The sequence below is a fragment of the Strix aluco genome, chromosome 3 (genome assembly GCF_031877795.1).
Source record: "Strix aluco isolate bStrAlu1 chromosome 3, bStrAlu1.hap1, whole genome shotgun sequence".
NCBI lineage: Eukaryota > Metazoa > Chordata > Aves > Strigiformes > Strigidae > Strix > Strix aluco.
The window spans coordinates 49,891,783-50,033,617 of record NC_133933.1 but is presented as its reverse complement, the minus strand read 5'-3'; the positions used below and the strand labels follow the sequence as shown (position 1 = coordinate 50,033,617).

At 46.8% G+C, this 141,835-nt stretch overlaps 4 protein-coding genes and 2 long non-coding RNA genes across 9 annotated transcripts; 2 read left to right on the top strand and 4 right to left on the bottom strand.

Moving 5' to 3' along the window:
* Window positions 1-33,736: 33,736 nt before the first annotated feature.
* On the bottom strand, window positions 33,737-41,040 carry RHOU (ras homolog family member U). Its single transcript, XM_074818485.1, has 3 exons — window positions 40,713-41,040; window positions 39,838-39,896; window positions 33,737-36,755 (listed from the first exon to the last, which is right to left on the bottom strand). Exons 1-3 carry the CDS (start codon window positions 41,038-41,040, stop codon window positions 36,300-36,302), a joined length of 843 nt encoding a protein of 280 aa, XP_074674586.1. The 3' UTR covers window positions 33,737-36,299.
* A 36,692-nt stretch (window positions 41,041-77,732) lies between these two features.
* Window positions 77,733-83,713, bottom strand: EXOC8 (exocyst complex component 8). The gene is made up of 2 exons (XM_074818484.1): window positions 82,159-83,713; window positions 77,733-81,502 (listed from the first exon to the last, which is right to left on the bottom strand). The coding sequence occupies exons 1-2, from the start codon at window positions 83,674-83,676 to the stop codon at window positions 80,894-80,896; spliced, it is 2,127 nt and encodes a 708-aa protein (XP_074674585.1). The 5' UTR covers window positions 83,677-83,713; the 3' UTR covers window positions 77,733-80,893.
* Window positions 83,714-84,002: 289 nt separating this feature from the next.
* SPRTN (SprT-like N-terminal domain) lies at window positions 84,003-92,002 on the top strand. The gene is made up of 5 exons (XM_074818482.1): window positions 84,003-84,367; window positions 85,633-85,732; window positions 86,550-86,678; window positions 87,440-87,707; window positions 87,984-92,002. Exons 1-5 carry the CDS (start codon window positions 84,099-84,101, stop codon window positions 88,718-88,720), a joined length of 1,503 nt encoding a protein of 500 aa, XP_074674583.1. The 5' UTR covers window positions 84,003-84,098; the 3' UTR covers window positions 88,721-92,002.
* Window positions 92,003-99,225: 7,223 nt separating this feature from the next.
* Window positions 99,226-101,657, bottom strand: LOC141920908 (uncharacterized). 2 transcript variants are annotated; one of them, XR_012622494.1, is made up of 2 exons: window positions 100,447-101,657; window positions 99,226-100,093 (listed from the first exon to the last, which is right to left on the bottom strand). It is a non-coding gene; the product is annotated as an uncharacterized LOC141920908 (long non-coding RNA). The 2 variants fall into 2 exon arrangements; XR_012622495.1 differs by having other exon boundaries at window positions 100,464-101,657.
* Window positions 101,658-101,663: 6 nt separating this feature from the next.
* On the bottom strand, window positions 101,664-137,618 carry EGLN1 (egl-9 family hypoxia inducible factor 1). 3 transcript variants are annotated; one of them, XR_012622491.1, is made up of 6 exons: window positions 136,484-137,618; window positions 110,189-110,308; window positions 107,898-108,034; window positions 106,456-106,523; window positions 103,929-104,351; window positions 101,664-102,375 (listed from the first exon to the last, which is right to left on the bottom strand). XR_012622491.1 is itself a non-coding variant. In XM_074818483.1 (5 exons), the coding sequence occupies exons 1-5, from the start codon at window positions 137,387-137,389 to the stop codon at window positions 104,287-104,289; spliced, it is 1,296 nt and encodes a 431-aa protein (XP_074674584.1). In that variant the 5' UTR covers window positions 137,390-137,618; the 3' UTR covers window positions 101,664-104,286. The 3 variants fall into 3 exon arrangements, 1 of the variants encoding a protein (XP_074674584.1); XR_012622492.1 differs by having other exon boundaries at window positions 104,050-104,351; XM_074818483.1 differs by having other exon boundaries at window positions 101,664-104,351.
* LOC141920907 (uncharacterized) lies at window positions 112,879-127,841 on the top strand. Its single transcript, XR_012622493.1, has 2 exons — window positions 112,879-113,436; window positions 118,287-127,841. It is a non-coding gene; the product is annotated as an uncharacterized LOC141920907 (long non-coding RNA).
* Window positions 137,619-141,835: the final 4,217 nt, after the last annotated feature.

Here is a 141,835-nt window from a genome sequence, read left to right as displayed (position 1 = left end):
GACTGCAGCAGAGCCTGCCATGCCGCAGCCTGCTCTTGGCTGTCACCTCTTCTCGGGCATTGCCTGGGCCAGGCAGACGCTGTGCTGTGAGGACAGGCTGCACTAACCAAGTGTTTTAGCAACTTCTGGGGCCAATACAGCTCCTCGAGGAGGAAACCTCTGACCAGTGAATCCCCAAAACCTGCTTTTTCCAGTGATAAACACATGCTGCTTTCTTCAGCAGTTAATGCCTGCGAGGTGCTTGAGAGGGCCAGTGACTGTTGTGGCTGCCAAACAGGACCAGGGGGTTAGGAAACCTGCTTATAAGGTACCTTGTGTTTCACATACTGCTTCTTGCTTTTATTTCAGGGGCTCAGAGAGTTTGGTCAGCAGCTGTTGCTACTGGATTTGTGATCAGCTGGTGCATCTCCAGTCTCCTGGGAAAGGATTTCTAATGAGGATGGAGGCCCCAGAGCTACGATGTGAAACAGAGACTGCTGCAGCACAGCAGAGTAGATAAGATCAATAGGAAATGCAGATTTGCAGCATGTTAGAAATATGACAGCTTCCACACACACCCTGGGGAAAGGATTTTTAAATCTTTTAAAGGAGTGCCAGTAAGACTACATCTTATATAAATATATATATATTTATATATGTAAGTGTGTGTTTAGCAGTAGGAGGTAATATCTGCCACCTCACCTCTGCAATTTTTGCTGAGGATCGTGGAAATATTTATCAGGTTGGTCACATTACTGCAACAGCTTTGTTTTCCTGCAGGAGACCTAAGCTGTACCGATCCACACCAAAGGAAGCCCTGATGCAGAGTGGGAAGCGGCTCCCAGCTGTGCAGTGCAGCAGAGCCCACCTCAGCTGACATGGCAGGTCTCTGAAGGGCCACGGCCCAGCTCACTCCCCGGGGGCAGCGGCTGCTGCTGGGGCTCCTGATGGCTGCTGGAGTGGTCAGAGGTGACTGTTTGGGTCTTCCCCGCCACTTTTAATTCCCCAACAGGTTACAGAGCTCTTGGCAAGCCAGAAGTTTTAAGTTGAAATAGCAAAGTATGAACAAGAAGCGAGGTGCAAGTTTTTAACAGCTGGGATAAATGACTGCTGGAAACATTCACTGAAGAATGGCATGAAGTTGCCACTACTTGAAGCCTGTATAGTTCAAGAGTAGATCTTCTAAATCATCACTAAAATTCAGCCACACATTACTCAAGCTGGTGGAGTTAAAAATGAAGTGAAATTCCTGGACTGTGTTACACAGATGGATTGACTAGGTCATTGTGATAGTCTCTCCTGGGCTTTAAGATCTCGAGTCTCTTGCTGTAATGTACCAGAAACACCATGAGGATTAATCCAGACGTTGGCATCTTATCACCTGGTCTCTCAGCACCTGCTTTCTGGCTGCCTGCTGTGTTAAAGGTGCAAGAAATACCATGACCTACTTGAAACATATTTAAAGTCTTGTTCGTGCCCTCTGTCGCCTCCTGCAATGTGTTCGCTCTTGCTGAGAGGGAAGCTGCAATCTGCCTGAAGGTTGAGTGCAAGAAATAACTGCTACCTATAAATGTCTCCTTAGAAAAGGTGACCCCTTCTCACCACAGCCCCATAGGAGGAGTGCCTGAGATCCTGTAATTCCCACCTGACTTCAGCTCCAGCCCACTGTCATGTGCATGGGGAGGTGTATCTCCATTTGGCGATACTCCCCCAGAAAAACAGGTTCAGGGAAACTCACTGTCATTCACACTGAAAAAAATACTCTTGCTCTGAGACCAGAGCATGCCCCTGCAGAAGTGCAGATTTTGGTTCTGTGTGGGGCAAGAGGGACAGAGCAAGAAATTTTGCATCTTTCCCTGATGTGAGCTGCAGATAAGCTCGTACATCTCAAGGCTAATGGCCACCTTCCTGCACCCTTGGTCACCATGTCACTGCATGAATAGGCCATGCTCCCCTCACGGTAGCTGAAGTCACAGTGTTAGCCTGGACACCCTGTGGGAGGGACATGGACTGTACTCCATCATGGTCACCTGTGCCTGCAAGGAAAGGCTGGGGCAGCTCAGCTCTGCGAGGAGCCTGACCCACTCCTGTGCTTGGTTTGGTGTTGGAAAGGTTCATTCTGTCATTAACAGCAGCTGATGTCATTTTCATAATTATATTATTACCAGTAAAGGAGCTAATGATTTGTCCCGTAACATGCACATAACCAGCTCCTACATGGGGACTAGTGCTGCCAGCCTGCCTGGCATGGCTCTCCACTCCTGGAGTCGAGAGCAGCATTCCCAGTGATGCCAGGCTCCTCGTCAGCTCCTGGCCAGCCACCCGAGTGGGGAGCTCACAGTTGGGAAGCACCCTACACATCTGTCACTTTTCCTAGCAGGAGCTGCGTGATGTGTCCTGCAGCCCTGCAAGCCGAACACTAAATGCACCAGACAGTGCACTTGTAACTAAAAATATCACCGAGCACTTTGCCTGAGAGAGGACCCTGTCCCCCCCTGATTGGCGGCCAGACAACTTTGCCTCGATTGTCCCAGCTAGAGCTGCCTTGTGCACTCCTTGCGTAAAACCACTTCAAATATTATAGTGTGATAACGTTGGTGGCAGAGTTTAATCTCCTAGAGCATGGAAGCTGTGGGTGATAAATCCTGGCACAGGGAAATGAGTCCAAAGTGCATTCCTTCAGCAAGACAATGAAGGTGTGACCACCAGCCCAGATTTACACATTTATGTCGAAGTTTATTGTATTAAGCAGGTCCTCATACCACAATCTCTGTTCATTGAGAATGTTTGTGATTGAGGGAATAGCAAGTGAAATCCCCATTCATTCATCAGATTACTGTATGATCATCACTTGTCTCCTAAATATGTAATAATTATAATACATAGCACTTTGGCAGTGTTTTTCATCCCAGAATTTCAAAGCACTTCAATTAAGCCTCCTAATGCAGCTCAGTAGGGCCAGGAATACACCCTCTCAGTTAATCATTAATGAGTTTGGAGTACATGATATATAGAGGTTAAAAAAAAACCATTTTGTGAGTATAATATATGATCTTGATAGTACATATAGAAATAATCTTGTTCACTGCTGGGCAAAGACCCAATGTTAGAACAACTGCAAGGATGCCTCTTGCAACCTCACCGCTTCCCACCTCTCAAAAGCGACAGGACCAAAGCTGCGTAAGCATCTCAGCAGAATTAGGGAAAACTTGCTACTTTTATAACCTTCCAGGCACCAGTTGAATTCTGAGAGAGAGCAGAGTTTTTTACCCACAGGCCACCTCCAGTGTGTCCCACTGACTTGCCCTATTGCTTGCCTGCTTCTTCCACGGCTGCTTGGCCGGGCAGAGGTGGGCAGCCCTTGGATGGCCCAGGCTCCTTTGAGACTTTCTGACTCCCAGAAGATTTTGGCTAACACGCAGAGGCACAGAGGAGAGGACAGCTTGTATTGCCAGTGCAGCGTCACCAGCTCTTGTCACGAGTCGTAGCATATTTTCCTTCAAGCCCTGCTTTCCCTAGGGAGCGGGTTATCCAAGACTCCCCACTCTTAGGAAGAGCAGCACAGATCTAACTCATCCTGCAAAATAAGAAGCATGGAAATCACAAAATCCTAGTACCTCCAGGACCAGAAAGCCAATTAAAAGGACACCTCACCATATGATTTTCAGGCTAGTCTTGTGATTGTTTAGGAGCATGACTTAGGGTTTTTTAAATACACGGCATGGGCAATCCAGCTTTCATTGCCAAGATGAAGGCAGATTTAATGTACAAATTAACTCACAGATGCACTGAAACTATTTTTCTTTACCCTGACCCTCAGTCCCCAGCCAGATATAAATCCCCCACCGTGAATCAATGGTACTTAATGTTCTCCCGTAATTGGGCTGGAGCTTATCTCCTTCTGCAAGAGCAGCAGCATGCAGGGTGCAGTGGTTTGCATTTGTCTCAAGAAAAATTACCAGCACGGGAAGCAGTGAGACGAGGGACTGGGTAAGTGTGCTCTTGGTGGACTGAGTTAATGTTTGATGGACAGGTGATGGAGTAGGCTAATATTTGAACCTCTGGAGACTTAACTTCAAACATCCGCCGGGATTTGAGTCAGCTCTGATCTGTTATGGCCACTTGCCACGTCAAAGGGCAGACTTCAGTCAGGCTGGCAGTTTCAATAGCCATCCCCACCTGGCTTGTAGAGGACACCGTGTCCCTGGTGACCTGACAGCCCTGTCCCAAAAAATGGCAGATTGCCCCAGGGCTACTGTGACAGAGAAAGTGCAAGAGAATTGACTCTAACATGTGGGAAAGGGGCAGGTCCAGCAATGCTGGGTATGAGCTGGCAGGTCCAAGAGGTCCTGCTTCAGTGCTCTATTTCTAAATTATTGGTTTTCTCTGGTCAGAGGAGGTGGTTTAAAACAACAGTTCAGATGCATCCCCAAGATAGGAATTAGCAGAGCTGCATGGGGAAGTCTGCAAATTGCTAGGCAGTGTTGCTCAGAGCAGAAAGGACTTCGGGTTGGCAGTATTATATTTGCTTGTCTCATGCTTTGGTTTTTGAGGAAAAAAGATGTTTTTAAACAAAGATTTCTAGGGTACAAGGTTTCTCCTTGAATTTCTGTTTGTTTGATCTCTATTTCTCTGCTTCAACACAAAGCCAATCTAGTTTATTCCACGCTCTGCACCCCCATCTCTCTAGCTTTGATGAACTTCAGTCAGAATTAGCAACCAAAGCTCCAGCTCACAGAGATCTGTTTTACTCAGCCCAAACGGTCATAAAACAGGGACATGCCTTCTAGGCTTTAGCCTCCTCTGGCCATTCTGTACTAGGAGACTGTATCAACTCTCTGGCTCCTTATTCTGTTCTCAGTACTCTCCTTGCATAAAGAAACCCCATGGATGCTCAGAGGGTCAGCGGAGGGACCTCTTGCACAGCTCCCAGTGGGGAACACTGCTGGAAGAGTCCAGAAACGAAGCCGGGATGTGAAGTGGTTTGTGCTGGTGAAAAGGATAGGTTTGGGGTTTTACTGTTCTTATTGCAATGTTGCACTTAAAATGTGGCTTACTTAGAGAGCAGCCTATGACCCATGTGTACCTTGTCACATCCAATAGATCTCATGTGAAAAGCTGAAAGCTCTCAATAGCAGCTGGGCCCCAGGGACTGTCACAAGGCTGAGCTACGTGAATTAAATAACCAAGAGCAAAACCTACAACTCCTCTGACAGAGCCAAGAGTGAAGGGCTGCTCCCACCCTGCCCTTCTCTTTTGGCACCCACGGGACCAGACCTTCCTGAAACGACTGTCGTTGCTCCAGTGACTCCAGAGAAACTACAATAGTTTAAATCAACACTGTGTCTGGCTCTTTGTCTTAAATCTCCCATCCAGACTTGATTTTACAGACGCTCGGGGTCGTGACAGAGTCCTCATCTATCACAGTCAGGTTGTTCCCCTCCTATCCTAAATCAGACAAGCCCAACTGAGGGCAACTCTTTTGTAGAAGGCTTTCCAGGCTGGTTCCCCCCTCTTCCCTCCCTAATTGTTCATTAATATACGTAAATGATTTAACCAAATAGAGGCTGGAGTTTCCCTCTCCCATAGGAAGGGAATGTTGTTGGAGGAGGGGAGGATCGCACAGATGGATTTATCTGTATCTGATTCTGAGCAAATATTTATTCTCCTTTCCCTTTTCTGCACACTTCTCACCCACGGGAACAATGACAGATCCTCCCCGGCTGTGGGGTAGAAGGGAAATATTATTACTCCTATTTTACAGATATACAACTGGGACAAAGGTGACTTAATCTCAAGCTGGGAAAAGTCAGTAGTGCTTTTACCACCAAGTTCAAGGGACTTTGGACAGGAGCAGCCAGAATAAACAGCCAGAGCCAGGTCGGCTGCTGGCAGGAGCCGAGGTCCCTGGCTGCATCACCAGGCATCCCGGGGAGTGCCACTGTCCTCCCTTGGAGACTCGACCACCACTGGCCTGAGTCACGGTTCCTCTCCTCAACATGGCTCCTGTGGAGGCTGACTTCAGCCCCGCTGACTTGCCTTGAGAAGGTGCCAGGAAGTTTCATTAATTCACATTTGCAAAGTGATTTAGAGTGCTGCCTACAATGAATTCTTTGTAGCAAGAGCTACAGCATTCAGCAAGACACAGGGTGTAAAACGCTGCTGTACATTTTTTTTCCCTTTCATTTGTTTTTACTTTTTGCAAAAGGGAAAAATCAGTGTTAGGCTTTTATTACAAAACAACAGACTACAGCCACCCTTTTTTCCCAGAATAATAATAATGCATTACGTCAAGTTAGTCAGTAGTTTGCACTAATCCACAAGACATGCACTGCTGACCTCTGAGGTAATTTTGGATCACGCTCAAGCCAAATAAAGGCAGATTTGTGGCTGCAGGTGAGAGATCCTCTGAAAAACCATAAACGTAACCACAATGTCCTCTGGTTTGATCTGAACTCAGCCTGGCCTTCATCAGTCTTTCTGGCGCTGGTCCAGAAGTAAGACAGATTAATGATTTAAAGGCATTACACTACGATATGATGTAACTCAGCACAGGTTGGTGACTTTGTAAAGATAGTTAGCAGTAAGTACCCAGAGCAGCAAACCATAGGCTACCCCTGCTGGATTGTACCTTGCTCCTCAGAAGACGTTACAGGATTGACTGGGACCATTCATGGCATGAATGTGTCCAGTGATCACAGGGGCATGTGAATGTGATCTTCTACAGGGCAGAAAATGCCCCTGTGAAATGGTACACCGCATCTTCTGCCTCCTGAAGGGACAGCAAAATGGTTTGTGGCTTTGGTGGATGATGAATGAAGTCAAGGGAGAGAAGTGTGAACCTGTGAGGGTGGTGGCAGTGCCTATGACCATGACATGATATGACACGCTGTATGCCCAGAGAACAGCTTGCAGCTCTGACAGCAGTGACCCTATGGTCTCAGCTCTGCATGGTGTCTTCTGTCACATCCCCAGCCACTGTTTTTTGGGCTCATTGGATATATCTACCAGGGGTCCACTTACCCACACTGTAATCCCTTCTCTGAGTAAGGTCTGAACCCCTCTGTTAATCTTGAGCCTGTACAGAAAATATTTCCCAGCCTGTTATGACTACAGGTCTGCCTGAGCGCTAATAAATCAGCACGGCTCCAGTGGATTAACATAGAGCTGGAGGGAGTGCTGGGTGGGGAAGTGTATATAAAAGGCAGTCCCAATCTTCCTTTAGCAGCCATTAATTACAGCCAGTGATGGGAATAGGAAACAGCAGTCATTCTGGGATACTGCTGCTTGCAACTCAGCTAGGGGAAAGCTGAAACCTGAAGACAGAGAGGATAGGCACTGTGTAGTGAACTGGGGAGATATGTGAAGTTTAAAAACAACCTCACCTTGAAACTAAGGGTTAACACTTGTTTAAGCATTTGGTCTATGAGGTAACCTCCGTAGGGTGAGGCACAAGCCCCATCATTGCATGGCAGAGGCACAGGGAGAGAAAAGTGGCACACATGGGAGCACATCAGTAAATGGTGCCAGATATGAGGGGCAATGTATTAACATCAGCCAAACAACACCCCATTTCCTCCACTTGAAGAGGCACTTGCGTTAAACAGCAGTCAGCAGGGACTTTGCTAAGGAAAGCAGGTTTTCTGGCCCTGCAGTTGGGGCAAGGCACTCAGAGGGGACCAGGGTGCTGAGCTGAGGCAGGTGTTGGGTCAGGGAGCCATGAGGCAGCAAAGAGTTGGGCTGCTCTGCTCGAAACACTTGGGAAATAACTTTTTCTATTTATCAAACAGCTTGCAAAGAAGCTAAGCCAGTGTCTCTACAGCGATTTGACACCAGTGACACTGTAATTATTAACATGGAAGGAGAAGCGAGCAGTGTGGCAGGTTTGAATAGAACTCTTACGAAAGTGCATCAAATCGGTGGTCAAATCGTAGCCCCTGCTTCATTTAAGCAACAGCTTCTTGTGCATTTCCTCCCTCAACAAATAACTTTCTTCTCGCCGAGGTCTAAGTCAAAGCACATTTACCGCCCAGCTGGAACAAGTCAGGAGCACAGGCACAGTCTGTCCTGATGGCTCAGTGGCAGCTCCTTGCTGTGCCACGATGCCTTCTCTACACGCTGCCTTCCTCCCACCAGGGTCACCTTGCTCCTGCTGGTACCGAAACAAAGCTGTGCAATGGCAGAGGCAGACATCCAGCTCCAAAAACTGGCATTATCCCATGATTGCTTTTCCTGACATTTGTTCAGGCCAGCCATGGAGGCTCATCTGGCCACTTTCGTACTGGCAAATGTACTATCAGTTCAAGGCAACTTAGTACTTTCTCTGGTGTTAAGGATTCGGCTCTTCCCCTCTGCTCAGTAAATTTCCACATTGGCTTCATCTGGTGTGACTCTGCTACGGCTAGATTGGTCCCACTGCCTCTGGACCTCCTTCCTGACTGTTTCTGCATTTGCACAGCATGGGACACCAGAGCTGAGTCTCTGACTTGGGAAAGTTTGGAGCCTGGAACCCCATGAGGTCTCTTAGCAGATTTATGCTTAAAATATCTCTGAGCTAAGAAGGTGTTAGGCCCTCTCAGAAGTGCGTTCTCTCCCATCTGCTTTTTCATGTAAAAATTGGAGGTGCCAAAATCTGCTGAGAGGACTGTAGAGAAACGGCCAGAAAAGATGCCTGCAGTTGTCCCTCAGGCTCCTGCACAGACAGCGTTTCACAGATGTGAAGTCATGAGTACGGCCATAAACATTATAAGACACACCAAATAGTTCTGGAGTTTTCTAGTGAGAACAAACCCTGCATAAATGTCAAGGGAAATCAGGAAGATCCTAATTTTTGGGTGGATCCAGTGAATTTGCTTTCTCTGTCTGTGATGAGCACAGACTGTCATCTTCATCCTCTCCTATAAGGTCACTAACATTTGTTTAGCTGTGTAAAGCATGAATTACAGGAATATAAAAAAGTATGTTCCTGTCACACATGCTCTACCACCCTTTTTTTTAATGTCTCTTCCTGTCACACAAATAGGAGTTAAAACAGATGCATGCACAGACTTCCATGCTCTAATATCCCCACTTTTAGTTTCTGTTATGGCACCCGCACACCATCATGAAATGCAACCTTGCTCTGATGCTGGATTCACTGTAGCCTCTGGGGCAAGACTGTCAGGACGGGTGGGTTTTTTTTTATACACACACCCCCACACACCCCTAATTATGGGAGTATTTGGGTCCTGAGACCTAGGGCTGAAAGCAGGCAGAGGTCCCCCTCTAACAACCCAGCCCCTAGCATAGCTCCCCTTGACTTAATGTGGTGGAGAGAGGGTTCCTTCCCCTTGTATAATCCCCAAAATCTTGGTCCACCTATGTTTTTAATCACAAGCGAGTAACCACCATGCAGGTGGTAGCTGGAGGGAATAGGACTCCTTAATCATCCTGGGCTTCGGTTTGCTCATCCATGAAAGAGGGATAGCCCCTGCCAGGAGCATCCTTGTGGAGCCTTTCACCTGGGTGAGCTCTCACTGTGCTGAGGGCCAGCACAGGGCTCAGGGTCAGCGGGAGCCCATCCTTGGGGATTTAAGTGTCATTGAGGCCTTCTGCCAACTAAATGCCTTTCATTATAAACTTGGCAAAAAAAGTCCTGAGATGCTTTAACCGCATCTGAAGTGGTTCACAACCCGCTGGGCAGAGAAATGGGAAAATTTCGGCGGGGGCAGTGCTAGCACTGAAATTAAAAGGTAGGTCAGTATAGCTCCATTAGTTATGGGAGTAAGAGAAAAACATGCTACCTCCCTAACCTACTCTCTTCCTACTGTTAGTGTAGCTATACCAGCAACTACATCTTGCTGCTGATACAGCTTATCCCCATCAAGGAATGGGTTTAACTACACTGGAGGGACAGTCTGCATTTTATTTGCCAGGATGAGGCTGTATTTTCTGTGGGATAGCCCAGCAAGCCCTTTTCACCATAGACAACCCCTCGAGCTGCTGACTCTTGCCTTGTAATAATGAATAGCCTTAACATATATCCTCTCCCTTCCTCATGTGTGAGGCTTGCTGTAGGGAGGGGAACGGGAAAGAAGGGGGGCTGTGTACTGTTTCCAGCACTGAGTGCCCAGTCTGAGGTTAAAGACTTTTCCTTCTACAGCTGAGGATTAGGTTTTTTCACCCTTTTACTGTGGCCTGGCCAGCTCTCAATGCTCTTTTCTCCAAGGGGTGACCTTCAGGGAGCCTTGGAGATCATCCAGCCTTGGCGGGCAGCTCGACCTGCTGCAGCTCCGCTGGCTGTGCCCATCCAGGCTGTAGCCCCCTTCCCAGAGGGGCTTGGAGACCCAAGCAGTGAGTGCCCAGTTGTCCCCTCCTTGTTGTGGGGGAGAGGGAGCCAACCCAGGCTCTGTTTCCCAGATGCCCCAGGCCAAGGTGGGCAGCGTGCTTTGGGGAAACTCAGCCAACTTGCTGCATGTGCAGAGAAGTGGGTCTGTTCTCCTCTGGACAGCATCCCCCTTCTCCACCTCCCACCCATCTGCCTGGTCTCAGTCAGAGGCTGAACCCCTTTTAGTCACTGCCTCCTTTCCTCACCCATGGGTGAACCTCAGCATGAGCTTGGTGCTATGCCTCTTGCTCCTCACCCTCACTCAAACGCAGGCAGCCCCCACAGTGGTTCTGCCCTGACAAGGAAGCAGCGTCTAGACACAGATTAGGCAAACAGCTAAAGCACAAGACCAGAAACTGAAAAGCCAAAAAAAAAAAAGAGCTTCCCAGCTCTGTCTGCTACTGATTCCTATGAGATTTGGGGCAAAGAAGGGAACTTCTTTAAGTCTTTGTCTTCCTCACCTGTCTAGTATGGGATAATATTTCCCTTTCTGGCAAGGCTATGGTCAGAGTTAATTAGCATTTGAAAAGTGCTTTGAAATGGAAGACGCATTTGGAAAACTGAAGTATTATTACTGGAATTGAGTGAGTGGCTCACAGTGTAGGGAAGCATTTCACTTCTTTTTCCCTGTGGGTGGAACAGCCTGGAGAATACTGGGATTTCTTCAGATTTATTCATTATTCAAGCATCTAGTACATATCAGGTATCTAAAACAGAACTCAATTTGGATATATATTCCATGAAATATTGGACTGCAGATACATGAAATCCAAGCTATGTTGTCCAGACAAATAAATCACATGACACTGGGGCTCTTCCCCTACTGGCACCAACTCTCCTGGTGCGACCGCCCGAGGACGGGCATTTAAAATCTGTTTTCCATGACTCCTTGTGCAGGATTTTGAAATGTACTCTAGGTTTGCCAGTAAAACAAGCTCTTGCAAGAGTCTCCAGCAAGCAAAGCAAGGTTCCTGAAACAAGTACATGTAAAAAAAATCCAATGAATGTGCTTTGTTTGCCTAGGCCATGATTCTGCAGGATGTTTTAAAGTATTCATTTGTAGTCTTGTGATTAATCCTACTGAAGTGAGTGGAACTGTTTCTGGGCAGAATCAGGCAGACGCTTAAATATGCTGCTGAATACAACTTCCAATTATTATTTCATCAGCCCACATGCTCTTGTACTGTATTTTAAAGACTTCCTGTGTATTGTTTCACTATCTTCCCCTATACGCTCTAATGCCAATTGTTGCTGAGCCCAGGTTGAAAAAACACCACCTCTGTTACCCATGAAACACGCATTAGTCTATAAAAAATGTGTTTTCCATTCCAAGAAACCTCCACTAATTTAAAAAAAAAAAAAAGAAAAAGAAAAAGTTATGGGGCACATTTTCAAAGCCGTGCTGGGTTGTGGGAGTGGCAGTTCTTAGCTCTGTGTCTCTCATTAACTTCAGCTGAAATTACCTGTCTACCCGTGCAGCTGTGGCACCATGCTCTGAAAATCTGCTCTGAAAGAGGTGCCTTTTGGAAACAGAGTTGTCAAGTTCCTGTGTAGACACAGGAGTTGGGATTGATGCAGAGCTCATGCATCCTGAGCCTAGCTCGTTTTAATTCCATGGAGTTGAGTGGCGCTACCCCAAGTGACTCCTGCATGGACACAGGCAAATCATGCGCATTTTAAATTAATAAGGATGTGATGACAGTATCTAGTGGACCCTGCCTGGAAAGGAGAATTCAGGTTAAAACAATCTACTAATCTAAACCCAGGGATTTCTTTCCTTTGGCTGAGCCATAGAAAATCAGTCATTGGACAGTCTTCACTGGATCAACAGGCTCCGCCTCAGCTAAGAGAGTTGCTGAACATGGGATAATCAGAAGACTAAGTGCAGCTCCCCTCCATGGCTGGGTGTGTGTCATTTTGGAGGCCTGGGGCAAGGCCCCCACCATAACCAGACATGGGTGAAGCCCCACAGTTTGCAGCAACCAGCCCACAGCCACAGCCTGCACCCTGTGCTTGTGCAGTGCTGCACAGGGAAGAGGCCAGGAGGAAGATGGTTATCAGGGCTCTGGACTGGTTAGTGTGGTTGTCTGCAGGGTCACTACCCCAGACTTCAACCCCTGATGTATTGATTGCAAAGAGACCTTCAAAGGCAAGCCCAGAGGTATGGCTGCACGCCCAAGGGAAGGTGACAGCCACGGGCACCGTGCCATAGGTACCTGTGGTAACTGTCTAGGTTCATGGATTGTATCATAGCACAGGCAGGTGGGAGACTCCTTACCTGTATGAGCTACTTACCCCCTCAGCAAGTGGGCGCCCATGGGCATTCACCAGAGAATAATACCCAACATAGCAAATCCAACTCAGGACACTCATGTCTATAGGGCAAAGCAATGTTAGCTGCTGTGAATGGTAGCTTGGGAGGTGCCCAGGCTCAGTGGGCAATGTCCCACTCCTGCGCTGGCCCTGCCACGAGAAGGCATCTGCACCAGCCCAATCTGCTTGGAGAAGCTCGCACAGCACAGGGATGCCACATGGCACCCATCACAAGTGTCATCAATGAAACTGCTCTTTTTTATTTTGCTTTCTGCTGCCTGATGTTGGACCTGAGCCCCTGTGAAATGTCCTCTCTGCCAAAGTCTCTGCTTCCCCTAACGACACTGCAGTGTTGAGCTGGACAGAAAGCAATGAGAACACAGAAGTAAGGCAGTATGAACAGCTGAGTGTGAGGCAGCTCCGTCCCTGCTTAACCCAGCCTCTCATCTTGGCAACACATGCCTCCCACTTCAGCCTCAGAGGCAAAGATAGGTAGTCCCAGGTTAAAACCATTGCTCCTCTGTTCCTCTGACTCACGGTTGGGCTTGTACATGCGAGGGTGTGTTTTCTTCCCTCTCTTTATGAAGCTTGCTCCTACTAGCAGTGACAGGAGTGCAAGCCTGTCTTATCCATGGGAGACCCAGCTGCTCACTGTTAATGTTTAATGACAGCTCTGCAAGCTGGAGATATTCTCAGACTCTATTTCAGCTGGTCAGGTTTCATACAAACTGTTTTCAGCAAACATTGTAAATCTACAGAGCATTAAGTTATTTAGTAACACTGAGCCAGATTCAGAGGAAACTAAAGAAAACTTGGTGTGACTTAGTGCTTCCAAAGGCTTTCTTATACCCAGACTTAATATTTTTCACATATGCAAAACTCACTGTCTCTTGCTGTGGTGCTTGTACAGTAACAAATGTGTATGCAATAGTCTTCACCAAAGGGTCAGTGACAAATGGGACATGGACACCCTCCCTGTCTCTCCCAGACAGGTTACTGTTCTGTAGTCCTGCACAAGGAGTGGCATCAGATGGTTTCCTAGAGTAAATTAATGCAGCTATGTTATGTTAGGCCAACTGATATCAACAGAGAATTCAGACAGCTAATTTTCAACCTTCTCCAATTTCCCTTTGGCTCATGAAACCATTTCCTGCCCCGGTCCCTCTGACAGTCCCCTGGTTCTCCTCCAAGCATCCATCCAGTAGAGAGACAAAGCTAAATGTGAACTGTAGGAAGCTCAGAGCTTAAGGTCATGCAAATAGAATCTAAGGGAATCTAAGGATCCCAAATTGGTATTACTTATATGCCCAGCCTCCCAGGAGAAAGGGTAGGTCAGATCAGCTCAGGTAGGAATCTGAACCCTTAGACCAAACTCTGCCTTCATCTAAATCTCATCGTGGCTCTAGAGGTTTTACAGCTCAGGAAGAATGCGATGCTTCCACTCTCCACTCCCACCTTGACCAAGGACTGATCTGAGGCACACATATTTTCTGTGGATATTATTGGCAACTCACATCCAAGAAAGACAATTGTAACTGAGAGCAACTATGTGGAAATTTCAAAGTGTGGAATTTGGCCCCAGCTGCCTTTATGTTCTGTGAAGACCTTGAAAAACCTTTAAAAGTTCATTGCTTTGACTTTGTTAAGAAGGTGAGCTTGTACAAAGGTTTAGGAAACTCTGTGGGTGTGCAGTGGTGGGTTCACTGCAAGGGAGAGCTGGGTTTGCCAGCCATGAACTGCGAGGGGCCAGGTCAGTGCCTTTTGGGTGCAGGGAGAAAATGAAGCAAAGTCTGTCCAAGCCATGAAGACAAGTTTAAACCCTTCCCTCCCTTCTACCTTCCCTCCTCAAAACCATGAAGGCCATTAAATGTCTGCTGAGGCGTATTTCATCCCTAACTGGGGAGGGGACTGAACGGTGACAATCTGAATATTGTGGGAGGAAGGGCAGTGACAAATGCCACCCTGGCAGGCTGATTGCAACCACAAGTACTCCTGGCCCTACATTGCTTGGAAAGGCAGGGCCTTCGCTGTGCTCCTCATCGTAACTAACAGGGACAGGGTGGTCCTCCCCACATCCCCCGTGGAGCTGCTTCCAGTGATGGGAAGACACAGGCCCTCTGTGCGTGTAGAGTTGCACGTGCTCAGCTGCCAGACACTCACGTGTGCAAAACCACTCTTCACTATTACAGGAACAAGCTGTGCCTGGAGACCGCTGGTCCTGCTTGCTCCAGGGCATGCTGGAAGCACGCAAGATGTCCTCATCCCTGCTCTTTATAGAGAGCAGGCAGCAAGCTGCAAAGGCAGATTTCCGTCTACCTGGAGCTCAACCCTTCAAAAGCCCAGGGTTGTTTGGACACAGAGTTCATAGGTTCAAACCCATGCCTAGTGTTGATTTTAGGTCACAGCAAGGGAGAGGTGAGCAAGCACGGTGGAGAAGGCAGGAGCTGGCTGGGTTGGGCAGTGGGAGGCTGGTGCTGTGGGCAGCTTCTGCGGACGATGGTTTTAGGACTTACTTTTGGCCCCAAGCAAAGGTGGCAGTCTCTGCCAAGGATGCAGAGGATGTTCCCAAAGTGTGCTGCTACTCCCAGTCTTCTTTTTCCTTCCCGCAATCCTGTCTAAAAGCATCCCTTTTGCACGAACAAGATGCTCTCTGTTAAACTAGGAGTGTTGTCAGCAGCCACTGTAAGTAACCATGATAATCTGTAAGGCAATGTGCAGCTCTGATGTGCAAATGGGATTTAGGGAAGCCTCATTAAGGGGATAACACAGACAGTGTTTAAGCTGAGTTTCAAACTGATCATAACGCTTCACTTGACAAATGTCTGGTTTTGAACTTTTTTAAGCCTTTGGGGCTTTAAGCTGAGAATGTCAGTCTCCTGCAGAATAAATCCTTAATATTTTGGGCTTTCACTTACAGAGAGGAAAAAAACTCCAAGCAGAAATGAAGCCAAAAAGAATATCTGATTTCATTGCTTTCATCATACACCACTACGTACCATTTATTTTCTCTCAGAAGCCAGGGACATATCTTCTCTAAATATTTACCTACTTTCTTTCTAAGGGCATGTCTGCAGTGCAGTCACCACGCTGATTTGTGTTGTAGACATACCCGCCTTACTTTTGATCTAATACATCTAATACATCCAGGGTCTAATAGCGGGCTAATAAAACCAAGGTCTAATACTTACAGTGTGAGGTCAGGGTAGCCTGCAACATCTGCTGGGAATATCTTCCAGCCATTGCTCTGTGTTGAGCCAGCCACCCTAAAGCTGCACTGTACTACACCACAGGTCTTGCAGTGAAACTGGGGACAAGCAGGCTTTACTGGGCGTGGAATTTTGGCTACAGGAAATCCTTCAGCCTTGCGGCTCATTAATGCCTTTCTCAAATGCAGCCATGTCTGCCAGGTCTCTCTCTGTCTCCATGTTCCCTGGCCAGTCAACCCAGACAAGCAGAGGCTGCTCTGTCTCCATCCCTGGAGGCTTTCAAGCACCAGCTGGATCAAGCCCTGAGCAACATGGCCTGACCTCAAAGCTGGCCCAGCTTTGAGCAGGGGTTGGTCTAAAGACTCTGGAGGTGTCCCTCCCTGCCAGAATTATTCTGTAATCCCATGATCCTAGCCCATAGATGCCTATCTTGACTTCTTGAAGGGCTCTGTCCATCTTTGTCCCAGCAACAACTACAAGGTTTTGTACTCTGAGCATTTTCTACCTCAGTATCAGAAACTAAAGGTGTGACTATAACAAAGACATGGTTTTCCTGCCCTCACTTTCCCACAGGCAAGCAGTATTGATGTCTCCATCCTAGAAAGGAAACTAAGGCACACTCAGGTGCCCTAAGATGGCTCTCATTGAGGAAGTATAACAAGTCAAAGTTAATGGATCATTGCAAGGCTCACGATGACTCTGTCTAGTTTGATCAGTACTGTGAGTGGCCTTTGCCATATCTTAATTGAAATTGAACAGAGATTCCTGTTCAAAAAGACACTTTCACATTGTGGCTGCAAACCCTGGTGCACACCCCACTTGTCCTCAGAATTGCTGATCACCTCAGCAATCTTCCTGCTGCCCTGGACAAGCAATGTTTTAAAATGTTTCTTTCAAGTTTTTGACCCTCATGTCTTCCTTAAGCTGTATCTATCTTGCTGTGCATGATGCCGTGCAGGTAGTCTGAAAGCCTCAGTCTTCCAGTATATGTGGTACAACCTGCAAATCAAGTAGAGGATGAGGGCTTGGAAGCTACAGCTTTGTTCCCAACATTGCCATTACCTTGCTTTATGTGAGCTCACTTACAACCATCCCTCTCTCCGCTTCCCTCTGCAGAAGGTGGAAACAAGTAGTGTGAACATCTGCATGCCCTTAGCTGGAAGGTGCGGGAGAAGAGCAAAGCACTCTGTGGGTTATAATGGCCCCATCTCCTTAGCTCTTATTCCCCTGAGAGGACAGACCCAGCATTACTAGACTTCTAGACTTCCTGCCTAGTGATGTTTCCTCCATCCCTGAAGCATTCTGGCTGTGCTCCACTGTATTTTTTCCCCTTCAGTTGCCTCCTTTCTGTAGCAGCCAGAGCCACACACCTACTCCAAAGGCAGCCCCAGCCAGCTGTTACACCGGGCCATCTCCTTCCTCTGACCTACATGCAGGACTCCTGATAGCCCTTTTTTTTTTTTTTTTTTTTTTTTCCCCCCGCTTTCACAAACTTTGGGGAGTACATAGCATTTAGTTGCCTAAATGTCCTGGCCTTTCTGCCTGTGGGAGCTCCACAGCAGATGCCCAGCAGGCAGGCTGGGGCTGTGCTGCAGCCGCTCTAAAGTGCTTGTGCTCCAGCCAGCGCTGCCCTTTGAGCTCACCTACCAACACTTGACTTCCCGAAAGGAAGAGGGAGATGAAGACTTCCATGAGCCTCTAGTTAACATAGGGGAAGTATTTCAGAAGCCTTAGGAGCCCCGTTTTCAGTGGTTTCCATGAAATTTAAGAACCTATTCACTTAGCTCTTTGCAAAATGAGGTTTGGGTACTCTTGGGAAATTTGCCTGCGGTCTCTTCCCAGACTTTGCAGTAGATCCGCCTGAAACATCTTTACATGTGAGTGACATCTACACGTGAGCCAGACACCCTGGGCTCAGTTAACAGGGATAAACAGGCATTTACAGGAAACAATTCATCTTCTCCTATGGTAGATACCTCAAATAGCCCACAGCAATCACAAAATGATTGCTTTCCTCCATAAACTGTAAATTTAATCTGGAAAAGCAGCTCAGCCCTTGACATGTGTTTGAGGATTCAGTTGCCTGGTGCTTTTTGAGTTGCCCTACCTTATCTTAGACATTCACACGGGCATATATACATATATGTACAGGAGCCTACAGGTCACAAAAGCCCTTCCAGCATGTCACTTGAACACCAGGCAAAGGATTCTGGATTCACTGTCCTGTTACCAACAAGATGAGGGTTCCTACTTTTGGGGCAGCTGGAATAATTTCCCACCATTGCACTCCCTCATTTATATCCTATACATTAACATAAATGGTCCATGCTGGAATAGCTGAAAACCAAAAATTTGTCCCACAGTGATATAGAACAAAGCAATGATTAGTAAAATAATAATTGATTTTATGAAAAACAAAATAAATCTGAGTTTCATGGCATCACGGCAACTGCCAGAGCAATGTGTGGGGGTATCATTCTGCAGATAACTACCCCAGCCAGGAAATGTATGCAAGATGTCACGTTACAAGTGTTACATCATCAGGAAAAAATCTCAATGGTTGATCATCGCCCAGGGGGATGTCAGTGTTCCCAGCTTCTGTGCAGAGAGAAGTCTTAACAGAATTAACTCTTTCCTACATGACCCACACTGCTAGATTTTACCAGTATTTCTTCCACCTTGTTTGCCTAAAATGAATCACGGCTCTCTTACTTTCCATTTTTGTCTTTCACACAAGTCATAAACGCTGTGACTGTGCAGTGACAGCTGTCTATCACATCTTTTGTGTGACTGAGGACTTTTTCTCCTCCAGCTCACCAGCGATTTCTGTTGGACGCTGGATGTTCACCACACACTCCATTCCCATAGAAGGCGATAAATGCTGTCTGCTAAATGCACCCCAGGCAGCCTCCCTGTTGTCTGGAGAGCAGCCCTTTGTCTTACATGAAGAAATAATCCCTGTGCAACATCAGAATGACCCACCCTGTGGTAATACCCAAGGCAGTGTGAACATACCTGTTTTCCCTGAAATACATTCTGGGGGATGCAATCACAAAATGGGGTTTTACCAACCCAAAGATCACACACTATGGCTGGTTACTGCTGACATTAAGGGACAAGTACTGCAGGGACTGATGCCCTCCAAAGCCCCATGCCCAAGCAGGGCAGACCTTTCCCAGTAATGAAATCCCTCCTCACCTCAAGGAGATGAAAATGATAGTGCAATCTCCAGCCCCATAAAAATGTCCTAAGTCAGGGGAACAATGGATAGAATGTATTTCCTCCTCATCCTTGACATTTTGTACATAGAGACACTGTTCTCAGTCCTCAGCGGGTGTCAAGGCATCTGAGCTGTTCTTCATGCTGGATTGCTATGGTTTCTGCCTGGAAACGGGAGTCCAAACAGTTCCTACTATTAATGCAGGCTTCATCCTGTTGAAAGTTCACCTTTGTGCCCTGGGTCAGGCTCACACAGGGCAGAAGGAGGTGTCCTGTGAGAGAGAAGTGCCTGTAACCTCTTCCCTCCCACCTGCATTTGTTCTCAGTTGTTTTGCACCCCTCTTGCTCTCTTGGTCAGGTAGGACACAAATTCCTAAGGTCCTTTTACTTCCTTTTTTCCTGATGCAGAACTATGGTGCTGCATCCCTCGGTCTCTCCAGGCTTTCCAAGTCATCTGTTGCATGGCCAGCATAGTCCACTTACCCACTTACATACACTACTGAGTCTCTTTTTAAGTTACCTTAAACCTGTGGTCTATGTCCAGAAACCCCCTGCTGCCCAGTTACCCAGTTTGGCACTGGGATGTTTTTTGCCCTCACACTGAGAGGCACAGAAACCTTGTGCTTAATTCTAGAGGTCTTTGTCATTTTTGTCCTCTTCATCACATACCTTCCTGCACACCAGCTCCTGAAGACACCCTCTTTCAATTGCCTTGATTTTTCTTTCTTGTGCATTCAAATACTATTTCTCTCCTCAGCCCTCACATGCCTCCCCCCTCTCAGCTCCTCAGCTGTTATCTCCTTCCAAGCTGTGCCATGCTGAGGTTGCTGAGCAAAGTCTTGCGGGGTTGATTTCCCTTCCCTGCTCATGCCCAGCGAGGCCAGAGCTCACAGACACCTCCTGGACACTGAAGGCTGTCAGTCCTGACCCACGGCACAGGTCCCCTCAGCATCTCAGCACCCAGAACCCCCTGCAACACCTTCCTTCCTTCCTTCCTTCCTTCCTTCCTTCCTTCCTTCCTTCCTTCCTTCCTTCCTTCCTTCCTTCCTTCCTTCCTTCCTTCCTTCCTTCCTTCCTTCCTTCCTTCCTTCCTTCCTTCCTTCCTTCCTTCCTTCCTTCCTTCCTTTTTTATTCTCTTTAATGCTGTGCAAGCTCTAAGTCTCTGAACAAGTGACATACTTCCCTGCAGAGGAACTAAAGCCCTCCCAGCCCAAAGAACATACTGCACTGCCCCTGAATGTCTCGATTCAGGAAGCTTTGAGCTCCCATTGTTTGCAGTTCACAGAGTTCACCTGCATTTTAGTCTCCTCATCTATTAAAGAAAACAAAGTGGAGAGAGAGAGAGCAGGAGAAATACGGCTGTAAAAGCAGCAGTCGGTCAGAAAACCCTCATATTCCTGGTACCAGTTGTAGTCCAATCAATCAGTCTCAAACAGCTCACTGGAGAATAACTGCCCAACTTACCCAAATTTATTTTCTTTAATAACAGAATCCTCCTGTGACCCTGCGGTTCTTGTTGACACAAAGCAAGGCCTGCTTGAGCCCTATATCTGTTCCCTTGCTCCCTGCTGAGTGCAGAGCAATGGAGCCATCTCCCCTTGTTTTCTGCAGACGGCAGATTTAAATCACCGCCGGCCACTTCTGCCTGTGAGGGCCAGGAGAGACTTTGCTGCACAGGTCGCTCACTTGTGACTTGTGTGCATTCGCCCATGCGTGCTCAGGGAGACTTTAGTTTTTTCTCCTTCCTCAGTAAAATAAAGGCCAAAATGCCTGGAGACATCTGTTTATGGTTTGAGTGCTTGGCTCTGCAAGGGCTGTGAACACTATTCAGGTGATGTAGGGACTGGACAATCATACAGATACTCAGCTGCAAAGAAAAAAGTGCTGTAAAATCTCTGCGCTGTAAAATCTCTATGCTCATGCTCTGGCCAAGCAGTGTTGCTAGGAGGCTGGTGTGCCCCAAGCAGCCAGACATCAAGATTAAACAAAGGAAAAATGGAAACTTCAGGATTATAGGGCAGGTCTGCATTGTGAGCAGAGTCTCAGGGCACGACATCCTGTGTAATGCATTTATTGCAAACTGTGATCCTTCTTTGGGGCGGTGTTCAAAATCCTTGTGAGAGATGTGGAACCATGTTTTCTGGGAATTCTGGAAGAGGAATCCTGCTCAGCCCTTCAGGTTCAACTATAAGTTATGTCTTTGGAAGGTAAATGAAAGTTCTTTAAAGGGTAAATGAAGGTTTCTTAGAGCTGACATAAAACCCACATCACTCTTTTTGTTAAAAAAGTGTCTGTAGGATAGGAGGAATAAAAAACTTATAGAATGAAACCTGTCTTTTTCAAAGAAAAGGCAGGTTTTTCTCAATGTTTTAGAAACTCAGAGAAGATACTTCTACAGACTTTATCCCAGGTCTGAATCCTGCAGTGCAACCTCAGCACAAGAGTCTGAGTGCTGCACTACCTTCTTGCAAAGATTTGGTCACCCTGGAGGAGTCTTCTACTGATAGTTGGAAGGCTCAAGGCACTCTAACAAAGCAGCACCCATCAGCTTTTCCTTGGGGAATCCCAGGTGCTGGGTATAGGGCACGCACGCTGCCTCAGGCATTGCCACGGCAGGACACAGCCCCTGCGAAATCCGTTTCCTGAGTACCTTGTGCTGCACAGACATGCCAAGCAATTGCTTTCCTACCAAAGGGTGAGAGTGAAGTTTAGATGCTTCACACCAAGGGCTGTCACCAGATGCACAGCATCCCTTTCCCAGCAAGCAGTTGGGTGTGCTTGGGAGTATCAGCTCTCTTCAGCTGCACAGCTCAGAGCTGGATGGGGCCAGGGAGCCTGGGTGTCCCAGAGCCCTCCCTGCCTGCACGTCACCCTCTGCTCTGAGTCACCCTCTGATGGCCACACCGTGGGAAGACCTCGTCCTTGGGGCAGGGCTGTGGCAAGCTCCTGCCTGCCTGGGAACCCTGGAAAAGGGCAGGGCTCCCTCTGCAAGGCTGCTTGGACATATGGTTTCCCCTGGCTCCTGCCTCCCTCCCAAAGACCATGTTATCATCAACCGTACGCATGGTCTCAAAGCGATGAGTTAGGGCAGGGGCTGCTGGGGCTGCAGTGCTGCCTGTCACTGAAAGGGAAAATTCACATGTTGCTCATATGACTGGTCTTTCTGCTGGACAGCACTGAAAGATTACACTCCAGATTAATCTTTGATTTAACCTCCCATCTCTGAGAACAGGCCTGCTGCCCAAGGATGGAGAGAGAACATTTCACCCTGAAGGAAAGAGGATTTTGACACTTGACTTGTCACATTTGGTGAGGGAGAAGGCCTGGGTTACATTCTCTAGGCATGTAGGTATATACCAAATCTGGTGTTATGGTCCATTGGAAGCAGGATTTGACCCTGATGAGACAGTAAAATCAAAATGCAGATCAGCTTGGACACATTGCTTCAGTGAGGGTTTTAAAAGCCTCACCCTTTAAAAAGCTGAGTTTTTTCTGAAGCTTAGGGACTAAATTACAAGAGGAAATATCTGCACTACACCTGTACTGGAGAGCAGATTCTGGGAAAGGAAAATACACTCCAAAACTGTAGGAATTGCCCTGCAAGGCAAAGTTTCAATCCAAACCGAAACCCTTGCATGGTCCAGGAGAGGACCTTCTTCCCCTGGAAGGGAAGGACAGGGCTAAGCCCCTGCCCTGCCAAGGTTAGGCAAGAGCAGAAGTGAGGAGGCAGAGATGAAAAGCTGGAACACAGGGAGGGAAGGTCATTGGGGGTGCTCAGTAAGCAGTGAGGGAGCACGTGTGGCCTACAGGTATTTCAGGTATTTCCAGGTGAGGCAATGCTTCTCCTGGGCTGCCTGGGCAGGGTGTGTGCTGCAGCACGCCCCAGAGGGGTCCTGGATCACACAGTGCTGCAGGGACTGGGTGCTTGGGTACTTATCTGCATCCCCTGTGTAGCCATAACCCAGGGATCCAGGCAATTTAGGCTGGGCCTATCCCGCTGACAGCTAAATTTCCACAGCCTCTCCTGAACTCAGCAGGATGGGGGTCTTCTTGCAGGACACATGAGCGAGCAGGGCTGCAGGCATCTCGCTCAGCTGGCAGGGCTGCTGCTGCTCACCCAGAGCTCTGCGAGCAGAGACCAATGGGCCTGTCCATGGGGACATCCTATCATCCTGTGACACATGGAATAATTAATGGACTTCAAGCTAAAAAGTTGGCACAGGCTGTGGTCAAATGTGTTTTTTCCAGTCATTATCATGTTTGCACTTGGATGCAAGCCAAAGTGTATAAACCTTCTTGAGGACATTAATTGGCTTCTTATTGCCTGTCCCTCAATATGGCGGGGGGTGTGGGGCTGAGGCTGTTTGGCTTTTCATAGGTTTGCTCAGTCCCCTAATCTTATGTGAAAATTATCTGGCATGAGTTCTGCAAGTCAGAATGGCAAAAGTATAATTAATTCCCTGTGTGAAGTGAAAACAGCCAATTTTCCACAGCGTCAGCTTGAACATCAACAGGTCATGGAAGTAATATGCAAAAAGCAGACAAAATTTGGATACAGACAGAAAATACACTGAATTTTTATAGGGCTTTATATGCCGCTGGATAAAAATGTCAATACAGATCTGAAGTGCTCTTCATTCCCTGTATGTATTCAGCTGAAAGTCTGGAACAGCCTATAAGGACAGCCTCCTTTTCTGATCAGTAAGTAGCTCAATACAAGGAATTTGTTGAGAATGTATGTTCATGTGATATTTTTCTTTAGACACTACCATTTTGCAGGCAGGTCCCCCACAGATGTCTCAGCATAGAATGGAAATGATTTTTCTCTAATCAGGGGTAGGGATTTAAAAGTAAAACATTTCTGAAGCCCAACCCCATCCCTTCTGCTGCCTAAGGCTTTGTCTCCTGATAGCAGACTCTGTGAGCTTATGTGCTGTCTTTCTTCCCACCTCGTGTTTGCTCCCACCTTGCTGGTCAAGGGCTGGGCCCCTGGACCATTAGAAATTAATTTGCACAATCTGTATTTGACTTAACAAACTATGACAGCTCTAACAGAGGTCTTCATTCCTCTTTGATCCCCCAAAACACATAGCAGTCACCACAGTCTGGCTGGCCTGGAGACCTGCTGGCATGTCTGGAAGCCAGCTAAAATGGTCCCTGCTGGCTAATCCTGACCCTCTGACTACTGGTTGCTCTGCATGGCTGATAACTTGATTTGGAGAGGATGGGTCTCCAAAGGAAAACCTGAGCTGTTGACGAGCCAGGGAAGCCACGCTGCATTGCTTCTCATAATGAGTGGTGTTGAAAAGCACCTCTCAAGTCTCCATCCTGTTGTTTTACTACAGGTGATTTGAAAAGCAAAGAAGAAAAGCAAGTTATGCTCAGATAGCGTCAAATACAACTTATTAACTGGGCCCTGGCGAGTATCCGGAACAGATGTTACAGATATACGTCTCACCTCTCTGAAACTCTCTTGACACTTCCTGTTACATTCTGGTACAGTGGTGAAATTAAATATTAGCACCAATGTCACAAAAGCCAGCATGTGCAAACAGTGAACTGAGATGTCTTATCTTTTTTTTACTGCTATACTTAGAATAATGACTAGGTAGCGCAGGTGTAGGGTATATGCTGGCAAATGTGAATTCTTGGGTGCAACTACTCCACTATGTATAACAGTGACAGTGTTGGTGTTTGCAATGCCATTCTCTGTGACACTGCAAACCAGCAACTTCAAATGAAGAGGTCTAATCAAGAGGCTCTGTATTTACTAACTGTTTTCATTTACTCTACCTGCATATAGCCTTATTAGTGAGAAAAACAGAGGGAGAAATCCATCTTCTTCCTTCACCCATTTCTACTTTACACTTCACACGTCCCAGAAGCTTCCTCACTGTCACGAGGACCACTCCCTGTGCCTCTCCTTACCGAACAATTCTTAGCAAAAGGCCATGATAGCTCTTCGTGTACATAAAATGTAGCAGAAATATTAAACCAAAGATCAAAGGCAGTTCAGTTCCTCAGATATTTTCCCTGACCCTTTAAACTGGCTAGGTGCAGAATGAATAATAAGGACCAGACTCTGTCATCAATTACACAGAGTTAAATCCAAAGTAGGCTGTTGTAAATCAAGTTACTTTAGAGTTACACAGTGTAACCAGGAGCAGATTTGGGACCTGAGTCTGCAGGCCAAAGAACCAGACCGCAAAGGGAAAATCCTAACTCTCTCCCTCTTCGTTCCACCTAAACTCTCCGGCTCTTCAAATAAGCAGCCCCATCTGCCTGCTTAGAAAAGCACACAAAGCTAAGGCCTTCCTAAGCTACCCAGCCAGAGCAATCCCACCTTCAAGGACAGACAAACGGATCACGGATAAATAAGTTTTTATTTAACTGATGTGGCAACATGCAGCCCAAAAGGAGAAAATATCTAATTTTTATCAGCAGCTATAAAAGGTGAGGGGAAAGGCTTGAATTGCCTGTGTGCAATGCTTATTGGAGGAGAAATAAAACCAAAAGACTTAAGTGTTGTGTAAAGGTGTTTGGAAGCACATTTATACAATAAATCCTATCTCTTCTCTTTCTCTTCCGGTTAGGTTACATGATTCTTCTCCCCCTCACACAAGCCTAATGCTTTAATCTAGCTAAATATTTGTAAATTGGCACCACACTGGATCAAGACAATCAAGGAGAATAAGCAAAGTGATGCCAGTCATGATACACTTCTTATTACAGTGATAGTGTTTCACAAGATTAAAGGGGATTTTCTAGGCAATGGAGACAAATCCAGAGCCAGCTTTATTGAGAAAACATTGCAGATGCTTCACCCATTAACATGTGGTAGTGCAAACAAAGGAGATTATCTCCTTTTCCAAATGAGCACCATCAACACTGTTATTTCATTTATTACACATTTTCCCACTCAAGTGTTGCTTTTGAAAGGCAAGTGTGTTGGCTGCGGGGACCTAGGTGAGCCAATGAAATAGCCTTTGAAGCAGAAGTCCCAGCCTGATTGCAGCACCTGGGGAAATTATCAGTTGGTGACATGGCTCTTGGGAGTGACACTGTTCTTGGGAGTAACGCCACCAACCTGGATGAGAAAAGGAGAAGGGGGGAAAAAAAGCAACCCCAAGCCCTTCCATCAAGGGGATTTTACAGGCCATGTGTCCTGAGAACCTCTATTCTGGTCCACCCACTGAGAGAAAGCTATTTGTAAACACCAGATTGTGTTATCTTTCTGCCACCTTGATTGCTAATTAATCAGAAACAGAAGTGCCTGGGTGAGAAATTCAAAGTTGTCAGGGGAAAACGACCGGGAACCTGCACAGCAACTGCTGTCCTCACTGTGGAAACACCCCTTGAAGTCAATACACTTGCATTAAACCGGGACCCTAGGATCTAGCACTCTTCAGTCCCACTTTTTTATCTTGTGTATTACAGAAATGACAACTGTCAGGACTGCAAAGAGCCCCAGCAGCCCCAGGGCACTGCTTGGTTGCAACCCTGACCCTGCCTGCTGCCACTTCCATTTCTCTCCCTATGCCCCTCTCTCCTCCATAGTCTTCTGTGTCCAAAGCATAGGTCAAAATTTCAAGCCTCGTAAATGTTAAGACTCTCAGCTGTACAGTAAAGTGACGCAAAGAACACATAAGAAAGCTGCTGTGACACGTCAAATCACTTTGAACTGTCGCAAATGGATGAGGATCTGGGGCTGCTTCCTGGTCAGCCAGCCCTGGTTCACACCAGAAAGCTTTACCAGCAAATGCAGCCTCCAGTCAAAACAACCTGGTCCCAATTAGGACCGATCTGTGGCACTTTAAAGGGGTTTAGTGACTGCTTTAACTGACCCTTCAGATGAAGAACTCCAAAAATCTGGACTGGATCCCAAACAATAACAGTGCTTATCAAGGCATCCTTCTGTCATCAGGCTTGCCAAGTGCCTCCTGTCTGTTTCTCATAATTTTTTTGATGGTGATGTTCCCAAAAGCATTGAGTGTAACAGTTGCTTCTCTGCATTCACGGGGTAAAATGCCTGATCATCTCTACAGGCTGCACTTTGCATCCTGATAGCTCCCAGTGTGACATGGGGGAGATTCACCTCTTTAAAAATTAGGTTAGACTCCAACCTGCTTGCTTCTGTTGCATTTTCCTGCTAAAGGTAGCAGTTATAATATCATACTGGAGTAACAGTATATCCAGTGTCCCTGTTCCTGAAGTCAAGCAACAGCAGATGTATATTGCTGAAAGCTTGGGATCAGTCTCCCAGATAATTAGGAATATTTTAAAATTACTAGGCCCAGTCTGCTCTCTGTAACCTACTACAAACATTACATTTGCACAAATGCCTTTCACAACCAAATTTATTATGAGAACATTTTCAATGTTATTTTGATAAAATTGACTGAGTTTCCATTCTCACTGGGCAAATGACACACTCCACACAAAATATTTGTCCAGTGAGTCAAAATGAGTTTTAAGTTATACTTTAAGGAAGGACATGGAGACCCCTTTCTCAAAGCACTTTGGCAGGAGAATATTATTTTGTGCTGCTGCTCTGCCTCCCTCCTCAGGCACCTCAAGCATTTGTGCCCTCCTAAGGGCAAAATGCAACTGGGGATTTGTGCAATCAGACCTGGAATAATGATAAAGGGACTTGCTTTTCACCTGGTCAGTGATCAGCAAACCTGTTGAACAATCCCTGGTGAACTACCCACCAAAGTGACCAAAAACTTGTGTCACACCTGAAAATCTTGGCCTAGCATACTGGAGCCTTATAGTACTCTGGTACAATAGGAAATTTTCACTATTCATGTCCTCCAGATGGAGGGGATGATGCAGAAAACGGTTGCTTGACTTTCATGCTTGGTAAGATCACAGATCCACAGAAGAATTTGGATCAGAGGAACTCCTGAGCAGTTTCTCCTTCCCAGTGCTGTACCGCTCTCACAACAAAGACTCCTTCCCATATGTCCATGTGGAGGGTAGATGCTACAATAAAGAGTAACAATATGGCTTGTTGGGAAAGTCCCAGTCTTCCTTCTCTGAAGGGAAATCCTTCTGGAAAGCCGCTGTAGTTGTAAGGGGTGAAGGCAAGTTTGGGAGTTACAGGGGTCCCAGGGACATGATATGGCTGGATTTCCAGAAAGTTTTTGTCAAGATTTAACACTAAAGCTTGTTGAAACATGACCAGTAAAATGCTGAGCATTACCAGGAAGAGTGCTGAAGAACAAAACATGGGGCATAGGCTTTGCCTGTGGCTCTGTTCTCTGCCCCTTGGGAGTGGGATGGTGTGGCTAGGGGAGACCCGGAGGAACGGCAACTGAAATGATCAAGGGGATGGAGCAACTGTCCTATGAGGGGACACTAAAAAAGGCCAGGATTCTTCAGCTGGGAAGGAAAACAGCAAATACCGTGGTGGTTTACAAAACAGAGAAGGCAGTAGATCAAGTCACGCTGTCATTTACCTTGTCACCTGACCACCTATTTACCTGTAAACTGCTCTGCACCACCTCCTACAATGCTGGAGCTAGGGGGCATGTGACAGAACCAATGGAAGCTCAGTTTAAAACAAAGGAAAACAAATACTGCTTTATGCAGAGGGTGTGGGACCTCTGGGGCTGGCTGCCCTGGGCAGGCATCAGCGAGGGAGACGACAAAGTCAGGAGTAACAACCAGGCAGGGATATACCCACCAATGTCTGCCTTGTACAACTGCAGGCCTCAGTCAGATGCTAGAAAAATGATTGAGTTAAACTTTAAAAACCCGAGGTTTCACATTACTTTGCATTTTCTGCTTGAATCCTGCATATCTTCTCGGGTATCAGTGGCCCAGGTTTTGGCCTCCTTCTGGGTTACCCAGCCTAGATAAACATACGTGCTGCTGAAACTGTTTCCAGGAACGCCTTCCTCTCCCTGTAATCTCTTATCTCCCAGAGGAGATTGTCAGAGGGTACTTCAAAGCCCTTTGAAAATGGCCAGGGCTCTGCCTGTAGCCCAGCAGATACAGGCGCCCTCGCCCTGAGATGTCAACAGCTGCCCCGCACGCAGGCGATCAGCGCCGCCTTATCACCACCGCAACAACACGCAGCAGGAGAGACTTTACCCCCCTTGCTATCACCACCCAATCTTCAGTCTTTGCTCTGCAATATGCTGCCCATCTTCTCCTCAGATTCATCCAGGTGGGTTGTGGCAGATTACGAAAATAAGGGGAAAGGAAAACGAGTCGGTTTGCTCAGCTCTGAGAAACAGGGAAGCCTGAAACCTGCTGAGCTTGTAATTAAAATGTGGAAAGGCCATGACAGAGCTCAGAAGATGGAAAAATGGGATATGGGGAGCGGAAAAATGCTGAGCACCAGGCTTCAGGCAACACGCCGTTTTGAATTAAAAATAAATGAGAAAATTGCCTGTAGAGAGAGGAACATGGGGGGAGAGGTGGCATGGATAGAGAGGATTACTGGGGGGGGGTGCTATTGTTTCAGCACTGCCCTCAGATAAATCTTGTTCAGCGTTCCTCTGCCAAAAGACTACAAGGTGTAGTGAGGCAGAGGAAAGTGGGGCAGCTGTTTCATGGTGTTATTACCCCCGCTGAACCATGGAAGACCAAGTGCCTGCCAGGACAAAAGACAGGACTCCACGCATGCGGTTCTCACTCCATCAGCAACTTGAAAAGGGAAATGTGAAACATTAAAGTCACATTTCTGCCTGGAACTTGTTTTCTGCCATCGTTAACAAGTAGCACCATCACATGGGCTGGCATGAGAGACACAGGTGAGGTGGCCACAGAGGGTCCATGTCACACACAAGGCCAGGGATATCCCACCATGATAGGAAAAGCTGTCTGGACAAGGACTCTGCTTTATCCCATGTCATATTTATCCCATCCATACTAACCCCATTAGGCCACCACTGCTAAAATTACCATCCCAGAGAGAAGGATTTTAAAAACATGTTTGGAGTTAACTGAATAAACTGTGGACTAGGAGTCAGGAAAATCAGATCGGTACATGGGAAGATTGGTGATGACAACATGCTTTTTAGAATGGGTGAGTAAAATAATTTGCAAGGGATGTTGGGTTGGGATTGCACAAACCAAGTGATTAAGCCCATCCTCTTAACAACACCAACCAAAGGAACTCCCTGCGCGACTCTGTGAGGCAGACACTGAAACTAGCTCGTTTGGGTAATTAGTGCTTATGCACAGAAATGGCAGGCTAAAAGTTACAGAGACCTACTTAAGTAGGTGAGCTGGACCCAGGGCACCACCAAGAGCAGCAAAACTCTGAGCAGCAGTAGAGGATCAGTATTCACCACTTCCAGTGAAGTTAGGGGGAAAGAGCCATATGGAGGCAATGTCATTACAAGCACACCAGCAACTCCAGAAGCTTAACAGGGAACCCTGCTTAAGTCTTTTTCAGGCTACATAAAGCTTTACAGGTCTGCAACTCTGCTGACCTTGGTGAAATGATTCCTCTTTTGCCTCCAGATAAGATCAGGATCTAACCTAAATGCACAGACCTAAAGAACAACAGATGCCTGGGGACACTCTTGCACCCACCACTACCATCTGAATCGGCATCTGCTGCAGGTCTCCTTGCTCTGCACTGAAGAGCCAGAGGAGCAGCTCAGGAGGTTGGCACAGTCCCCTGCAGACCAGCAGGGCTGCTCCTCACGCTTCCTCCTCTAGACACATTTCCCTTGCTGAATTAAAAGAAAACTGGGGCTGAATTAAAAAAGCTGGTCCAAGCTGGGGCTTTATGCCTTTTTTTCATACACATCACTGATTTATCCATCCTGCTAAAACAGTGTGGGGAAATAAATCCGTAACACTGAAGAATACTCTGCCTCAGATGGTAAAATTAATTGAATTACACAACTGCTTGTTCCCCAGGTTATACCACAGAGGAGTGCACTAAACAGGTAATGAACAACCCTCATCACATTACATCTTCCCTCTGGCTGCCAGCAATGGGGGAAGTTAAAGCTTCAGAAGGTCCTGTTAGATCTTGGGGCCCTGCAGTTGGCCTGAAACCCATCCTGCTCTTTCAAAAACATTAAATACATTAGGACAGCCGTGCTGGTTGATGCCAAAAGTCCACCTCATCCCACATCCTGTCCCTAGCCAGCACAGATGCTTGGGGAGAGAGTATAAGAACTGAGCAAATGAAGAGTAATTTTTCCCTATAGTGTGCAGTGATATTTCCTCCCAGCTTCCAGCTAACTCCAGCTTTGAGACTTCCTAAAGAAAAAGCTGTATTTTTGAACATAACAGCCATCCTTGGGGCTGTTCGTTTCCCCATGCATTTCTCTAATTAGGCTTTTAATCTGCTTATGCCTAAAGTAGGTAAAAGTAGTTTCTATCACTCCCCATTGCCCAGGAGTCCCTTTGCCAGTTCTTCTGAGGTTTATAATGTCTCGCTCTTTCTCAAGTAGTTTTTCCCTCTTGTCACCTTGCCGCATGCCAGGGCAACACTGGATATTAGGAAGTATTAGGAAGTATTAGACTGGATATTAGGAAGCATTTCTTTACAGAATGGGTTGTTAGGTGTTGGAATGGGCTGCCCAGGGAGGTGGTGGAGTCCCCATCCCAGGAGGTGTTTAAGAGTTGGGTCGACATAGCGCTTAGGGATATGGTGTAGTTGAGAACTGTCAATGTTAGGTTAATGGTTGGACTAGAAGATCTTCAAGGTCCTTTCCAACCTAGATGATTCTGTGAACACTAAAGGCAGAAGTTGACAGAGGTCTTTTCTGTACAAACCTCTGAGCACATCGATTACCTGCTAGAGCTCAGAAAGCTTGCTCAATTGTAAGAGCACTCACATGCTGCAGTGAGGTTCAGTATTTAAGCATAATACATATGGCAATATTAGGTCAGCTGAATGCAGTCATACAAAAAGGCCATCTCCTGCAGCACTGTGTCTCTCTCTGTGGTCAGGTAGCTGATGTCTAGGAAGAAAATACAAAGCAAACTAAGACTGTGGTGAAGTTTCCTTAGAGACACCCTCTCCCAAAAATGCCACATTTGTCGTTGTCTCAGTTCTAGTCAACCCTCAATCATACCCTACAGGTACGTCCAATGCACAAAATACATGGGGAAAAATGATAAAGGTGACATTTTTTTCCATGAGAAAGAAAGAAATCAATTTTTCCTAGAGCACTGAAATTTGATATGAAAGAAAACAAAATCCTCTCTTGGGAACTTCCATCCATCACAAAGCGGCAGCAATTTCAGCATTCCTGGAAAACCTTATGTACAGTGGGCTTACTTCAGTATGCTCTTATCAGCCACAGCTGCCAGTCCATCCAGTATCTGAGGCAGGGCAGCTGAAGGAGCCTTTTGATCACAGCAGCACACACATGCACAAAGTTACCCTAGCACAAAGGATGACCTGAACTGCCTTAGCCCTGTCCAGATGTTGGGATGCGTAGGACAGCAGCCCACCTCAGCAGAAAAGCAATGCCCCACAGGTAGCAGAGGGATTTTTGTGCTGGGATTTGGCAATGGTGGGTTCTGGGCTCTCAGCTAGCACAGCCCCTTTTCCCGCCTCCAGCCAGCACACCCCAGCTTCACACCGCCCAGCACACAAACCCAGTGGAAGTGATTATTCAGAGGCACCAGCAACAGCAGTGGTGATTCAACACCAGGTACTCACCAGAAAGGAGCCCACTGGTGGGTCAGGCACTTGGGCAGGGTCACTGGCCTGTGGGCACGACCAGGTGGACAAGCCTCCTGGCAGCTCCTGGCATGTCCGTTAACAAAGCAGAAAAGAAGTCGACTTTGTTTCAGTGAGGAACTGGCCACAGGAAAACGTAACAGCACATCAATCTCCCTCTACTTCATGCAGGTTGCATGTGTTTCAATGCTTGCAAATACATTGGCCTTATGACCCAGGAGGCGGGCAGCATGGGAGGGCATCCCAGTATGCCACCCGTGTGCCTGCGCCCCTCAGCACCCAGAAAAACAAACGCAATGGTGACAGTTTACAAACCTTGGTCCACAGTGAAGCTCCTTCTCTGGAAATTTTGTAGGACTACTGGCTCCACAGGGATGCCCAGGGGTCTAAATGCCACTCCCCACTCAGCTAACACAGCCCCAGGGCAGCCGTCACGCGGAAGGCCCCTGTGCCATGGCCACCCAGGGGCCAAGGCCCAAACAGCCGCAAGCCTCGTGGGCCTTGGCCCTAGCACAAGGGACAGGATGACAAGACCCTTAGTGCCAAGAAGGAACTGGTTCTGCTCTTCCAAAAACACCCTCTGGCTCCCCTGGGGCATGCGTGGCACAACGTGCAGCATGTGAAACACCACATCACTGGTCTCGGTGTCCTCCCAGCTGTCCCTGGGCAGGCTGTGCTCCTGCTGCCACTCACCCCACTTTTGGGGGCCAGGCACAATAAGCCTGTCCCCACCTTGCAGGGCCACAGCAAGAGGCTGCCATGCTGCTGGGGAGGCAGAAAGCCTGCCATCGCACCCTTCCCAGCCCCCTGGGGATGGGGCAGCATGGAGAAAAGTCTGTATTTTTTAACCAGAGGCCTTTTGCCAGGGCACCGGGAGCACAGTCCCAGGCTGGCAGCATGGCCATCTCCAATCTGCCAGGTGTCAGTATGGTGCATGGCCAGGGACTGCCCTCCAGCCTCCCCGAGCGGGCAGCAGAGGCAGACACATACACAGGTCAAAATTTATTTCCAAATACCTCATTTATATCATTCTCACATGAAATATTTCTTTCAGAATATAGCCTACACTTAGAAAACAGAAGAGAGGTTTTTTTTATAAGGCACATCAGATTATAGACTACATAGAGACATCTCCCCCTCACTTGCGCTCGTAAAATACTGGTGATTTTAAAAAGTAATATCTCTAAAACCTAGACCCTGTGTAGCCCCGTGTAGAGCAGTATTCATAAAGTTATTAGACCTCAGTTTACACACACCTAGTTAAGGGCTATAACAAGTTGTATATACATCACATTTTCAGAAACAGTCACAGCTGGCTACATTTAAAAGTAATGCTACTCCAGACTATGAAACAGGCTGCTTATAAAATATAACCTACTGCTTCCAGTATGGCGTGATACAAAGCAGTATGATCTTGAAGAGAAATTCTGTTATTTTTGCAAATGGAAGCTGCTCAGATTCAAGCCTGTCTCCTCCCCAAACCCACACTTTTGAACGACTGAGACCATTTTACAGAGAAGCAAAGCACTCAAGAGAAATCTGGCTTTATGTTTTTCTCCAGGATGACAGTATGACTGCATATCTGAAATCCTGTCAAAGCATTCAAGTAAGAAATATAAAGGCTCAGATGTTAACTTCATGACCAGTAAACATTAAACCATTACCAACCAGATGCAACCAAGTTAAATGCATCCAGCTTCTGTGCCATGGAAACTGTTTTTCCAGGCTGTTCCAGTGCAGAAGCCAACACATTTTTATTGAATCAGGCCCTAGGTAAAGATTTCCATCCCATTTTCAAGTTTTCAGCGATGGAACATTACCCATTCTGCACTCACTTCACTGTAGAGGAGGAAAAAATACTGCCTGTGGAGCCTATGCCAATGCAGCACAGAATCCATTTACATAGTGTCATTTTCTTTAATAGGCCAGGAGGTAAACTGTGGTCAACTTTATCAACTCAAATGGCTTCCACAGTTCTTTATATCAGGCATTGATTCATTTCTGATGAAAAAAAGGTTCCGTCTCTCTGTAACTGCAGTTTAGTTTAAGACTATGAAAAAGGTCACTTCAAGGCTATGGCCAAAGGAAAAAAAAAAAAAAAAAAAAGAATCTGATCTTGAAATATCTAGGGGAAAAAAAAAGTGGTCAGGGCCATAAAAAGTCAGACAGACAGACAGCACAAACTAAATGTTCTCTGCAGAATAAGTTAAAATACTGATTCTTGCAGAGTCTCACATTATCCCTCTGGTCTCTTGAACTCACTGGGGCTGGGATTAGGCTTAGTTTAGTAGGAACCAGATTTAGTCAGAGAATAGGTCACACTCAACTCCGCACTATGTTGATCACTCAGCTACACTTTAGGCACACTTCAGTTAATCTGTTGGACTGACCTGGGAAAAAAAAAATTGTAAGTTAAATTTCTGGGGCGGCCTCAGCCAATTTCACGACTATGAGCTTTGGACAAGAGTCAACCACAAACAACTGTTGCCTTTAGAAGGGAAACATTAACTTGGTTGAAAACAGCATCATGAAGCAGCAGCCTCAGTTTCTAGAGTCATTTGTTATAAATCTTGATCTGCCCAGTTTGTTATTTGTTTAGCAGCCTTAAAAGGTAAGGAGGGACATCCTGAAATTCTTGGCTGTAGACCTAAAACCAGATGTGGTTTACATGGTGCTGCACAGATATTTGTTATATCTCTTTAAAAAAAAAAATTAAAAAAAAACCCCCAACACAACAGCATTTACATTCCTTTCAGCTGAAATAGATGAACTGTCGTCATGTTTGCAAAAATACAGAGGAAATCGCCACTGCTCGAGGTAGCGAGTTAAAGCTTGGTCATGTTCTCGGGCTTTCACTCAGCTTCCTGGGAAAGGCAGGGGAAGGAGGACAGAAAGGACTTTCACAAAGTCAGGAGGTGACAAACAAGATGTCAGCTCCGTAAGGGATTAGGTTCCCTCACCGCATGCTGAAGGTATATTCATGACCTTTCCAACCCTGGCATTTGTGTATAGATTACACCTCTCGCATACCCTTTTAAAAGTGATCCCTAAGAGCACTGGCTTGGGAAGACATGGAGAAGAGCGCAGGAGTGGGGTTTTAAAGCTACAAATGTCAGTTAGGAGGCACAGTGTTATTTTTCCCTTTGATCGTCCACGTACAGAGCTGCATGTTTCCACTGTTGCTCACGTGTTCCTCCTGTGAAGCCCTGGCAGCAAAGGCCTCTGGTGTGCGCTCCTCCCTGTCGCATACACCTTACAACACAAGACGACAAATCCTGTGGACAAATCCTGCTACCCTCACAGACATGCGGTGCTCTTCTTCCTTAATGAGAGGTTTTAGTCACAAAACTGAATGCCAGACCTGATTTATAGCAATTATTTAACTAAGAATCCTTCTGCCGCCCTCAAAAGGGCAACTGAGATATCCAGTAGCAACATATACACATACATACAGATCTACACTATACACTTGGGACGACACAGAATGAGATTTCAGCTAATATAGCCTCTATTCAATGTCCTCAGAGCAGCACTCAGGTCCTTGTGATCCCTATACAAAACAGCAGTATTTTTTCCACCAGGATTTGGAGAGGTTTTTCATCTTGTCTGGAGTCCTACACTTGGATTTCTTTGGTTGCTGCTGGGTATCTGAGTACTGAATACCAGCCACGATGGCCGCATCAAAGACCTCCTTGAGGTTTTTCTGAGTCAAAGCAGAGCACTCAATGTAGGATGCGGCTTTTATTTCCTCGGCACAGAGCTTCGCAGCCTCCTCCGAGACCGGCTTTTCTTTGCACTTGTCCAGCTCGATGAGAACTTTGACATCCTCACGGAGGTCCGACTGCGTCCCAACCAGGATAATGGGTGCCTTGGGGCAGTGGCATCGGATTTCGGGAACCCACTTCTCACTCACGTTCTGGAAGGACGAGGGGCTCACCACACTGAAGCATAGCAAGAAGATGTCCGTGTTGGTGTAGCACAGAGGCCTGAGCTTGTCGAATTCATCCTGCACAGAATGAAATCATGTTAGCATCCCACGGAAAGAGCACATCAGCCCTGGAGGACACCCCGATATGCTCCCAGTTTTAGCCTGCCTCTGACCTTTGGGGAAGATGAGGATCACCTGCCGCTGCCCTCTTGAGAGGCACCCTGACATCGGCACCCAGACCACCCAATGTTAGGAGCACAAGTCGCCCGTACCCAGCCTGAGGTCTCACCCTGCATGGCTGCTAGCCAGCAGGCACCCTGCCGCCATCGGGCACATGCGACGAAGGTGGTGGCTTCCCCATGTCACTGAGATTTTCTGACTAATGCCGCAGCTTGTTTCGAGTGCTTAAATATTTTCTTCGCTCTTTGTACACGGGCCCTCTGCCCTGTTTCAGCAAAGGAGCAGTGCTGTGGGAAGCAGGTGAAGGCACATGGGCAACAAAGCCAAAAATCGAAGTATGGGAGGGTGAAGGTACTTTCCACAGGTCCACTTCTTACAGGGGTGAGTCAGTGAGCTGCTCCGATGAGGAGCGCCCGCATACCTCAAAACTGCTCTGCCGACACCCCTACCTCCAGGTACCACCGGCAAGAGGCAGCAGGCGTACCTTTCCCGGAATCGGCTTTTAAACTGGTGACTACTTAACAACATCCTACAGGATATGGGAATAATTTCCCTGCCATTGTGCCCAGGGATTTAAATCTGATGGCACCAATAATGACTCACAATGTGCAGGCTTAACATGCCAATAGCATAGAGTAAGAGCTTTTACCTTTCCCTCCCACCCATGCCACATCAAACAACTGCAAACAGGCCTCCCAGCGCTGCCTTTCTCTTTTTTTTTTTCTTTCTTTTTTCTTCCCCTTTTACTGCAAACTCCAGCAAAGCAAGGCCCTTTTTCAGCTTCAGGAATTAGCCACAAGAAAGCCAAACACCTCATGGTAACAAAGGCATGCTGATCCTCAGTGAAGAATGCAGCAAGAAGCAAGGGTTAACTCCAGAGGCTGCTTTTATGCTGACAGCAGGATAAAAGCAGGGTAACACTAGCAGCCTGAACAGGTAGGATTTGCCTCAGCGGCAGTGACATTTTAATTAAAATGGACCGTGTTCTCAGAAGCTCTGAATTGAGAGTGCAAAGAACACACACTGCTGAAAACATCTCTCTCGTACCAGCAGCTTACTGCTGAATTGCAAGTTCCATGTTAATTTTCAAGATGTGAAATTTTGCTTTAAAGCCTCTGGAGGCCCAGGATATGCAGTTTAAAGCCCCCTGGAAGCCTCAGAAGTCTTGTTCCGCTCGAATGAATTCCTTCCAGCAGTATCTCCGAGAAAGACAGCGATTTATAAAACACGAGTCGAGAAAGCAAGCTTCATTAGCTCTCTTGATTCTCAGATTAAGCCTCAGAGGAAACCAGGCTCTCACTGCTTGGCTAGAGAGAAACCCTGCATTTACTGAGATGCTGCTCTGAATGACAGGGCCATTTACAGAAAGGTACCTTGTCATGTAATTGCCTCTTTTTGCCACTGAGAAACCTCAAAAGGGCTCAATTCAACGGGTTTGAAAGCCAAACCCAGATCTTAAGGGTTTCTACCGAGATGAAATAGTGCCCTTTATATCCCACGTAGAGCCCCATAGTTTCAATGGTAGGTACCTGACCTGCAGGGAGGGACTCTACACCTCTTTGGGCTGGTGATGCTGAAATACAGTTTCCGTCTGCCTGGAGCACTTTTTTAGCCGTAGACTTCAGTGGCCATCTCACAGCAGCAGTTTTACCAAAGTATCCAGCTAGGTATATTTTACTCAGGACAACTTCTCTCGGTTTAGATAACCCCTTCATTTTTAAGTCAGTGACTCTACCCATACCAGCTGCACTTTGGCAGCCAGAGCAAACATCTTAACCATTAACCGCAGCAAAGGCAAGAGGTGACTGGGCCTGCAGCTTGCGGCCACGTCTCCACAGGCGCTGCTGGTCCACAGGCTGTCACCCGATGCCAATTTCACCTGCCACGTCCACATATGGACACACACAGCCAAGGCTGTTGCGGTACCATCCCGTCTCTTCAGCAGGACACGAAATCTTGGGACAGTTCTGCTGGTTTATTTCCTATCATTACCCGCAGAAGGCTGTTTGTAGGATTTTAGCTTTGGTTTGTAGGGCACATGGGAGTCCTACACTGCTGTCTAGGACTGCAGAGCCCTTCAAACCCTTTTCCTAAGTAGGGCGCCCAGTTACAACTCATCTAAATAGGTTTCTATGTTAAGGCCACTGAGATTTTTCAGCATGGTTTTGGTGAAGGCATAGACCCAGATGCACAAAGCTGCGCAGGAACCTAACTCCCACTGTCTTCAAACACAGGAAGCAGAGGTAGGTAGCAGAGTACTTTTGGCCATCCAAGGCTCAACCCCTGACAAGCAGTGGTGCACGCTGCTCAGGGCGGTACAAGCCAGGGACTTGCAAAAAATAAGAGGTGGTAAGAAACGGGCTCTTCTTATGTATCAGGCAAACTAGGAGCCGCAAGTCATCAGCCACCCTCCACTCTTCAGGACTTAGCTTACAGCAACCTCGGCTTTGGGGCAGCAGCACTTTTTAAGGGGGTGGGAAGGGCAAATACGAAGTCTCCACGGTCGACACCCAATAAGATTTTTTTCTCCCTTAAGCTTGTGCCCCTTCAAAAACACAGTCTCTATCTCCGGACACCTACAGCTGTGGAAGCTTTGCAGGCGTACATCCCAAACACCGTAATTCTTAAACCCACAATTATTTAGCAAAAACAGAGTAACAACCGCTCAAAGAGAAAACCAGGTGGCTCTTGAATCCTCAATATGTCCAGCCTCTCTAGTCAGGCTAAGAAGAGCAGCAGCTTGAGCCAGCAGAGCAGCAGCCTGTGCCCAGCCCCTACTCAGAGGCAGCAAACGTCCCCCACCCTTCAACAGACACCAGGCAAAGCAGTGGGTTAAGCGGCAGTGAAAGCGATAGCAGTTTAATAAGATGATCAAACACTGGGAATCCTTTCAAATCCACGAAGTCATTAGCAGGACTACTTTGCGCAACAACTTCTCCCCTCCCGCTGTCACTTAAATCAAGTAAGTGGCTTCACTGACCTGACCAGCTGTGTCGCAGAGCTGAAGTCTCACCGGCTTGCCATCGACAGACACGACAGCTTTGGAGAGAAAGGAGGAGGGAGGGGGAAAAGAGTGGTGAGTCCAACTTTACACGTTTTCCATTAAAGAAAAAAAAAAAAAAAAGATTTACCATCCCTCTGTAAGCCAAAACGTCTTGCTAACAATTTTTTTCCCCTCTTCGTCTTGCTCTTACAGGCTTCTCTTCAATTAATTTAGATTTAACAGCTCAACAGAGCTGGGAGTCCCTCGCTACCACTTGGGCTCACATCCGCCCTTCAGGCTTTCCGATTAATTTCAGCCCAAGAGCTGAGGTAGGTTGTGCCTGCACCGACCCTCAGCTGGCAGCGAGGAGCGCCGGCCAACGGCCCCGGTCCTTCTGCTACAACGGGTTTCGTTTATTACCCTGTTGTACATCTCCAACACGCCCGGGACACAAAAAGCCCCCCGCTGAACCAAAGAGAAACCCCACAACCTCCCCTTTGCCATGGAGAGACAAGTCAAGTATTCCAGCTTTCCTCCGAGGCGCTTCCTATCCGGCCGAGGGCTGGAAGTTTTAGACCGCAGAGTTCACAATTAAAGCCTGGCTTTGGCCGCGCGGCCGGGCGCGACACCAGCTGCCAGCCCGGCTCCGTTACACGGGAGATCCGCCGGTGCTGCCGGCTGCGACGGGATTCTAACGAGCCCCGGTGCTGCCGGAATAGAGTCCTGCCCCCACATAACTCAATAACGAAATAACCGAGGCTGGACGGCCGCCCCACCCCCGGCCCCCAGCAGCCCCGCCGCGGCCCCGAGGGGAGGCACAGGCGGGATCCGCTGCCGCCGCCCCGGTCCCCGCGGCCGTCCCGGGCCCTTACCGGAGAAGTTGTCGAAGGCGGTGGGGATGTACTCGGTGGGGTACCCGTTGGTGGTGTAGCTCACCACCAGGCTGGTCTTCCCCACAGCGCCGTCCCCCACCAGCACGCACTTGATGCTGCGCCGCGGCTCGGCCCCGGCTCCGGCCCCGGCCCCCGCCGCGGCCCCGGCCCCGGCCCCCGCCGCCCGGCAGCGGCCGCCCAGCGCCGCTCCCAGCGCCGCTGCCGCCCGGCCGCTGCGCACCCTGCGCGGGGGCACCGGCGGCACCTCGCAGCCGCCGGGCACCGGCTTCCCGATGTAGCCCGCCTCGCCCTCCTGCTGCGGCGGCATCCGCACGGCGACGCAGAGCCCCGCCGGCCGGGGGGCGGCGCGCGGCCCGGGGTCGCCGGCCGGGGGGCGGCGGGGCGCGGCGGCGGGCGGGCGGTGCGGGGCCCCGGCGGGCCGGCAGGCGCGGCGCGACCGCCGCGAAGCCAGCCCCGGCGCCGCTGGCTGTCCCCGGGCGCAGGCGGCGGCAGCAGCTCCCGGCGCAGGGGGCGGCAGCGGAATCCCAGCTGCGTTGCGCTCGCCTCGCCCCGCGCTACCGAGTCCCGACCGCCGGCCCCGCGCCTCCGCGTGACATAGCGCGGCGCGGGGAGGAGCCGGCGCCGCGCGGCCCGGCCCGGCCCGGCCCGGCAGGCGGCGCCACAGCGCTCCGCGCCGCCCGCCCCGACGGCCGCGGACAGGGGGCGCGCCGCCGCGCGGGCGCGCCCCTCATTGGCCCGCTCGCCCCGCCGCGCCGCGCGCCGACAAGCCGCGCGCCGCCATTGGCTGGCGCCGCGGGGGCGCACCGCCCACCCCCGTCGGGCCCGCCCCCGCCCCGCCCCTCCCCGCCCCGCCCCGCCCCTGGCCGGAGCGGGTGTCCCGCGGCGGGTCCGGGCGCGCCAGCGGCGCCCCGGGGGCTCGGGCGTGGGCCCGGGGGCTCATCGGTGCAGGTCTGGGCAGTTCCGACGGGAGCCGCCCCCCACTGCCTGCGGGGAGCTGCGCCTCTCGCCCGCCACGAAGTCGATCGGACTTAGCGGGGTGGGAGCGCACTTCAGTTTCGCCGGCCGGGTGCTCTCGGCGCGTTTGCCGTGGGAGCGCCGTGAGTGAGCGCCGCGCTCCGCAAGCTCCCACCTGCAGCCTGGGGAGGGATAAACTGGGCCGTGTGCCGTGGGAAAGGGGGGACTGCATTTTTAGCACCGTTGAAATAAGTTGGCCATGGAAAGTTTTGCGGTTGAGCACAGAAAATGAAAGGCTGCTGAAAAGTTTGGCTTTGCCCTGAATTGGGAACATTATTAGCACGTTTCTTCTGGGGACCTTAGCAGCACTGTACAAACATGAACGGTGCCACCTGGAGAATCTGGGATGTAGATGTTAGCATCCTCGTCCTGCAGACAGCAAGTGCAGGTATTTTACACAACTTACCCAGATCAGTGCTGATAAACCTACAGCAGAGTTGGGATCTCAGGTCACCATTTTGAGCACCACCGAGTTCCTAGTGTGACCTGGCATGCTGTTTCCCCATTTCCCTCACTAAAATGGAAACCCACGTGATGCAGCTGGTTCCGTACAGTAGCATGTGCTACAGCTGCCCGTCATGCCCCAACTGCCTGTCCCATGCTCACTGGAGGAGCTGGTAATGTCAGGCCTGTGGGGCTCTCATCTTCCTGCTTCTATAAACCCTGGAGCTGTGTGGTCTGACCACTGAAGGCCCTGCCAAGGCTCATGCCTCATGGAAATAAGCACTCGGTACAGCTGATCTTGCTTTTCTATGTGCCTTAGTCTCATCCATGGGAACAGCCACTGTGGCTCTTAGACAACATTTTGGGCACTCCAAAGCAGGGCCAGAGCTAAGGTCCTTCCTGGCTGAAGGCAGCTGGGAAGACCCCGGGTTGGATGCTCTGTGCAGGCAGTTGGAGGCGTGGGGAGGAAACAGCTCCCTGGAGCCCTGCGCCAGGGCAGCAGCACCCACCCACTCCCTGCAGGGAGCACAGCCGGGCAGGGACGGAGCACAGCAGCCAGCAGAGCACAGGGGCTCAGTATGACCCTCATGCTCAAGACCCGTAGAGGCCACTGATCATCCTGAGGGACTCCCCAGTCCTGTAGAATTACCTTCCCCAAAATGAACAAGGATGGTGCTGTCACATACAGGAGTTAGCGCCAGAGAGGGACATTACAGGGCACCCGACTACAACCAAGAAGTGTTTCCCCATCGGGTGTTTTCATATATTGATCCCCCTCTGATGAAGCCTGAGAGGAGGAGATCACCCAGGCACCTGAGCTTTGCCAGGATCGACAGCCAGAAGGATTAGAGGGGAGCCTGCCTGCGCTCAGGCATGTACTAAAATAACAGAAATGGCTTAATTCATACCTTTGGTTATTTTGGTGCAAGTCCTCGTGGGGATGCCTAGGTTAGAACAAAAGCATTCTATTTTAATTTAGTGTAATTATAGCCTGTCTACCTAGAAAAGCTGAATTGCTTTAACAATACTGTTGCAGCTAACTCCCCAGAGTATGGATACAGTTGTGCCAGGATAATGCTAATATGGCTTATTCTTGTCAGGAAAAGGAAAAACATTATGTGTGTAGTTGCAGGCTCGCTTTGCAAACAGCTACAGCTGTTTGAAAGGTTACCACCATGGCAGCCTTTGCCACACTTGTTCCTGGGGTTGCTCCCTCCATAGCAAAGCCCTAAAGCCTACATTCTCCACAGCCACCCAGCTGCAAAGTGACAGCATTTAATTCAGTATTAGGCAGCTTCACCCCAGCAGATGTTTTACTGAGTGGGGTGAGAAGCCTTTGCGTGGCTGCTCTGCTGTAATGGTTGAGGAGGCACAGAGCTACCTGTAGTGTGGTAACAACTTGAGCATGGATGCTGTTTCCACAGTGAACAGCATGGCTTGGTGTAGCAGTGATATGGGTGACAAATCACACCCCTGATCAAAATCAGGTACCGATCCCAGTACCACAAGTTGTTACAGGTCCTTTTCCTTCAACTGAGCCAAGAGGAAAATGGGTGAATTACACATAGACTTGTGTCCCTTCTTCTGAATTGAAAACAAATTGCTTCAGTGAAACTTTGAAGGTAGTCATGATCTACGCAAGACAAGGAGTAACATCTTCAGTCATTTCTGAAGAACTGTATGGAGCATGGAGACTAGATGTTATTATCTTTGGTGCATTTTCTCCCTTCTGCCTTGTGCAGGGGGCAGAGCCACATTTGCAGTCCAGTGTCCCATTTTTATTCTCCGTGGTTCTGTGTTTATACATAGCTGCATCTCTACACAAGACAAGGCAATGCTAACGAAACTCACGTACGATGGGAAAAGGCATGGCTTTTAAAGCTCTAGTTCCCTCTGAGAGTTTATTCTTCAGGCTCCTAGCAGTGCCCAAGAAAGTTGTCTCCCACACACACGAGCTTTGATAGAAAAGCCCATTGTGCCTGAGGAGCAAAGCTGTCAAGAGGAGTCTCCATCTCCAAGCCCAGATGCTTGTTACCCTTCTCCTGCCAGAGCCCAGCAGTTGGTAGTTTTCCATCTCTAGAAATCCAGAAGAACTTTCCACCTCAGGGAACAAGAAATTGGAGAAAAGTCAATAGACCAGACTAGGTTCATACCACATTTATGCAAGGAAAGATATAAAAGGAATACTATAATTAAATTTTAACTGTATTTTACTCTCAGCAGCATCCCATAAATCATGTATCTTGTTAGTATTGTGGATGGCGTGTGATGCTGGAAGTCAGCATATGGTAAATATGCTGACAGTAAATACGGTAAATACTGTACGCTGGTCGGCTTTGGCCATCTTGGGCAGCGTGTCGTGGCATGCTGAAGTCATGACAGTGTATGAATTTCTGTCCGTGTTGGACAGTGTGCCAAGTGAAGGTGAGCAGACATACTGTGATCTCTGACACAAGGATGGAATATGACCCAGCTGAGGGCATGCGGATGCCTGAGCAATGTCACCTCTTATCTGCAGTGACAAATGGCAAATCCATGGCCCATATCAATGCTGAGATGAGCGCTCATTAAGAGAAAAGATGCACAACCACAAGGAAAACTCTTGTAGGTGGGAGATGAGAGGGCGGGGCACATGCACTGGGTGACAATCTGTTTGAACGGCGTCAAAAGATGATGTGAGAGAGCTCTTCATGCAAACGTTGCGAGTGAAAAATGCCACGTGCACATTTTTAAACACCTTCAGTAGACAAAGACAGCCAATGCATTGAGCTAAGTAGGCCCCAGTGAGATAGCTATAACAGTCTGCATTGTTTCTGTGCTCGGGGAGGGGGGCGTGAGTGGATTCAGAGCTGCATGGTTGCCCTATACTGTAATGTACCCTAGCAAATACAGTAGCCTTTTGTGTAAGAGGATGAGCTAACCGGTTGTTTTGCAGAGGGGGGCCCGTTTGCACCACAGCAGCAAGTCAGAGCAGCTCCCAGGCAGCCGTGCCAGCGGTGGGCTGAGGGTGCATTGATGGAGGGATGCTGTAACAGTCAGCCACTGTCTCCGAAGCTTTCGACCTCAACCCTATCACACACACACATCTTACAGGTTTGAACCCAATTGTTTTCAGAGCTCTGAGCTGGGGGATAAACAGGCTTAACTCCACATAGGTCAACAGGGTGGCAGTTGTCTGTCTCAGGGCTGAATTTGGCACATTATCAGCCAGTTCACAGAAAAGCTCTTGCTCTATCTTACATACTCACATTAGTCAAATATTATTCTTTGAGAAAAATGACAAGAGAGAGGAAATTATTTTAACAAGACGTGAAGTAGGTCATTGTTATATCCTGGCTTATCATTTTCCCTGCGATATAAAAAATATGAACTGGATACTGGCCTTGTAGAATAAAAGCTTTCTTTTTTTTTTTTTTCTTGTAGAAACTTGAAAAGCCTGACACGGAGAGAGGCGAGGGAGTGAGGTGGTGCGCTCTGAGCATGACGTGATGCACTGCTGCTTGTTCAAGGGAAGGGTACAGCCTGCTCTGCAGGGCTGTCACCAAGATCCTGTTCTTTGTTGAGAAGAGCAACCCCAAGGTCTGGAAAAAAAACATCTGTGATGCACCCCTTCATTTTTCAAAGAGCAGGATCACGGTGACGCAGCTGAGCTGGCTGGTGGCAGCGGAGGTGGGGAGAAAAGAAAGGGGAAGTATGAGAGAGCAAAAAAAGCGCAACAACCTGGGAAAGAAAAGGCACCTTGTATAAAGGATGACTCCAGCCTGCTCTGATTCCAGAGAAGTGCTTTTGAGGCTGTTCTTTGAGAACTAGGAGGGAAAAGTGTTAGACAAATACAAGATATAGCTGCTTTAATTATATATTTGATTTGTAATTAAAAAAAAAAAATTTGCCAAGGATTTTTTTAAAGAACATTTTCATCACCCAAGATATCGATCTCGGGGAAGTTTTCACTACCTGGGGAAAGGGATCAGTAAGCAGCACACATTATTAACACAATAAACTCTCCCCACCCCTCCAGCTAAGTTCTGATTGAGAAGACCCTACCAAAAACTCACAGGCAAAAAGGAGCGTTGAGATAAACCTTAAAAACAAAACAGAGCACAATTGCTTCAAGCCTTCCAAATTCCTAGTTAATTCAGAAAACAAATTAACCCTAACCTCCTATCTGCAGTGCCTCTGCAGGGGAACCACAGTGGGACGTGATCCCTTTATCTTGCTTTCCAAATCCTTTTCAGCTGATCAGGGGTCACAGCTGCTGAAAAGTGCTGCATGTCCTGTATTTTGTGTGATGGTCACCAATTTGCCTGCTTGTCCTGGAGCCCCTCACTGCCTTAGAGCTGTTCCACACCCCTCCTCCCCTTCGGCTGCACCAGAGGTGGGAGCTGTGCTCTGGGCTGGCTGCTCTTCCCAGGGTTCTCCCTGCTGAGTCTGAGCAGGGACTGAGCAGTGGCCCCAGCAGGTCACCTGGGCAAGATCTTTGGGTAAGATCTCGGTGATGGCAAATAAATGTCTTGGTGAGAAAAGTAACAAAGATGCCAGTTTTGCCAAACATCTGAATGAAGGAACTGTCCCTGCCATGTGGCATACTGCATTTCATCACTCTGCTGCTCACTGGGATTTGTAACCTTCCATGCTGTTTTTGCCACAGGAGTCCCAGTTTACAAAGGCAATCTGGACTGAGGAAGGAAAATCCAAGGACTGAGCTGGAGGAGAAGAGAACATGTTTGGGCAATGTGCTGCACATTGGTGGGGCTGGTGAGAGTGGCAGAGGAGAGAGTTGAGCAGAGAAATGACAACTCAGTTTGGACACATGCCTCTGAGGAGCCAGGGGCAGAGCAGCTAGCACTCAAAACAGGCATGGTATCTGCAGCACAGATGCTCTCTGCCACACTGCCCATCAGCCCATATGTGAATTCCCTCAGTAGTTTTTCTTGGCTGCCATAACCCCACCAGTTCCCCAGGTGGACTCCAAAACAGCTGTCAAAACCCTAGTCCGCCACGCTTCTGATCTCTAGGGGCTCTTTCCAGCAGCTGAGAAAAACTTCCCTTCCTACTACACAACCCCTTCCCTGTCAGGACAGACTAGTGGGTAACTTTTCTACCACAGCCTTCCCAATATTTGTAGCGCTCCTGGGAAGAAACCCTGCTGCCTGCCTCTGCTGGTTCCTGCTCCAGCCCTGCTCTCATCCCTGCCATGAGCATTCTCTTCACCCTTCCTTCAGCAAGCTTGAGCTGAGGTGTCCTGTGTTTACTTCACATGACCCCGCGGGTAGATTGCCCAAGCCAAGACTGCAATCCACCATCTCCTGTGTACACTCCTACCCCCATCTTCAGTGTCGTAATCTGTGCTCCTGAAGTTGTCTGTATCTCAGAGGTATTTTCTGTACAGCAGATATTTTCTTTCCTAGGCAAGCTAAAAGACCTTTACTGGTTTTCCTCTCAGGGTTATGCCAGGCATCTGTCGTTTTCTCACTGGTTAGATACCCCGAGTCTCTTTGAATGAGGATGAACCCCAGCGGTCTGCGTACACCAAAATTCATCAACCCCCTCCCATGCTCCCCACCTGCACGCTGTACCCAAACCCCTCACTTGGCCAGAGTTTCAGGCCTCAGGGCTGCCTCAAGTGGGAGCCAAGTTCCAGAGCAGCCTGCCAGACCTGGGGTTTCCTCCCCGAAATGTCCACCCTGGTGGCAGGACAGATGTAAGGAGCCTGATCTCCCAGGCCTGCAGAGGGAGAGCTGGGAGGGGCCGGGGGGACGCCAGCTGCCCAGAGCTTGTGTCTGGACGAGGGAGTCCTCAGTGGCCAGACCTAAAAATGCTGAACTTTTACATATGGATAAAGTAAATGCAGGGATACCTCTTTACATTTTGGATGTGGGGCTGTATTTAAGAATAAGGTCCCAGTTTGCAAATGAGTTGTGACAGAGAATGATGTGGTCAGACCTGGCTGGGGGATCGGGAAGAGGCAGCCAGAGCCCTGGGTGATAGAGTAGAGCAGCGAGCGCAGAGGGAGACAATCAGCGAGGAGGAAGGTGGAAGGAGGCAGGGTTTGCACATCCTAAACCCAAATGCAAACCTTGCAAGAGGAAAGGCAATCCCAGGGAACAGGCAGGCTGTGTCCCCTGGGCACAGAGAACCAGAACAAGGAACAGCTTTATAATGCTGAGCAGTGTCCTGTGGCACTTGTAAAATATGCCCGGATGGGGCTGAAATGGTCAGTAGCCAGGGTGAGCAAGGGTTACTAGGCAGGGACAGGTGTGGCTCAAGGGTTACTAGGTGGGGCCAGGTGTGTCTCAAGGGTTGCTAGGCAGGGCAAGGTGTGGCTCAAGGGTTACTAGGCAGGGCCAGGGGTTGGTCTAGGGTTACTAGGCAGGGCTGGGTGTGGCTCAAGGATTACTAGGCAGGGACAGGGGTTGGTCTAGGGTTACTAGGCGTGGCCAAGTGTGGCTCAAGGGTTACTAGGCAGGGCCAGGGGTTGGTCTAGGGTTACTAGGCGGGGCCAGGTGTGGCTCAAGGGTTACTAGGCAGGGCCAGGGGTTGGTCTAGGGTTACTAGGCGTGGCTGGGTGTGTCTCAAGGGTTACTAGGCAGGGCCGGGTGTGGCTCAAGGGTTACTAGGCAGGGCCAGGAGTGTCTGCAGGGTTACTAGGCGGGGCCGGGTGTGGCTCAAGGGTTACTAGGCAGGGCCAGGGGTTGGTCTAGGGTTAGTAGGTGGGGCTGGGTGTGGCTCAAGGGTTACTAGGCAGGGCAGGGGTTGGTCTAGGGTTAGTAGGTGGGGCTGGGTGTGGCTCAAGGGTTACTAGGCAGGGCCAGGGGTTGGTCTAGGGTTACTAGGCAGGGCAAGGTGTGGCTCAAGGGTTACTAGGCAGGGCCAAGGGTTGGTCTAGGGTTACTAGGCAGGGCAAGGTGTGGCTCAATGGTTACTAGGCAGGGCCAGGGGTGGCTCAAGGGTTACTAGGCAGGGCCAGGGGTTGGTCTAGGGTTACTAGGCGGGGCCAGGTGTGGCTCAAGGGTTAGTAGGTGGGGCTACGTGTGGCTCAAGTGTTACTAGGCAGGGCCATCTGTGGGTCAAGGGTTACTAGGCAGGGCCAGGGGTTGGTCTAGGGTTAGTAGGTGGGGCTGGGTGTGGCTCAAGGCTTACTAGGTGGGGCCAGGTTTGGCTCAAGTGTTACTAGGCAGGGCAAGGTGTGGCTCAAGGGTTACTAGGCAGGGCCAGGGGTGGCTCAATGGTTACTAGGCAGGGCCAGGTGTGGCTCAAGTGTTACTAGGCAGGGCCAGGGGTTGGTCTAGGGTTAGTAGGTGGGGCCGGGTGTGGCTCAAGGCTTACTAGGTGGGGCCAGGTTTGGCTCAAGGGTTGCTAGGCAGGGCAAGGTGTGGCTCAGGGGTTACTAGGCAGGGCCAGGGGTGGCTCAAGGGTTACTAGGCAGGGCCAGGTGTGGCTCAAGGGTTACTAGGCAGGGCCAGGGGTTGGTCTAGGGTTAGTAGGTGGGGCCGGGTGTGGCTCAAGGCTTACTAGGCGTGGCCAAGTGTGGCTCAAGTGTTACTAGGCAGGGCCAGGGGTTGGTCTAGGATTACTAGGCGGGGCCAGGTGTGGCTCAAGGGTTACTAGGCAGGGCCAGGGGTTGTTCTAGGGTTACTAGGCAGGGCTGGGTGTGTCTCAAGGGTTACTAGGCAGGGCCGGGTGTGGCTCAAGGGTTACTAGGCAGGGCCAGGAGTGTCTGCAGGGTTACTAGGCGGGGCCGGGTGTGGCTCAAGGGTTACTAGGCAGGGCCAGGGGTGGCTCAATGGTTACTAGGCAGGGCCAGGTGTGGCTCAAGGGTTACTAGGCAGGGCAGGGGTTGGTCTAGGGTTAGTAGGTGGGGCTGGGTGTGGCTCAAGGGTTACTAGGCAGGGCCAGGGGTTGGTCTAGGGTTACTAGGCAGGGCAAGGTGTGGCTCAAGGGTTACTAGGCAGGGCCAAGGGTTGGTCTAGGGTTACTAGGCAGGGCAAGGTGTGGCTCAATGGTTACTAGGCAGGGCCAGGGGTGGCTCAAGGGTTACTAGGCAGGGCCAGGGGTTGGTCTAGGGTTACTAGGCGGGGCCAGGTGTGGCTCAAGGGTTAGTAGGTGGGGCTAGGTGTGGCTCAAGTGTTACTAGGCAGGGCCATCTGTGGGTCAAGGGTTACTAGGCAGGGCCAGGGGTTGGTCTAGGGTTAGTAGGTGGGGCTGGGTGTGGCTCAAGGCTTACTAGGTGGGGCCAGGTTTGGCTCAAGTGTTACTAGGCAGGGCAAGGTGTGGCTCAGGGGTTACTAGGCAGGGCCAGGGGTGGCTCAATGGTTACTAGGCAGGGCCAGGTGTGGCTCAAGGGTTACTAGGCAGGGCCAGGGGTTGGTCTAGGGTTAGTAGGTGGGGCCGGGTGTGGCTCAAGGCTTACTAGGTGGGGCCAGGTTTGGCTCAAGGGTTGCTAGGCAGGGCAAGGTGTGGCTCAAGGGTTACTAGGCGGGGCCAGGGGTTGGTCTAGGGTTACTAGGCAGGGCCAGGTGTGGCTCAAGGGTTACTAGGCGGGGCCAGGGGTTGGTCTAGGGTTACTAGGCAGGGCTGGGTGTGGCTCAAGGGTTACTAGGCGGGGCCAGGGGTTGGTCTAGGGTTAGTAGGTGGGGCCAGGTTTGGCTCAAGTGTTACTAGGCAGGGCAAGGTGTGGCTCAAGGGTTACTAGGCAGGGCCAGGGGTGGCTCAATGGTTACTAGGCAGGGCCAGGTGTGGCTCAAGGGTTACTAGGCAGGGCAGGGGTTGGTCTAGGGTTAGTAGGTGGGGCCGGGTGTGGCTCAAGGCTTACTAGGTGGGGCCAGGTTTGGCTCAAGGGTTGCTAGGCAGGGCTGGGTGTGGCTCAAGGGTTACTAGGCAGGGCAAGGGGTGGCTCAAGGGTTACTAGGCGGGGCCAGGGGTGGCTCAAGGGTTACTAGGCGGGGCCAGGGGTTGGTCTAGGGTTACTAGGCAGGGCTGGGTGTGGCTCAAGGGTTACTAGGCGGGGCCAGGGGTTGGTCTAGGGTTAGTAGGTGGGGCCGGGTGTGTCTCAAGGTTTACTAGGTGGGGCCAGGTTTGGCTCAAGTGTTACTAGGCAAGGCCAAGTGTGGCTCAAGGGTTACTAGGAAGGGCCAGGGGTTGGTCTAGGATTACTAGGCGGGGCCAGGTGTGGCTCAAGGGTTACTAGGCAGGGCCAGGGGTTGGTCTAGGGTTACTAGGCGTGGCTGGGTGTGTCTCAAGGGTTACTAGGCAGGGCCGGGTGTGGCTCAAGGGTTACTAGGCAGGGCCAGGAGTGTCTGCAGGGTTACTAGGCGGGGCCGGGTGTGGCTCAAGGGTTACTAGGCAGGGCCAGGGGTTGGTCTAGGGTTAGTAGGTGGGGCTGGGTGTGGCTCAAGGGTTACTAGGCAGGGCAGGGGTTGGTCTAGGGTTAGTAGGTGGGGCTGGGTGTGGCTCAAGGGTTACTAGGCAGGGCCAGGGGTTGGTCTAGGGTTACTAGGCAGGGCAAGGTGTGGCTCAAGGGTTACTAGGCAGGGCCAAGGGTTGGTCTAGGGTTACTAGGCAGGGCAAGGTGTGGCTCAATGGTTACTAGGCAGGGCCAGGGGTGGCTCAAGGGTTACTAGGCAGGGCCAGGGGTTGGTCTAGGGTTACTAGGCGGGGCCAGGTGTGGCTCAAGGGTTAGTAGGTGGGGCTAGGTGTGGCTCAAGTGTTACTAGGCAGGGCCATCTGTGGGTCAAGGGTTACTAGGCAGGGCCAGGGGTTGGTCTAGGGTTAGTAGGTGGGGCTGGGTGTGGCTCAAGGCTTACTAGGTGGGGCCAGGTTTGGCTCAAGTGTTACTAGGCAGGGCAAGGTGTGGCTCAGGGGTTACTAGGCAGGGCCAGGGGTGGCTCAATGGTTACTAGGCAGGGCCAGGTGTGGCTCAAGGGTTACTAGGCAGGGCCAGGGGTTGGTCTAGGGTTAGTAGGTGGGGCCGGGTGTGGCTCAAGGCTTACTAGGTGGGGCCAGGTTTGGCTCAAGGGTTGCTAGGCAGGGCAAGGTGTGGCTCAAGGGTTACTAGGTGGGGCCAGGGGTTGGTCTAGGGTTACTAGGCAGGGCTGGGTGTGGCTCAAGGGTTACTAGGCGGGGCCAGGGGTTGGTCTAGGGTCACTAGGCAGGGCTGGGTGTGGCTCAAGGGTTACTAGGCGGGGCCAGGGGTTGGTCTAGGGTTAGTAGGTGGGGCCAGGTTTGGCTCAAGTGTTACTAGGCAGGGCAAGGTGTGGCTCAAGGGTTACTAGGCAGGGCCAGGGGTGGCTCAATGGTTACTAGGCAGGGCCAGGTGTGGCTCAAGGGTTACTAGGCAGGGCAGGGGTTGGTCTAGGGTTAGTAGGTGGGGCCGGGTGTGGCTCAAGGCTTACTAGGTGGGGCCAGGTTTGGCTCAAGGGTTGCTAGGCAGGGCTGGGTGTGGCTCAAGGGTTACTAGGCAGGGCCAGGGGTGGCTCAAGGGTTACTAGGCGGGGCCAGGGGTGGCTCAAGTGTTACTAGGCGGGGCCAGGGGTTGGTCTAGGGTTACTAGGCAGGGCTGGGTGTGGCTCAAGGGTTACTAGGCGGGGCCAGGGGTTGGTCTAGGGTTAGTAGGTGGGGCCGGGTGTGTCTCAAGGTTTACTAGGTGGGGCCAGGTTTGGCTCAAGTGTTACTAGGCAAGGCCAAGTGTGGCTCAAGGGTTACTAGGCAGGGCCAGGGGTTGGTCTAGGATTACTAGGCGGGGCCAGGTGTGGCTCAAGGGTTACTAGGCAGGGCCAGGGGTTGGTCTAGGGTTACTAGGCGTGGCTGGGTGTGTCTCAAGGGTTACTAGGCAGGGCCGGGTGTGGCTCAAGGGTTACTAGGCAGGGCCAGGAGTGTCTGCAGGGTTACTAGGCGGGGCCGGGTGTGGCTCAAGGGTTACTAGGCAGGGCCAGGGGTTGGTCTAGGGTTAGTAGGTGGGGCTGGGTGTGGCTCAAGGGTTACTAGGCAGGGCCAGGGGTTGGTCTAGGGTTAGTAGGTGGGGCTGGGTGTGGCTCAAGGCTTACTAGGCAGGGCCAGGGGTTGATCTAGGGTTACTAGGCAGGGCAAGGTGTGGCTCAAGGGTTACTAGGCAGGGCCAAGGGTTGGTCTAGGGTTACTAGGCAGGGCAAGGTGTGGCTCAATGGTTACTAGGCAGGGCCAGGGGTGGCTCAAGGGTTACTAGGCAGGGCCAGGGGTTGGTCTAGGGTTACTAGGCGGGGCCAGGTGTGGCTCAAGGGTTAGTAGGTGGGGCTACGTGTGGCTCAAGTGTTACTAGGCAGGGCCATCTGTGGGTCAAGGGTTACTAGGCAGGGCCAGGGGTTGGTCTAGGGTTAGTAGGTGGGGCTGGGTGTGGCTCAAGGCTTACTAGGTGGGGCCAGGTTTGGCTCGAGTGTTACTAGGCAGGGCAAGGTGTGGCTCAGGGGTTACTAGGCAGGGCCAGGGGTGGCTCAATGGTTACTAGGCAGGGCCAGGTGTGGCTCAAGGGTTACTAGGCAGGGCCAGGGGTTGGTCTAGGGTTAGTAGGTGGGGCCGGGTGTGGCTCAAGGGTTGCTAGGCAGGGCAAGGTGTGGCTCAAGGGTTACTAGGCGGGGCCAGGGGTTGGTCTAGGGTTACTAGGCAGGGCTGGGTGTGGCTCAAGGGTTACTAGGCAGGGCCAGGGGTTGGTCTAGGGTTAGTAGGTGGGGCCGGGTGTGGCTCAAGGCTTACTAGGTGGGGCCAGGTTTGGCTCAAGGGTTGCTAGGCAGGGCTGGGTGTGGCTCAAGGGTTACTAGGCAGGGCCAGGGGTGGCTCAAGGGTTACTAGGCGGGGCCAGGGGTGGCTCAAGGGTTACTAGGCGGGGCCAGGGTTTGGTCTAGGGTTACTAGGCAGGGCTGGGTGTGGCTCAAGGGTTACTAGGCGGGGCCGGGGTTGGTCTAGGGTTAGTAGGTGGGGCCGGGTGTGTCTCAAGGTTTACTAGGTGGGGCCAGGTTTGGCTCAAGTGTTACTAGGCAAGGCCAAGTGTGGCTCAAGGGTTACTAGGCAGGGCCAGGGGTTGGTCTAGGATTACTAGGCGGGGCCAGGTGTGGCTCAAGGGTTACTAGGCAGGGCCAGGGGTTGGTCTAGGGTTACTAGGCGTGGCTGGGTGTGTCTCAAGGGTTACTAGGCAGGGCCGGGTGTGGCTCAAGGGTTACTAGGCAGGGCCAGGAGTGTCTGCAGGGTTACTAGGCGGGGCCGGGTGTGGCTCAAGGGTTACTAGGCAGGGCCAGGGGTTGGTCTAGGGTTAGTAGGTGGGGCTGGGTGTGGCTCAAGGGTTACTAGGCAGGGCAGGGGTTGGTCTAGGGTTAGTAGGTGGGGCTGGGTGTGGCTCAAGGGTTACTAGGCAGGGCCAGGGGTTGGTCTAGGGTTACTAGGCAGGGCAAGGTGTGGCTCAAGGGTTACTAGGCAGGGCCAAGGGTTGGTCTAGGGTTACTAGGCAGGGCAAGGTGTGGCTCAATGGTTACTAGGCAGGGCCAGGGGTGGCTCAAGGGTTACTAGGCAGGGCCAGGGGTTGGTCTAGGGTTACTAGGCGGGGCCAGGTGTGGCTCAAGGGTTAGTAGGTGGGGCTAGGTGTGGCTCAAGTGTTACTAGGCAGGGCCATCTGTGGGTCAAGGGTTACTAGGCAGGGCCAGGGGTTGGTCTAGGGTTAGTAGGTGGGGCTGGGTGTGGCTCAAGGCTTACTAGGTGGGGCCAGGTTTGGCTCAAGTGTTACTAGGCAGGGCAAGGTGTGGCTCAGGGGTTACTAGGCAGGGCCAGGGGTGGCTCAATGGTTACTAGGCAGGGCCAGGTGTGGCTCAAGGGTTACTAGGCAGGGCCAGGGGTTGGTCTAGGGTTAGTAGGTGGGGCCGGGTGTGGCTCAAGGCTTACTAGGTGGGGCCAGGTTTGGCTCAAGGGTTGCTAGGCAGGGCAAGGTGTGGCTCAAGGGTTACTAGGCGGGGCCAGGGGTTGGTCTAGGGTTACTAGGCAGGGCTGGGTGTGGCTCAAGGGTTACTAGGCGGGGCCAGGGGTTGGTCTAGGGTTAGTAGGTGGGGCCAGGTTTGGCTCAAGTGTTACTAGGCAGGGCAAGGTGTGGCTCAAGGGTTACTAGGCAGGGCCAGGGGTGGCTCAATGGTTACTAGGCAGGGCCAGGTGTGGCTCAAGGGTTACTAGGCAGGGCCAGGGGTTGGTCTAGGGTTAGTAGGTGGGGCCGGGTGTGGCTCAAGGCTTACTAGGTGGGGCCAGGTTTGGCTCAAGGGTTGCTAGGCAGGGCTGGGTGTGGCTCAAGGGTTACTAGGCAGGGCCAGGGGTGGCTCAAGGGTTACTAGGCGGGGCCAGGGGTGGCTCAAGGGTTACTAGGCGGGGCCAGGGGTTGGTCTAGGGTTACTAGGCAGGGCTGGGTGTGGCTCAAGGGTTACTAGGCGGGGCCAGGGGTTGGTCTAGGGTTAGTAGGTGGGGCCGGGTGTGTCTCAAGGTTTACTAGGTGGGGCCAGGTTTGGCTCAAGTGTTACTAGGCAAGGCCAAGTGTGGCTCAAGGGTTACTAGGCAGGGCCAGGGGTTGGTCTAGGATTACTAGGCGGGGCCAGGTGTGGCTCAAGGGTTACTAGGCAGGGCCAGGGGTTGGTCTAGGGTTACTAGGCGTGGCTGGGTGTGTCTCAAGGGTTACTAGGCAGGGCCGGGTGTGGCTCAAGGGTTACTAGGCAGGGCCAGGAGTGTCTGCAGGGTTACTAGGCGGGGCCGGGTGTGGCTCAAGGGTTACTAGGCAGGGCCAGGGGTTGGTCTAGGGTTAGTAGGTGGGGCTGGGTGTGGCTCAAGGGTTACTAGGCAGGGCAGGGGTTGGTCTAGGGTTAGTAGGTGGGGCTGGGTGTGGCTCAAGGGTTACTAGGCAGGGCCAGGGGTTGGTCTAGGGTTACTAGGCAGGGCAAGGTGTGGCTCAAGGGTTACTAGGCAGGGCCAAGGGTTGGTCTAGGGTTACTAGGCAGGGCAAGGTGTGGCTCAATGGTTACTAGGCAGGGCCAGGGGTGGCTCAAGGGTTACTAGGCAGGGCCAGGGGTTGGTCTAGGGTTACTAGGCGGGGCCAGGTGTGGCTCAAGGGTTAGTAGGTGGGGCTAGGTGTGGCTCAAGTGTTACTAGGCAGGGCCATCTGTGGGTCAAGGGTTACTAGGCAGGGCCAGGGGTTGGTCTAGGGTTAGTAGGTGGGGCTGGGTGTGGCTCAAGGCTTACTAGGTGGGGCCAGGTTTGGCTCAAGTGTTACTAGGCAGGGCAAGGTGTGGCTCAGGGGTTACTAGGCAGGGCCAGGGGTGGCTCAATGGTTACTAGGCAGGGCCAGGTGTGGCTCAAGGGTTACTAGGCAGGGCCAGGGGTTGGTCTAGGGTTAGTAGGTGGGGCCGGGTGTGGCTCAAGGCTTACTAGGTGGGGCCAGGTTTGGCTCAAGGGTTGCTAGGCAGGGCAAGGTGTGGCTCAGGGGTTACTAGGCAGGGCCAGGGGTGGCTCAATGGTTACTAGGCAGGGCCAGGTGTGGCTCAAGGGTTACTAGGCGGGGCCAGGGGTTGGTCTAGGGTTAGTAGGTGGGGCCAGGTTTGGCTCAAGGCTTACTAGGCGTGGCCAAGTGTGGCTCAAGGGTTACTAGGCAGGGCCAGGGGTTGGTCTAGGATTACTAGGCGGGGCCAGGTGTGGCTCAAGGGTTACTAGGCAGGGCCAGGGGTTGTTCTAGGGTTACTAGGCGGGGCCAGGGGTTGGTCTAGGGTTAGTAGGTGGGGCTGGGTGTGGCTCAAGGGTTAGTAGGTGGGGCTAGGTGTGGCTCAAGGGTTACTAGGCAGGGCCAGGGGTTGGTCTAGGGTTACTAGGCAGGGCAAGGTGTGGCTCAGGGGTTACTAGGCAGGGCCAGGGGTGGCTCAATGGTTACTAGGCAGGGCCAGGTGTGGCTCAAGGGTTACTAGGCAGGGCCAGGGGTTGGTCTAGGGTTAGTAGGTGGGGCCGGGTGTGGCTCAAGGGTTGCTAGGCAGGGCAAGGTGTGGCTCAAGGGTTACTAGGCGGGGCCAGGGGTTGGTCTAGGGTTACTAGGCAGGGCTGGGTGTGGCTCAAGGGTTACTAGGCAGGGCCAGGGGTTGGTCTAGGGTTAGTAGGTGGGGCCGGGTGTGGCTCAAGGCTTACTAGGTGGGGCCAGGTTTGGCTCAAGGGTTGCTAGGCAGGGCTGGGTGTGGCTCAAGGGTTACTAGGCAGGGCCAGGGGTGGCTCAAGGGTTACTAGGCGGGGCCAGGGGTGGCTCAAGGGTTACTAGGCGGGGCCAGGGTTTGGTCTAGGGTTACTAGGCAGGGCTGGGTGTGGCTCAAGGGTTACTAGGCGGGGCCGGGGTTGGTCTAGGGTTAGTAGGTGGGGCCGGGTGTGTCTCAAGGTTTACTAGGTGGGGCCAGGTTTGGCTCAAGTGTTACTAGGCAAGGCCAAGTGTGGCTCAAGGGTTACTAGGCAGGGCCAGGGGTTGGTCTAGGATTACTAGGCGGGGCCAGGTGTGGCTCAAGGGTTACTAGGCAGGGCCAGGGGTTGGTCTAGGGTTACTAGGCGTGGCTGGGTGTGTCTCAAGGGTTACTAGGCAGGGCCGGGTGTGGCTCAAGGGTTACTAGGCAGGGCCAGGAGTGTCTGCAGGGTTACTAGGCGGGGCCGGGTGTGGCTCAAGGGTTACTAGGCAGGGCCAGGGGTTGGTCTAGGGTTAGTAGGTGGGGCTGGGTGTGGCTCAAGGGTTACTAGGCAGGGCAGGGGTTGGTCTAGGGTTAGTAGGTGGGGCTGGGTGTGGCTCAAGGGTTACTAGGCAGGGCCAGGGGTTGGTCTAGGGTTACTAGGCAGGGCAAGGTGTGGCTCAAGGGTTACTAGGCAGGGCCAAGGGTTGGTCTAGGGTTACTAGGCAGGGCAAGGTGTGGCTCAATGGTTACTAGGCAGGGCCAGGGGTGGCTCAAGGGTTACTAGGCAGGGCCAGGGGTTGGTCTAGGGTTACTAGGCGGGGCCAGGTGTGGCTCAAGGGTTAGTAGGTGGGGCTAGGTGTGGCTCAAGTGTTACTAGGCAGGGCCATCTGTGGGTCAAGGGTTACTAGGCAGGGCCAGGGGTTGGTCTAGGGTTAGTAGGTGGGGCTGGGTGTGGCTCAAGGCTTACTAGGTGGGGCCAGGTTTGGCTCAAGTGTTACTAGGCAGGGCAAGGTGTGGCTCAGGGGTTACTAGGCAGGGCCAGGGGTGGCTCAATGGTTACTAGGCAGGGCCAGGTGTGGCTCAAGGGTTACTAGGCAGGGCCAGGGGTTGGTCTAGGGTTAGTAGGTGGGGCCGGGTGTGGCTCAAGGCTTACTAGGTGGGGCCAGGTTTGGCTCAAGGGTTGCTAGGCAGGGCAAGGTGTGGCTCAAGGGTTACTAGGCGGGGCCAGGGGTTGGTCTAGGGTTACTAGGCAGGGCTGGGTGTGGCTCAAGGGTTACTAGGCGGGGCCAGGGGTTGGTCTAGGGTTAGTAGGTGGGGCCAGGTTTGGCTCAAGTGTTACTAGGCAGGGCAAGGTGTGGCTCAAGGGTTACTAGGCAGGGCCAGGGGTGGCTCAATGGTTACTAGGCAGGGCCAGGTGTGGCTCAAGGGTTACTAGGCAGGGCCAGGGGTTGGTCTAGGGTTAGTAGGTGGGGCCGGGTGTGGCTCAAGGCTTACTAGGTGGGGCCAGGTTTGGCTCAAGGGTTGCTAGGCAGGGCTGGGTGTGGCTCAAGGGTTACTAGGCAGGGCCAGGGGTGGCTCAAGGGTTACTAGGCGGGGCCAGGGGTGGCTCAAGGGTTACTAGGCGGGGCCAGGGGTTGGTCTAGGGTTACTAGGCAGGGCTGGGTGTGGCTCAAGGGTTACTAGGCGGGGCCAGGGGTTGGTCTAGGGTTAGTAGGTGGGGCCGGGTGTGTCTCAAGGTTTACTAGGTGGGGCCAGGTTTGGCTCAAGTGTTACTAGGCAAGGCCAAGTGTGGCTCAAGGGTTACTAGGCAGGGCCAGGGGTTGGTCTAGGATTACTAGGCGGGGCCAGGTGTGGCTCAAGGGTTACTAGGCAGGGCCAGGGGTTGGTCTAGGGTTACTAGGCGTGGCTGGGTGTGTCTCAAGGGTTACTAGGCAGGGCCGGGTGTGGCTCAAGGGTTACTAGGCAGGGCCAGGAGTGTCTGCAGGGTTACTAGGCGGGGCCGGGTGTGGCTCAAGGGTTACTAGGCAGGGCCAGGGGTTGGTCTAGGGTTAGTAGGTGGGGCTGGGTGTGGCTCAAGGGTTACTAGGCAGGGCAGGGGTTGGTCTAGGGTTAGTAGGTGGGGCTGGGTGTGGCTCAAGGGTTACTAGGCAGGGCCAGGGGTTGGTCTAGGGTTACTAGGCAGGGCAAGGTGTGGCTCAAGGGTTACTAGGCAGGGCCAAGGGTTGGTCTAGGGTTACTAGGCAGGGCAAGGTGTGGCTCAATGGTTACTAGGCAGGGCCAGGGGTGGCTCAAGGGTTACTAGGCAGGGCCAGGGGTTGGTCTAGGGTTACTAGGCGGGGCCAGGTGTGGCTCAAGGGTTAGTAGGTGGGGCTAGGTGTGGCTCAAGTGTTACTAGGCAGGGCCATCTGTGGGTCAAGGGTTACTAGGCAGGGCCAGGGGTTGGTCTAGGGTTAGTAGGTGGGGCTGGGTGTGGCTCAAGGCTTACTAGGTGGGGCCAGGTTTGGCTCAAGTGTTACTAGGCAGGGCAAGGTGTGGCTCAGGGGTTACTAGGCAGGGCCAGGGGTGGCTCAATGGTTACTAGGCAGGGCCAGGTGTGGCTCAAGGGTTACTAGGCAGGGCCAGGGGTTGGTCTAGGGTTAGTAGGTGGGGCCGGGTGTGGCTCAAGGCTTACTAGGTGGGGCCAGGTTTGGCTCAAGGGTTGCTAGGCAGGGCAAGGTGTGGCTCAGGGGTTACTAGGCAGGGCCAGGGGTGGCTCAATGGTTACTAGGCAGGGCCAGGTGTGGCTCAAGGGTTACTAGGCGGGGCCAGGGGTTGGTCTAGGGTTAGTAGGTGGGGCCAGGTTTGGCTCAAGGCTTACTAGGCGTGGCCAAGTGTGGCTCAAGGGTTACTAGGCAGGGCCAGGGGTTGGTCTAGGATTACTAGGCGGGGCCAGGTGTGGCTCAAGGGTTACTAGGCAGGGCCAGGGGTTGTTCTAGGGTTACTAGGCGGGGCCAGGGGTTGGTCTAGGGTTAGTAGGTGGGGCTGGGTGTGGCTCAAGGGTTACTAGGCAGGGCCAGGGGTTGGTCTAGGGTTAGTAGGTGGGGCCGGGTGTGTCTCAAGGTTTACTAGGTGGGGCCAGGTTTGGCTCAAGTGTTACTAGGCAAGGCCAGGTGTGGCTCAAGGGTTACTAGGCGGGGCCGGGTGTGGCTCAAGGATTACTAGGTGGGTCCAGGCGTGGGGCTTACGATTACTAGGCGGGGCCAGGGGTGGGTCAAGGGTTACTAAGCGGGGCCGGGGGTCGCTTTAGGATTACTAGGCGGGGCCAGGAGTGTGGTTAGGATTACTAGGATTACTGCCATGGGATGTCCCCTGGGGCACCTCTCACTGGGCCATAGACGTCCTTGCATGAGCCCACGTTTTATGGGGGGTGAGAGCAGCTTCCTAATGGGGGACTTAACTTCTGTCACCAGTTCTGGGATGTGAGGGGGGCAGAGAGTCCTGTCTGCTCTGCAGGGACGTTTCTGCACTCAGTTCTGCACCCACCCTCCCCATCGAAGCTTGCCCCAGCCAATGGATTTCTGCTGACCTGCCTCCATGGATGGTTTGGCCCATGCATTTTTAATTGGTTACTCTTAAAGTCTGAAAAACAATGATTGGTCCTAGTATTGTCTCTTTTGGAGCCGGCCGCTTCCTCTTGGTAGCAAACGTGGGAGAACCCCATGGCCACTGCTGAAAAGCCTTTTCACTTTCCATATTTAAAGATCTTTTCTGAAAGTGGTTGCCAGGATCTTCTTGGTGGGGATTAAAAGGCTTGGAACAAGGCAGTGCAAGTGTCAGTTTTATTGAAAGTGAGCAGGCTGTTCTTCCCTGATAGCTGCCCAGCTTAGAGGGTGAGCATCATAGGACAGCATCCACAGTTGGCTCTGGGGCAGCTTAGCAGAGGGGGAAAAGCCACGGCTTTTTCTGTGCTGCATGGTAACACAAAGGCAAGAAAGCAAATAACGTGACTGACTTGGTGCAGAGCAAACCCTGCTGTTCAAATCTACACTGTTCTAGCTCAGGTGTTGGTACGTGGAAGCTCCCAGGTGCCTCCCTGATCCCCAGTTTAGCTGAGCCAGCTCTGCGCTGAGTCCAGCCTACCTCCCTGGTATTGGCAGCTGCATCAGGGGAGGAGCAGGTACTTATCAGCACGCTGTGCTTCACCCCACCAGAAATCTGCTTTGGGAGAGGAACTCTAAGCAGTTTTGGGATGCTGGAAAGCAGTTACCCAGGGATTATGTTCCTCTTCTTTTTCAGGGACTGGATGAAAACTTTCAGTTCCCAGGTTTTCAGGCCAGAACTGTTCAGCCAGAACAGGTATACATAATCAGACATAGAAGCCAGCCACAATGTAAGTTATTTTTTCCCTTTCAAGCATCCCATCTCTACCTGTGAGTCCCTCACTAACTATTTTGTTAGCAGCCAGAGTGTAGCCTGGCCAGCATACAAGGCTGCACTCAGGAAATTGCCATTTTGGTCCCAGCTTTCCTGCTCACAAACCTCCCTCCCTCTGCCAGAGGATTTACCTGGATTTAGAAAGAGTTTCCAGAACAGTACCACCAACGTGGCTCTACAGGACAAACCCTTCCAGGGTAGTTTATTTTCACCAGCCAGCCTAGTTTAAAACAGGTTTTTGAACAGAATGAGATTCAAAGGACTCCTCTGCTGATAACCTTGCCAGACTAGTGTCCTCTGTTAGCTGGGGAGGGAGGGAGAAGGCAGAATTCATGTGCCTAAAAACACAGCTCTAGACGAAAACTTCTGTAGAGTTAAAACTGAGCCTCAGTTTTATCAGTGTATGAGAAGATACTTTTTAGATGTGTTGAAGCCCTGAGATTAAAGATGTTAACAAGGGCAAAGCATTACTGGTAGATAATGCAATCCTAGCTTCAGACCTACTTCTCCTGCTGCTTTACAGTTCTCCATACCTTTGAGAGTGCTAGAGCAAGAGGGATGAAAATGCTGAACCTCCTCCTCTCCAACGGTTAAGGAGAGAGGTTTTCACGGACAGGTGACCTCGGGGCTTTGAACGTCAGTCTCTGTTAGCTACAAATACAAACCACTAAAAGGCACCAGAGCTTTCCCACTGAAGTAAAGGCATCGGGAGCAGGAGATTAATAGGTTGCCAGCTGTGCCGGCATGATAAGCCAAGCGAGGACCCGGGCGCTTTCAGTCAAAAGTGGATTGAGACCTCAGCTAGGACACATGGCAAATCAGACAGAAGCCACACATGGAAAACTGAGTGAGGCAGCGCGGGCAAACATTTCTTATCTTTGCTTTATGTCAATAGAAATGGCATTGTAAAAGAGTCAGCAAAGTATTTGCTAGAGAGGAGGGAAAAATCCACAAGCTTTTTTGGCTGTATGTGTGGGTTTTAAAATGCTACTGTTTTTCCTTGGAAACTTGTCATTGAAAACAAATGGGCAAAAATCACCCAGCGAGTTCTTCCAGAAGGCTGGTTAGTTGCTTGTTTTGGTGGATTCAGCCAGGCTGTGCTGGCAGGAATGCTGCCTGCCACTGCTGTTGCACTCCAAAGGGAGCCAGCAAAGTACCACCTCTTAAACCAGCCCAAAACACAGCTGCAATAATTACCCCATCTACTCTGATTTGCTACAAAATGGGGCTCAGGGGGGAGGCAGACCTCAGAAATCTGAGGCTGTCTGCAAGGTGATGCTTTCTTTCTGCAGCTGTCTCCCCATTTCCCACAGCTCCTGCTTCGCCAGCAGCCCAGCCCAATTATCTCCATTGGCTTTTGCTTTGCTTTCTGGTTTTATAGTTTTCTTTAAAGCTAATTAACAGAAAAGTGGACGAGGCCCAGATTTCTCACGTGTATTTTTTTTGCTGGTGGTAGTTTTCATTTTGCTAAGTTTTCTTTTTGCTTTTAAGCTGTGTTGATAATGCAAGAAGAACATCTTTCCTACCAGAGGCAGTACCGAGCAAGGAGGATGATAATTAGGGAAAGGCCATGAGCAGGTTTCACCTCCTTGGTGGGATCCAATTTTGCAGCCCCACCCTGTGTGGGTAATGGGCCCCACTGTACCTCTGCTGTCAGTGCCCTGGAGCAGAGAAAGGCACAAATATTCCCACCACGCAGGAGGTGTGCAGGTGTCAGGGAGAGGAGAGCCGGAAAGAACAAAAGGCTGAAGCCTCACAGTCTGGATCCATATGGCCCCTGGATCCATCCCTGCCCCACGGAGCCTGGGGCTGGCCGTGGGGCAGGGCTGCCTGTTACATTGCCAGCAGGGAGCTGCGGCTCCCGACACATCCCTCCTGCCACAAATCCTCACCCCAGGTGTGCAGGGCTCTGCAGGGATGTTAAAACTTGTGTCTGGGAGCCATCCCTGTAAACCTGAAGGTGCTCTGTCAAAAGGTCCAGTTGTGACTGTTCAGGTATCGAAATGATGGTATTTCTTATTAAAATAATCTCAAAATAGGATTGTAGGTAAAACAGTGCTTTTTCATATAATGCCTTAATTAATGAACAACACAGATTTTCTGTATTTGCAGTCCCTGACACCATGGGCATGGACATGATTGAAGAGCAGAGACAGATGACCCAGTAGCTGAAAGACTGATCATCTCCCTGTTAACACAGGCAAGTGGGGAAAATGAACATGGAAAATTCATGATGCTGAACTGCTTTCTGTTTTTCTCAGCAGAGGAACTTCAGGCAACATGGCTGTAAAGCGCTGAGCACCCTCCACTCTTCCTGACCCCACCAATTTCCTCTGCACAAACTATCCATATGGATTTGATACGTGGTCTCTGAGAGGCCATGAGGCCTCATACATCCCAGTAAGGCAAAGTGTATGGGGTGGAGGAGCCAGGTCCCTAAGGGTCAAGTTAAGTGCAAGCCTGACCCTGTTCTTGGGACCCGACTTGCCTGGCACGTGCTTTAAGCCACCCATCCTCACCAGGCTGGGTTTCATCTCAGCCACAGACCTCAGAGGAAGTGGCCCCGGCTTGCCCCATGTGGTCCTGGGCAGCTCAGCATCCCCACCAGAGCTGAGACACATTCAAGCCCTGGGGCTGGGGCAGGAGGTTGGGAAACAAGCAGACTACAGGACCTGAAGGCTTCTCTGGAGCCACGTTGCCCTTTCAGTGTCCTCATGGATCTGTTTTTCCCCTTAGACCCAGGGGCTGAGCAGCACTTCCCCGCCCCACAGGCTGTGCAGTGCCAAGACACCAAGGCTACAGCTACATAAATTAATAAGACAGGCCAGGGAATGTTTTCTGCCCCCAAGACCCATTGGCATGCCCAGCCATCCCCAGAGGGACGAGCTCTTGTCCCCCCAGAGCAGGAGAGCTGTGCCCAAACCAACCTGCCGGGAACCTTCCCTGGCCACCCCAGCTCCTGAAACATACCTGAGCATCAGCTGTGGGAATATTTGCTTGGTCTGGGACAAACTCATGCAAGGACAACGCCAACCATTTAACTGTACATGCAACTGCCTGGGCCTGTGCCCTGCCTCCACTTTGTTTATTAGTTTATGAGTACCTTGCTGCTAGCCTACACTAGTATAGACAGAAAGCCTACCATTAACAAGGGCAATAAAGTGCCTGTGAGGGAAAAATCCAAAGTGTTTCATCTGATTTTATAAGAAAAAGGTGCTTTGTCATCTGAGGTTCAACCTCTTTTGTCCTGGTCACTGTGGAGCTGGGTTCAGTTGATGCAGATAGTGTGATTTTTTGTGGGGTGCCTAGCAGAGGGAGCCCTGGCTGCCGTGCATCGCCGCCATCCCAGCGGATGCTGCTGCTGTTACAAATAATAATACAGCCAGGTTTAAGACAGGCCTGCCTTGCAGGGATGTAATGCTCCGAGTGGCCAGCTTACCAAAGGGAACAAAGAAATGATTATAGGGTTGGGGAAAACATAAGGGAAAAAAAAGCTAAAAGAAAACAAGGAGCCATTGACAAGAGGCACAAATTAGTTAGGTCTCGAGTGTCATTCCCCATCTGATAAAACAAAAATGTTCAGAGCAACAATTAACAAAAAAATATGAGGGGTAGAATATCTCTGTTTAGCTCCAGGTACTGACTATACACAGCGCTCCTTTTTTTTTTTTTCTTGCGCTTTGGGTTATCTTAGGTCTTGGTTAATGTGGAGCTGGTTGCGTGTGTGTGTGTGTGTGTGGTGCAGTCCCTGCGGGTTTGGGAGCTGCCTTTTGTGAAGGGGAGCAAAGGAGCAAAGCAGGAGCAGAGGAAAGAGGAGTGTGCTTTGGCTGTTCTTGGGGAAATAGCTCAGGGTTAGGAATGCGCATTTGAAAAGGACTCAAAACTAGAGGCAAATCCAGCAGGTGGTTAAGGTTTGGAAGAGAGCACTGAATAAAACCAAGGCAAATAGAAAAAGAAAGCTGTGGAGAGTACTGTTCCCCAGGATGCTCTGGGGTAAGTTGGTCCTCGCCGGCAGGCTGCAAGGCAAAGGACGGATGGGCTGCCCCCATGAAAGGGCCATATGAACAACAGGGAGCTTTGCCACTTCGAAGAGAAAGGGAATAATTTGTTCTCCACAGCATGCGGAGGTAAATAAGGCAAGATATAATGAGCTCAAATTGCAGTGCAGAAAGCTCAATACAGATGACAGGACAAACTTTCTAACACTATGGACAGTTGCATATTGCAGTTGCTTCTAGGGCAAGGTGCAGTTGCCAGCTCAGCAAGGTGAGACACCCAGGGCTGTCAGGAATGGTTAGGGACAGCTGATTTTATTTCTAGGCAGCTGGGATGTGCTGGTGTTTTCTGACAGCTGCTCTTCCAACCATACTTTTGGAAAACAATCCAAGGACTGTCAAGTGCAATGGCTCCATGGTGATTTTCACTGGCAACAGAAAGGAATCCAGACAAAACCTAGGATACATTTCAGTGCTCTTGCTCCCTAACCATAGTATTTGTTTGCTTGTGTGGAAGTAGATGTGCCTATTCCATTCACTTTTTCTCCACCCACTTCACTGACCATCTCCTCTTGTCCTGTGGATCACCAGTGTGTTCCTGAAGCGCAGCGTGAAAACCAGAGGACTGGATATCCTCATGGGAGCCCTTCTGGGTCCCTTCCCCATGAGAGTGCAGCCAGCTGCCCAGCACTGGGCCCTGCCCACGGCCAGGGCATGGCTCCTCTCTGTGCGTGAGGCACACACGGCAGAGCCCTGTCCTGCTCGCACTGCCAGCCGCTGCCCAGGAGCCTAAGAGAAGACATAGTCAAGAGCTGTCAGATGAACAGCTAGATTCTGTTAAATGTTGTCTGTCCTGGTTTTCAGATTGTTCTCTATCAGAGAAAGATCACAGAAACAAGAAATGACACTTGCCTCTTACAGTTTAGTGTTTGGAAGCAGTAGTTGTTCTTACCTATATTATATCTTTTACCTATATCATACCATCTCTGTATGGTCTTGCTGGAAAAGTCTCCATTTGGTTTGCAGTGATTCCTCTTTCCTTCACTGCTGAATTGACAGATTCAGCTGGTGCCCTCAAAATTGGTCTGAGTTCCTTCTACTTTTCACAGCAGCTAGTGGCATTGTAGGTTATTCAGCCAAAGTTTGCCCAACAATCTTGTTGCCATGGCACAAAGCAGAAGGGAGAAGCCCTATCTTTACCGTTACTGTGTTAGCTTTTGTAGTTCAAATAATTAAAATTTATTTTGTCAGTAAACTGAAGAAGCATGAATTGAAGATGAACAAATAAAAATATTGAGGTTTTTCCAATGCAATAAGGACTGCATTCTGCAAATCCCTGTGCAGCTTGCTTCTCTGTTAACCCAACCATAAATGTTCTTGAGTTCAAGGCCTCCCCTGACTGGGGCTCTTCTGCATGGCTTGTCCTTCAAAAGCTAAATGACGATAATAAATCGTCCTACTTAAACAAGGGACTTATTTCACCTTTTCACCACACTCATCAAAAAATAACAATGCTAAATAAACCAAAGGCCCAGTATGCAAAACAGGTCCTGTGCACCAAACTGACAGGCTTCTTAGGGTTTTGTTGCTATGGTGCTATTGCCTTGACAAGTTAAAATATCCCTTGGCAGTCTCTGTGGGAGCCTAGATGGAAAAGTAACCATCAAAAGATAACCAAATATTGTCTTTGACTACAGTCGCTGAGCAGTTAATTTTTTTTTTAAGCTTTAATCACCCTTGACTTCACGTTTGGTTATTAACCCACCAACTTAACTATACAGACTAAATGTCTGATTTCCAGAGGATTGGTCCAAAGCTGGGTTGGTTTTTAGTTTTTTTCTGAAGGACTTTAATATCTCCCACCAGCACACAGAAAACCTATTGAATCCCCTGTAAGACTCCAGGGCTAAGCAGGGAGGTACTTGCAGGTTATCTGCCTAGAAACACACTGCTCAGAGCTGATAAACTCACTGAGGCTCTATCCTGCTTTCCTTTTAATGCAAGCCTTGCTAAGCGGCAGGAGTAACCTGACTGAATTGTTGGGGGTCACAGCTTGAGGTCTTTAATCAACATTCCCAGCTTAATCAACGGGAGTTCAGCTAGCCTGAAACCTAAAGCAGGGTATTTCTGGTATTTACCCTGGTGATTGTCCTTTTCCTATCAGGACAACTGGTTATGGATAAATGTAATGTTGCTGCAGAAATGATCAAATGTCCATTGGACTTCTTTTTTTTAACCCCCTCCAGCTTTAAAATGCCTACAGCTGAAATTTTCTAGTGGCAACTTGCTTAGGCTGGTTAGAGACATCTGCTAATAAATGAAAGGAGCAATTTTTTTTTCATGAATAAACTCTTCTGACTCACAGTCCTCATCCTAAACCACAAGACAATCCTTCCCTCCTGACTTAAGATCCATAAGACATAAGAAGCTGACTCTGACTCACCAGAGGAGGGCTGGGATTGGACTGTATCTGCTATGTGCATCTTTCTTCTAAACACAACACAGTCAGAAATAAGATGGGAGAAAGCCTCTGGTACACTGGTCCTGATTTCTCTCTGGGAATCACTGAGGTTTTGATTGCTCCCTTTGGTATGAGAATTAATCAAGCTTGGATTTGTAAACAGCACTCTAACCACCCCTGCGCTGACAGGCACAAACGTCAGGAAATATGTAGTTAGTTCCACCGGCACTACATCTTTGATGTTTAAATGTAAGTACCTCTGTGATACCAGCGGAAGTAGAACAACACATCTGGAACTAAAAGCTTCCTGCTAGACTTTTCACACTGTTTCCAGCTTTTTTTTTCAGATAGGAGTTTTCAGCAAAATATTTTCTACTTGAAAATTACTGATTCCTTAAAACTATTGCTTTTCTTGTGGGAGCTACAAAAGAAAACATGCCCAACACATTTCTCAAATAAAATTAAGGAAGAAAATTACGAATATCATGTTTTTCCATTGTTGACATTTAGAATAGTGTTTTCTTTATTCAAATGTCTTCTACAATTTAAATAATTTTACTTTTAAGTGATAAAAAAATCAGCTTGAAAGTACTGAAATGAAATATTTCCATTGACTCAACCTGCATTTTTATTGTTTGCCTGCAAATATTTTCCATGGCTTGATCTTCTATCCCATTTTGTGACTTGAGGGACTTTTTCCATTTCAAGTACCTTCTCTCTGCTGAAAATAGTAACCAGATATTCTGTGTCTGAATAAAAAATAGGATGAAGTTCCAGCTAAGACAGACCACATGTGCCTTTGGAATATGTTCACAGAGGAGCAGCACACCTGTGCCATCGCTTTGGGTATATAGCAAGGCTCTGCTGTAAGTCAGACAGGAGAGGAGCACTCCATCAGATCAAACATGCTACTGGCTTCCTGCAAGGAGTTGCCAGCATGAGGCTCAGCAGGACAAGAAAGTGGACAGGAATAGACAAAAAACTGGGGGTGAATAATTTTTCTGCATATGTTTATTGAATTTTCCAGTTGCAGAAATGCAATTGTGTCAATGCACAGTCAGCGGGATGAATGCCCCAGCGTAAACAAAAGCACCAGGTTTCCAGTATTCATTTCTAATGTTAAAATCCTGCAGAAAAATCTGTTACTGTGCATAGGGAGGGCCTGTTCCTGATGGGGACAAAGCTCACAGTGAAGTACCAGGCTGTAGCACTGGAGTCAAGAAGTTGCAGCCGCAGCTGCTGCTGCCTTGCCCTACCCGGGTTGCATGCCTGCCTGCAGCCCTGCACAGCGGTGGGACCAGGAGCACACCAGTAACTCCGGCTGCATCCTGTGAGTTTGTGAAGCTGCCTCCTTAGGCTGCAGCAAGCTCACACTAGAAAGATTTTTCCAGCTCCCAGGAATGAAGTAACACCTCTGCCAGTGCAGTTTATAACAGGGCCTCAGGCAAAAAAGTCCTAGCATAACTACAGACACCTCCATGGTCAGAATTGCCATTGCCCCTGAGGGCAGAAACCACAGTAAAACCTAGACCCACGAACAGCAGCACTGTGACCTGGGCTGGGGTGCTGGGGTGCTGAGATGCTTGGGCTGCCAAGCTGCTGGGTGTGGGGCTGCGGGGATGCTGAGCTGCAGAGCTGCGGAGCTTTGGGGCTGCTATACAGCTTGGATGTTGTGCTGTGGGGGTCTGGGCAGGAGGGCTGTGGGACTGCAGGACTCCTGGGCTGTAGGGCTGGAGGGATGCTGGGCTGTTGGGATGCTGGGATTCAGGGATTTGGGGCTGGATGCTAGGCTGTGGGTCTGCAGGGCTACAGAACTGGCCATTTGGATGCAGGTCTGCCGGCGTGCTTGGCAGCGGGACTGACTGCTGGGACACTGAGCTGGGGGAATATGAGGCTTCTGGGTGGTGGGCCCGTGGAAATGCTGGTCTGCAGGGCTGGGGGGTGGGTCCGAGGCTGCAGGGGTGCTGGGTGGAGGGGCTGCAGGACTGCGGAGCTGCGTGCAGGTCTGCTGGGCGGGATGCTGGGATGAAGGTGGCGGGAAGCGGGATGCAGAGCTGCGAGGGTGGATGCGGGGCGGCGGAGATGCTGGGATGCGGGGCTGGGTGCGGGGATGCCCGGGGTGCGGAGCTGGGTGCGGGGCGGCGGACGGGTTGCGGCGGCGGCGGCCGCCCCCTGCTGTCGGTGGCGCGGCGGCGGAGGGGCGGCCCGGGGCGGGCCCGGGGCCGGCGGGGAGGGCGGCGGGGAGCCACACTGACCTCCGGGGGAGCATCTCCCCGGCCGCATCGCGGTGCGGGGCCGGGCTGAAGGGCCGGGGGCGCCGCGGTCCCCCGGGAGCTGCCCCGGTGCCGCTGCCTGTGCGAGGTGCCCGGGGGTCCCCCGTGCTTTGGGGGCCGGCGGGCTGCGGGGCTGCCTCCTCCCCCTGCCCTGGCAACGGCCGCTTCCCTGGATGCCCGTCCCCTGCTGTGGCCGTAGCGACGGCCTCGATTTGCAAAATCCCGACATATCGTGGGTTTTTTTCCTTTTTCCCTTTGTGCCCAGGGCCGGCAACAAAGGAGCCTGCATTTTCCACGTGAGATGTCCTGGGGTGCCATCAGGTTACTGATTTATACCATTAGTCACAACTTAGAGATCACAGCGTCACACTCGGGGGCTATTTGTCCACTAGCTGGAGTCACTCACAGGACACCAAACCTTGGCATCATCCTCGTTTTCAGCTTGCTGTGGCCGCGGGCGTAGCAGAGCTGCGAGCAGGAACGGCACCCGGTGTCCTCAGCACCCCTCTTTTCCAAACTGCAGGACATCCCCATTAAGCAGCACAACGAAATTGTGTTCAGTGGATCTAACTTTCCTTCCCCCAGGGACCACCAGGACACTTATACAAGCACTACAAGCTCCCTAGCCACCCATGACTTTTTTATTCTCTTATTGTATACTTTTGCTTTCTACCGTAAAAAACCTCCACTATCAGAAATGTCCTGGTATAAGTACAAATAGGCTGTGCTGCACTCATTTCTTAATCTCCTCTTGGATGAACTAAATAATTACTCACCTGGTTGGCTATTTCTCATCAAATATAGACAGTACCAGCCCCTAGGACACTGCACGCAGTACAGTGAGTTTCCCAGAGCTTCCTGTGCCACTTGTGCAGTGTGAGCAGCACAGCTAGAGCTCAGGGGGCGAGAGCCAGTATGGCATGTTTCTCAGCCCTCACATGCTCTGTGGACCACTTTCAGAGCCTTTTCGAGCAGCCAAAACCTGATGCTTGAACTGCTCATGAACGGCAGGAGGAAAACCCACCAGTTTTCACCCAATTTTAATTTGCAGACCCAAATATTTTCCAGCAGAGTTGTAGACCATCTGTCATGACTTTAAGACAACTGACAACAGGGTTGATTTTCTTAGCTCCCCTTCCCCTACAGATAACCCACAGATCCCCTCAGGGCCTGCAGACAATAGGTTGCAAACTGCTGGCATTGATAGATGAGTTTCCTCCCCCTCCACACAGGCTGGAAAAGTGCTTGCTTGTCTCTTACTTCAACAAATTAAATATTCCAACCCCAAACAATGCTAGAGCTAATAATGGAAACGGACTGGTTTAGTATTTGAGTCTGATACCTCCTGATCCTTTCCATCCCCACCCTTCTGCTCTGGCACTCGCTTCTTAGATTTTCATTTAATAACAAAGTGCACAGACGTGTGGATATGTGTGTGCGTGCAGGCTCACAATGTTAGCCAGAACATCTGAGCGAGGCAAGGGACAAAAACATCATTCCAAAGGTATCAGTGTTTCAAACCGTGGCCTTGGTGCAGGGTTTGAGTTGGCAAGGTAGGGAATTACAGTCTTTTCTACATCAGCAACAACGAAAATATCACTTTCTGCCTTTCCTACTCCTGAGAGGCTCTTCTGCCTCAGCTGACCGATATTCTCCGTACCAGCTCCCAGGGATGGGAGCCGGTCGTAGGCAGAACCAAACATGTATAGCTGCAGCACCAGCATGAACGGAGATACACAGAAGCAAGGACACATTTAGTGGTAGACTCCTAGAGGCAAGCTTGGCTTGCAGCTCCCATTTAAGTGTGCCAAGGTACTTGTATGCACTGCAGCATAGACGTGTTCAAACCCTTGCACCGCAAGATACTGGAACTATTTTAAGGGGGGGAAAGCATCTGGCTAGCAAACAAGCTTTGTGTGTTTGGGCCTGGCTCATTTAAAAACCATGTTTCTTCCAGAATATTGGAAGTAATGAAAGTGCCTGCAGTAAAATACCCGATAAGCCTCTCCTCCTCTATAGAGAGCGTAAATGCATGTCATTTTCCAATTAGCTCTTGCTCTGAGCAATTACGTTGATCAAATAATTGAATAAGTGACAGGAATGTGAATTCTGGAGACAGTTAATTTCGTTCATCTGCCAGTTTATAGCTTGACTTGCATGAACACATAAACCAGGCTAATGTGTTATTTATAACTTTGAAAATACAATTATTATAGTCAAACATGAAGAGTTGTGTGTGCGGAGAGGAAGGGTTCTGCTAGTAAATTATAATAATAGCATAATGAGGGAGTTTGTAGTTTCTAGGCAGCATGTGAGACAGGAAGGATGTGTGGCTTGTATTTGGCTGAAAAAGCGAACAAGGCTGGTATCAGCTTTAGCAGGGGGAAAATGGCCCCGACCTGAATGTGGGGCAGAGGCGCAGCTGAAGTCTCACCCTCCTGTTTTGTGAGACATTGTGTATGCGCTGACCCAGAGACTGTCAATGAGGGCTAAATGTCCCCTCGGCTCTCCCTACCCTGGTACACAGAAACCTCTCTCAAAGTGAAGCCGAGCATCATTTCTGAGGGAGAACCAGGACTGTGATTCTTTGCATGGAGATGGGTGCAAAAGAGACAAACCAGGTGTTTCCTACTTGGGACAGGTCTTGGGTGAGCACCAGGGTGCTCTGGAAAAAGTTCTAGTCCAGTGTGCTTGACATCGAGGTACTGGAACAACCCTTTCAAACCTGGCCCTGACTTCCATCAAAAGCATGAATCCTGCTTTGTGAGTTTTCTTCAGAAATAAGAATAATAATAATAAAGAAAAAGAGCTCAGCAGGAAAACAAACCATTTGTTTTTCTTCTTAAAGCTATCTTTAGATTGTCTTAACTGATTGTATCTTTTATCTGAACTCCCTGTAGCAACCTGGCCTACCATCCAACAGGAACTAATTAGCAGAGATATACAGTAATAAAAGTAGTGTGCAGGCATGAGCCATCGCCTTGCAGGGAGTATTACCTGGATGAACGCTATGCTGACTGCAAGGAGGAAATTTGTGCAATTAATTGCTTCCTGATTAAAGGTATTTGCAGTCTGGGCCTTAAATCTTCAAGGCCTAAAAACAGACACTGAGTTAAATGTGGAATTTGCCCACAGTAGTCAAAAACATTACCCCAGACAGCAGGATTCGGTGCTGTAATTTTGGTTGGGAATAAACACTTTCCTGTCTAAGTGTATTATACCCCAAGTCAAGTACGTAGAAAGTGCTCCAGTCAAAATTAAGGGGCCACAGAAGGTCTTGCGTGGGTTTAAAACAGTTTCTAAACCAGTTTAGTTGAACCCGTACCATTTTCCTGTGAGGACATGATCTTACAGGAATTAATTTCACAGAGCTTGAGGCAGCAGAGCCAGAAACCCCACAGGACGTCTCAGGCTGGAAGGCTATTTAAATGATAATAAACTTCGGGAGAAAACAAAAAATGGTGACTGATTACAGGCACACCAGGAGAGGGGCTATTTGGTGTGAAGAGGCCAGGCAGCAGCGCGGGAGCCTTCTGCCTACTGCGTGCATCACTTGTCGCCAAGCAAACAAGATGGGGTTTAATCCTGCCGGGAGGGAGGAGACCTATTTCAAGCTGTGTGGACGGCAGGAGGGAAGAGCTTGCTGTGCGGGGCATGGGGTGCGGGTAAAATGAGGGAGGATGGAGGTGTAGGCAGGAGGCTGGGACTGCTGCTCGCACCGGTATCAGGCTCAGGTGGAGCCACATCCCAGAAGAGCAGCTGATCTGCCCTTGCTGCGCACCCTTTGTTAAGGGTCATAGTTTTCCCGAGGGCATTTCCTCCACCCTAACACGGTGCCACATCTCCCACCCAGTCAGATGAAGCAACTTTATTTTAGTGTGTCCAACTCTATTATTGCTGCCTCTTGGAAAGTTGCAATACTGGTGATTTATGGAGCCTACTGCTCCCGCTGAAGAAGGGAAGGCTTTGTTTGGGACAACAATTTGTCACACTAGAGCTGAGGTGTCACAGAAATGCACACTTTCTTTGCTCATGTGCTGCTCTTGCTCTAGTATCGCCCCCCTATTGCTTCTTTGCCAGTTGGTTTTGCAAAATTCAACAGAAATTTACTGATGCTCCACGCATGAAAAGACCTTTAACATTTAATTAGCTCTGAGTATAGGAGTAGGCCTCTCAAATTCAGGGGGACATATGCTCTTCAGTGTGTGCTTAAGCACCTTGCTCGATGGAAGTCTGAAGGACAAAGATTATAGATCTTTCCTTGTAACCCTCCCAATCCCACTCCTCCCCACATACATTGTCATTAGCGAGAGCAGGCAGGGAGGTATATGGCCTGAATTACATTAAGACAGATGCATGGACTGTAATCTAACATGCAGTTTGGCCTCCTTCCTCCACAAAGCCAATCTGGCACCTCTGCTGGAGAAGTTACATTGTGGAGTGGGAAAACAAACATGCCTGCCAATTGTTAGTGAGGGGGAAAAAAAAGCAGAACAGGAGCTGCTTATCAGAGACCCACATTTTGAGAGGAAAATTCATAGAATCCTGAGGAAGGAAGGATCCTCTGCAGAGCTTCAAGTACTCCTCTGACAACCTCATCCTGCAGGAGCTGGGCCAGGAATTACCTTCCTATTATGAAAACTGGGTCTGGAGAACCGAAAATGAACCTAACAGGACTCCCCAGACTGCAGCAGTGCTGTAAAACTGTAATTAAAAAACAAAACCAAACCAAACACATTAGTCTTAACAAATCTGACTGGCACAGATGGTTTTCTATGAATTGTGATTTTACAACCGCAGGAATGTCTCAAAGCCCAGCAAACTTCAAGTCTGGAAGGCAAAGTTTTCCCCTTGGCCTACAGTCAGGCTTGGGGGTGTCTGAGGTTCAGATCTCAATTTTGCCCAAGTCTGCTGGTGTTTAGATTCACGTGCCTCATATCACGAAGGATTTGGCTAATTCTCTCCCACCTTCATGAGAATTTTGATTTTGACTGGATCAGCTTTCTGGGAGGACAGAGACAGAACTGTGTGTGTTGGTGCAACTAGCTGAAGAGCAGCATGATTTATTTAAGTAACTTGAAATCATCATTAATCCAAGCATCTCCAAGGTCTTCCCAAGCAGCAGTGAAGTTAATGGTACTTGCTGTTCCCCCTAGCCCACCTCCCTAGCGCAATACATTCAATAATCATATGCGATCATAATAGCACATCTGAACAAGATTCCCAACAGCTGCAGGGCCAAATTATATTTTGGGTAATCTAAACCGATGCCTCAGAGTCCAGCTCCTGCCATGACATGAAGAGATTAATATCTCAGCTTTTATACCTGCTTTTAGCTCTTGTACTGGTCTATCAGAACAAATTGAATGCAATCCTATCTGCTTGTGTACACAGGGGCTGCCTGTTTTCCCTGCACCGAGGTGATGCCCACTAATGCAGAGTTCTTGTGGGACCCCCACTGGCAACCATGTGCCATCGCAGCTCTCTTCAAGTAATTTGGGGAGCAGGTTCTCTCCATCCTCACATATAATTTTCTGCCTGGGTGAGAAGTGGGATGCTCAGGTTATCAAAGGGAATGCAGCCGTGATCCAGGTACTGCATGGGGAGGGAGAGGGGATAAATACCACAGGGTCACAAAAGGGTGATCTAAAATTGCCTGAAAGCTGTCCTGATCAGTTACGTAAACCACCGGGAAGGGGAATACTGCTCAGGGGTCAGCACAGGCCAGGCCTCTTGTTAGTACTTTCTCTCTGCCATGTCAATCAGAGCACATCTGTAGCAGAGAATCTAGTCCAGCCTGTAACTCTGAAGTTGAGATCTGTATTACAGGGCACATTGAGGCCACTGAAGTTGTATTAGCAAAGTTTCCTAATTACTCAAGACGTAATTACTCTGTCTGAGGTGGCTCAATCAAATTCTGATCTATTACTCTAATCAGCATCCCTTGTAATTCTAAAGGGCATAAATCTATTTTCACAAAAACAGTGGCTGTGTTTCTCTCTCCACTACCTTTCACCGTTTGTAGGGATTGAATGCATATCACAACTCTCGAACCTCTGAGGAAAAAGATGTATCTACAGGCTATGCTCACAAAGCTCCTTGACAGATAAGCCCCATTCTGGATTTGATTTTCTTCAGAGAAAACAGACTGAGAGTTTACAGAACTACTAGTATTTTTAAGGGAAAGGTAACCCAATTAAAATGTAGGAGCTGTGCAGCAAAGAGAATGTAAAGATTGTGTAAATTATTAAGATTGGTGGTGGGGACCTTCTTATTGTGCTGGAGTGCAAAGCTGCATTATGAGCATGAGCTCTCATTGGAATTTCAGTCCAATATTGAAGTAAAATGACAAGAGGTCACACAAGCTTGACTTTGAGAAGTCATTAAGCTGAACATCTTACATGGGACAAACGACTTTTCACATCTCTGCAGGGGCTTGCAGCCTAGCAGAGTGTCTCTCAGGCAGAACAAAAGGTATGTGGGTACATACCTTTAGAAAAAGTAGAAAGCTGAGATCCTCTGCAGGATGCCTGCCAATCATACAGAAACGCAGCAGGAAAACATGAAGAATTAAGAAACTAACAGTACAAAAATTAGAAAATGCAGAAGAGGAACTCTACCAAGGTAGGAAGAAGAGTTGACTCTAACACCTGAACTGTTCAGTGCAGCGTCTTCATTCCCCAATGTGCTACAAACACATCTTAAAGTCATGCTGCAAAGCAGCACAGCTATAATGCCTGTGCCTGCCCACGGCATACGGAGGTTTCAATGCACAAAACTCCACCTAGTGAGGAGATGGGCTGTACTGCATATTCAGCATTCAAGTTCAGTACAAATGGACTCTGGTGACAAAATAACCTCTGGAAGGTAGCAAACCCTATAGCGTGATGCTGCCGTGGTGCTCATGAGGCCTCACATATCTACACAAAGTCCCATTAGACTAGAGTACAGCCTCTCCTTGATTTGAATCAGATACAACGTTGAGAAACATTCTCTTCCAACTTCACCTAGTTAAGCCACACACTGTCTTTGTAAGAATGTCACCAAAGTGACATAATTTGGCTTTCATCACCTCGCTGCCCCTTACATCTTCCTCACAAAAGACTGACTTGAAGCTCTTTGACTCCACTGGAAATTTATTAGTGGACTTGAACTTTGAACCAACATCCTCTTTCTGATGATGATGTAATAAAAACAGAAATACACCACTAGCGTTGTATGTCCAAAAGCTTTAATACATGGTCCTCACTGTTCAGAAAAGTTATTGCATTAAATTCTAATACATAAATTTATCCAAATTAAAAAAAAAATCTTCATTTTACACATCACAATTTTGTCATAATAGCTAAAGGAAACCAGTTTTCATATGCAATTGTCTCAAAACAAAAAAAATACAACTAGTTCCTCCCCAAACCAACAAAACTGCTATTGTATTACTCAGTAGTTACTGCAAATCTCAACTTGAACAACACTATCCCACAAGTGTACAGCTCAGGAAAAGAAAAGTGCCATTCCAAATTACCATCTGCAAATCTGAAATTTATTAAACCATGACTCTCAGCATATGTTGACTTTTTCTGTTAGTTGAATTAAAATACAAAGCATGTTTAATTTAATTGCACACCATTTTCCTTAAGTTATTGGTTTTCTTTTATTATGACTCAAATAGATTCACAAGTTACAAAATATCAATGCTACGTACAGCAGTTTATACAAATTCACACGTGTTTGAATTGTGGCAGGCACATGAACATGATATTTGATCACCCAAATGAAAGGCCAGATTCCCTGATCCATTAAAACCAACATCCATGTAAGCCCACTGCTCCATGGATGACAGCAGAGACAAAATCTGTGCATGCTGTAAATAGATCGGTGAAGGGAGCAGTGACAAAGGCGTAACAGAGCACATGGCAAAATTACATTCTACATTTCACCCTCTGATGAGGATAAGGTGTGCCACACCAGCTTGCAATAGAAGCACAAATAGGGCTCTCCTCCTATTCAATCTTATGCCAGAGCTGGGAGTTGGAAAACTACAGTTCATCTTCTTACACAAAATCCTCAAGCATCACAATAATCAGAGTCGTGAGCTGAAGTTCCACAGTTTACCCTTCTCTTGCACAGAAAAAATAAATTACATAAGGCTCATCTGTATTTATTCTGCTTTCTTCTGCTGTAAAGAAAACAATAAAACATACCTGTCTTCAAAGAAAAAAAGCCCTCCCTTCTCCCTCTCCTCCAAAATACCTGTCATCATGGAGAGCTCTCATTTATCCACTTGCAAATACTTCTCAAATTAAGTAAGGCCACCTTTGTCCACTTTAAACAATGACAGAGAATATATTACTTCAATATACGTCACTAGGTTCTGGTATCAAAGATAGTTCACTAGTGAAATAACACCTATGTGGCTCTCTCTTGGACATAACATGTTCACGCAAGTTCTAACTCTCAGTGTCCCTGTACCTTAAAATAAAACTATAGCTATTTCAGTGGTTTTCAATCAGTTTTAGCTAAGAGCACCGAGTTACCCTTTAAAACCATTTTGTACATTTCTTTCTGTGATTTTCTAGCAAAAGGCCCAAACACTGGAAAGCAAGTGAGCAGACAGTAGGATGCTTTGCAAAATCTGGCAGTTCAAAAGGCATCCAAAGAGCAAGAGAAGGAAAACAAGCCACTAAAGTGAACACTGCATTGAACTAGCACTGTGAAAACAGGGAGAAATTAAGAACCTCCAGTATAAGCAGTTATGCAGAATGTTTTACTAACAATCTTTTGTTTGTTCAGGCAGTCACAAGACATTCATTACCATGATAGGAATTGCAAAAGCTTTCATTTGAAAGTGTAAGAGGAATAGGATACTCAATCATTCCAGTTAAGAACACTTACTGAGAGTCTTAACACAAGATTACTTAGCTGTAACATGATTTTCTCATAACTAAGAAAGTCTGCACTAAAGCAGAAGTTTACACAGCTTAGAAGATGATGCTGACAGCTTGCTAAAGCCAGCCTTTATACAAGACTTGGCTTATTTTATTTTCAGAGACAAATACTGAACAATAGCCATCACCATCCAATCCAAACATACAAGCATTTGCATAAACTTCCCCCATCTACATTAGAGTTCCCAACCAAACACAGTCCTTGTGTCTTCTGTAAAAAAAAAAAAAAAAAAAGACAGTTGTTCTTGGTTATTGCTGTACTACAGGAAACAATACTAATATTTGCAAGAGACAGAGTGTGTATTTTGAAGACCACATCATTTACAAAAAGCTTCACACCCAGTCTCTTCATCCTGTGCTGCTTCTGTACAGCAAAACTAGCATTCTGTTTCTTCCAAATGAAAGAGTACCTTCAGACCCTCTCCCTGCCCTGCACATCTCAAGAGGATTTATGCCTTTTCACTATGGTTTCTACCAGTAGGTAACGGCCCATAACAAATTTATGTCAGCACCTCAAGCAAGAGTGCATAGTTCACCAAATGGACTTGACCCCAGTGAAGTCCATGAGAAAACAAGGAAGGGGAACACAAAGGGGAAGGCAAGAAAGTTATTCTCACTTCTTCTCTGAAGGGAACAAAGTTTCTAACAGCAGAAGGTTTGTTTGCAGAAAGCTGTAATTTAAGCCAACATGACAGTTCATTACATAGAAGCAGCCCCTTCAACCAAAGAGAAAAACCTATACAAAAAAACATTTTTAAATTTAGATCTGCCTCTGAAATGAATGAATAGAATTTGAATGGGGGAGAAACTGAAGAGTCTGCATTGCTACCAAACAAATCAGACTGTGAAATCCATGTTGTTTATCTTCAGTGATGAGTCACATCTGGATGGTCGACATGCCTCACCAAGTACCACACCCCGGGAGTATTTCAGCACTTCCCCTCCTACCAGAACACTGCCTTAAAAAAGAATTCCTACAGTGACACGATGAGAAGTGATCTTTTCCTGACATACAGTGTACATATATTTAAGACTTCCACAAACATTTGGAAGGGATGCTGCCGTGGTGCTGATGAGGCCTCACATATCTACACAAAGTCCCACTACAGTACAGCCTAGTTATGGTATATTATAGTATTTCCCTATTGTATATTATAGTATTTCCCAAGTCACTACACAAGCCATTCTTACAGCATATACTCTCCAAGGACATGTGACCTCAACCTTACTTCTTGCTCCCCTACCCCCCATCCACCGAGAAGAGTGTTGCATCCTTGCAGGCTTTGATTGTAAGTCTTCAGCTTCTGGAACACAGCAATTAGATGTCTGCATTTTCCAGGGACTCAAAAAAACCCATTTAGTTCATATATTCAATGTACAACATTTTCAGTAAGCACTTTCACACTCTGTTCCTAAGAAGTTACGTCACTTTACACCACAGAGGTGGTACTTTCTGGATTTACACGCATCAATCTTGAAGCATTTCTCAGATCCTGTAACTGCTTGGCTGGCTTTCCAACTCCTTCCTCAAATCTTTTTTCCACAACAGGAAGGACAGTTTCATACAGGAAGGATGCATTCTGCCTAATGAACGCTTTCTTCTCAGGGTCCTGTTCACACCGTAAACTGTAATCAACATGCTGGACAGCCACCAGGATGATTTCCACGAGACTCTCCAAAAGAACCATATGCAGCTCTGGGAAGTAAAGTTTTAACGCTTCCTCCAAGAAGGCCATAGTCTGCTTAGTGAAAGCTACTACCGTATAGCTAAGGTTGACCCAGCAGTCATCACCCGTGTATTGGTCAAAATTGCCTACCCCGCAGCTCCTCATCTCCTCCCTGAGTTTCCCCAGCGCCTCTGGAGTCATTAGGTTCATCCTTCTCCACATCTCCTCAGAGTTGCGGTGCTTGGTGGCCTCGATGATGATATCCTTGTAGCTCTGTAAAGCACCTTTGATATCCTTTACCAGAAGAGCATGAATGATGAAGGTGAGATCCAGCCCAATCTCGCTAAGCTGCTTGCAGTGCTCTTTAGCTACCTTGGGTATCAACGAGAAAGTGAAGGGTGTTACTAGTGTGCAGGCCCCCTTTACATCTTACATATTTACCAATTTATCATTCTCAGAAAACGGGGAAACGTTAGTCATACTTCACTTATTTCTCCTGCTTTAAGAAGTTCCTTATTAATGAGAAATCAATAACTGAAACATAAACCCTGCCTGTCAAAAATACTCTGGACAATTATATCACAATCCTCCCCACACACTTTTTTTTTTCTATTAGCAGCTGAAAGAAACCATAACCTGAGAAACTTAGTCTTGCAAAAAATGATGGAAATGTAGTCAACGACAGGCTTGGAAAACAAACAAAAAGTCTTCAAACACTCATCATTCAGATGTAGCTTATGCAAATTTTAGGACCTCCTACTGGTTAAAGGCAAATTAAGAATAAACACATTTTGCATTTCTGGTAAAGGCAGGGTTTTTCTTGCCATGTGTTTTCATCTTAACGCTCTCCTCTGTTAAACTGAAAAAAACCAAACCAGCCGCAAATAAATATTAACCTGTCAATGCAGGAAACCTCTCCGGAGAACCACTCAAGAGCCAACAACTAAACTGGGGTTAGACAGGATTTACAAGCTTCGCAGCCTTTGTTTCGGCTATCAAGTCACACCACCCTCTTTGGACCCTCTTACCTTGACACACTCTGCCGCCGTTGACAAGCTCTCTTTACTATCAAATACTTGCTTGCTGAAGGCATCTACAAACATCCTCATGGAAGAGCGGGCCCAGACAACGAAGGCCGAGTAGCAGCCATTGTTGCCAGCGAAGTCCGTCTCAAACTCTCTTGCCGTCTCTAGAAGGCTGGTGAAGAAGACGTGGCAGAGCTTGTGGATGTAGAGCAGCGTAGCGCCCTCGATGCGCAGCTGTCGGATGGCCGTCTGCACCGCGGCCGCTCGGTTCTTCAGGAAGAGCTCGCACGCCTTGGTGGACTGGCCCAAGCGAATGAGCTGGGACACGGCTCGGCGGGTGGCCCGCGGCCCTCCCCGCAGCGAGCGGTCTGGAGACAGCTCAAACACCAGCACGTCTGTAAGCTGTCGGACCCGCTCATCCACCTTGGCCCGCAGCTCCTTCACGGGCTGGCTCACAGGTTTGTCCCCCAGGTACTCATTGAGTTTATCCAAGAGGTCCACCGCCCCCTCAAAGTCCCGCTGAGCGATGCAGACATCCAAGTCCTCAGGCAGCTCCTGGATCCACTCGAGTGAGAGGTCAACCACCTCCTCCTCAGCAGAGGGCTCTTCTTCCTCCTCTTCCTCATCCTCCTCAAAGGGGTTAGTGGATTCAGGGGGTGCCGGGGCAGGCCGGGGCAGTGCCTCCTGCTCAAGGCGTCGCTTCTCACTGAGGGCCCGGTTGCGCTTGGTCTCCTCCAGCACCTCCAGCCACTCCTTCTTGATCTTGGCGTTCTCAGCCTGGAAGATGCGGCTCTCGGGGAACATGAGCAGCTTGAACATGTCCTTCATGGGCGGGTTGTCCTTGACGTTGACCACAGCCAGCCCGTCGAGGGGGTAGAGGGCATCGTAGCGGTAGGCGCCGCGGCGGTTGGGCAGGGCGGTGGCCACGAGCAGGCAGTCGTTCATGAGGAAGGCGTGGACCCGCTGGATCTGCGCCATGTGGTCGGCATCGTACTCCACCAGGTCGCCGTTGTAGACCAGGTACTTGCCGGGGCTCTCGGGCAGGAGGTCGCGGCAGCCCTCCACCTTCTCCAGGAGGGTGGTGAGCGTACGCTGCCGCCCCTCCTCGCTGGCCGCTGCCTCCTTGGCCGACAGCGGCAGGAAGGGGTCAGCGGCGGCGGCGCGGCGGGCGCCCAGGGCGGGGTCGTCGCGGTCGGCCTGGAGGAGCAGGGCCTGGGTGACGGCCTCCATGATGCCCTTCTGCTCGGTGAGGATGTGGCTGAGCTGGTACATCTCGCTCTCCAGGTAGCTGATCTCCCGCGCCGTCTCGATGAACTGCCGGTAGTTCTGGTAGACGTTGCGCTTCAGGCTCTGGGCCGTCTCCTCGCTCAGCGCCTGGATGCGCTGCCGGTGCTCCTGCAGGTCCCGGTCCCCGTCCGACTGCTGCGACAGCTGCTTCACGTACTCCCCCGCCGCGAAGCCCCCCGACTCCAGCTGCCGCCGCAGTCGGCTCCCACCGCCTTCCCCCAGCGACAGCGCCATCGCCGCCCCGCTGCCCGGCGCCCGCCTGCCCGCCGCCGCCGCCGCCGCCGCCGCCGCCGGGGGGACGGCCGCCGCGCCTGCGCACAGTGGTACGTACGCCGCCTGCGCCAGCATCGCCGCGCCGAGCGCGCCTGCGCGAGCGCCCCGCCGGAAAGCAACGGCCCGGAGCGACGCGAGGCCGCCGCGCAGGGGAAGCGCTGGCCTCGGGCGGGGCGGGGCGGGGCGGGGCGGGGGGGCGGAGTCGCGCCCTGCTCATGTCGCGCGCATGCGCCGGAGGGGGATAAAGCGGCAGAGGCTGTTCGGCGCGTGCGTGGTGGGAGGGGAGGTGGGCGGCGGGCGGCGGGCGGCGCGCGGCGCTGCTTGCGGCGTAGTGCGTGTGCGTCAACGGTTCCCGGGGCTGCCAGGCCGCGGCGCTGGGCGGGATGGAGGAGGACTTCGTGCTGGCGCTGCAGCTCCAGGAGCTGTGGGAAGCGGAGGATAAGGAGGAGGCGGCGGCAGCAGCAGCAGCAGCAGCGTGCCCTGAGGCCTCGCCCGGCCCCTCTCCCCTCCGCCCGCTGTCGGTGGTGGATGAGGCCTGGGAGCTGCTGGACCCCAGCCCCGACGTGCACGGTCTCTTCGTGCAGTTCAACGAGACGCTCTTCTGGGGGCGGCTGGCGGCCGTCGAGGTGTCGTGGAGCCCGCGCATGACCCTGTACGCCGTCGGGGGGGGTGCGCCGGGCTGGCTGGTAGGGCAGCCCGGCACGGGGAGGGGGTTGGGCAGCAGCTGGGGTGCTGGTGCTGGTCAGGGCTGTCGGGAGAGGCCGTGACCCATCAAATAAGCGGCAGCTCAGCTCATTGTATAGCTGTGGGTCTCGGGCAGGGGGAGGGAACTGCCATGTGTCGCTATATGCTACTCCTAACTGGCTTGATGTACTAGTGCCACAGCTTCTCTTCCAGATACTTGAGTGTCCTGCTTTTCTAGCATAGTTTGTACCCCAGGACGTGGGTTGGTCACTGCTATTGTCTGGTTTGTCCTTCATTTGTCGTCCTTGGCAGCCATAAATGGCTTTTCCCGTGGTGCAGGCAAAGCTGGAGGGATGTTAAAGTGGAATAAATAACTTGGTCTTAATCAGTGTATGTTGAAACTTAAAGGAACATACTTGTATTGCTGTCATTTTTCTTGTTCTCAGTTTTTAAGATAGTTTTACAGCGTGGCAGAGAGGCAAATATGAAATGATAGTGGTATATTAAAAGACTTAGAGTAGGAAGGGGAATATAGAGGAAATTTGAGATTTTAAAAAAAGCGGCTTTGAAGTGCAGGCTGCAGTACTGCAGCAGCCCAGCTGATGCAATTGCTGGCTGTTGGGAATCCTGCCCCCTTTTGTCGTCTGCTGGTTGCAATGCTCTTTAGACACTTGGAGATATTTGGATACTGAACTGGTAGACGACTGACTCAGTAACAAGAAAAAGAAAGATGTGTTTTCTGCTGGCTCAGCACGCAGAAGTGATGATACATGAAGGTTCAGTAAGAATCAAAAGTTGGAGGAGGGTGAGGGGTGAAATTGCAGCAACCTGCAGTTAATTCGGTGTTGGCTGCTGTGAATCTCTAGCCTCTGTTTTATGTATATTGCTCTATCAGGAGTTATAATGAAAACAGTCCTCTGCCTCTAAACAGGTTAGCTTGGAACTGGACATTGTGATTTTTTTTTTTCCAGGATTGCTAGCTTTGAATTAAGTGACTGCAAGAGATCTAATAAACTATAGTTAACTTTTTCTAGTTCAGTCACAGCTTATTCTGAGGAACTTGTGGTCTCTTTTTTTGCTTACTGATGTTGAGTTTTTCAACTTCTAAAAGTGGTTTTTCATGTTACCTACAGTGTGTTGGAAGGGGATGGTGTTTTAACTCCAATTCTGAGTTTTCTTCACTTACTGTAGAAACGAGTAGCTTTTCGTATTTTCTTTCTCTGTCTCTTTCAGCTGTGCTGGAGTGTGTAGATATGAAGGAAGAGGTGGAATGTGTTCCATTCGTCTAAGTGAGCCGCTCCTAAAGTTAAGACCAAGGAAGGATCTTGTGGAGGTATTTGAAGATTGCGTATGAATCTACACATAAAATGTACTGTGGCTCCACCCACACTCCATACAAACATTTTACATTTCATAGTGGGATTCTTATATACAGTGACTTAAAGATTGTAAAATAGTGGTGGCTTTAGTCTTACATTTGTGTTGCAATATCATGGTAGTCTTTTGGTTTTATGATTCCAAATGGGCAACTCTGAGTAGAAGTCAAAATTCACTTGTTTATTATACTGACTTTATAAAGAAGAAAACTCCAACTTTTTTACTTCTAAATTATCCTCTAATATTAAAACCAAACATAGCCTTTTCAGCTAAAAGATAAAACTACAGCCGTTTTCTGAGTGTGCTTTCCATCCAACACCAGAAGATAAGGATGCAACTGTAAACATAACTTTGTTTTGCTTCTTGTGCCTCTGTCGGGGCTGGTGCTTTGAGTTGGCTCAACATTCAGATTTGCTTAATGAACAGAAATGATGTAGTTTCAACTTTCTCCCAAGTGTCTCCTTTTTTGGGTTGTAGGGGGGATGATCTTTTAAAGATCTGACTTAAGTTTGAGGATTATTTCTCCTTTTTTTTTTGAAATGTCACTTATTGTAGTAATATTCTCCAGCATGTTTTGGTGATATGGGAATAGAGGTAATTTGATTTGACGGGTAGTTTAAGTATAATGTTTTTCTGACCCAGACCGAACATGTGAATGTGTGAAGATAAGATCCATACCAAGATAAATGTAGGGGAGTAAAATACTTCGAGCTTAATTTTGAAACTATGTATAATGCTTTTCAGTAAATAGTTAATGATTTGCATTGTTGCAGACACTGTTGCATGAAATGATCCATGCCCTGCTTTTTGTCACTAATAACGACAAAGATCGTGAATCTCACGGACCAGAGTTCTGCAAACACATGCGTCGCATTAATCGATTGACTGGAGCCAATGTCACAGTAAGCATAATCCACTTAATTTAACAGAAGTTTTTTCCTGATTTGGTTTTTAGTATGCTTGGTGTGGTATGAGTAGTATACTTGTTAGACACTCCCCAGTTGGTACTAATACAAATTTGCATCCAAGTGTATGCCAGTTCCATAGTTATTTTGTTGGGAATGATGGTGGGAACAGGTTGAGGAAGATGTGATGAGTTGTTAGTCATATAATTTTCAAGTATACTCTCTGTAAGTATTTTTCTTTAAAGTTTTGTTCTAAATTTGAAACGGTTTAATGATACCAGAGACAGAATAGCTCCATGTTCAGAATAATATTTGGGAAAGGGCAGTCTGTTTTAGTTAAGATTTTATCAGTAGAGGCTAATGGGTTGATGATATTTAAAAATAATGTGCCTGATAAGATCAATTAAGATAATAGTTGGAGGGAGGATACAATACTGGTATCATTTACAATGCATTCTAAACAGTATGTCATTTAGGGTGAAATTGTAGACAGATTTTTGAAGTGACTTCATTGCAGTTCAAAGAATATAGCCAGGTCATATTCCTACCCATCCTGTCTTTTTTAAAAAGCTTTGTTTTAATGGTAGCTAGATGTTGATCAAATTTTATCCAGGTTCAGCTCTTTTAACTGGCAATGTAAAAATCATAGCAGTAATGGAAGGAATGAAATGGTAATCTATTTTTAAAAACATATTGTAGAGCTAGTGATATAAAATCAGAAACTTTCTGAGTGACTGCTCTTTTGTTTTTAAACCTAGATCTGTCATACTTTTCATGATGAGGTGGATTTGTACCACCAGCACTGGTGGCGATGCAATGGCCCCTGTCAAAATAGAAAACCTTACTTTGGATATGTGAAACGTTCAATGAATAGAGCGCCCTCTGCACGAGACTTCTGGTGGGTTGAGCATCAAGAGACTTGTGGAGGTACCTTCACAAAAGTGAAGGAGCCAGAGAACTTCTCTAAGAAATCCAAGGAGAAAACTCAGCCAGCAAAACTTCCAAATTCTGAATCAACTAACAAAGGTATTCAAAATAATTTTTTTCTTTTTCAGACTGTTTTTGTCCATACGGTCCATACTCAAACAAATACAGATCAATCACTACATGAGCTTTGTTTAGATGGGCCCATTTTATTTGTGCATTCCCAGGCTCCTTCTCAACTTAATTGTTTGCAGGAGGTTTAGTTTGCTGCACTATTTTCAAGCAGCAGATTTTTCAGGTGAAGCACATAAAATACTAAACCCATGATTAATATATGAAAAAGTTCCTAGCTTTCCTTATTTTCTTTTCATTTTGCAGACAAGACACAAATGCGTGGTACTCAAGATCTGGTGCCTTTTAGTGGAAAGGGATATCGGCTTGGAGGAGGAGACAGTGAACTCTCAGAAAAATGCATAAATTCCAGCAACAGTGTTAGAAATGGTGAAACATCTGCTTCACAGCATCGTTCAGCAGTAAGGACAATACCAATCCCTAAAAATGAGATAAAATTTGAAAAATCACCCCGTAGCGGCATCTTCTTTCCAGTTGATACTGATGATGCCAGTGAGAAAATCAACTTAGCTTCAACGCATGAATTTCCTAAACCATCTGTTGCTAATACAAAAGCTTACAAGAATGTTAGTGGATCATCTGTTAAAACTGCTCATGTTAGGGAAGGAAAATCAAACCAAGGTTCTGCAAATGGCAAGAGGGTGATGCCAGTTTATAACAGGCCATCGAAACAAATTTGTGTTGAGCGGACAACAGCAGCTCAGGTTGCATCTGAGAAAAAAAGCTCAGAATGTACTAATACACTGCAGCAGTGGCCAAAAATGGGAGACAAAGCTGCCTTTGAAAACTATTTCATTAAAAAAGGGAGTCCTGATGTCACTTTAAGCATAAACACACCTATGAAAACCCAGGCTGAATCTGTAGTGTCCTCTGCAAGTTCCAGCAGTGCTGTAAGGCAGGATAAAAAAGTCAGTTGTCCTGTTTGCCAGACTGAGGTTTTGGAGTCTAAAATAAATGAACACCTTGATTCTTGTCTTGCATAAAACCTTTCAGAAAGCTGTCTCAGAAGGATAAACCAGGGCTGAAAACATTGCTTAAAAACTACTTTGCTCAGGGTTTGCTTAGCTGTGGTTACTTCCCCCGTGCCTGTTCTGAACTGGAATTTAAACTACTGTCAGCACGCTGAACAACAAGTTTTGTGGAATTGCACAATCAGTGCTGACTAAGAAGCTAGCTACTGCTTGTCTTCCAAAGGATCAAATGCTCAAGTTCTAATAAGTGGATGTTTGTGTGTTTATAGGTGCACAAACATATATAATAGGTGGATGTTCCTGGTGTGAATGTGGGTGATACAAGAGAAGGTGGGTGCTTGCCAAACTACGTATTTTCAAGGCAGTTTTTAAAATTAAAACTTCTAAAATCCTGATAATTTATCTTTTGTTCTTAAGACCCCTCTGCATTTTTTCGAGTGTTTTTGGCCATTCTTAAAGTTAACCACCTATAATATTTTATTTACAGAATTATTCTGTTGATGGCAATGTAATTGTGACATGTATTTTTTGAACAGTATATTTTTTCCATAAGCCACAGTTATACTCTCAAGTGGTCCTTCTCATCTGTGACACTTTTGAAAAGATAGAGGAGGGTCAGAATCTCAGATGTGGTCTTTTGTCAAAGGTGGGAGAGGCATAGGCATCAAAAGCATAGCAAAGCATCCATTTATGGTTAATGGGTGGATTGTAGCAGGAAAAGAGAAATACCAGAAGGGCAAAGAAGGTGCTAAAAAATCAGGCACAAGACACTTTGTAGATCAGGAGAAGGCCCTACACTTAAGGGCTCAATTAAAAAAAAAAAAAGTATTTTTGAGGCGCTTGTTTTCAAAAAGGATTTAAAAATAACTCTGCTGTTTAAAAGTTGGAGTGGTCAAATGAAGCTAACGAACTTAAGTCTTCTGTGTGTCTTTTCGTCCAGGATCCCAGCTAGCTTCTCCACCCACTTTTTCTGATGGTTTGCACAAACTCTGTTGAAAGATCACTTTTTTTTTAGGATATAGGTTTTATGCGCACGATTAACTGACCCCCATATCCTGACACTACTAGTAAATAAAAGTTGTGAGGAATATTGGTAGCAATACTGGTAAAGACTGTTCCTGCCCATGTCATAAAAGCCTCCATGATTTTTCAGTTAAACTTCAGTGCTTTACAGGTCAAAATGGCATTAAATTGACACAGGCTGACAGTCTGTATTTTGCTTCTTCTGGAAGCCAGCCAGCTTGGTGGTTAGCATCCAACAAGCCAGTCAGTTGAGTACTAAAACCGTTGTGCTGTGAAAAGTTATGAATGCTGAGCAGATGTGTTTTCTGTATAAACTTTCTGAAATGTTAACAGTTCTTTTGCTGCACTGAAAGCATTTAACTGGTTAAACAGTTAACAGCTTGATTTCTTACTTGTAAAACTGATTATAAATATTTTTGTTTAAAAAGAGAAAAAATAATTACACTGTTTCATATATTGTTGCTACAAATTTAAATGGCTATATTAGCCTTGAATGCACATGTTTGCCTTTATATAATCAATTACTTGCTGGTCCCTTTTGAAATGGGGAAATGAACTGGTGTGCAATGGAACTTGGCAAATGATACTTTAATGCTTTTAAAATATTGATTTTTTTTTTTTTAATACTGATCCTAACAGGTGTTTAATGTGAATCAGATTGTTCTTGCATATTCTGAATAAGTTGGTATTGGATTTTAAATTTTCATTAAGTCTGGGTTTCACATGGCAGTTGTGGCCATCTTGTGTTACTCACCAGTGAGCTCACCTGTACATCTAATAACAGTCTGGTTTAATAGATCCTTTCTGTATTAACACCTTTCCTTCCTAAATTTCCCTGTAAAAACAGGTGTTGGTGAATATCGACTGCATCAACCTCTGCCTTTTCCATCATATTTTTAGTATAGTTTCACTTTTGCATTTCTGTGGAAAATTCTACAAGTACTGATTCTAAAACTTGATTTGACATGTTAATTTTCCATGCTTCCTTTCTTAAAACTGCAGTATCTGTCAGTGTTCCTGGTGAAACTTGACATTTACAAGGACAGTACTACTCAGAAGTATTTGTACTATTGTGTTTTTAAGATGAGGGCTAGATTCACATCATGAATGGTCTCTCACATCATGAGACATTTTTTGAGAGATGTTTCCCTTACTATTGTTCTCATCAGTTTCCTGGTTTGTCTTTCCCACTGCAACTGATAAGAGTAAAGGAGAAGGGAGGAATGTGGGTACTGTTAAATGGATATTTTTTTTCTAATGTTGTCTTTTACGTCAAGGGTGTTCATTTGAACAACAAATGGAAAACAAATATGGGAATTGACCTGTAGAATTCAGTGAATAGTGTAGCCTGTTGGGGCGGGGAGGAACTTATCCTATAGGAAAGTCCTGTCTCAAATACACAAATGTCCTAAAATAGATCTGTTTTCAAAACAGTTGAGCAATTCTGGACCAGCTGTGGAAAAATATCACCTCTGCCCATGTGTGTTTTTACAATGAAGTATTACAATGCCCAGATCTCTCTTATACAGAGATAAAGGTGACAAAGAGCTGGGTGGATAGGCTTTGCAGTTGCTACCTATTGCAGGCTATTATTAACAGGTCATGGCCTTGTTTTTTTGGGTATGTTACTGTGAATGCTGTTTCTGTAAGATTCTGTTCTTTAATACAGTGTCCTTCCCACAATTATAACAATGACTACCAGTATGTTTTTAAAACATGCTGGTAAATTTGGGTCTAAGGTGAGAAATTTCATCTTCTCTATCAGTTGACTTTGTTCTGAGTGAGTTTAGGTACTGTCTATAACAACACAAACTAGTAGTGAATCTTGAACAAACATGCTTCACTGAACTGCAAAATGAATGGCCTGCCTGGAAATCTGAGAAACAATTAATATATTTGATTTCTGAGACAAATCAGGTATGAGAGAGGTCAAACATGTGCATGCTATTTGTCAACAAATGGTTCTGCAAACTAAAGGCAAAAGCAATCTCATTCTGTGGTGATCTACTGGAATTGTTTGGAACGTTTCTAGAGGTTCAACCACCAAAGTGGGTGTTACTTAACTATTTCATTATTATAATTAAGAGGCTGCTCTTAAGTTGCCCTGAAACTGGTTATCAGGCAAGAAATCTTGAAGGTCAAATATTTTCAAGTATTTTTTACTTTATGGAAATTTTATCTAGGAATACTTGATGAGTTCTGGTGAATGAGTGAGAAGTTTTCTTCGAACTAATAAAAATTAATGTCTTGCAAGAAAATATGTAATAGAAATAGTCTGCTTTGTGACATGTTTTAAAAGTGATAATGTGCATTCCTCTATATGTTACTGTCTCTGGTAGTCCAACCACTATTTGTTTTCACTTGTGATATCTGGGTTGTATGGGAAGTGTATTCTTACAGCAGGTTCAACCCTAATGCCTGTGCATAAGCTGATGAACAGGCTATTTATGTCCAGGTGGAAGTACGCTTCTCGGGCAGGGCAGGTGCTGCTGCACAAACTGCGTAGGAATTAGTTACCTGCGCCTCCTTTCTAGGAATGTTTTTCAAGAGAGCTAGATGTTGTTCATTTAGAACAGGCTGTGCCACCTGCCTCTGGACCAGTGTTAGTAATGAAGGATACCAGGTAGTAATATTTTACAGAATCGAAGGCTAGAGAGGACTTGGTTGTGACTGGACAACTAGTGAATAATTCCTGAAGTGCAAAGTAGCTATTTGAACTTAAAGCTTCTCTTGCTGCTGCAGCAGCAGGATGTGCTATAGAATAAACTGCTTGTAAGGATTTTCTTCTTCCTCATGTGTTCTTCTGGAGCTCCTCCATTCTGTTATATTTTCCATGCACACAGCATCACTACACGTCCTTCAAGTAAAGCAAGTTACCCTGTATGGAAGGGTAACAGCAAGAAAGAAGAAATGGTGAGTTTCTGAGAAAGAGAGATGGATATCTCTTCTAAAGTGGTTGGAGAAATTTGTGGGGATGAGGGGATGATGCAGAGGTCTCTGGCTGGAGGGTGATAGGAAACTGCCACCGCAGGTGTTTCCTTCGTCCCTGCTGGATCTGCTCATCCTTGGACACAGTGTCCATGCATCAGCTGTTGCATTTTGCCACCTTAAATTGAAAGGCCATGAAAAGGTTGGACTGGGTGACCTCCTGAGGTTACATCTGACCTACATTCCCCTATGAGCATATATGATTGTTGCTTCCTGACACAGTAATGACAGCAGTCAAACAGCTGCTCTCCAGCAGCTGCTTTTTACCTGCTAGCCAGCATTGGTGAATTTTACACTCCGGACTAAAATACCCAAGTTCTTACTTGCATCTGGATTATTACAGCTGTTTTGAAGTCTTGAGCTTAAAGAAACAATTGTTTGCATATGAATGCAAACATTCTACATTCAGTTACCCTTAAAGCATAGTTTATGGGTAGACAGGCCATGAAAGAGTTGCATTTCAGTATGTGTGTGAAAATATACTCTGTGTTTTCCTATTACTCGTGTGTATGGAAAAAAAATACAAAGACGGCAGGCTGTGTGGAGCTTTGGGATTCTCCAACAGGCCATTAGGTGGCACTCCTTGCACTTAAGGAATACTTCCTTCTTCCTCTCTAACCGGTACAGGGAAAGAACAGAAAGTACAGAACTAGCAGACTCCTATTTCACCGACGCCTGCACTCCAGGCTGAGGATGGATCAGCAGGAACCCTGACTGGACCACGAACAAGTTAACGGAGGAGGAATGGAGGTGGGGGGAGATCTGCAACTAGGTGAGAGGTGAGAAGTAATTTACAACTAACTGGGTTTTCTGTGAGTGTTTCTTTTAGCTTTGCTGCAAGAGGGACTTGTAAGATAAGACAGTAGCTCCTTTTTCTAGTTCAGGACTCAGTGAATAACCCAAAAGGCATTCTTCTGTGGTCTACATACACCACACTGCTTTCATCCATTGCAGTGAAAAATCTATTTTTCTGTCACCATTTGGCATCTACCAAACTCAAGAGAGGCAGGATGGAGTTATACAAAGTCAGAGGGGTTTATAAAACACAAAACTTAACTCCTGGGGCTCAGCTAAGCCAGGGAGATGGAAGGGTGTGACAGGCCAAGGGAAGGGTAGTGTACTATAGGTGTAAAAGCTAAAAAAGGAAGATGGCCATGGCCTTAATCCCTCTGTTCCCTTTTAGCTTCTGCCAGGCCAGGCTCCTTTAAGACTAGATTAAGTTTCTAAGAAGGTGCAGTAGCTTGGCCTGAATAGCTCACCCAGTCTCTGTCCCATCCATCCCCTGTCGTTCACATCACTTCATCTGCTTTTTTGTCCTAATAAGTCTTAGACCTCACATTTCTTAGACTGCATAACAAAGAACGTTTGAAGGAGCAAAAAGTAACAAGCCAAATATTTGGCTCCCCCACTGCTTAATTTAGGAGCAGTAAATAATTTTCTTTAAATGACATCAACCTCTGGACCATAATTTCTGTGTTCACTGCAAGTACCTTCTCTTCAGAGATCTGTTGCTAGACTCATGGAAGCCCTGGGGTAAGATCTGGACTAGAGCTCAGTGAAGTCCTGGTACAGTATCTTAGCTATAGCAATATGGTTTAGTTGGGGTTTTTAATTCTTCTAGTAGCTTCATTCAGCAACTTACTGATGGGAGGAACAGCCATAGGGACTCTCCGCTCTTACTCCACTTCCTCCTCACTGCTTTGCTCCCCTGCCTTTGCCTTCCCACTGCCAGAAGCATCTCAGTAATTACCTGCTTTCTTCCCAGAAGGATCTGTTTGGTGGGTGTGCTGGCACCTGTTTGTAAGTGGTTTTTGATTCACCAGAAAGGTGTGGGTTGTGTTTTAAGAGAGGCATGATGCAAAAAAGCTGTGCAAATCACTTGCTCAGAGGGTGCCCACCTGCAGATGCTGGCACAGCCTCAGCAGCCCTTGCCTGCAGCCAGTGCATGGTGGGATGCAGCCTGCCCACAGCACCGACATGTGGCTTGGGGAAGCACTGGCCATTTTGTGCCAACTCAAGGGCAGCACTTCTCAGGAGCAAGAAATAGCAGGGTTTTTTTACCAATTCAAATGCCCCTTCATTTCGAGCGCAGTGTACCAGGTCCAATGGTCTTGGCCTGTTTAATGTGTAACCCAGCACGCACTTGCTATTTTACAGGCATTACTCCAAAGACTCTTAGGGGCTCTGCTATTTATAGTGCACAGCACATCTTACGCTAGCTGTTTTTCAACCAACAGCGAGACAAACTCCCTGGTGTGTGACAGGACCACACAACTTGGCATGGGCTGCTCTAGATAATGCTGCAGTGGAAGGATACGGTACAAAGACTAGGCTGTTCTGGCAGATGGCAAACAAACACATCCAGGGGGAAGAGTCATCCTGAGGATAAAACACCCCTGGGGCTTCAAGGATGGCACCTCTACCAGGTGGAGTATGGAAAGCTGTGGGTAAGGGACTTCAGTCTTAAATCTACTGTTTTCTGCAGGATATGCTGCTAAGAATTATTTGGGTTATTTTTTTATTTGCTTTTAGCAGTACCTATATAGGAAATTTAATTTAAACATAAAAAACAACTTTATTACAGTGATGGTGGTTGAACATGGGAACAGGTTGCTTGGAGAGGTCATGGAGTCTCCATCCTTGAAGATACTCCGACCCCAACTGGGACACGGTCCTGGGCAGTCAGCTCTGGGTGACCCTGCTCAAGGGCAGGGGAGCTGGACCAGACCATCTCCAGGAACCCCTCCCCACCTCACCTTAGGATTTCTGCCTAACAACCCCATTTCAGGACAGTCAAATTACAGCTGAAGACAGTTAAGATCCACCTGCTTGCCCTTGCGTTGGCACAGCCCAGGAGTGCTCACACCAGCTCTAACCATCAGTTTATTTCTAGGTGCATGCTTCTTCCTCTCCCTGCAAGGTTTGGCACAGGCAGCTCTACCCAGACCATGTCCATGAGGGATAAGTCCCCCACACCATGCATCAGAGACTGGGGAGCCAAGCTGGGTGGAGGAGCAGGGAGCTGGGTCACTGCCCCAGGCCCTGCCCTGGAAAGGCAGGTTTTAATTGCTGCTTCCTTGCCAAGCCATGCTGGTGGGAATGGGGTGGGGGGGGATGGATTATGAGCGCTGCAGATGGCATGAGTATGGCTGAGATGTAATGAACTCTGAATCTACCTATAAGAGATTTAGAAGGCAGGAAAAGCATCTGATGACAGGAAATAGGAGGTATTTCAGGCACTGCAAAACCCTAAAAGACTACTCAAGCTAGCTGGCAACATTTCCCAGGCAGTTTGGCAGAGTTAAGAGGACACCACCCAAGAGTTCTTACTGCTAACATTTGGGCTGACACTAGGGTCTTGAAATGCAGTTTTGTCAAAGCAGTCACACAGCCCAAGCAACACCATAACTTCAGAGCTGTTTGCAAGGCGTTATGGACATAAGCATCCCCTGAAGGAGTGAGGACACATCAAGTTTAGAGAACACTGAGAAGTTGCTTTAATGCAGCCTTCCTCTTAAACCCTTTACAGGCTCCAGAAATGTTACCTTATGTCAAGACTCCTCTGCAGTGGAGTGCTCCCACATGAAATCAACGCTTTGCACCCTTAGCAGCACAGGCACTAAACCACACATATGGTCACGGTCAGTCTATGCCCACACTGCAGCAGGTACTGAGGGAAATGCTGCCTTAACTTCTACAGGAAGAGGTGAGGGAGTAGAGGTCTCTGCTGTTGGGCAAGCATCCTTACTCAGCTTTGAGTTTGATCCCAGCCCCAAGTGTATTTTTACATGTGCGGGTGCATTTGTATCACAGTGATACAGTTTTCAGGAGATTGACAAGTAGATGTCCTGTTTGTGAATCCAGCACCACTTTCCAGTCTCCTTGTGTCTCTCCTTTTCCTTTCTTCAAGAGAAAGACTACCCCAGCTTGGTGTAAAACTGCTCCTGGGTGATGAGAGCATGGTTAGATACACTGAATTCAGTGCCAGCTGAAGGGTATGTCCCATGAACTGCCACAGTTCAGCTTTGTCATGTATAATGCCACCACCTCTGCCAAAAAAGGAGGAGCACCCTCAGCAATTCAAGAGTAGTTTGCTTCCTTGAGATGCTCAGCAGCTTGCCACACTGAGCTTTTGTCAAGCAGCACCAACTCAAGGCATGTAGCAAGAGGCTATGCTGCTGGCCATAACTTGGTAGCTGCTCCTCTCCAGGCATTTTTTTGCAACTCTCAGCCAAGGGCTTAAGTAGCACCTTACCACCTGGAAAGGCAGGCACCAGGCTACTGCCAGCCTTCATCTTGCCAGCCCATATATTCTCCTCAGCCAAGAATTTCATAATTTAATCCAACACCCACACAAGGGGTGTAGCACAAAAGCCTGCAGCTTGGCTGACAGCACAACACTTGGGGAGCTAATGCAGCCTGGAAGGGTGCAAAAGCGCTGGGTTAGCAAGGGGCAGGGGAGGCCCCCACATATGTGCAGGAGCAGAAGTGGCAAGGGAGTGTGCCAGGGAGGGAGGAAGCGGAGCTGCTGCTCTCCCTACACTCTCACCTGAGGAAACTGGAGCAAATTTATAAACCTACTGTCAGCGCCAGAGGTGTAACCAACCACCTCCTGCTTCCCTACTCCTCCATCCCTGCACCAGTGGATGTTTAGTGGTAGATAAAGCTGCCTCGTGAGTATCTAAACAAGCGCTTACACCATCGTAATTGACAACAAAAAAGCCTCCCAACCAAAATACGCATCCTCTGATTGCTACAAGCTGAAATAACTTTTGCTTGTGCAGCACATCCTCCACCTAAAATTGAGCGACTGGTCTCTTTGTCCCCTCTAGGACCCCGAGAACACGTTTTTCTGCTCCGAGGGGGCGGGCCTGTCGCGGTTGGGACACCAGGGGGATCCCGGCCCCGGCTCCTGCCCCGAGCTGTCCCCGGCAGCGGGTTCCCTCAGGGTTTCTGCACCCCCGGTGACGGCCACAGGTCGGGCGCCAGGACCGCGCCCCCCCTCCCCGCACTCGGCCTGATTTCCTGGATTTGAACAAGCCTGGTTTTTACCGTAAAATACATGCCCTCCTTGGTTATGTCATTGCAGCGCATGGTTACGAAGCTGCAGCAGCTCTTAACTACACACAGTTGTTTCCTACTTGTGCGGTATTGAACAAGGTTTTTTTAAAGCTAGAGTGTTCTCACAGTGCAGGTGGGGAGAAAGAAAAGTAATCAAAGTAGTTTAAAAATTGCTACCTACATGCCATTAAAGAGTTCTACCCATAACAAAAATTTAGGACTGAAGAGTTAACTTACTGCAGTTTTCGCTTGTTCATTAAAATAGGACTGTGCAGGACATGTGCCCAGCACCACATTACTTACTATTATGTTGCAGCTGGGGAAGAGGAAGTGAAGGCAAAATAAATATGCCCAATCTGACAGCTCAAACCTTGCTCTTTGCTATCAGGAACACCATCAGCTGGACTCTAATCTCAGAAAACAGATTCTGTTATCACCCATGGCCCTGGTTCCCTTTGCAAACGTTAGTGGTGTCCACAATCATATTTTCCTTGGAGGAATATTTATTCCTTGATGTCCAAAGATGTTGCCAAGTGCTCAAATAAAAACAGTTCTGAAATATCTTTCAGTTCCAGTAACCCAAGGTACAGCACTTACCAACAGCCAAGATTTTCAGGTTTAGGGGTGGTAGCGTTTAGTTTGTTGCTGGCTAGTGGTTTGTTGGGTTTTTTTGACACCCGTCTTCACTGTTTGGAAAAACTTCCCAGGATTGCCACAGCAATTAATCAAGCTCCAAAATTCTAGTTTCCTTATGTTTCTTAGAGCTGCCACCATGCCCTCTGCTATAATGCAATTTTTAGTAGCAGTTTTATAAAGCTTGGTTACATACAGTAGTGTAAGCAAGATCCACTTACAACCTAAGCAAGTGACTTGCCTTAAGATAGTTCTGATCATTTTTTTGCTTGGTTTTTTGTTTGACGCTTTCTTTAGGTAACGAAAGACCAGCTCACAACCCAATGCAATATTCAGGTATTAGGCATTCTATGTGAAAGGAGTCAAATCTCTGCATTTTAGTAATTCTGGATTCATATTTTATTTAAGAGCAAAACCAAAATTGAAGCACACAAGCCCTTGAAACGAGCTCAGGACAGGAACGGGTTCCACCCTGGCAAACCACACTGACACACAGACAGACCCACAAGGAGCACTGGCTCCACATGCTGAATATTCAGTGATGAAATTTTATTTCCCATCTCCAACAGCATTTGAAAGAAATAATGGGTTTCCAGTTTAAACACTGCCCTGAAGCAGTGAGTCAGCTGTGTGTGATGCTGGCAAGCTGTTAGTCCATCTGTGCTCAGATGTGAGGCATTCCCTGCAAATTTTGAGTCATGTGAAGATGCTGGTACTGGGCTTATAGGGTAAATGAACTGGTCATCTTTTCCAGCATTTATCACCACATTATATACAAGGTAGTTACAGTAAATTCTCCAGAAAAACCCATGAACTATTACCAATAGAAGTTTAATCCTGAGCTGCACATTTAATCCCCAAAATCCAACAAAAAAAATCCCCCCAAAAATCCCCAAAGTCCAACAGTTTACAACTTGGAAGACAACCAGGGAAACCAGCTCCTAGTTCAAGCAAAAAGTTACAAACCTCTCATCTTCAGAGACAAGAACATGCTATTTTGCAACACACCTCCATGAAGAGGAAGGATGGATGGGATGCATCAACAACTGTCTTTCCTGAGGCACACACACTGTGTAGGCTTTCTCCTCACACTTCATGTTCCTCCCCAAAGCTACCACCTATAGCATAGTTTTACTTGGCATGTCCGATATTCCTCATACTTGCCACACACACGTGTTTTAATCTTGGTCTCATGCATCAGTCTTTTCCCATCCTGCTTCACCATTTCTATTTAACTCATTCCTTCCTCCCTGTCCTGCCAAGGACTTGAGTCTATCGCCAATGGGTTGGTGATTTGCACCTCATCTGCCCCTTCCACTTTTAGTCAGCTCTTAGTACCTGGCTCATCCATTTGGGAGCTATGGGACACATTTTTTCTTCTTATTCCAGGAAGGGGATAAATGTGCTGTATATTCACTCAACTTCAAAGCTATGGGGAAAAGCTGGATGGAACTGAGTAAGCGGTAGCAAGTGTCAACAAAGCAAATTCTCTGGAACTGGTTTTGTCTGGTAGGACAGAGGACCTTCAACCCACTCCTGTCAGCTGCTATCCACTCCTACCAGACACGGTCAAGCAACTCAGATTCAGCAGATGTTCTGGAGTGAACACAGCTCCTGCAGCAGTGTAACAGCACAGACTTCAATACGTTTGCAGTAACTACTTACATTCAAGATTTACATCTGCAAAAAAAAAAAAAAAAGCTGAGTATTTTATATGAAAGCTGACAATGGGAGACCCAAGTTACTGCAGATCCATACCCACCCTCCCCCCACCCTCCAAAAGCAGATGAGATCTAAATCCAGTTAAGTCCCATGAATTTCTTCAAAGTCTTTGCTTCTCAATACTCATAAATTCCCACTATGTGTTTGCGAGTGCATGCAGCTATCTCTGTATCTGCATGCCTGCCTGCAGGCAAGGTACACACGCTACACTTCTGAGACTGAGTTTGCTATTGTCACTTGGCACTCTCCCTTCCTCTTCAAAGCATTCAGCAAGCACAAAAAATAGTACTTTCCAGTCTGATTATACTTACCAGTAAGTATGACTTACAAGATGTGATCTTTTCACTCCTGACCTTAAAGTGGTCAGCACAGCCAGATGTTTCACATAAGGTACAGGCTGTCAGCTAGCCTCCTCTCAGATTTGAAAGCATCTTTCGAGAAACGCCCAAGAGAGACTTCATCTTTCGCTGATGCAGTGTTTGACTTTACTATGGAAAACAATCCTCCTGCACACTGTGCTCAACAATGTGATAATTAAAAAAAAAAAAAAAATCACGTCTACATAGGATGGTTGCAAGCACTAGAAAGGCTTCTTCCTTGTTCAGTGTAAAACAAAAATGGGAAAGAGGCCATTTCAAGAGAACATGTAAGAAGTTATACAGCACTGAAGCATGAAAAAAGCCTCAAAGCACTTTGGGATCAGCTCAGTGCTGCGCTGCACTTAGGTTTCAATCTAACACATGGGCAAGAACCATCAGCAAGAAGTAACCAAGTGTGATGAAAGGTGCACTAAGGCTGGCAGACTCATCGGGAGATCCAGGTAACTCTTACTGAACCAGCACAAGACAGACAAGCACACACAAGGGGGCTTCACAAGAGTCAGAGCAACAGCACAAGCACAGCCAGCCAGATGTTTCCTTGGTTACTGTACAGTCATTACAAAGCTCATCAAAAAGCTTAGGGAAACTGTGTGGCATCGTATGGGCTGGCATCTGTAGACTCCACCATTCTTCTGCCATCTTCAAAGGGCTCATAATTCACTGGGAGCCATGTAAAACTGAAGAGCTCCCATGAAACCTTATAAATCCTGTTTGAAGAGGACTTTCATTTTGCATCTCATGTACCTGTCAGAAAGTGGTAAAAAAAAACAGAGCTGCCTCTATGTCCATCATCACTCTTCAGCCAGCCTAAACTTGGTGCTGTTTTTGAGGGAGAAAATCATCAGGAAAATTATCATCACACCCAGGTAGCTGCAGGCAGTGTAAAAAGCAAAAAAAAACCCAAACCAAAACCAAACCAGATCCTTCTCCAGAGCAGAAATAGCTCTGATTTAAAAAAAAAAAAAAACAAACCCAAACAAAACAAACCAAAAGAAACCCAAAACACAAAACCCCAAAACCCCAACTCTCAAAAATCACAACAAACCAAAATACTCCCCACAAAACCACCAAAAATCCACATGCCCCCTTTATCGGGGGCAGTTTCTACGGAGTAGTTTTAGAAGTTACAAAGATTACAAATAACCACATAGTTTTCAAGAACCTTTATACATCATCTTTTTTAATTAGATTAGCTTTACAAGCAACTTGAGAGCTCTTTCATAATGAACACTGCTTTTCAAATTACACAACTTTATAGGCAACCTGTAAATGAATCCTGAATTTCTTTGCCTGCTATAGATAAAGGTCTTGTATTTCACAGCCAGCTAACATCATGAATAAAAATAGCATTATGAAGCTTTATCTTTAACCAGGACTAGACACATACAGATCATAAGACAGTTTAAAAAATAGTTTTAAAACAAGGACCTGCTTGGTGATGCTCAAGACTGAATATTCAACCGACATGAAATGAACAGTTTCTAAAGAACATTGAAGAAATGGCTGACCCGATTTGTTGACCCTATTGTAATGACTTACATGGAGTGAAAAATTAAGCACTTTTTAAACCTGTCTGGCAAGCACAAACCTATAGTGTGATTAGAATTTGATACGCCGTGTAACTGCAGTTTGAATTACAGAGGGACTGAAATGAGTTTAAAGGCTTATGCTTACATTTCTAAAACAAAACCAACCAAACCTCCGTTAAAGTAGTACTAAAGAAGATGAAGTAGAAAGAGGTGGCTTTTTTGCTTGTTTCATTGTAGCCTAAATGCACTGCAGACCAGACAGTAATGAAGATTTGCACTCCTTGGCCAGGTTGGCAGAGGCACTTACAGTAAAGGTATCCTGTCTGTTTTTCTGGGAAGAAAAGAGGAAAGACGAAGAAAACTGTAAAGGGCAAGAACTTACTAAAAAAAACCCAGAAAAGCAAAATCAAAACAAAACTGGGATTTTTGTTGGTTCTCCTAAAGGATATACCAATACTGAATTTTTTCCCCCTTCTGTCAGTTTGTTACTAAACAATTAGCTTTTTCATGTTTTACATGAACAATAGTAATCTTTTTAATAAAAAATTACTGAGCTTTCCATAGAAAAGGTCTCTAATTGAATACAAACTATACAGATGCTAAAATTGTCACAAGTGTAATATATACAGAAATATTTCTGTACACTCACATTGTTTTGGCTAAGTAAGGAAATAAGGGACAGATAGAAAACTGCAGTGAGTAAGTTGATCAACCCCCAAACTCCTGTAAATATGAATGCTGTCTTTTATAGATTTGCTTTTGTTTTCTCAAGCTTTTAAAGCTCAGGAAAAAAAAAAAGAAGAAAAAAAAAAATCAGTGTCCAAAACATCCATTTCTTAAAAATAAGAACATCAGAGTTTCTGCACATCTTTTATTCTGTGATGTCCCCTCTCCTTGATAAAAAGAAAACAATGTAAAAGAAAGTAAATGTTTTCTTACTAAATATATACCTCAGTATTGATCAAAGGGCAGTGCCTTTTTGGGGAAATCCTTCAGCACAGTGAAAACCTAAAGATGTATTGCAGAAGGAGCCTACAGCGATGCACTTCAGCTTCAGTGTGCTGACCATCTCCTTGATACTATATAATAGATCAAGGTGTCAACTTACAGACTGCATGGGACACCAACATTTGAAAAGGAAATTAAAAAAGTGAATTTTAGATATTCTATTAACTTATATACAAAGGAAAGGGGGGTGGCAAGTATTCTTTAGAAAACGGGAGAAAGCTCAAAATTTTCTGTCAAGTACATAAGGAGGTTCTGGGTACCTCTAATAGCCTAGGAAAGCCCTTGTATATTCTTGTAACTAGATGGTATTTACCAGGTCCCCAAAGCCAATGACAGCAACCAATAGTGTCAAGTTCACTTAGTGCCAGTCACTTGAAAAAAAAAAAAAACCAAACCAAAAAAAACCAAACCAAAAAACAAGGAAGAGACAGAAACTTCCTCTCTGTGGATTCAACATACAAAACCACAAACTGAATGTTACTAATAGCGAGATACTGATTTGTTTCTGTTAATAAGGTTCAAGAGGACATAGTCAAAAAAACAATACAGCAGCAATCTTTAAAAGTTAAGATTAGTGTGAGATATGATATAAAACAATCAGGTTTTTAGCTGGTAATTAAAGTGCTCCTTTTCCGACTTAAGGTGTAAAGAAAATTAAAGTGATTATTAGTTACTGGCAACCCTTACATTAAATTAGGTCTTTCATGGCAGAGGAGAACAGTATGAACAGTTTTACAAAAATAGATCCATGTTATTTTGGAGAAGACTGTAATTTTTTTTTCTTTTTTTTCAGTTTTTCTTTTTTTTTTTTTTAAGACTCAATTTTGATAAACTGTACCTGGTCATACAAAAATTACCCAAAATTCAAACTTTTACCATATAAAAAAAGGGAGAGATGAATTGGATTCAGCTGGATGACAGGTCTGGCAAAATATAAGGATGGACAAATTCTATGTAGGGCACTTATTTATGTCCAGATGCATATGCTGTTTCTTACTGATTGCTTATTTCTTCACATAAGCAGTCACAGGCCTGGAGTCACAATCACATAGTACAATGCTTCAGCAGTCAAAGAACCTTCTATCTGATGCAACATGGAAACACTGTTTGCTTCTTTATTAAAATGTTGGTTTGTTGTTGATTTTCCTTTATCTTGTTATTCACATTCAAAAGTTAATAGATAGCATCAAGATTTATCAGGGAGAATAGCAAGGGGAGTTGCTAAATCAAAGGCTTATAGAACGTCTTTTCCAACTGAGTCAGAAGGTTTGTTAAGTTCAACCCTCACACCTTTTTCACCTGCAGAAATATGAAAAGGAAATTGGTATTACTTTTCAGCATTTATCAAAGTACAGTCTTTAGAATTGCTACATCACTTTCCAGATTAGTTTTAAGAGAGTACTTCGAAGATTGTCTAGCACATATGATCTGGCAAGATATTTTTGTATACATACTCTGTATCCTGTGCTCTGTAAAGTTAACGAGCCGTGGTTACTTATCATCTCTGAAAGTAGGCATCTATTTGGCTGCCCAAGTAGAAAACCAGATACTTCACATCATACATGCAGTTCTGGAGCTCATTATCTCAGCCTTTAAATGTACGCTTTAAGAATGGTCAATCTAAGGATATTGTCCATTATTCTGTATCAGAATATTCAGAGTTTCTGGGTATTTACTTTCATAAAGAAACTTTGAGAGACTTTTGAAATGTAACATTCCATTTGACTCACTGCTAAAAAAATAAACAAAACAAAACCACCAAGCAGCCTACACCTCTTCTGTCCTTTTTTCTAAAAATTGACCTAGATAACTTCAGGTACCCCCAAATAAAAGTTTGACTATCAAAACGTTAACAGACACAGTATCACATATTCAGGAAAAATTCACTATTCTGCATGGCTTTAGTTAGACTGACACTAAGCCAAAAATGAAGTTTTCTATTTTATGACAGTTTATTCTGTAATTTTATATTTTGTCAGTAGAAAATAAAAACCATCTTGCACAATTCTTGCTGCAGATACAGAGCAGAGAAAGCAATTTTAATTGCAAATGAAAACTGAAATCACAATATGATAATATAAATTAATTACAGGGCAACTTATACTGAAATTTAAACAACCCTTCCAACCCAGCCTTCCTTGCTTAAGTGCCTGCAGTTTAGGGGGACCCTGGAGAGGGGCTGACGGGGTGGGTGAGGGGAGCACCGTCCCTGCAGACATAAGCCCATCTGAACTACTTTCCTGCACTCTCTCTGAAAGGGCAGGAGCTGAAGCTGTGCAGAGATAACTGAAACAGCTCTGATCCAACAAGGCTGGCTCCAGGAGCTGCACAGTTACACGCATGTGACACGAAGCTGAGCCTGCAGACAGAGAGGCTTCCTGCACAGACCAGGCAGGCGTTATCTGGCACTCCTGACTGCCTGGGAAGCCACCGTGCCTTGCCGAGCAGTGGGACAGGCTGCCCAGCTGGAGCGGAGGGACTCCCTGCGTTTCTTCACAAGCCAGGCAGGAGCTGCATCACTCTTACCGCTCCCGAAATGCACAAAGTCACCGGCTGCACCAAGGGGGACTGACCTAACCCCAGCTTTCGCAGCCACTAGATAGCTCTGGGGTTACTTAGGAGCTTCAGATGCCTAACAGCAATGATTGGAAATGTCATTTGGAAATGATGGCACATATCTTCAACATCATCAGTTTCAGAGCTCTTGACGAAACCGTGGAGAAAGTAGCCCTGTACATGTATGCACTTGTGGTACACCTGATTTTTATTTTTATGCTACTGTAACAAATACAAAATTGTGATGGCAATTACAAGCATGACAGAAGTCCTAGGCCATTTCTCCTTATAATGCTAATTTGAACAGGAAAATTAGATCAACTTCCTCTTGAGGGAGAAGCCAAAAAAGGAAAACAGATGCTAGATACGTGGAATTGGAAATGGAGGAAGTAACTCCAGTCTTTGAGTCCAGATTTTAATTTTAGGCTTTGTTTTTCCAATACAGAGATTCTAGTCAAGTTAAGTTGTATTCACTTGTTGAATCACTATAATCAATCAAAGCTATTTCCAGGGCTCTCAGTTCTGCACTGCCTCACAGTCTCTAGTGTATTTATCCTCCACACCTATTAGGGAGACAAGACTAGGGACAAGCTGCATCCCCTATATAAAACTACTGAGCAGCCTCGGGTCTCAGAGGAAGTGTGAGCAAGACAAGGCATTGACCTGGATTTCCCAAGTCAATGCCTAGCAGCTCAACCACTGGGTCACCTTCCCTGTAAAACCTGACTCTGAGTTACGCTGGTTTTCTCCCCCTTTTTGTGCACAGGGTGGGCCAAGGAGACGAGGCTGGACTACTTAACTATTCCTCCAGAAAAAAAGGACACAGAAGAAATTAACAAGAGATTACCTGTTAGATATTTTACTTTAGCTCGTGCTCGTTCATCTGCATCAAAATACCACACTGTTATTGCGTACCTAGGGAAACGGATGGAAAAAGAACTCCTGAACTATTAAGAAAAACAAACAGTGAAGCAGTTGACATAAAACACAACCTAAACGCCATGACACTTCTGCAGTCTTGACAGAAGAAAGATTTCATAAAGCACAGAGCAAGCAGGTTTTTTCTTCAGTTAGTAGGTATTTTCTGAACAGTTATTGACAGGGTGACACTGATGCTGTAAGTTTATGGTTCTTTTTCCTGATGAGGTGCTATTACATTTTTTGCCCAGAACCTGCAATATAGTCTCTGTCTGTATCACCTTGCCCTGTGACCTCATCTTTTACTTCGTCATGTCCATCACTGAGTCACACTGCAAGAACTGCTTTTTTTTGGACATTTGCCATAAGAGAAAATTAACTACACCTTCTTACACAGCTTCTCCACTGCCCGTAGAAGATTTAAATACAAAATGCCAGCTATTGAGAAAAGACTTTAAAGAGGTTTAGTAAATGGTGTTTCACCCTCTGACTCTGCTCGGAGCACAAGGTGGGAAGGGAGAGCGGTACAGCCTCCGAAAAGGCTGCAAGAGGACAGAGGACCTGCCGATGGCAGTTTCAAGTTACTTCTTGCAAAGGTACTTGCGTTATCTCAGAGCTCCAGTCATTGTTCAGTGCTCTGGCCATCAAAACATGTTGCAACACGGGCAACAGGAAGTCTGGATCAACGACTCCCATGATTTACCTACTAACGCTATCTGAAAATGTCACTCAAGATGTGGGAGCAGCAGTGAATGCAGGTACCTTTATCATCCACTGGCCTGCACTGAGGGACAAAGGAGATACCAAGTTCCCCTTGTGACTCAGAGTGGGAACAACTCCTCCAATACGCCAGAGAAAGAAAAGTTTTGTGTATTAACGATCCTTTCTGCCCCACAGCCTGCTTCCAATTCCCAAACTAGAATGCCGTGGCTTAGTTTGAAAATTACTATTTTCTAACAACTTGCTCCCAACAAAAGCGGACATAGAACTGAAGTACCTAGTCAATCTTACAGAGAAATAATCTTACAGAGAAATAATGAAGACAGCATCCCTTGGCTAAGGTGGGGTCTGCTTACGGCTCTGTGTGCTCCTACCCAGTTCTGCCAAGTACTCCCTCAGAAACTTGATGTTTCCAGTCTGCCCTCCTACCTACTTGAGAGGAGGTTTTCTCCAAAATAAGAGATCAGATGTCAGTACAAACTCAGCAGCACAACAGAAGCCTAATTAATAAGAAAAAAATCCCTTCTCGTCATAGTGCAACTAGAACTGTACAGGGAAAGACCTGGGATCAGATCATAATTCATAGTGTCACTCATTTCTCATTAGGATTCACTTGATAAAATAGGCATCGTGCAATACACAGAGTCCTACCTTGTAGCAAACGCTGGCTGTACTTCATGAGGGTTGCGGCGATCAGACCAGAAGAATAGCAGTCTATCAAATTTGGGTTCAATATCAGCAAATTGGGCTTTACCTTCTGGAAATATCCGAAGGATGCCTCCACTTACCTACAAATTAAATATTTAAAACCAGTACTTGAAAACAATGTCTCACTGTATTTAGAAGTACTGAATATCACATTTGAAAATATTTCAGACACTCAGAACTGAAATAAATGCCTTTATCAGATGCTACAGAAATTATGAATCTACGGCTTTTCCGTTGACATATTTCATTTAACAAAACATTTCACATGTTTTTCACTGAGTAATTTCAGAATGCTTGCAAATATTGACCTTCATTCAAGCAAAAAGCTGTGGCTTTAGATTGGTTACTAAAAATATGCCAATACAGATGACAGAAACATCGTATTTCACATCCAAGTTTCACGTTTTCCCCTTAGAGATTGTTTAATTTACCAGCAGCAGAAGTTTATGGCACATTTCTGTAATTAAGATGAGGAAAGACTAGGAAACTTCAAACTAAAACTTGAATCTGTACTACTCTTGGTCAATTTAGATCTCTGCCAGGCTTTGAAAAACAGCACAGATAATTATTTTTAAGTCACATTAACTTCTTCCTACAGATAGTATTGATGTTGTTAAATCTTACTACAGATTGCCACCATAGGCCTTCATGGGGAAGTGATACAGTGCAGGAACTAACAAGGTAAATTGATATGACTGTTTTTTAATTGTGATCTAAATCAGTCAAAAAGAAGTGACAATTTAGATCAATTTGTTCTCCTAAAGAAAGTTTGAGTTTCTTCCTTTGCTAACCACTCACTATACTTGGTAATACATTAATTTGTAGTTTGAAATGGATTTTGCAGGAAATGAAATACTTTTGTTCATAAATTAAATATACAGTTAGTAAATTTTTCAGTTATTGTGCAAATGCTATTTGCTTGACTGCTACACTCTGGTATGTATTCATTTTTTTTCAGAGGAGAAACCATAAATCAACTAAAAAAGCCCCAAAGCTGCATTTTAAGATGTTCAGTCCAACCAGTGCACTTATATGCAAAGATGCTATCACGGCAAAAAAGGCTAGTAATTTATTTTCTAGTTGAAGGATCAAATTTGACATTTCAAAGAGCAAGTCAGAAACAGAAAGCTTCAAGTGCATCCACTTCACACTCATCTTTCTGATCTACCAGTTTTATGTGAGTATGTTATCAGTCTCATTGTCTCATCCAGCTCTTACAAGAAATGGAGAGCATTCAAGAAAAGAAAACAATACAAAACAAGAAAACCCCTCAGCTGCAACCTATGTTATCCATATCTGGTGCACCCAATTCACAGAAACTGCTTATGTGCTCTTCCACATGCTACTTCCTAAGTACGACAGAAGTATCAGTAGTTTTATCTTTTTTTTCATATACAATGAGAATAAACTTCTCCATAGCTAACTGCACAGCAACTGAGGAATAAACAAAGCTATCTTTGTATTATTCTCTCATGCTTTCAATACAGACAGTTAGCTACATCCATTCTTCAAATTTACCTAATCCCACTAATCACTAGGAAAATCCTTATTAAAAAATTACTTTATCATGGTCACTATATCTATGGAGAGTTTCAAGTCACTGGTAGTAAATTCTTAAGACAACTGAACTGTGTTATAAATCCTTACCTATTCTACATCCTGTATCTACAATGATAGAAAGACTTGTGCTGCTCTGAACTATACTGATACAGCAATAACCATAACACTTGGTTTATCTGAAACTGCTCCCAAGATACAGCACCTTTCTTTTTAGAAGCATACTCAAGTAATCTAGTTGCACAGTCAACTCAAGATTCAAGAGGAATATAAGGAGAAATAAACTAAAAGCAATTATCTTTCAAATATTCTTTATTTACTCTTTGTGTATGTGTGTGGCAACTGATGTACAGTAAATTGCATAATTAGATATTTATGAAACTTGGATACTAGCAGATACTTTTATGTATAATTAAAAAATACACATGAAAAACATGCAACTTTCCTTCAATCTCGTTGTCAAGGAAGTCCTGCTGGCATCATTCTAAACCTTGAAAATAAATGCCTTGTCTCTAGCTGCTCTTACCAACAGCAGATCCAGGGGGGGAAGGATACCCACAGTTAACGTAAGAACACAACTAAGGCACAGAAATAAGGACGCGAACAAAGACCTGTAGCAAAGGTGTATTAGCAAGTATATGTAAAAAAAAAAAATACAGAAAGAAATTCTTGCATACCTTGGCATCCCAGTCTTTATTAAGATAATATATACACGTAACACATCTTCCATCTCCATTTGGATTATCAACATGGCGCACGTATCCTGTTCCATTGCCGGGATAACAAGCCACCATAGCCTAGTCAAAGAATCAAAACACAATAATTATTAATTTTATCTGTGTGTGTGGGGAAAAAGTCTACATTTTATCTGTATTAATTCTTAAGCAATTCATACATAAGCAACAGAAAAAATAAGTTAGAAATTATGAGAAAATAATTTTTTAATCTGTGTTTTCTTTCTAGTTAAAACCTGGTTTTTAACACAAACAGATATCTACAACAAAGGCATGAAATACACTGAGAGGAATACTGTTAATTAAGGTATGGAAGATGGGACTGCTCCCATGTTGTGACTAATCCTTCAGACTTCCCTCCTGTGAATGAAATACAAGAGAGGAAAAATGTCCTGTATATAATTAAGTAACGTGCTTCTCCTTGTGATAAGAATAGTCGTCTTCCAGACTCAAGTTCACAGACAACTATCTTTTTGTCCTTTTTTTTTTTTCCTTCTGTATTTCCATTGCAAAGAATTCCTCCTTGAAAAGTTGTGTCAAACTTCATTTTTAAGAGACTTTATAGACAAGACCATTAGCCCATCTTACTCAATCACTCCAAGCACATTCTCGGGCTTGTGTTTTGTCCTATACATAGGAGGTCTTTGAACCTTTGTTGAAACAATCCTACATGTACAACAAAAACATCCTTTTTAGTCAAGAAGTGAGAAATTGAAAACAGACACCAAACAGTAATCTGTAATAACCTTCTGACATCAAACGATTCCTGTTACAGTAGTATATTTAACTTCCCATGCTGCACTTAGCTCAGCTGACTTGAAAGACCCCTAGAAGGTGGTTTGATTTCTGAGTCTTCAGACATGCGGATGTGCGTGTGAAACAAACTGGCCATTTTGCTAACAGATGGCCTGATTAGCTTGATTAGCTATCAGTTCACATGGCCGGTTTGTTGTACAACACATCCCCTTTATGCATTTGCTGGAAATACTAATCATTTCAGGTTTTTGAAAGAGATCCAAAGTTTTCCAGGCCACGTTATCCACTGCCATCGCAGTACTCAGACGTCTGCAGTGACAATATCCTATCTGAAAAAAACTCGTAACACGAATTTAAAAGAAAAGCAAAAAAGTGAGTTTCTATCAACAATCCTAATACACTACTAACCCTCAATGAATGTCTGCTGTTTAAAAAAAAAAAAAAAACTAAAAAACGTTTAAATGCAATCATTCCTGTCTAGATTTAGCCTGGTTAAGTTAGAACTTAAAGTCAGACCTCTGGATTACAAACTCTTTCAACTCTCACATAAAATATCAAAAATAGTGTTCCCAATGAAGTGTTAACTGTGAAAACATAACCCGTCAGATTAAAAGTATTTCAGTCAACTGTTTCAGTGCTTTTTTTGTTTTACACTATTTTAATTTCCCTCCCCCCCACTTTTTAAATGTTAATGAATAAAACTTTCCAGTTTGCATTACTTGCAAGAAACTGTGCTTTGAGCAGGCTGAGAGACAAAGTACTTGCAGTTCAATCAGTAAAATATTTGTATATCACATGTAAGCAGAATAGATTTCATTATAGCAGCAAATGTTTTAAAATCTTTATTTCCATATATACTCTACCGAGGGAAGAAGCAATTTTTTGGTAGCTGCTTCTAGGCAGAAATCAGAACATAGTATTTGCCAAATAGTAGCACCATGTTTATAAAAAAAACCCCTAAAATTTAAGCCAAACTTCATTCACATGAGATGGAAGTGGCTACACTGCATGAAAAGTACTAAAACTAAAAAACTCAAATATATTGTAATTTTGAGATTAGGCACTTCAGTTTCTCAATCCCTTTACTGTAATCATAGTGTAGTCATCATTACAGGTCTCACGTTATGTAAACATATGACACGTATCAAGTAATGTGACGTAATATTTGGCAAAGTCATTACTTATCAGTTTTGCTGCAGGAAGATAAACCCACAAAAATCAAAACAGTGAGTTACAGATACCAAATAATGTAATAAGGGTTCTGTAATTTCCTTTCTTATGGAGAAAAAGGAACAAAACAAAAGCGAAGCTGGGCTGAAAGAGGAAGATACTGGGTTTCCACTGAAAGCCAACCCTCTTGAAAAGAGTCCCACATACACCTTATCACACTCTCATGGAGCACAAACAGTGCTGAAAGTAGATCCAGGTCCAATCCTGTAATACCATTCCTAATAACAGAAAAGTTTTAATTTAAGAGGTTTTGTTGAGAAGTGTCATGTAAATTAAATCCTGACATTAATTCTTGCTCACCAGCTGTGTGATCAACTACTAAAACTCATTCAGAATGAAGAAAACATTGAGACCAAGAAGCTAGAGCAATGTCAATTCTCACTGAGATAAGGAGGAGTTTGACTCAGATATGCAAAGGTCTTCAGGCACATAAATGACCTAAATATCTGTCACTGAGATAAAAACCTCTAGTGTTAGAAGTTTAGGACAGTTCCCAGGTGTCTCTGGCCAATACAGGGTTTTTTCCAAGGGCACACTTGGTTGACATCTGTTCCTCAAAAAGATTATTTTGCAGTTAAGAGAAGCATAGATTTGCAGCCTATTGCTATAGTTTCCTTTATAAGGTACTGAAATGGGTACTTGTTCTCTTTGCTGAAGGGAAGTCAAGGAAGGAATCTCTAACATCAACGTTGCTGAAGAAAGAGGACCAGCAGCACTTTTTGCAAAGTCTGTGGAAACACCAGTTGTCATCAACTTCACATAAAGAGCAGTCATATTCAATGTCATAAGCATTTCATACAATCATTTGAGTCTAAAATAGTCAATGTTTAAAAAAGCCCTTGTTTCTGACTTTGGAGTCTGAAACTTCTGCTATCATCAACTGCAAGAGACGACAAACAGTTTTACTGCGATAACTTATCTAATACATATTTGTTATAACAGTAAGTATGACTCAGCCTTTAGGGGCAAATTGGAAAGCAAACAAATTTGCAAATCAGCCAGTGTAGTATAATATACATTGCTTTTGCCAGTTAGTGTGACAACTCCCTCTCCCCAGTTGAACTATGATAAGGAAAGTCGCAAAAATTAACAATTTACAGGATGTGGAAATATATTGCTTTGTGAAACAATAAGAGGTGAGTTCGTGTCAAACTCTCATGGCATTGCAACATCTCCCACATGAACGGGACAAAAAAGTGACCCAGGTAAATAATGAAGTCACTTTTGTTGAATAATGAAGTTACTTTTGTTGCTGTTTTAACATTTTACAGTATAAATAAGCAAGCAAATACATGTATGCCAAGCAGAGAGAAAAATTTGGGTTTGCAGCTTTTTTTTTTTTTAAAAAACACTGTTAATGGCAGTCAAGAGAGTGAGGCATTTGAGACCAGAATGTCGAAGATTCCTTAACATTTCAGACTATGAGCAATAAAGTTGTTAGCTCTCCAAAACAAAGAGCTACCTGTCTGACCAGTTCTCCCATAAAAGTAATCAATTAATTCAGCTCAAGGCATTACTGGCATTTTCTTAATAGACAAGGAGGTATTCCCTTTTGTGCTTCTTGGGCATTACAATTTTTAAGCACTCAGTAAACTTAATTTCCTCAAAGAATATATTTAAGTCACACAGTGGATTTGTTCACCCAGTAGATTCCTTTGCAAAAACTTTTAATATTAACCTTCTTTAACCCAAGAGCACTCTCTCTTAATCTGAGCACTCATGCCTAGCACATGAAGGATGTCCTAAGATAACCCTCTGGAATTCATGAGTAACCAAGAAAGCATGAAAGCGTCCTCACCACTCTGCAATCTGCCCAACTGGTGCTATCAAACCCAAGTTCTCACACACTTAAGCAGCTGTCGATCGCTCATTCATGTACAGATGTTCTACCTGCAAATGTTTAACTCTGGAAAATTAACTTTAGGTCATTGGCCCAAACGACCAACACTAAGTACCTAACAGAAGAGCTAATTGCAACCACAGATTTTTGCTAAGCATTGCCAGCCATTACTCTAATTAACAATTAAATGCAGGAAAGTAACATCAGAGGCAATAATCCATAGTCCATACGGTTTTGTTCACTATGTAATGAGGCTAAGACACTCAACCCTGTGAGGTACAGCACAGCAGTGCAGCTGAAAACATGATTTCATCGGGGAGTAGCCTCAACCTCCTTTCATAGAGAAGTATGGCATCCTCACACATATATAAAGGAAGACTTGCAGGTAAACAGACTGAAGCTTTTTCCTCTACCCTCTCCATTCCTCTCACAGCTGGATACCTGCAAGTTTAGGTATTGTTCCTTAAAAAAAAAAAAAAAAGGTAGCAGTAATAGCAAACTCTTGGGAAAGAGGGGAAAATACCAGTTACATGACAACATAAAATTCCTTAGGGGGGAAAAAAAACCCCAAACCAAACATAAAATAGAGAAAGGACATGTGTTCTGTCATACTAGTTTATTAATGTAAAATAACTTTATTGTTTAGCTCAGATTAAAGAAAACTGCATCAGTCTAGGAGATGCCACTTTTGCAGTTTGCCGAAGGAACTGCAAATCTCAGTGAGCAAAACAAGATGTCTAAATGCAAGACCGATGACTTCCTACCAGAATTTATCAGATGCTCTCACAAAGACTTCACTGGAAATCCTTGGCATGGGTCATCTGACAGATTATTCAAAGAAAGAAAAAAACCCCACACATCACTGGAATGAAGAACCAAAGAAAACTTCAAAACAAAAAAATCTGACCTCTCTCTGTTTGGTCGATCTGTGATATATTTCTATTTCAAGAATTTTTTCAGCCCTCACAAACAACAGTCCCGAGGAAATACATTTCCGTTAAGCACACGTCAGTAAGATTTTTCACAAGGTGTACAAAATAATAATCAAATTGAAGGAAAAAAGACTGTATTGGTACTACCTTGTACTACATGTTAACATGGTACAGCTTGGCTTCAGTTCATAACTCCTCCTGCAAATTCTTCACAAGCAGAGACAGAAATTTGCAACAGAAAGAAAATATCAATGGGGAGAAACTCCATCAGCCTTACCCAAAACAGAGAAAGCCGAAAGGGGTAAAATAAACGTTTTGGGACACAGCTAAGCCAAGTATTTCCATACTTACTTTCACCTGAATAAAACTTTATGCTGATATCCTCCATGATCTAGTAAGCAAGGCTAGAGAACCAAGTTTTCACACAAGGCAACACCATGAAACTAGAAAAGTTGGAGAGAAATATCAGCCTCTGCAAAGATTCCCTCCTTAAAAATCCATGCCTTGCAATCGTCATAACTGGAGAACCTGCTAGAGGAAAGCAAACTACTACTTGGCTTAAAAATTAAACAACGCAGTAGTTCCCCAAGAGAGAATAGCAATCTGTAAATTTGATTTAGAAGCTAACATAGAGACTGACACATTGCAGCAGCTTTGAATCATTTATCTTTAAGCCCTCTCTCCTAGTATGAAGTTACCACTACAGCCGTTCAATTTGTCTATTAGCAAAAGAGTATGAGCTATTATTTTCTGTCACATTTTTCTCTGCAAATACGGTAAAACACCTAGCTGCAGATTAAAAAAAACCCCAACAACCAAAAAACAAACAGCCCAAAAAACCCCAACTACTTCAAATACCAGCGCTTTGGGTCATCTTTTGGAAAGCACAGAGTAAGCTGCTCTTCTAGGAAAAAACAACTGAAGGCAAGAACGACAAGCATGGGTCACCCCTCTCCTGTGGCTGCTGAGGGTAGAAGCAGAAGTTTTAACAGGGAAGTAGGCTTGGCAAAGCTGCCAGCTCTTGAGCTGGCAAAGGGAAGGTAAACTGAAATGAGAACAGAGATGAAAAATGAACTCAGATAGAAAGGGAGAGAGGAAAAAATGAGAGTTGACATAGCTGCTTACACTATAAATAGAATCAGCACACAGCTATGTACAAGATTATATCTCCCATGAGCTTCTAGGGAGTTCAGAAACTAATGGTAACCTGAACCACCTCACTTCTTCCTAGGCAATGGCCAATACATGTTTCCTACTTGCTTTGATAGAACTGCATTTCAGATGCATACAAAATCAAGCAACATAACATACTATCAAAAGTTTGGTACAACAGATTAATACTTTTACTATGCTGCTTATTTCTAACTTGCCAATTGGATCTTGATTTCTCAAGACTGAAGTTCAGAGAAAGCTTTGCCAACCTAGCAGTTCGGTGGCACGCTCTTCAACTTCTCTTCAAATTAAGTCATTGGTTTACTCTTGTCTTATCCTAATAAACTGACACAAATCAGAAGGCAGATTCTCACCGTACACCCACGAGGCTTTGACAGAGCCCTGAGGAAAGGTAGGGCAATCTGAGAAATGTATCTCACAAGGTGAGCCAATGAGTGACTGAAACCAGTGTTCTAGGCAGACCTAAAATACACCTCTTAACTCCCAGTTGAAGTCCTGCAGCCCCCACCGCTACTAAACTGAGATAACAACATTTAAACATTAACAAGGTTCTCTCTGCTCTCCTGTACCTCAGCTTGTAAAGTTGCAAGTCTCAAATCTCCAAAGGCAAAGAGAAGAGATCACCGAGTCAGCCTACAAACTTCAGGGGAAAAAATAAAGACGTATCTTCCTTAATAGTTAACACACTGGCATTTTCTACACTGCTGGACAAGTTAGGAAGGACATACCTGTTCGCAAAATTGTGCTAGTTTAACCAAAAGGTGCTGTTTTAAAACTGAATCAGTCAAATCAGTGCAAATGTCCTTGCAGTCCTTCAATCTTATGATGGTCTAGCTTCCATTAACTTCATCTAACTGCTTATTAGGAAAATAAAACTCTGTTCAAATTTAAAAATGTATACAGAGAGTCGTGCACTGGCTTAAACAGGATATTAAAAAAAATAAATGTGAAGTTTATCTAATGCATCTCTGAATATAAACAAATGTCTTAAAGCCCAAACCACCTGCTTTACCTTAAAAAAAGAATTAATACAAGCACAATCAAGCTATGTTAGTGCTTTAGCACACTAACAGCTCCCCTAAGGTTCAACATGACACATTCTGATAGGTTTGATATCACAGGCTACTACAAACTTAAAAATTCAGCAACCTAGAACAAACAAAAAATCCCCCAAATATACCTAATCAAGGCTTCCCAAAGAAGGTAGATGAAAAGCATGTCACTAGGGGCAGAAAGTTCTCTGTTAAAAAGCCTAGGAATAAACACAACACTCGACTTTGCAGATGAAAAGGGTTTAAAGCTTACTTTGATGTGTGTCAGCCTAAGTCTGTCTACATTATGATTAAATAAGTTGACCGCTACACTTCAGATTCAAACACTGTTGAATAATCTAAAATGCAGAATTGGCTGGCCTCCACAGATAACTCCCAATTCCCTCCGAGAGACGCAGACTGGTGACTCAGTGTTTTGGTGCTGTACAAAAATTTGACAGAGAAGTCAGTCAATCAACACAAACTTTAAGGGTCTGTTTTTAATTTAACATCTCAAATGCTCTGAAATTAATAAAACCATTTAGAAAGTAAGTACTTTGCAACATTTCTTCCCCAACATGGGATAGATCGTTCTGCTTGCACATGAGACTAGTCAACTTACTAGTTTCATCACTAACCGTTCAGAAAGAGTGCAGAGAAGCAACATCTTTAAGAACTAAAAATAACACAACATTAAACCAATCTACAACAGTGCACTAAAATAAGAAGTTAAGCCTCATTCAGTTACATCACTTAAAATATATTCTGACAGTAGGTTGTGCACACCAAACTTCCAGAGCCAACCACATGACATCAAGAGGCACCGTGATAGATGACACATGAAAAAGTGTGGTTACCTATTTTAAGATTATTACACACAATCAGTGAATTTGTTTAGTTGTGTGAGATCTACTGGATAAACTGAACTTACATTACCTTAAAAATAAAGCATGCACACTAGCCCAAACTTGAAAGCTGAAGACTTTTTATACTTAATACAGGAGAGGCTAGGGAGGAAAAAACCCTAATGATTAAGGGTGGGCAAGGGGTGATCGTTTTCTGTTTTTATTTTTAAACAGAACCACACTGTAATATCTGTGAAAGCGAATGGCTGAGAGATTTGCCATTTAAAGAGTATCATCCATCATCCCTACCATTCTCCTCCCAAAACTATACATACTGAGCAGCCTGGAACTTCTTCCCTATGGAAGGTAAGAAACTGTACATGATAGTTTTGCCAGATACTAGGAGAAAAAAAAAGGACTGATTTTAGTTATTTCATTTCTTACTTAAAACTGTAGTTTTGTTTCTGCCTTAAGGAGCAAAATAATCATAGAACTGAAATTTGCAGGAAATATATCTTTATATAATTTTGAATGTTGTGCAACTGCGTGGTAATAGGATTGCATATTTAGTGCTATGGCTAGTCAGATATTTGAAAGTACTTGTGTACTGTAAATATCTTAAATTTACTGCATCTACATGAACATTTACTGAAGTATCCAAGCCATGGTCTCAGCTACCACCTCTAGCTTTTAACCACATAAGTGTTTACTGCCATAAACAGTATATTGAGGAAAATGATTTTTAAAATAGTTTTTAATGATATTTGCAAGGGGACATACATGATTCAGCATGCCCACAGCATTCCAAACTTGACACCATACACTATAGCATTCACTCCTGTTTGAGTCCAGACAATTCTTTGAGATTATTTATAAATTAAAAAACCAAATAACTATACACTGAAATGCTAATAGACAAAACACTGCTTTAATTTATATTAACACTGCACAAATGTCTGACTAAGGTTTAAAGGCAAATAGCAATGAACAGCCTGTAATACGCTTTCAAGTCACCTGCAATTTAAACCCAAGAAATGCTGACTCTGCCCATACTGCTTTTTATGGGCTTTCACACATAAACTGCTTCCATCCAAACCCTTCTTTACAATCCCACCACCGCACTGTAACAGGGCCTCTCTCCCAGCTGGTATAAACAGTTGGGGCTTTTTTGGTTTTAACCAATCACTCAGCGTATCCAGTTCAAACATAAGCTAGCATTATACAAATCTACTTGCGTTCCAGCTGTGTTGGGCTCCCACCAGTGCTTGGGGAAAGCCTTGAGGAACAGCTGTGGCCATGCAGAGCTACAGGATGACTATAAACACCAGGAGCAGGACTGCTGACATTGGCATGCAAGTGAAAAGTGACTCCAAAACCCACCCCACCCATTCCCACCCATTCCATGTATGGCCATGTCACGTTATTTCAGGTTAAGGAGGCATTCTGCCGCACTGGGGAGGCTGCACTGGCCCAAGTGAAACTCCTGGAGGAGGGCGGCTCAGGAACGCGATATATTTGCTCGTAGGAGTACATGGCCACATGAGCACAAAAAAGATCTGAATGTACCCAGCACTGACTCCAGACAGCGAGAAACACCTGAGGAATCTGTCCAACCTTGCATAGCCAATACAAAAGCCCCATCATTTTCTTAAACACCAAATCCGGTGGCTCTACAGCAAATTTCCACTCATGGCAGCAACGAGATCATCTTTAGGTTAGGACCTCCCGCAGAGAGCAGAGCTCCCTGGTGTTGCTTCAACAGCCTTTTTCCCACTCTCCCCAGTCACAACCACTTGCATCCCAAGAGACCAGCTGATGGAAAAATACATCACCCTCATGCCTTGGGAAAAATAAAATATGCTGCATTACCAACTATCAATTGATTAAAAGGAACCCATCTAGTTTGTTCCAAGTCCATTTATACTTGGCACTAGGAAACTGCTACAAAAACAACCAATCTAGGCAAAAAAGTTACCTACTTTTCTCCTTGCCACTATTTCAATAACAAAAATATTTTATATATATTCATCAAATTATTGACCCTTCCTCAAAGGCAAATAGGCTTCTCCACAGACTGGTCCTTTTCTGTGAACAACAACTAAAAAAACCTGTTGATACTATCTGTCAAGGCTTCTGTCAATCAACATTGCTATGACTGTCTGTAACTCGACAAGTATCTTGGTTAGAAGTAGGATGCTAACCTCAAATTCCAAATTTCCCACTCTAAAAATCGGAAGGTGGAGGAACCCAAACTCCACACAGAGTGATGATGTAAGCAGAAAAAACACAGTGTAGAAAATCTGACAGGAATGAGAAGAAAGCCACTCTGAAACAACTTGTCACTGAGATTTTTTTCCTCTTTCAAAGCATTCAGGAGAGCACAGAACCAGGACCTCTCTCTCTCCAAATGCTCACGCAGAAAATTGGAAATCCTAACACCACCTGAGTTAGCATGCAGCCAGTACTTACATACTCTTAAACCTTTCTAAAAGCACTGCGTTTAGTAAAAAAAAAAAAAAAAAAAGGAAGCACATTGTTCCACATCCCACCCAGAAATGATGGACTTCGAGACAGGACATGCACACCACATTTTTGCAGAAAGGTTTTTCTGCATGGGGAGAGATTGCAGGGATTAGCAGTAGTAGCCCAGATCAGAGGTGTCACGTCAGACCACGAGGACTGTTCCACAGGACGTATTTATGGAACCTACTCATGAGATCTGCAGATCTTAAGTTTTACCTTTCAAAGCCTGTTCCCAGCTTCAAGTTGTGACAAAAAAAAAGATAAATAAAAAATATATGCAAGAACATGACGGATGAAACACTGTTTGCCTCAGTCTGCAAACACCCTGAAACAACTTGAGGATATGAACTCCTCATCATCTTAAGCAACAGCAGTGGAAATTACTGATGGACAGATGATGTACAGTGAAACAAAAGGAAGATGAAGAAATAGAAGCAGACAACAGAAGGAATAGCAGCACTGACAAAAAGTCTGCATGACCAGAAGGGGGAAAATAATGCTGAGTATCACGAGAACCAAGGAACAAGAGGAACAACAAATTCCTCAAAATACTAGATTCCAGATTTCTATAGAAGAGATCAACTTCCCCTTCCAGTCAGCAGGCAATCACTTCAAGTTTCAGGGTTGACAGAAGTGTATTTTTCAGCCATAGACCATATTTTTAAATTAAATTTCTACATCATTACTGAAAATAAAAATCATGTATCTATTACTGTACACTAACAGCGGATAGTAGTTTCTGAATTAGGAGACATCATTTCAGATTACCCATGGGCAGGCAACTGATGTACTAACTTCCGTTACATGTAGTAGATGGCCCTGTATCTTTACGCTAAAGATACTAGAGATCCCAGAACTCACTTTGTATCCTCTCTAAGGTTTCACCTGATCAGAGATGTGCAACCAAAGGAGAGGGAAAACAATTCTGAAGCCAGAGAAAGGCTAAAGGAAAGAGGGAGGAAGAGGAAGAGCAGGTAAGAACCTGTGGACAGCAGAGCTACTTGCCAACCATGCGCTGCAATAACAGAGGGAGCAAGCGCCACAGCACAGATTTTAATTGTGACTGCCCTGCTACTAACCCCATGAAATCAAGCTGCAAGCACTAACGACTGAGATACAATTATAGCTGAGGCGTGATGGGGTTTTTCGGTGTCCTCCAGTCCCTTAATCAACCACACTACAAAACATTTCGGACATTGGAGGTTACTCTCAGCACACAGAATTGCGACTGAAAAGAAGAAAAAAGCCACCGCTCCATGCACAGCACAGTACTATCGTGTTCATATCCATCCACTGCAGGCAGAAGGCTGCTCACATAATCTGTCTCCCAGATAAAATGCTCACAGAGTAACCTTGCAAAAAGCTAACTACCTTCAGCCTGTCTGTACCTCTCTGAATGGCAGCTCTGCCCTGAAGTGTATCGACTAGTCCCCCAGCTTGGCACACACACAAACCCTAAAGTGCCAGTAAAAAGACTGCAATATATTTTATTCCCAGGATCAATAGAAGCAATGGCATATAGCTACCAGCAACACAATTGAAAGTTACTCCAAGAAAACAAGAATTCACTTCCCCTGTAAAGGCAACCTTAACTGACGGTTCCCAAGCCAAGATAACTCTTCCCTGCAAATGAAGGGGAGATGATGAAAAAAAAAGTAAAAAAAGATTTTTCAAAGAGAGAAATCTCAAAGGGACTCCATCTTCCCATCACTGGCCAATTCTTTTTCCCATTGAGCCCCTGAAGAATTCTACCACTCTCTCTAGAAAGTTGTACCCAAACACAGGGGAGGGTGGGGGGTGGAAAGAAAAAAAAAGGTGTGTTAGAATTTTCACTCATTCAAAGGCAATTTTTCTTTGGGGTTTTACTACGGAGCTATTACTTGTTGAACTATAGATGCTGAAGTCTCAATGGTGAGGAAGGAGACTAGCTTTGTCTTTCAACAGGTGCGTACCTCCGAAGCAGCAGAATGTGTGTAGAAAGAGTAAAAGGCACAGTAAAGAGAAAGTCAGAAACAACACCTCTGCAATATTTGTGTTGGTATATGAAAAGACTAACTGAAAATAAAGCTAGTTGATAGTATCTTCATCTAGATTTCTTGTCCTGCAGAGGAGTATTTTCCATGTTTACAAGGCTCTTTATAAAGTTATAGGACTAAATAGGTAAAAAGAATATATGTTTATCTTATTACCTATACAGCTTACAATATAATTTTGGCATAGCCTTTGGCTCATGAGAGAGACCACTCCCGTTTTCTATTTTCACTAAGGAAAATGACAAAGTCAGGACTCCAGTCTAGGAACTCCTGTGTTGTTCTTGAGTCTGTGCCAGGTGTCAGGAAGCCTTGGGGAGTAACTACATGTCATTTTCTCCAAGCTATAATGGAGATTTAATAGAAGTTTACTCAAGGCATTAATTTTAATGCAAAAATTATAAATTTTTAAAAGCATTTTAATATGGATCTTACTTCCAAGGGATCCCAAAGTACGGGAACAGGCAAAGTAAAGAGCAACAAAATAGTAAATTGCAATAGGAATTTCCCTACAGCAAACTAACCTCCTTTCAGTGAAAAATAAGGAGTTACCAGCAGGATCCCCACAGGACCTGTACTTTTCAAATGTGACCTGGGAAAAGGGGGTGGGCAGCAGTGTGACAGTGTTTATACACAATACCAAAATATGTTGCATAATCCATCCTAGCCCTGACTACAGAAAGGCATACAGAAGGGTAAAATGATACCAAGTACCTGGACAAGAAAATAGCAGGTGAGATTCAGGAAAGAATAAGTGCAAAGGAATACCCTGTGGTGGAAAAAAAAAAAACACCCAAACAACACACCACCTCCTTATACACAGTGATGTCTTCTAAACTGGATAGCATCACTTTAGAAAAAAAATGTAGTAAATACAGGCCATTCTCCTAAGAACATCATCGCAACACAGCAGCAGAATAACTAAAGTGTCATAAATCACTAGACAGGGAGAGGCAACACAGAATACACCACTGTGCCAGCACACAAATTCATGATGTACTTTTATGTTAAATACTGTAATTCTGTTAGCCTTACCTTAAAAGGGGGATTAGCAGAACCAGAAAAGCTGCACAGAAGGGCAGCAGGAATGATCAGAAATGTGGAACAGTACCCACCTAAAGAAATACTAAAAAGACTGCAATTCTTCAGTTTAGGAGGGAAAGAGTGACAGTTGAAAAATGTATGGAAGCAAATGCCAGACTTTTAAATTAGTGAAAAAAAAAAGTAAAACTACTGGGAAATGAGTTTTCATAATACAGAGTCTAGGAGACACTGAAATCACCAGGCAGTAGGTTTTAAACAAAAGGAAGTTCCTTTTCCATCTAATCAAACTGCGGGACTCGTTGTTACAGGATGTTGCAGAGGCCAAAAGTACAAATGGCTTTTAAAACAAGATTACATAAATTAATGGCAAATATGTCCATCCATCTGTGTGTATTACAAGCAGTGGTCTACATGCAACCTCTGGCTCAGACAGTTCCTGAATTGCCAGAAGGTGGATGGTATATAAAAGCATAGTTTATATATATTTTGAAGCTTCATATACACACCAATTATTGATTATTTACAACAAATACATAACAGTATGAACACAGATGACAAATACTTGTGTGAAACGGAGACATCTGATAAAGAAGAACTCTCGTCTAGTAAACATGAGAAGACAACTTGCTAGAATCTGAAACTAATTAGCCAGAGTGCAAAAATGGTGCGAGTTCTGAGCAGAGTGGGTCATCAGAATTTTAACAGTAACAACAGCTGGTTTATACTTTGTTTCATTGCTCTTAAAGGTTTTTTTACAGTAAGACTGGATACTCTTCAAAAACACATAGCTTTAACCTACAATTCAGGGATGGTCTAGCATCTAGTTCATACAGAAGGTCACTTCAGATGAGCGCAACTCCATCTGGCTTCAATTTGTGACTAGATATAGGGCATGGATGGTCAAACTGGCATCTCCCAACAGCCATGTGGCTCTTATCTTCTGAACACAGTCCTTGCAGAGGACAGCCCAACAGGGTGCCTGCAATTGCTGAATACCTGGCAGGGAGTAGGAACTGAGGCAAGCCTAGTCCTCTGCACCCTTGCCAGGGGCAGCCTCCTCCCTTGGCACCTGCTCCTTCTCCCTTCTCCTCTCCCTCTACAGCAAAGGGACCCACCACTGCAGATGGAGATCTCCAGGGGAGCAGCACAGTCAGGAGGAAAGTGGGCAGGAGCAACAAGTACGTGTAGGGAATACAGGTGAAAGAAAAACAGCTAGAAGTTAAACGGGGAGTGAGGATTGTAACTTGAGAGCTGCGGGTTTTTGATTTATACTACAGCCTGACAAAATATGAGACTGACAAGATCTTACCTGTTCAAAGGTTCCCTCCTTACATTTCTCTGAAACTGTTTTTAAAGTTAACTGTGTGGCATTTTTCTTAGGTAAAATAAAACTGAAACATACTAAAAATAATCTTGTCCAGATGTTTGATACAAATTTGCTACATAAAGTAAAAATACAAGAAATATTAAAGTAAAGCACTTTTTGGTAGTTTGTGGCTTTTAAATAATTGATTTTAAATTCTTAAACTTCTATTTAAATCAGTCTTGTGAAGTGTACACATGCTTTAAATCAGCAAGTTATCCTTGGACTGGACTGCATAATGGGCATATGCACATACAAACTGTGAAACAGGCAACATGGGGAAAAAACAGGCAACAGCACAGACTGTAGTACAAGTGATCACCTGGATGACCAAAAGGGATCCAAGCTAGGAATATATGAAACTTTTACATTACTGACATATCTGACCACAATGTTACTTTAAAAAGCAAATGACCACTAGTAGGAAGATACACTTCTGGTCACTTCACTCAGAGATGCAATAAGCAGGACTTACTACAGACTGTGCCATTGCTGGAATAAAATAGTTTTAACAGACTGCAAAAATTGGCTTCTTTTGTATCTCCACCACTCCAAACTGCAGTATTTTTTTTTCCACGGGAGGGCTGAGGTTGGCAGGCACCTCTGGAGATCATCTGGTCCAGTCCCCTGCTCAGAGCTGGGTCACGCACAGCAGGCTGGGTGACCAGCAGTTGGGTTTCAAATATCTCCAAGGATGGAGACACCACAACCTCTCTGGCTTCTCTGCCTGATCACCCTCACAATGGAAAAAGCGTTTCTTATGTTTAAATGGAATTTCTTGCATTTCAGCGTGCCCACTGCCTTGTCACTGGGCACCACTGAGAAAAGCCTGGCTTCCTCTTCTTCACTCCCCCCATCAGGTATCTGTACACACTGGTACAGTCCCCCCCCGCCCCGTGCCTCCTCCTCTCCAGCCTAAAGAGGTTCTCTCAGCTTCTCCCTGTATGACCTGAAAATCAAATCCACTATTATGAGGAGTGCTACTGACCGGCTAATGCTCCCTCACACAGGGGCTAAAGGAGACACAAATAACGTTAAGCCAAACGTTATGATTAGCCAACATCAATTTCACTGGGCATCATATAATATGCCAGCTGAAACTGAGTCAGTTTAAAATGCCCTTATCAACCGGCCACAGTTTCCTTTCTCACAGCAGCAAGGCTGTGTGCCAACTGCCTGAACAACAATGCAGCAACCACTGGAACTGGAAGGGCCCAATGCCTTCAGCCCAGCAGAGACCACATGCTGCTCAGATACAGCAGAAGCTGCTGAGGGAGCCTGGCATCCATGGCGAGGGTTAGCTGCTTCAACAGATGCTTGAACAGGACAGAGAACAGCAACAAGAAAGATATATTAACCGACTATAAACTGCTTTGGAAACCTTTCACACATTTCATCCCTGGATTTTTTCACAGTGCTGAGAATTTAAACATATGAGGATTTCTCTCTCAAAATTAGTATGGACCAAGGTTTTTTACCTATAGCAATTTATATTCCACATTATCACACAGTCAGGTTAGTCTATTATTGTAACTTTTTGGTTTAATTTGACTTGTAACTTCAGGACTGTTCTAACTACATAGCTGCAGCCTTCTGAACTATGCAAGCAGGAAGATAACAGACCCTGGCACACCAGAAGGTCAGCAAGCCACAGCAAGAGTATGCCCAGCGGAGAAACCTACACTTCACCAAGAATTTTGAGCTATCAACACAAAGTGATGTGGATTGACAATACAAGCTCCTGCTGTAAACAGATTTAAAATACTTTCATATAAAAAAACCCCACCCAAACCAAGCAAACACATATAAACCCCTCAAGTCTTCAGCCAGTTTACTGCATTTTAAAACTTCTTACAATCATCCGACAACCAATGCAACAATTCCTCCACCCTGTTAGGACCAAAAGGGAGGACAGCTTCCTGAACTCCCTCACTGCATTCACCTTTGTATCAGTTTCAACATGCTTGTTTTTGCTGAAACAAGGCAAGGCAGTCTCAGGCTCTGCTCTCACAGCAGCATGCTGCAGCCACATAGCAACATCTCCTCGAAGTTGTACACCATTTGTACAGTCCAGAATGCCTTCATGGTCAAACTAGGTGCTCTGAGCTGGGCTGTCCCCAAATTAATGTGTAAAATTAATCCTTGGGTATAAAACAGTCTTTTTCATTAGGTCCCATTAATTACAGGTATGGCTTTCACCTCTTCGTTAGAACACTATGCACACAACATATACATAACATATACATAACTTCAAACAACGTCCATACAGACGTGCAGGCACACACGTTTCTACCCAATTCCTATTTATAACATTATATGCTAACAAAAATACTCTTGAGCAGTTTTAAGTTAAATACCAAAGAACAAGCAAGTCTTCAAGTGTAAACAGCTGTTACGTGCATAGAAGCATTGCTCTATTTTTGACAGACACTGCCCTGGAACAGAGAGTGAATTTGCTTTCGACCTGAAGCTTACGACTGCCACTTAACCAGCTAATTCTGGCACAAGCTGCACTGAAAATATGCTTTATCAGCTATTCTTAACCAACAATCTTCAGAAACTGGAAGGAGTTTGCAAGGATTTAACGAGCACCAAATGACGTTTTCAAAAGGCCAAAAAGACCAGTATTAGCCCTCCTTTCAAAGTGTCTAAGTAGCAAGTCACAAACGTGGAGGAAAAAAGGGTATCACAAATAATGATTACTCCATTCAATAGCAAATGCAAAGTCAAGTAACCTTACTGTTCTGTTCACTGAAAATACTGCTTTCAAGATATTATTTCCTTGCTGTAGTGTAAAAAACATGCCAACAATTAAAGATCTTAAACTGATATATTCTGAGTAAGTTTATTTCCAAAAAACACTTGCACAGTCCTTGGATTGTCCACAGTCATTCCCTTACTGTAGAGTAGCAAATACAGCAGCACAGGAGATAGGGAGCCCCACAAGTGTCCCACTGAATTAACTAACCAACCTACTCACAGCAGTCCCAAACTGAATTTTGAACTGAAAAAAACCGCTGTCTTGTACAAGAGCTCTCCAAGGAGCCTAAAGAAAACCCATTTACTTTCTAGAGGGGCAAGAAGAAACTTTTGCTCTATAGAGAGTATCCCGTTTCCCTTTTATGAAACAAGGTTCCTTTCTGCTGCAGCAGAAAGCCTTCATTTAAGCTACAAGGTTGAATGTAGCTTACTAGCTACAAGTACACCACGAACATACCTACAGGTACATACATACATACATACTAGCACTCAGTACAGGACAACATGGTAGAAACTAGAAAGACGGCATTTTGCAAAATTCCAACAGCAACCTAGCCTGTTCAAGCCAAAAGCTGTCACGATATTAACCAGGACAGTCTAAACACCACAACTGAATTACAGACATCATGAGCGCAGGTAAGTATCATGAAAGAGAATATAAGCTGACGATTTATTTGCAGGAAATAGTTGGCAACCTATTCAGAAATTAAGCATCATCTAGAAAAAGAGAAAACATCTCTCAAACACCCAGTCAAGGTTACTGATACAATTAACCCAGAGATCTGAGGAGACTGTTGTTCAGACAGTCCTATGACTTGGCAGGACATCACTTCCAAGGAATTTCAGTCCAAGAGGCCACTGGCAAGGGAAGACAGCTCTTCCTCCTGAGCTGTACAGCTATGATGAAAAGCATCCCACTTGTTTTTTGGGAGGTACTGAATCAAGCGCATTCTACGCAGGAGAGACAGCATAGCACATCAAAGCAGCAACACAGTCAGAAAAGTCATTGATACCACTGACAGAAAAAAATGAAATTAATTACCCACAGTGTACTGAAATCACTGATGTGCACAAGCCAAAAGGCTATGGGTTCCTAATCTTCAAAACAGCAACAACTCAAAAACTAACCACAGTTGCACAGACAAAAAATGACTGGGAAAACGCAAGTAACAAACCAACCCAGAATCTCACAGAGCTGTCCTAATGCACCAGGGAACAGAGAGGAAACAGGACAAGAAAAGTGCAATAGTACTGAAATCGCCCATTTCAGACAGAGCCTCTGAAGCAGAATGAGCACTGGGCCTGGCACAAGGGGATGTGGCTGAGCAGGGACCTTCCTTACCAGCAGCAGCCAGCAAGCTACAGCACAGTGTTCATCGCAGAGGATGCCAGTCTAGCTCTGTCTTGAAACAGAGAAACCAAGAATGTCTTTGGTGCTAATAAAACTCTAGAACAAAGGATAAGGACAGTCAACAGACATAAGAAATCTAGCTAGTAGGTTGGTTTTGAAGCTGGAGGGTGAGGGGCAGGAATGGGGGGGGAAAAAAAGAAGTTTTCATTTGGAGAAAATACTTCCTTCCCCGGGCATGCTACATGTGATCACATGGTGGGTAGACCAGCAAAGCTTCCATACAAAACTTTCACAAGGAAGATCCTTGGAGGACAGAAGAATCCATTTCTGATGGCAAGAATTGAGTCTCACAATCAACATGGGAGAACAAAGAAAAGAAAGATTAAGAAAGAAAAAAAAAAATACATAGCTAGCAAAGATTTCTTAAACTGTGTTCGAATTTTCACAGGCAAATTTTGGGATAATCAGTCCCTAAGTGTTAAACTAAGGCTGTAGTTTGGCAAACACTTTAAACTGGCATAAATTTGCATTGCTGCTGAAAGAAAGTCTCACCATCTGCCAGTCCCCGGTGCCAGCACAAACATCTGAACACTGAACCAGGAGCACTTCTTTTGCCAATTTTTCAGATGGATCAGTTCCCCAAACCAGTTCACAGGATGGCCATGTAAATACTTGTGCTGGCAAAGAAGAGTGACTACTTCTCCGGCAGTGCCAGACAAAAGCGTTTGTTGAACTACAGCCTAAGACACAGGGGTATGGAGAAGTTCTTACCAGTCACAGGCAGTGCTCTCCACCCTCAGACACACAATATCCATACCACACTTCAAAGTCACAAACACCACAAAGTTGCCCCTCAGAAACCGGTATATCTTTGTAATTTTCTCTAGTAGGAGAATCTGCCAGAATCTCAGCAACGTTCACGTTTTAGTTTTCACTGGCCATAAACAAGTGTCTTTTCTGGATGCTGTGCTTCTAGATCAAAAGATCATTCGCATTAGAGACAACAGACAGCCTTTTGATCACTTGTTCTGTTTGGGACCCAAAATGCTTGTACACGAGGAACAACAAATGAAACTGTACTCTTCATGTCAGGGCTCTACCCCAACAGGGATATAAGAACCATGGGCTGCTGAGTATCCATGAATCACCATACAACCTTTCACTGACCAGCACACTCATCTAGAAGAAAACACTATGGTCAACAGAAACATCGCTGTCAGGAAAAGAACATGTAAGTATGAGCACTGGTTGTATCTTATATCAAAGTCTAGCAACTCAAGTGAGTATTGGGAGACTGAGAGAGACCTAGCCATGCTTTCCCACAACTTGGCGACAAATTCAAACCCATGTAGTCATCCATTAGAAACCAATTAGATCAGTAAGTTTTCTACCAAGAAATAAATTCAAGGTGTGATAGTGAAATAAATCCCCAGAACGATACAGAAGGATCTCTGTAACCAAGCATGCCACAAGCAAATTGAGGGGAAGCCCCTACTTTACAGACATTCCTCAGCCCAGAACCCCAGCCACAGCTCTTGGGTCCTCTGATCAGAGTGGGACTCACCAAAGCTGCAGCAGAGCCCAACAACCGCCTCTGTGATCGCTTTCCTTCTACCGGCATTCTGCCACCATCGTCACTTCCCAGTACCTGCTTGGTTGCCAAGCCCCTTTCCTCTACCTCTTATTTTCATCTGTCTTGTTACTGCCACATGGTTATATTTTGAAGAATAAGACACAGCGGAAAGAACATCCAGAAATCTTACTCAGGTCTCCTGTATGCTATTTTAAACAGCATCTGCAAAAGTCAGACTTAACCTATCCCCCTCCCATGTTCTCTGCCCCTTCTCAGCGCTACACGGCTGCTGACAGCTTCAGCTCTATCAGCTGATTACTGCTCCTTAGCTACATTTCTCCTTCCTTGGTAACATTAATCCAATGTGTTTATAGGAAAACTGCAACATAAATAAATGGCCAGAGTAGGGAGCCTCTTCTTTACAGTTTATAGAAAAGCTAACAGCAGGGTATGATAAATTCACTCACTCTTAGAAGATTATTTCCTAAAGGACTTTGAAAGAAGCTAATTTAGTAGGACACAGTCAGACTAGTCCGAATCCAGAGCCCTCTAGGTCTTCAGAGAACTCCAGGATGCTCTAGCACACAGCATCATATCAAAAACTGACGACCATCTAGGGAATTACAAGCAGCAGTTAAAGTACTTACAATCAGGATGGTTTATTTTGAGATTGGAGGCGGGGAGAGAGTAAGAGATGAGGAATTATGTAATTCAACCATTTCAAGAAAAAGCAGAGAAGCAGGCTTGCACAATGTGTGGCTAATACAGCAAATTTTTAAGTCACTGATGGCTGAGAAGCAGCAGGTGCCACTGGCCCACTGGTAGAGACAGGAGAGCAATAAAATGCAGCAATGTGAACTGTAGGTCTTCTGACAGGTTACAAGGAGTGGGAATGAAGCAAAAACTGAAGGGATGTAACAGGGACTGTCAAGCTGTCTATTCAATCTCCTACCAACAGAAGGCACAGGGTAGGGTTAGGAGATGGGTGGCACTGGATATGATGGGAGCAGAAGCAGGAACAGCTGGTAGATCAGATGTCCATTTATATGGCTGATTATTACGAATCCGGTCCATGACTGGGATGTCCCACTATTATCGCAGTACCAGTTTAAGATGCAAACTTCAGATTTATATGAAGTTTTAGATGATCAGCACCGTCCACACTACAGAGAGAGAAACCTAGCAAAAAAAAAAATATCAGAAAGCTGCCCTCTCTCTTAACCCCTTCTCAGCCTCTGTAGGGGGAAGGAGAAAAAAACCTTCTCACCTGGGTGAGACTCAGGAGGATTTCATTCCCTGACTTTGATGAGCAGGTTTATACCTCCACTGGCTATCTAAGACCGAACAGGCAGGAAAGAGAAATACGTGCACATACAAGTGTGGTAATTGATAAGAGAAAGGAAAAAAAACCCAAACACAAAGACAATTAATATTTTGGTAAGAGATGGAAGAAGAAAAACCTGGGAAATAAAAGGAAGTAGGAGAAAGACACTACAGCTCATGTATGCAAGTATGTGCCATCATCTGCTAGAGAAAAGAAGGAAGCAGAGTCTGCAAAGAAAGAGACTAAAAGAACAAAAGCAAGGAATGCAGTAAGTCAGGACTTCTGAGATGAGTAAATAGTTAGCCATTCTCTTATAACTGCTGCTGTACTGTCCACACACCACAGAGGTAGTTGGCTAGTTTATACCTACTGCTATAATATATATATACTGCTATATAATACTGCTATATCTTATATATAAGATACCTTTCAGGCTGGAGCCATCTATTGATGATGGTCAGGTCTAGGTAGAACCACGTCAGTTTAAGTAGATCAGTTTTAGGTAGCCCAGTTAGTCTAGAGAAAACCTCTCACAGAGACTTTTAGATGTAAAATCTCAGGTTTCTCACACTTAAATTTTAGCTTATTTCCTGTCCTTTTACCTTAAGAGGCAGGCCCTGGTGAATGTAAATCAGTTTGAAACAGATGCCATTAAAACAACGTAGCTTTTTCCCTGACAGTTTTACAGGCTAAGAGATGCAGGGTACATACCAAGACCCATTTCTTTTCCCCTTTTCATGTACTGCTTCTAGATACTTTGTAGAAGTGATGGCAAGGTCATCGCCAAAAACACCAACAGGTATACAAGTTAAGTCTTAATTAAATTTGAAGTATCATCTCTTCCATTTTATCTACAGCTATTTTTCCCCAACACCAAAACCAATTCTTGATCAACAGCATCATTAAAACCTTCGATCAGTAATCCATTCATTTCTGTAAAAGTACCCAGCTGCTAGTTAAAGCACAAAGAATAAGACTCTAAGATAGGTGTATTTAGTTAACAAAACATTTTTGAAGACTCAGTAATAGAAAGAGGGTAGGAATTCCAGCACATTTTGGAGCAGATTTATTTATGAATCATTCCCTTTAATAGCATATGCTTGTTTACAGAGCTTGAACTAGATCTGGTAAAGGTTAAAGATTCAATAAAAGCTCCTGTGACTCCTGTAACATAATGCCAATCCTTGCACAACATTCAAAACCAAAGCCAGTTTTCTAAGACGACACTGCAGTGAACCCAACAACAATATTTGAAATAACTGTCTGCAAGTGGTTTGGGTTTTTTGCTTGTTTTTTTACTTAAAGGTCTATTAAAAAAAAATTAAAGTTAGGCTTAAAAAACCAAATCAAAACAACACACCCTGAGAACTGTTAATACAAAATCATCTTCTCCTCAAAGCTACAACATTGCACATCTGATTTCTCAGTAAATGACTGTTTGAGGAAACACAAACTCCTGGACTTCATTAATGAGCACAGCCCAATTCTAGCAGGTCCCCTGTTGCATGAGGTGTAGTATCAAACTGCAATCATTTCATACCGTGCCAACCCATCACCCAACAATGGCAGCATTTTAAAGAGTGCAGGGGGATCCCCAAGGGCTGGAATTCTTTTGCTGGTTCAGATGCTGGGGAATTACGAATCTCACCAGTGACGCTGCAAATTGGTTTATTTAGCACCTTCAGTAAAATGGTACACTAAGTTCTCCCCACACCAGCTATGCAAACCACAGTATTGCAACATACACACACAGGAATAGTAAAATTATTCTGTAAGGGCTCAGTCGGTCAATGTGTGCCACATTTCCATGCATTTTGGTCCTGTTACTTGAAATAAACCAATAAGAATAAATATTATGTGTGGATTGTTCCTTTAAAAAAGTCTTTACTGTGAATGCAAATCCAGCATACCCATCAAGATTTGAAAGCAGACCGTATTTGACTAAATGAACTAAGCAGCTGTCACCATGCAAAGCGCAGTAACTGAAAAGCACCCGAGGAACCTGTTGCAGCTATCACAGCATCTCCACTGCACACCCATCTATACTGCCAAGAATAAAAAGTATACCAGGGCTTCAGCAGCAATGCAATCAAACCTCGATTCAGAAAAAGCAGGGCCAAGTGAAGAAAAAATTACTTCAGATAACCCAGAAGTGTCTCGATGTTTATTTTACATCTTCCCTTTCACCCTGTAAACAGCCAGGAGCTCTGAAGGGATGTACAGAAGTTTCCACCACCAGACTGCTCCCCCCACCACAGTCGTTCAACTCAACTTACTGTGGCATTAATGGCAGAGGAAAGGTGCAGTTCTCCATGGAACTGCAAAAGAAGAGAGATGCGAGTCACATCACTCCTACCGCTGCTGACTTTCCAAATAAGCATTCCCCCACGTTTCAGCAGATCAGACTGACTTGTCCATCTCTTGTCACCAACTGCTTCTGTTTATTCAGCTCAGGAGTGAATCTGTGAGAGTGTAACTTACAGTTTTCATTCTGCTCTTGCTGAAACTTTAAGCAACTGAGCTTTCCTGCAGCACTGCAAGCCCTGACTTTCATGGGGAGATAAGCAAGGCAAGGTGAGAAGACAAAGTAACATATTTCTGTACCACCAAGGAGTAAAGCACTGCATCCTTACTGATCGGACCCCCGCACCTGTTCTGATCCCCCAAACACAGAGGAATTTCAGCAGTTGACTGAAAACCAGGTGAGGCTGAACAATCTTCATTGCTTTGCTGCTGCTCCACAAAAGCATGCAGCATGAAGAGATTTTTCTCTGTCTTTCACCATTAGCAAAAGTATTAGTTAAGATACAGTAGTCCAGGAATCACATGCATGATTTGGGATTACAATTCCAGAAGTCCTCTTCTAAAGCCCTGGCATATATTATTTACAGAAGCATATCGCTGCACATAAAACCAGAAGCAGTATTCCTCTTTGCTGCATAAAACTGAAACCCAGCAAAGACACTGGTATTTTTAGAGTGCAAGTTGGAAGCACTGGGGCCTCGACAAGATTTAGGACTGTCCAAAAGATAAATTGGCTTAGAAAAGTCCAAGCTAACAGGGATCTAGGAGGAATCTAGACCATGTTCCCTCTAAAAAGTTTTAGCATAGAACTGGTTCAACTCAAGGTAGCAAAGACCGCGTTTCAAAAAACTGAAAAGTTCCCACCCACTTTTCTTTATCACGGGAGTTTCCCGTGCTCCAAACAAATCCAAAGCTGTTTTTTGCCTTTCAGTTTCTCCCCTCCTCCCTCTCGCAGCTTCCTACCAGCTGAGATTCTGCAGCTGCAGCAACAACAGCCTGTCTGTGACAGCGCAACCACCACGGCCGGATGGTTCCTACCAATTCACTAGCTTCCTTATGTTTTAACAGAGGTAGCAACTTGTAAAGGGGCTTCCCCCCCTCTTTTTAAAAAAAAAAAAAAAAAAAAAAAAAAAAAAAGATACTGATGAATATTCATTACAAGCCCTTTACCAAGGGCGTGAATTTAAAGGACTAGAAGGGAATTGCAAATTAGGCTAATACAATGGGAGATTTTGACTCAGTTCTCCGGTCTCAAAACACAGCTAGAGTAAGATTTTTGCAGAAGAGAGACTTGATGATAGTATTAAAAAAAAAAAAATCTCTCCCCAAAGCCAGCCTGCTCCTCAAGGCTGTGACTCACTGCAGCACCAACTGCCAGGGGCTCACACCGTAACTCACCGGTTACTGTGCCACCGGGGCACTCGCTCACCGATGCGCATCTCCCCAAGTCCAGCACTTGGCAGGCCGCACTCTGAGCCAGGACTTACCAAAACCCGGCCCCTTCACCCATTCACCCTCAACGGGTGCTGCTGCGGGGAAGATGCGGGGCGCTGCTCCTCCCGAGGCGCGATGCAGCCGCCGCCCCCCGTTTTCAGGAGCCCAGGAGTGTATTGCTTTCGGTTTTTACGGGAGAGCACGGCAGAAGTTGCATTTCAATAGTCATCGCCTAGCGGGATAAGCTTCCAGGTCAAGTTTTTAACAAAACGCAGGGATAGAAATGAGATCGCGGGTTTTTTTGTTGTTTTGGGTTTTTTTTTTTTTTTAGTTTGGTTTTTCCCCTCCTGCTGGGGAAAAGCGAAGGGACAAACAAACCTTTTTCACATCCTCTCGGTCGAGAGCAAGCCCCGGGCACTGACCGTGTACAACACCCGTCCGGCGCCCGGGCTGCGGCCCATCCGGCCCGGGCCCGCCGCTGGGGCTGAGGGTCCCGGTGCGGGCGGGCGGCGGGAGGCGGCTGCGGGCGCGCACGCCCGCAGATAAACAGAGAGACAGACGGACAGGCAGGCAGGCTGACAGGCGGACGGACGTGCGCACACGCACGCACACCCGCGGACAGGCGCACACGTGCGCGCACTCACACCCCCGCCCGGGGAAGCGCCCGGCCCCGCCGCTCCCCCCCCCCGTCCCGGGGCACCGGGGGTCCCGGCTCCCGCACTCACTTTCGTCCTGCCGTTGATTTTGTAGTTGCCCAGCTTGCCGTTGCAGTGTCGGATGAGATCGTCCATGCTGTTCATGAGGAGCCGGATGGTCTGGCAGCCCGGCTCCTTGCCCTCCACCCAGGTGATCTTGTCGCCGCGGATATCCTTGGAGGAGTCGCTCTTCTGGCTGACGAGCTGCCCGTCGGTGAAGCGGCCGGTGTGGTGGAGGGCCCGCACCTCCTGGGCCACCAGCCCGCCCAGCTCCTTGCCGAGGAAGTCGTCCACCACGCAGATGCCGTGCTTGTTCATGCAGGGCACGATGTACTCCAGCGCCAACCGCTGCGGCACCAGCGACTTCGTCTGCCCGTTGGGGCGCAGCGCCGCCCCGCCGGGCCCCGCCTGCACGCCGCCCGGGTACAGGTTCGACTTGTCCCGGTACAGCAGCACCGCCTCCCCGGAGGGCGACGGGGACTGGGCCGCGGCCGGGGCCTCCGCCTCACCGCCGGCGGCCGCGGCGGCATGGTTGTTGGTCAGCGGGGCGGCCTCGGCAGGGACCTCCGGGGACGCCGGCGCTGCGCCCTTCCCGGCCGCGGCTCCCGTCGCCCGGCTGCCGCCTCCCGCCGCGGCCCCGGCACTGTGGGCGCGGGTCGGCGGGGGATGCCCGCCGCGGGGCTCGGCAGCGCCCCCTGCTGCGCCCGCCGCCGCCGCGCCGCCGCCGCGGCAGATGAGCTTGTGCTTCTTCCAGTCCTGGCGCTGGTGCTCCTTGCTGCAGTAGAAGGAGCTGCGGCAACGCCCGCACCGCAGCAGGTTCTCCATCTTCCCGCACAGCTCGCAGTACTGCCGGTCCCGCTCGCTGCTGCCGCCGCCGCCGCCGCCGCTGCTCTCGCCGCCGCCCTGGCCGGCCCCGCCGCCGCTGTCATTCGCCATGGTGCTGGTGGTGGTGCCGCCGCAGCCCCGCTCCGCCGCCGAGGGGTTATGTAAGGAGGCGGGCGGGAGCGGCGCTAACGCGGGCCCCCGCCCGGCCGCGCGGGGAGGGAGCGCTCACTGCATCATGGCCGCCCGGCTCCGCCGCGGCCCCCGCCGCCCTCCGCCTCCGCCGGCCCGCGGCCTCCTCCGGGGCGGCCGGGCGCGGGGCTGCCGCGGGGGCCCGCGCCGCCCTCCCTGCGCCGCTAACGCCGCTAGCGCCGCCTCATCGCCGCCCCGCCGGCGGCGCGGCCGAAGGGAGGGGGGCGGGGGGGGGGAGGGCGGGGGGGGGGAGGGGGGGGGGGGGGGGAGAGCGGCGGCGGGGGGCGGCCGGCTGGCGCGGTGCGCTTGGGGAGGGGGTGGGGGGAAGGCTCCTTCCGCTCCCCGCCGGCCTCTCTGCCCAGTGCGCGGGCCGGCGCGGCCGCCGCCTCTCCCCGCCGCGCCTCCGCCGCTGTGTCCGGGCGAGGAGGAGGCGCCACTCGCGGCCCGCTTTGCACGTACGCCACTTCCAGCCCGCCAGCGCCGCCGGCGCGTCAGGCGGGCGGGGCCGCGCCGCCAGGCGGGCGGGGCCGGGCCGGGGCGGGCCGCGCCGCGCCCGCGCTGTGCGGAGGGGCCGCCCGGCCCCATCTCGCCGCCACAGCTGCCGGGCCCAGCCCCGGCGCACGGGCAGGCCTCGGGTCTCGGCCGGGAGCCCCCGCGGCGGCGGGCGGGCGGAAGCGGCCCCTCGAGGAGCGCGGCCTCCCCGGTCGCCTCCGCCGCGGACCCACGCCGCCGGGGGCGGGGCGGAGCTCTGCCCGGGACACCCCCCGTGACCCCCGGCGGGCGGTGGGCTGCTGATCCGCGGGTGCCCTTGTCCCTGTCGCCAGTGCGAGCTGCCCCACTGCCCCTCCGGGTGGGGGTGGGGGTGCGGGCCGCCGCAGGTGAGGCGGGGGCTGCGAGGGGCAGGAGGGGCGCCGGCCCGGCTGACATGGAAGCTGTGGCCTTGAGTGACAGGCAGGGTGGCGGCGGCACCCGGGTACGGTGGAGGGCCAGGTTTTGTCACTCCCGTAGGCCCCAAAATATCCCGCCGATAGCTGGCAGAGTGGGACGTGCGCTCGCTCCCTCCGAAATAACCTGTGGCTTGTGTCCCACCTAACTCAGCAGTAACGAAGGCCGGAGTTAGGCCGGTTAAAAAAGCAAAAAGCAGGAAAAAGGAGTAGGCGATGTGGCCGCTGAAACAAGGAGAGGCCAGGACCTGGGGCCAGTGCTGTGATCAACATGGCAAAGCCCCTGACAGGAAAAAGGAAACTGGTTTGGCAGAGCAGCGCTGGTGGAGGGATGAAGGTCTCGACACAGTCACGTCGGCTGTCAGAAGCCACGTGAGGGCCTGGACTCCTCTGAGGTGATGTGTAAGCTCCGATTGATCCGGCTTAACTGTGGCTTCGCTTGCTTGCGGTAGGTGTTAGGAAAGTGGAGTGTATTCTCTGATTCCCTGCGATGAAGCCCAACTGGTGGTCGGTGCCTCAGAGCCTCGTGGTAAGCTGGAGCAAGGACTCCTCCCGGGATGAGGGTTCTCCTGCCCACCCCCTTGGAGAACCGTTTGGTGAACAGACAGCAAGTGTTCACTCTGTGGGCTGGGCTGGTGAGAGGCAGCACCAGAAGTCGGTGTGCCACTGCCTGTAGGTTAAGCAAATCCCTTCTAAAGGCCCAGAAGTGTCCAGTACGTAAGCCAGTACACGGATCTGGAGGTAGAAAGGTGAAATGAATTCTCTGGTTAGTAACCCCCAGGCTGCCACAGGCTTTCGTGTGATTTTGGATAAATCAGTTTTTCTTTGCCACTGTAGAAGAGGAATAGTAATGCTTTTGCTCCTCACAGGCTGTTGTGAGGCTTAAGACTGTAATATTGTAGTGTATTGTAGTGAGATGGTTTTATGTACGCAATTAAAATGGTTGGGCTCTTATCTCCCTATATAGAACAGGATTTAAAATTAACTGACATGGCAATAGGACTTGGAGGAATGTTAGGCACTGCGTGTGCTACGTGAAGGATGTGAAAGGAGAAACAAAGTGTGCCAAGGCTACAAACGCCTGTGGTACATAAACAGAAAATGAGAAGGAAAAACAGGGTGAATTATTAGAAAGGCAAAAGGAGTGCTGAGAGGACAAGGTCATGAGAGCCCAAAGGATGCGATTTCAAGGTGAATGTAATCAGCAAGCTGGAAGGCTGAATTAAGAAAAAAAAAAAAAAGCTGAATGAACTGGAAAAGCTGGGAACTAAAACCAGATAGAGTCACAGATTACTAATTTCTTTGCTCTTAAAGGGAGGAAAATACAGTGGTAGAGGCAGAAGGAAGTCAGTTAAAAGCAAGTTTTAAGTCCAGAACATGAAGTGGACAGATTTTTAATCTGTGTTTAACAGGAGTTGTTCTTTAACTACAGGTGTATGAAGTAGGTCAGAAATGCTCAGCTAGGCATTCCTTTAGCTTGCTTTAAACTGAGATTAATGCAACTGAATTCCTAGGACTTCCAGCATTGTTAAACCAGGCTAAATGAGAAGAGAGCCAAGGCTGTTATTTTCAAAACCTTCAGAAATGCAAACAGTGACGTTTTGCCAGAAAGAAACCAAAGAGTTTTATGTTTGTTGCGTACTCCTTCAGCAAACATAATGGAGATGAAAGTCACAGACTCCAAACTCAATAGTCCAAGTATGAAACAAATGAGAAAAGGACCAAGGTACAAATATGGTGCCTGGCTGAAACCTAATGATAGTTATTAATTCATGGGCTAATTTGGCTTCAGAAGTCTTTTGTTCTTTCCCACATGTCTTTTGGGATACAATTAAAGGTCTTGGTCTTCATTTTTACATTTGCTAACGTGCTGATCTACTTCAGGTTGTCTTGACATACTGTTCCCCAGCTTGGTCAACAGAAAGACCAAGTTCAACAACATCCGTCTTTGGGTACATGAAGTATATTCTGTATTTTATGATTACAGCACTTCACCAGTGGCACAAAACAATTTAATGAAGGTTGTTGTCCAGTGACAGAGCTGCAGAAAAGAGTAGTAGTGGTGGTGATGGTGGTAAGGAAACTCAGGAAGACAATGAGTATTTATATTACAGAAGTGTCTACACCATGCTAGAAATGTTTTCCAAGCATATAAAGACCCTATTCATTGCCAAAGAGCTTGTTTCTTAAAAGACAGCGTAAGAACAAAGCACAGTGAAAAGCAACATATGGTATACAAAGCAAAATGACCAGCATGATGGCTGCCAAAACTGAGGGGGGAGTGACTTCCTCCTCTTTCTTTTCTGCTGACTACTCTTCCCTTGCTCCCTAACTTGGCATTTCCAAGATAGCTAATTTCTTGTCTGTGTCAGTGAATGTTGGAGAAGAACTTGACTGGTGACTAGGTAATGATGAAACATACTGCTGTGCAGAGAAGGTGGATGAAAAGTCTTTAAAATATTACCGGTCATCATGAGGATGTTGTGGGATAAATCTAATGCAAGGTCATAGTTTTTTGTCACCACTTAGATATGGATCTGATATGTTTATTAGAAATGAAAAAAAAAAAAAAAGGGTTGGTCAATGAATAACTTTTCTGTTTTCATTAAGTAGTAATAATAGCTGCATTTATACCATACTTTATATATTTTGAGTACTACAGTGGTAAGGTTGCATAACCAACTGAAAAGGAACCTTTGAAGCCCAGGGAGAGGGGGGAATGCAGAATAACATGATTAGAGAAGTTTAATTCACAGAACAAAATCAGCTTAGAAATAAAGTTTAAATAAAAAGTAATCTCCTCTTCAGGTAGTTTTGCTGTGAACAGGAAAAAAGTCCCTGGGACTCCAGGCCAAGTTTTGCACAGCTGCCAGAAGGCCACTTGGAAGCTACATGTGCTCCTAGGGTTGGTGGTAGTGTAAGGTGTCAGTCAGACAGATGTGTGTCCACGACAGCATCGCGATTAAAATGCAGAAGTTGGGGGCTTGTAGCATTTGTTCGCTTCCCTCAGATCACTCCACAGTGTTCTTCAGCCTGACTGCTTTTTATTCCACTTAAACCATTATTCACTGATCTCAACAGTGGCATTTTTCAAGCTTGCTTTTCATACTAGCAAGTGAACTGTAACAGGTTTGCAGCTTTTCCAAATAAAACTAGAGAACTGTTTGTCTGAGCTGGATTCTCTGTTAAACTCACTTCCTTTCTAATCAGGACAAACTGTACAAAGTACATCCACAAGGCTATGCAAGTGCTCCTTTGTTGAATGCACGCTCTTTTCCTGAGGTACTCAAAGGGTTAGCGTGGTCAATTCATCTCCCAAACACCCCCCTGCCCCCTGTTTCTGCAAAGCCAGGAAGGGGTCACCCGTTAGAGGTGATCTGGAAGGCATGTGGCTGTAGGGTTATTGACCGAGACCTTTATGGAG

Bases quoted from the DNA above. Each gene is read 5' to 3' on its own strand.
- EGLN1 (XM_074818483.1), bottom strand. From the start codon at position 137,389: ATGGCGAATGACAGCGGCGGCGGGGCCGGCCAGGGCGGCGGCGAGAGC. The intron at 110,309-136,483 runs GTGAGTGCGGGA...TTCTTTGACTAG, and splicing joins AAATCAACGGCAGGACGAAA to GCTATGGTGGCTTGTTATCC. The intron at 106,524-107,897 runs GTAGGACTCTGT...CCGTTTCCCTAG, and splicing joins CAGCCAGCGTTTGCTACAAG to GTACGCAATAACAGTGTGGT.
- EXOC8 (XM_074818484.1), bottom strand. From the start codon at position 83,676: ATGGCGCTGTCGCTGGGGGAAGGCGGTGGGAGCCGACTGCGGCGGCAG. The intron at 81,503-82,158 runs GTAAGAGGGTCC...TTGATACCCAAG, and splicing joins CGGCGGCAGAGTGTGTCAAG to GTAGCTAAAGAGCACTGCAA.
- RHOU (XM_074818485.1), bottom strand. From the start codon at position 41,040: ATGCCGCCGCAGCAGGAGGGCGAGGCGGGCTACATCGGGAAGCCGGTG. The intron at 39,897-40,712 runs GTAAGGGCCCGG...TTCTCTCCAAAG, and splicing joins CGCCTTCGACAACTTCTCCG to CTGTCGTGTCTGTCGATGGC. The intron at 36,756-39,837 runs GTCAGTGAAGCC...CATTCTGTGCAG, and splicing joins TCTGCGACACAGCTGGTCAG to GATGAATTCGACAAGCTCAG.
- SPRTN (XM_074818482.1), top strand. From the start codon at position 84,099: ATGGAGGAGGACTTCGTGCTGGCGCTGCAGCTCCAGGAGCTGTGGGAA. The intron at 84,368-85,632 runs GTACGCCGTCGG...TGTCTCTTTCAG, and splicing joins TGGAGCCCGCGCATGACCCT to CTGTGCTGGAGTGTGTAGAT. The intron at 86,679-87,439 runs GTAAGCATAATC...TTTTAAACCTAG, and splicing joins TGACTGGAGCCAATGTCACA to ATCTGTCATACTTTTCATGA.